Here is a 144179-nt window from a genome sequence, read left to right as displayed (position 1 = left end):
GTCAGAAACCTGAACCACTAGTGCTACTGGACCAATATGGGAACATACTATTAAATCAAGACAGACAAGTTCCTTAGGAGTATGATATACCAGATTCAATCTCCGTTAAAATGCTCCAATTTCTATGTAGTAAATCCACAAGAAATAAGATTTCTGCTGTTTTGATAGAAAATAAAGAAAACAGAATGGTTTACTCTATTTGATTGTCTAGTTTGTGGAAATCTCAGTCAATACATAAGATTAAATCGAAACTCTATGAATGAGAGGTAAGAACAGGAGCTTTGTTTTCTTCTTCACCCTTTCAATTTATTAGTGCTTTCTAGAAGCTTTGTTAACAAGAGGACCCATCAGTCCATTTTAGGCTTCTTCAAGCTATTCTTACACTTTTGAAATATTGTTATATCTCTTTTCAGTATCTCTTCTCTGCTGACTACTGAAGAAAATTTTCTGTATGGCTTGAGTTTCTCAGGCACAAGGCTGGAGTATCATAAGTGTCTCATGGCAGGCAGGAGTTTCCCAAGGGCTGGAGAAGCCATCCTGCTCTCCCCAGGGCTCCTCAAGGAAAAGCATTACAATGGCAACTTGCATCAACTCCAAACTCAGCAGAGACCACTGTGGACACCTGCAAAGTAGGACTGCAGAAAGCCTTTAAAATCTAGGGCACAAGCTGTATTTCATAATGGTAACTACCCATGTTTTAAAGGCCCAAATGGTAATAAGATCACTGACTCTGAACACCAAGTCTTTAATCATCCTCACTGTAGAATATTGACAATTCCTTCATTATGGGATTCATCTTTATTTGCAACTTCAGCAACTGATTCTTCCTGTGTATGTCAGCCATGTGGAAAATCCCAACAATAATGCTTCTTCTCTGCATAATTAGCTCCACAAAAAAGTCAAGTCACCTCTCAAGTTACTCTTTTACAAGATCTGTTACTATTTTGATTATAACCCTCTAACAAGTAACAACTATGTGGCATTTCTATTCAGCATACACTTTTTCCATTGGTGTAGTTGGAAAATTTTTTAAAAACCTAAAACTTTAATTATGTTTCTTTTTGAGTATGAGAAGCAGCAAATTCAGTATTAACCTTTTATCAAGTGTCCCACAAAATGAATCTATTTTCTTACTGTGACAAGACTTAATTTAGCTATGAGCACTCCATTTTGACCTACATTGCCATGAAAAGGTGAACCAATGAACTTTTTAGTAAGCCAGTGATAGCTTAAGTAGACTTAAATTCTTCTATAAATTTGCAATCCAAATATGAGAATATAATTCTTGCCTATTATTTCTATATTAGCAATAGATATCCCAAGCACACTGGAACAGGCTGCCCAGAGAGGTTGTGGAGTCTTCTTCTCTGGAGACATTAAAAACCTGCCTGAACACGTTCCTATGTAACCTACTCTAGGGGATCCTGCTCTGGGCAAGAGGGTTGGACTAGATGATCTTTCCAGGTCCCTTCCAACCCCTAACATTCTGTGATTCCGTGAGGATATTCTTGAGGTCATCTATAAAACACCTAAGTAGAAGTATTTATAACCTTTAAGCAAAATTCCGTGTTCCACAAAACACTCAACACCATCTGCTGTCCTCTACAAGAACAACGGGGATGATTATAATTCCATTATTGATGAAGGTGGCAGAGGTTCAAGAGACATCCTTGCTTGTCTTTTGTAGAAGAAATCAGATCTGACCATCTAGCACTTGTTAAATGATGAAAAATTGCATCTGCATGTTATTTGCTTTTGCTGTCTTCAACAGCAATGAACTGAGCAGCCTCTGAGCTGCATTGCGCACTATGCTCTGCGCTCAGAACTTCTAATCTATTTTCAAGTCTTTGAGTATTGTTCCATTACTAATATTTCCTAATAAATCACCAAATGACAGTCTGATACCATGGCAGATGAGTTCAGGATGTCTGCTTTCCGGTATTGCTGTTGACGTACATGCTGGATATTTAATGTGTTTAAAAATATGCTACAGAGATGGTAGGGCATTGAGTATAAAACAAGCACTCTTGAAACTTTCACTGCAGACCACAAAGCAGTGAGCCACCTGTGAGTGCACTTTGTTCCAAGTGTTCTTGCACATCTCCAACAGCTGGGTATACAGGTGCATACCAAATTGGTTTTGCTTCATTTGAAAAATTCATTGACATTTTGACCCATAAGCCTAGCTCTCTATTTGACAGAATAAATACCTTTACCTCTTCTTGAAGTGAATTTGGAGCAGGAGATGACTTCTTCAGAGGATTTAACTTCTTCTACATTCATGAATTACTGTTACACTTCTAGACTGTAGTATCTACTGTTTCTTTAACAAGTATTTACCTCTTCAAGCAAAATGCTTCTCTCTGTAAACTCCTTGGCATCATTAAGAATACAGGAGACAGGTCTGGTCCTTTTTAGGTGCCATGGAGCCTAAATGTAGAAGACATCCTGGGCTGTGGGATGTAGTGCCTAGGCTGGCTGAACTGGGTTACAGAGCACACAAAAGTAGTCAGCACTCACCTGTTACAAAGGGAAAAACACTACCCAAAGGTACCTACAGAATTCTGATACCTGGAAAAACAAGCCAGTCACTTGGAAATTGCTGGTTACCTTGGAAGATGTTGTTTGTTTTTCAATGTGATAAAAGCCAGGAAAACCAGAGAGATCTGAAAATACTTCTTCCAAAGCATCAGCTCCAGCACAGCTAGTTCAACAAATAACCATATTTGAGGATGCAACTTCTGTTTTCTAAGAACAGCAGGGATTTTACACATTTATCTAGTGACCATACACACACTCATCTACTGACAGAGTGTGATGAGAAGGAAATAAGGATCTGTTGCCAAAGAAGGATGATAAGGGTGGTACAGAAAAAAGCCACAGAACCCTCTTAAACATGAGGAGGGAAACTGTTCTCCTTAGAACAAAATGCAGGTGTGTTTTCTGGAGGCAAATCTCATAGGATTGGTGTGATTCTTTTTTTATGGCTATCTCGCTGAGAGTTGAATATGTTTATTGATCGTGTCTCTGGATTTTCCAAAATTCCAAAATGCAAGAGACTGTTAAACACTAGGTTCTAGCGGGAGCAAAACTGTCCCAATCCTTCCAGCAGAACTTGAGTTGTATGGCTCGTTTTTCAGCATTAGTGGGAAACAGGTTAGCTCTTCTTTACAAACAATGCTGTTTTTGAATGAAGCCCATGACGATCTCCAAATCCAAAGCAGAACAGGCAATGCCACATTCCCACCAGAAAAGCTCCTTATGACAACTTTGCTTAGGCAGAGAAGAGACTTTCACTGTCTAAGGGAAATATGTACAATTTCCAGCCTAGTTTGGATTAGCATGAGACTTCTGTGATCTTCTCTGCAGCAACACTATTTGATATGCATACACTGCCATAAAAACAAACATTCATCTCATGCCAGATTTATAATCAGCACATTTTTGCAGACAGAAATAAGAAGAAACAGAGGTGAAGGACTGGAGATTTACAGTGAGAAAAATGATATGATGTTCTTTCTGTAATAAATACAACTTCATTTGTATCATTTCCAAACAGATGAAAATTGGAAGAAAAACCCTCCTGCTTCTAATGAGCCTCAAAACGAACTGAGTTGTATGCAGCTGCAAGACACATTTAATTGGAAGACAATCTGTATAAGCATATGTATTTTAAAGCATGTAGAAGACAATCAACCTTAAGAGAAAAGAGTTCACAACCTTAACAAAGCAGAACCAGAGCTCTGTCTATAATAAAGATAATCCTTCTTGGCTAGCTCTTAAATAGCAAAGAAGGTGAATTACAAGGATGACTGATTTTTTAGTTTCTGTATTTAAATACCTAACTGAAAAATCAGGCTGCTAACCAAGTAAGTGAGCATTAACTTGAGGTCAATATACACTCCACATGTATGGAATAGTATTATATAAAGTAAGATTTTTTACAATCTTGGTTTTATTGCTTGTGCATTTGTGTCAAATTCAGCTGTTTATATTTGAATGATACAGGTGGCATTCCGGTGAAAAAATGACAGTCATAACTTCAAAGAAACCCATTCATGATTAGGCATTAAGATAAGACTTTAAATTAACTGAAATAATTTTTCCAGTAGCTACTTTGCATTTAATTTCAAATAATATCTTAATGCATTTTAAAATCAAAGTTATCAGTGGCTTTCTTCCTTACTGCAGCAGTGTGTGTGTGTGTACATGTACATATATATCCCAGTTTGAGTTGACCTTGCACATCCTTTAGCTTGAAAAGAACAGGTGCAATAAGCTGGAAAACTCCCTTTTGTTTCTTGCTTCGTACTTTATTGCTCACACAGAGGGAAAGAAAAATCTTCAAATACCTTTTCAAAGCAGGAATGTGGAGAGCATAATCTTGCTTTTTAGTTTGGTAGGAGTTAACAGTAGAGAAACCCAGGTCCACCTCAGCTTCCTCTAAGGGCTTAGGCTGCAGCATCTAAGCTAAGAGCCTGGTCACTTCCCTTCCTACTGTCAAGGGCAAGAGAAGCACATTAAGGCATCAATCAAGCCCAATTCACATGAAACTTGTAATTTGGTGCTACCTGACCCTCTACAGAACAAAATACATCCCTTAATTACATGCCTCTGATTCCTAATGTAAAGTAAGAGAAATACTGGAAAAAGCGAGGAATATATGTCATACATAACTACAACACTGTTCCTTTATACTTGGAAGGAATAGAGGTGAGCAGCAGTATCTCCTGTTACTTCTCAGCCAAGTGAATAACTCTGATTTTAATAAAGCCTTTCTCTTTATGGGCATTAACAGCATCATTACTGCACTTTCACAGAGGGACTTATGCCTAAGCAAAACTTTGGCTTTTTCTTTTTTCTAAGAGAAATTAAAAAAAAATTATTCAATAATAATTTTTTTAAAAAGGCAGCAAAGTCAGTAGCCTAAGTACTGAAAGTCCTGAATTAGCAGGTTGCTCTAGAAATACTGAAACAGTGCATTTGAGAATAATACAGTTGTTTTGTGCACTGTGCATACAAAAAACTGTGAAAACTGTTTCAACTCATTATCACACTACCGCAGCAAAAAACTCTCACACCTTTATGACTAAATTACAGTGAAGTAGTACAGATTAATTTCAAGTATGAACGCATGGATTACAGTTTGCTAGATCTACAGACCCTAGTAGTCCAAGAGAATTAGTGAACCCAAGTTGAAACTAGAAAGTGTGTACTAAAGCTGCATCCTAAACTAACAATGTGCAAATTACATGACACTACAAATTACTTTCCACTGATTATAAAAGGTGCCCAAGTTTCTGAATCAGGAGTACCAAATCATGAAAGAAGGGTAGGCTTTCAGTCTGGCGCCTTGAAAGTTACTGAAGAGTGTTCTAAAATACAGTATGACATAATAGAGATCAATGACACTGTTTTTTAAAAAAGGACTGTTAAAGTTCCTCTGCAATAAATTCCCATTTTAATGATCATAAAGTTATGAAACACACAGTGTTCTGCTGCTTGTACTGCAGCATCAAATCTCTGCTTGGGCCCCAGGTCATGTTAATGAGCAGAACATATTCTCTCACTATCAAGATCAATTTGAAAGAAATCTCAACCCTACTTTCAGCCAAATCAATTTCTTATTCTTCCGCTGTTCCTTCCTTCTATCAAAATCAAGGAAAAAACAAACAAACAACCCTCTCACAAAAATACAGTCAAGTAGAAAACAAAACCACATTGATTGTTCCAGCTTGGTATCTCAGCAGACTGATTAAATAAATAAATAAATGTTTATAAAAATTTCCACACAACTCAAGTTATAGTTTAAAAGTCCAAGTACTTCCTCAACCTGAGGGCCCAACCAATGACTGGATTTACACAGCTATACTGTGCAGAAATTCAGGTTTCAAACAGACAAGATAGCCACAGTGGGACACCAGTGCTCTTCCTCAAGGACAGAACCACCCGTTCAACTCAGATCACCTAAAGAGACAGACATTTCATCTGGTGGAATAACAACGACATGTGTCAGAAGTTACTTCATTTGTTTTGCACAACAGAATTACTCTCACCAGCCCCCAAGGCAACGCTAGAACTGCAGCCACTCGGATACATCCCCATGGGTGTCCACGCACACAGGTGCACATGCGCACACAGGATCTAAAGTGAACTGAATGAATCAAAACAGAATATGGAGATGTAACCAGTTTTGAATTACATCCTTGAGAATAAAGTGAATAAATCAGGGCTTTTCAGCAAAAGTAGTCAAGTCTACACAACCCTAAAGAACTGGTGTATCACCCATATAATGTAATGTGAACTTAGCCACTCAACAAGATTAGGTTTACATGCTGTTTACTGCTGCCTGCAACACTTAAAGGCTGTGGTTTAAAATCTCAAAGCCCCAAAGCCCAGTGTGGGCTCAAAGAGTCACAAAGAAGCTGCCAACAGTTACCCAAGAGGCTGCCTGCCTCCTGAGGATCACGATACATATACACACCCCTCAGGCAATACAAAACCAGCATCTTGGAAGGTGAAACTCACACAGGAAATACACAGAGCTTCTCATACATTCACCTAGGACTGTGAAATGCTCCCGCAGAGATTATAAGTGTGAATTTCCCTGATAAATATGAATAAATTTCTGCAATCTACATGTCAGAGACAAGAATGGAAGAGAGATTTCCTCTTGAACAACAAGAGTTTCAGTGAGTCACCTTTCAGTTTGCCTAACTGAGCCACCCACCCACCACTCAGCCAGGAGCATGTCAGAAGGAGAGATAGAACATTTATTTGCCTGTAGCTCCCAGGCAATGTGAACACAGTGCACAGTAACACAGGGGCAGCTGCAGCTTTTCTACACATCTCACACACATGGTTGTAAAGCCCTGGAAAACCATGAAGCACCATGAGAAGAACTCCACAGACCTACCAAAGCAGGGGCAGATGACAATGCTGTGACTGACATAACTGAAACCGATCTTTAAAAAAATTTATTAATGCTCTTTCAACACCTCATCTGAACTGGTAACATTCAGCTTGGCTTGTATGTAAGGCTACCATCCCTAAAATCCTTTTGGCTTGTGGAGCGTCTTTCCAGAGCAAATAAGCCTTTTCTTTTCAGAAGCTGTTTCCTTTTCTGAAATGCAACGTCTCAGTCTCCTCTTCCCAGAACTTCATGTACTAATTAAGAGGCCAACCTTAACGCTCCAAAACAGTAACTGCAACTTGGGCATTTAGGTGTTCTTCTCCAGAGCTACTTAGACAGTTCCATATGTTCCTCGATGGGGCAGTGGGTAGGTACTGTGGGTGGACTATTGCATTCAAGAAGAATCTCTGCTTCCAATTAAAAATCTTTCAGAGCAACCTTTTCCTAGGAGCAGAAACAGTTCCTTGGGAGCCCCAGCAGAGAACAAGTCCTGTGGGATTTCCAAGGGTCCAGTGCCCTTTTACAGACATATAGCAGAGGGAACAGTTGTGTTGTGCTCCACTTTTCCAGTTGCCCTTCACAAGCTGCTGCATGTACCCCATGCTGATAATACAGGGATGTGATATTTACAACAGCTTTTGCTAATAAGATAATGGACTATTGTTGTTGTTGCTTTTTTAACTGGGAGAAAAACAAAAGGCTCTACTGAGGACACTTGACAAACATAAAATTTTGGTTTCAGTATTTCAATTACATTTTTCAAGTTCAATCCATAACATGCAAGACTGACCGTTACAGAAAAGCAAGCCACTTCTGTTTTAATAGATTCCCCAGAGACAAAAAGGGAGGACAGTTAAATTCAAGAGATAAATAACCAGAGACAAATTAAGAAGTTGTTAGAGAGCCAAGCAATGGTGCTACCTTTGAGACATTTGGAGGCCAAGGAGAACCTCCATGGGTGGGACTGCCTTCAGCAAATGCTCTGATTACTCCCAGAGAGGACAGATTCAGCTCCCTTACGAGAGTAAGTGGACAAACATCTTGCCTGGAAAACTGGAAAAGTGTGTGCAGCTTTATCTGTTCTCTCCCCATTTTATAGCCTAGGACAATGAAAAATCTTGCACAGCTTGTTAAAGATTTTACTCCCACAAAATGCAGATCAAGGAATGTCTTGTTCTTAGCCATAGGGACAATTCTAATATAATGTGAAACATTTAAAACATTATTACTAGGTAGTCTTTATTGCAAAACTCATGAGGATACATTGAACTAGAAGCTATTGGAGCTTACTATAGACAAAAAAAAAATTAACTATACAACAAATTACTATAGGCAAAACCTCTGCATGTTTTGCAAATGTATTCAGAGAAAGCTAATAAAATAATCAAGACTTCTTTGGCCTGTGGCTGGAGGAAAAAGGAAAAGAAATCTGAATCATGCCAAGTCAGAAAGTAGGATTAAAGAAAGAGCAGCTCTGCCACGCAATTGCTAAAGCAAAGGATTTTGGTGAAGCATATTTCATGCATCAGGTTCTTCTGGGAAACACACTGTTCTCCATACCAGGAAAACAGCACACTTGGCTTTATAGTACTTGATTCCACTTGCACCAGATACCATGAAGTGGCGCCCAGTGCTAGAATTCTGAAAAGGTAGCTAAGGGACTTTTTTCTCATTCACATTCAGACTTTAATAGTAAAATCAATTATGTTTCATTGCTGAAATAGCAAAGACACATGAAATGTAGTGCAGAGATTTTTTTTTGTGCCTAATTAAGGATAACCTGCTTCTTCTGGTGAGATCTCTGACTGGCTGAAGAATCCTGCAAAACATAAATGCAAGTAGGAGGCAATGTAACAATGCACATGAAAACTGTACACCAGAAAACCCCAAAATCTTCACATCAGTCACTATGGTACTGCTGCAATGGAAGTTTGGTGGAGGTGGTCTTACATCTGGAATGCTGAAGTCAGTGGCTAATTCAGAACTACCACCAAAGAAACAGTGGATTAAAGTAGAATTAGTATTAGTCTCACAGACAGAGTCATGGGCAGTAACACTTTCTGGAAAAGACATGTAAAAAACCTATGCAGATAGGATTGGTCAGCAGGCCAGGACAGCAGTGCAGTGAAGCAGCTGGTTCAAAGTGATATTTAGTTTGAGACCCTGAGAGGTGAAGTGATGGCAAACAAAAGCTTTGGAATAAACATTTCAAAGCAGCCTCCTGACCATGTACCACTGACATCAATCTGTCACGGATGGATAGCAAGGGCTTGCAAAGTCATCTTTCAAGGTCAGGGAATGGCTGGATCTGTGTATTAATGGGGAGCAGTGAAAGTTTGTGATTTTTGCCAGGAAACAGAAAGAAGTGAAACACACAGGTGCTGAAGGAAGATGGACAACATAGGAATGAGTGCCTGGAAAGACTCCTCCTGCAGGGCAGCAACTTCTGTTAGGAGATTACATGGGGTTCCAACAGGCATGGGAAGCCTCACATAAACTGAAGTGCCCTCTAGAACCAACATACCTGCACATACAAGCTGCAGGGGATATCTGCTCTACACCTTGATCCCTTTGAAGCAGAGCTCTAGAGTTTCAAAGGTACCAACCTCTCCACCCCAATCTGCTGATCAATGAAATGTTGCCAACCCTTTCCTCTGAGGATCCTCTCAAAAAGGCTGGTGCCAGAAAGGTAACAGTGACCTGGCAGACAACAGGGATGAACCAGGTTTTGCTGAAAACAAAGAGACAACAGAACAGACCTGTGAGGCAGCTGGAATAAAGCAGCCCAAAGCCAAAAGACCATGGGTATTACATGACTGCTTTAAAGATGACAGGAAACACCAAGCCAAAATGTACACCATAGGAGAAGTCTTTCAACCTGGTTGACAAAAACAGAGGATCAAACAGCTAGAAGTCATAATCTGGCAAGTTCAACCATGAATTAGCATGCAATTAGGCAGTAAAAAGAGTAAACAAACACCAGAACAGTTTGCCAACAAAAATGTCAAACTGTAAAAAAGATTGAAAAAGGGAAAAAAAGAATGGAATGGGATCTGGCTGCCTAAATACAGGCATCAAACACTGTTTTTGATGCCCCAGAGTATCCCTAACCCTACATCCATCTGCCACTCAAGAAGAAATCCATTTCCCATAGGTCCTGACTCATTCCTGCAAGTCACATGCTGATGTCTGATATCCTAGGGGATTCTCATGCCCTAGAAGTCTGCCTTATATAAAGTCTAATTTCTGGGAGAAAATGTGTGTTTATGGTTCAGGATGACTGATCTTTCAAACTGACAGCCTGTAAAGCTAGAAACACCTTTACCCTCTGCTGTCTGAGGCCTTGGAGGAGGCAGACATTTCTGTGTTATCCCCAATACATTCTGAGCACTTTAGGAATTGAGCATATCATTTCAGTGAGCCAGGAAGCCTTTTCTTTTATACACTATGTAAAAATCTACTTTTTCTGCCCTTCTCTAGCATTTAAGTTCAGCAGTGGAAGAACTGCATGATATGGATCACAGCCCTGTGACATTACAAAAATCCTCACTCAGAGCTCCAAGACTGGCTCGGTTGACTCATGCTCAGAGTCACTCTGATCTGAGGGATAGGAAGGATTTCTACACTTTGTGAAAAACACACTGAGGTTTTTTTGCTTTCTCTTTGTACAAAGAGGAGTCATCTACCTGCTCAAAGGATCTGGTATCTCTTACCATATCAGTTCTTTGCCAATGTAAGGACCCTCAGGTACTGGTACCCCTCCTGTCCTTTGCTCATGACAGTTTCTAGCCTGAGGAATGAATTCTTCTCTTTTCTTCCTTTTTATTTTATTTTTACTTTAACAGAAGTTTTTGTGCCTGTTACAAAGCACACAGGCATAACATCTGACCTGTGATATCCAAGAAGTCAGACCACATACCCCAGCTACAGTTTTGTGAAACATCAAGCAGTTTCAACTCTTATTACCAAGCCATTGTGGTGAGGGATCCATAGCATTCATTTACTTATTTGAAAACAGGAATATTTTAAAGAGGGAGGGAAATATTAAAAATTCAGATTCTAGAACACAGGTTTTCAGGATGCTTAAAGTTCCCACTCTTCATCTCTTCTGTAAATTAATAACCTACATAAAGAAAAAAAACAACAACACCACAACAAAACAAAGAAATAAACAAAACCTCCCACAAAAAAAAAAACAACAACAAACAAAACCAAAAAAACCCACAAAGTTTTGGGCTGTAATTTTGTCATTATACTAATATAATGTCCTCTTATCCAAGGACTAAATGACACACAGACCTTGGCATTAGTAGAAGAATGTTGTTATGGTGAGAAATTACCTGGGAGAAGTAATCTGGAATATTTCAGAACATCTAAGGAAAAAAACAGACATTTGAAGCTGTGTCATACGAAGCATTAAATTTACTTGAAAAAGACAAAATGCCCTGCAGCAGAAAGTGCACTTTCTGTGTGATCAGCTCACCATGGATTGAACAAAACTCTGAGAAACCTATTCCCATGCTTAACTTCTTAAACTTTGATCTCTTCACAACCTTCCAGAGTTTTAATTTTGATAAGTTTTTCTTTGCTCTGCATTTATGATAGATGAGAATAGATTTTTATAGATCTTCATGAATAGTCACATTTTAGAGAAGTGTTATATTAGCAGAAATTAACACTGAGCATGGAAAAGAATGACCAATAACTATCTCTGCTTCTTTTCTGTATCTTTAGCTGAAAGCTCTTAGGCAGGTGATGGTATGATCTGATCCCAACACAACTACTTCACTTCAGAATTTTTCTCGAGGAAAAAATGTTAAATTAAGTGTGCATATTTACTTAGGAATCTGGATTAATGTACACTGCTGATTTAGTGCACCTTGAGGTATTTTTAATGTCTTTAAAAGTCTAAACCAAAATTCTGTGTACTGCATGACTTATGCAAATATTGCAGTAGAATTTAGTTTCTGAGCTACTCAGAAATGAAAGACTAAAACATTGTTATGCTACTCTTGTCAACACTTTCATTCTTCAAAAGAAGTAATACAAAAACATTTCCAGGCAACCAACCTGGTGTCCCAGGATCACCATCCCTCACCGAAGATAAGGAGCTCAGCAAATTGACAGAAATTATGCTCTCACTAACCACAGTCCATCAATTACAGACCTTTTCCACTACCCCAGCAACACATTAAACACAGGTTCCAGACCTCCATGGTCAGACACAACAGTGACTCACAAGCAATGAGTCAAGAGAAGGCATGTGGGACAACAGACAGAAGGAGACAGAAACAGATGGGCAGCTCTATTAGAATGACTTTTCCCTTATACACAAGGACTGACGTGGAAAAAAGTAAAATGATTCTTATGGGTGAGGTGTCTGAGGAACAGTAAGTTTTCCCTGTGAAGAAAGGGTAAACTCAAGTGAAAAGTGGGCTTTACAAAGAACACTTGAGTAAAGGGAAATTGTTCTTAAAGCTTTAAGTGCAAGTCTCAGGAATGAGAAGATGAAAACTAAGGCAGGGGTTGGAGTTAACATGATGATGTTCATATGGCAGGAAACAATGTCTTAGTCTTACAAAGGTCAAAGCATGAGAAGTGGGAGCCAGATTGCATTTTGATGCAAGAAAAAAGTTCAATTCCAGCACAACAACACTACCACATTTCGCTATGTACATAATTAAGAAAGAAGAAAAGTGAAATATAGGTACTCAAAGATCAAAGCAGCAGCATTTCAGGAAGAGTTTGCCTGGGTTAATGACTTTTTTAGCTACTAATGACTATTTACATTACTCTGATTTTCCTAGCTCTAGCAGGTCAATCCTGGAGCAACTGAGATTTCCCCCCCTCAGTTTCTTTAACTTACTGTCCTCTCTAATGCATTGCTGCTACCCTTTAGTCCCACTTGTGCCTTGCTTCCCTTCATGGACTTCTGTGCAATCCAGTCAGAATGCCACCAGCACAATCTCCAGGCAAGAATGCAGTGCATCAGTTTCCAAAGCCATTAAAGCTATATGAGTTCTCATACACTGCAAGTTGCCAAGCTTTCTTTCATTACAGACACCTTTCCCCAGCACCCTCTGAGGAGTGCAGAAGTCCTGTAAAGAGTTCCCCAAATGAGCCACGTTCAGAAACACTGTTCTGTGGTAGGAGTGTAGTGGTAGAGAAGGAAGAGATTTACAGCAGTCATAAAGACAACTTTAAAAGGTCATTTTACATGTGAACTATGACAATTCAGAGAGGCTTGTTATGGTGTTGCTTTCAGGGAAAAAAAAAAAATCTAGTTTGTGGATGAAAGAGTAGGTGGCAAGAACAAAAGCACAGAAGGAAAAGAAATGGGGAGAATGCAAGGCTGAGTGTGGTAGATTGTGGCCTAAATCAATGCTGAGGCATCCTGGACAAATAGAAACATGGATATCTGGAAAGAGATGGGTTTGGTTAGCAAAATGCGTGGAAAGTGTGTTGATTATTCACAGAAAACATCAAGCAATATTGCCAAAAACTCTGTTCTCCGTAACATTTGATAGTGACATGTAACCTTGAATTAGCATGCAAAAATAGATAAAACTCTTTATTTTGCAAACCACGTGGATCTATCTCTACACTCACTCTGTCCAAAGTATTGCCTGCACTGTAAAAATAGAGCAAAATATCAAGAGAGTTAATTTTTTTAAAGAGTACCTTTATTCTGTGGTCGACAAAAACTGAGATTAAACAGGAGATGAAGTTGCGTTCACAGATGTAAAAAATTGTTTTAGGTAGTGTTATGGCTGCCAGGTTTGCAGGTAAGTTGCACTGCAAAACAGATGAAAAACCCCACAGTACTCACTCATTGGTCTACCCATCATTTTAGCAGGCTAGGAAACCATCACTAAGTTAAATTAAGTGCAGCTTCAAAACACAATTGTAATAAATGATGAGGACATGATACATACAACACAATTATCTTTACTCCTCTGGAGAGCAAAGGATGACTTTCTTTTTATGGATTAGTTAGGAGGCAAAGGAAAGGATAAGAAAAATGGTTGCTCTTTGACTTGAGTGTAACATCTAATGATTATAATTCTTCCCCATCTTTCAATTTGATCCTACTTCTATAATCACAGAAATGAGTCGCAAAGTTTACAGAAATACAAGCCATTCATTTCCAATGCCTGCAGAGTAAGAACTCTCTGACTCTCCTGATAGCTAAGGTGTAGTATTATCATTTTTCCATTCTGGCCAGTATTACTAATGAAAAATAACCTTTCAAAGGCACATAAGGGTCATCTCTAGACTCCTATGTATCAGCTCTGTGGTCAGTGGCCAGAGGAGTCTCTGCTGCCCAGTTAAGTTCAAAATTAGCTAACATCCTTTTTTCTTGTTATATACCAGGAGTGATACTGTGATACAGTATGTGCAAAATTGTTTTATGGCACAAGCTTGTTCAAACACATCAAGTATTACAATAGGATAAGAATGAATTAAAAATTGGTGGAATTCCCAGGGCTCAGCTCAGTAGAAGGGGCCGTTCCTCAAGGACTATCTACTAGGCGAGGGCCATTTGGGACACCTTCATGATGTTAGATATCAAACAGTGCAACTCTGAATAAAGCAACAATTACTATGACAAAATAATACTATTTTGTATGTTAGTTGATTACATAAATACTTAAATCTCACCCTCTTCCGGAAACTGTTACAAGCCCATTAGTATCTGTAATATTTAGGGGAATAATTCAAATAACAATGGATGTTACAAAGAGAGCACAAACAAGTCCAATTGGACCTCTGAAGACAGCAATTGAAAGCTGCCAGGCTGGTTAAGGAAAGAGCAGAGAGGGATCTGATTTCATAGATGCAGGTGTTTTTTCTTCTTCATTCTCTGTAACCAAGCTACGGGCACCCTATGGAAGGTGTTTCAGTGGGATGTGTTACACACCAACTCACCCTTACATAGAGGGCACCAGCAGTTCCCTCTTGTTTACACTGCTTCTGCTGTCCCTTACCAACATGTTTCTAAGCAGCCCCCACTCTTTCATAGTTGACCAAAGACCCAAGTGGTCTTTGGTTCAGGCACTTAACCATATAGCTGACAGAAAGCCGTCTTATGCTCCTTCACATAAAATAATTTGACCCTATGTCTTCTGTATTCCTGGAAAGTTGCTGCCTACCAGCCAGACAGCAGGAGTTCCTGGGGCAGAGGATGTTTGTCTCACTGTCATCCCATTAAACCAATCCTTTATGTATTGTACAAATATAAATAAGTATTTTAAAATTACAGCAATCAGTTGGCATTGTTTTGGAAAACCATCAGAAAAGGCATGAAGTTCTTAAATTTTCCCATGTGGTTTGGTTAAACTACAAAGCTGGAAAGAGAAGAATCACTAATAAAGCTTCAAAGCTAATCTCTTGTGGTCACAAGCCCATTTCAATAAAATTATGTTTTTCTTACATCATCTATTTCAAAGACAACTACAGTTATGTCCATTTGCTGTCCAGACATTTAGTTTGTAGAGTTTATGTAGCCAATACATTGAAGGAAAAAAAAAATAAATCTTTAACAATGGTGGAAACTGTTACTGTTTGTAAAAAGAAATGCAAGTTAGTTATGTTTTTTCTTCTTTTAATAAATTAATTAAAAGGTTAATGTTCTTAATAGCACTGTATTGCTGAATTTCTATATCAGAAAAAAAAATATTGTTGAAACCATTTTTTATAATTAATTATCAACACCATTGGTTGCCATGTTTGGGCATGCCCAATAGTTTTCAAATTCAGTTTCCTACTAAAAGGAAAAGATACAAGTGTGAGAAAGAAAATGAGATAGCAAGTGAAGACTTTAGAGCCCAGCTGCACTGCAACATTGATGAGCTCTCCGTATTTGCCAAAAGAGAACTGAAATTTGTGTTGGTCAGCCCCCAAAATCCATAGCTGTCAAAGAAAGTGTAGAAAATGCCTTTATTCTGAGAGTGGAAGAGCCAGTTTGTACACTCATATGAAGCCTGGAGACTATTTTTATAGTCAAGTTCTGTCTAAGTCTACCAGTACATCAGGTTTTGATCCAACACAGCAGTTATGCTCAGGCTTCATTTCAAAATGGTGACTCATTTCAATCAGCAAGATACAGCCCAGTTCAAAAGTTTTTGGGCACAGAAGTTGGTGATAATTGTGTGCACACTTACAGGTACAAAAATTATTGAGTGCTGAGGCAGAGAGTGAATTACAGCCCAGGCTGATCTCCTGGAAACTGGGATGCAAAGAGCAGTAGCAGTCAGGCTGGATTTTGCAAGTCACAAAGATGCTTCAAAGTAAGTAAGACAGAGATTAAAGACCTGAGCTTGCTTAGCATGTCAAGAAAAAGTAAATGGGCATAGAACCTCTGGGACAAAGAGCTACTGGTTGTGTCTGACAGACCAAGGTTATTAGGCATTCCATTTTATTCCATCAAGTTTATTCACATACTAAAAATAAATCACATAGTATTTTTTTTACAGGTTGAAAGATAAAAACCTAATAGATAAGGAGTTTCTCTTTCAAGTGACAGTTTGAATAATTATTCTTTTCAAAATCTAAAATGTCATTTATGTCCTGTCTTGAAATAACTTTTATGGTATTGCATTTAGAACAACCCCTTCACTATAGTAGCTTGCAGCCCACAGTATAATCTGCATTTGCTTTATTCTGTACACAGGCCAACTTTGATGGGCTTCTCACAACCCTCTCTCTCATGCACAAATAACCACGAGATGTGGAATCAATGTGTAAAAACCTCACAGTCTATTAAAAAAAAATAATCTGTAATAAATATTTATGTTTATGCTGTGGTTTAAATACTGATCATCCTCTACGTCAACAGATTCCGTACTTGCAAATACAAGAGGAAAGCTACCCTACCTGCAAACTGGAAACACAGTATCTCAGCTGCAGCCAGCCTTTCAGAAAATGAAAAAGACTTTTAGGAGGTGGATGTAGCAAAGATTTAGACATCTCTGTGCATCTCTGCTGGAAAGAAGGGATGCACCAGCTTTAAAAAAAAAAAAAATGAAACATTGGCAATATTTGTAAAAAACCACAATTCTTCCTGGGGAAACTGTTTTTCTCTCCGTGAAAACCACAAGCTGTTCAGAGCAGCAGTGATCATATAAGCCTGTCATTGGATAAACTCTCATCTCACTCAGGATGATGAATTCCTGCCTTTCTCACCTTTCAGCTGCTTCTCAGTAAACAAGCTGAAATTCCAGCCACTGAAGGCCCAGGCAGAAGGAACCAGAGATGGCTCCTCAGCTCCCTGCTGAGCCCAGGCCCCTGGGGACACTTCCCACTGGCACGGCTGTGCCCAAGCCCAGGCAGTGCCTGCTCCTGCTTTTGTGGCAGCCTCCACTACCAATGGTCACTCACTCATCATCTTCCTGTCAATCTTCCTATGCTTTTTAAGAAAACAAATGTACTGTGGCAGTAAAAAAGCAAAGAAACCTTTCACACAAGATTCCTTCATTTTTATAGTAATAGAAGCTGAGCCACTGCTACTGTTACACTTCATTAAAACATCACTATTCCAGAGCCCACCTTGTTGAAAGTTTAAGACCAGAATGACACAAACATTACTTAATAAAGCTAAAAGAATGATAGTGAACAGCAGTGCTGGGGCACAGGGGGAGTCTGTTGACCAAGCCGTTAGAAGAAAGAGCAAAAGGAGCAGAAAATGCATTGAGGTTATAAAATATGACGAGGGAATTTAATATTACTGTATGACAGAGTCTACATTTGTTTAAACATGATGTAAACCTCTCACTCCCCTTGCAAGGAACACTCTGCTCAGAGACACCTTTCGAAAAGTTCTCAGGGCAGGTGGTAACGATGACAAACAACTAAGCCTCACCCTGCCCCTCATCCCAGCAGCAAGATGGCAGCCAGTTTGTACAGACTCCTCGAGCCCCTGCCAAGCAATAAAAGCCATTTTGGTTTAACAAAAGGTATCTTGCAATAAGACACCATCTGCAGGAAATACAAAGTCTAACAGCCTGGAATACCGCATCACTAGGCTGAGGATTAATATCCTGGAGAAAACACTGTAAAACACCCTGCAGAGGAGGTGTTGTGTCACTGTCTGTGCAGCCCCCACCTACACCTTGGCGAGGGAAGCAGCGATGGATACGGAGCTCTAACTTCAGTCAAATATTCTCTCTCCTGTGCTGGAGTCCAACTACCAGCATAATTAGCTTCCTCCAACCCTAGAGACAGAGCAAAGGAAAGTAGCTGGAGTGATTCACTGAGGAACCAAGAAAATCAAGTACTTTGACTATTTTGCTTCATCAAATCAAATCCCCCTTGAAAAATAAGTGACCATCACTCTGGGAGAACACTTGGTTGAGGTTCAGCACACAAGGTGGGTGAAACAAGAAGCTGGAGGAGCGGTTGTCTTAGAAACATTGTCTGATTCATATTTAAAGATAACATCACTCTCCAAAGCTAACTCAAAGTGGATGACAGGGATTGGAGAAGAAACGCAGGCATATTCACAGCAGAAAGCACTGCCTTCTGTCCATTGCCTGAATTATTTTGGGACTCTTTGGTAAGGTTTCCTCTGTACACTGTAAAACATTCTTTTTATAGCAACTATGAAGACAAATTAAGTCTTCAGTCTAGAGAACACAGTGTAAACTCCTCCAAGCTGCTCATCAGGTAAAACAGAATGATGCCTCAATAGCTAAAGAAACAGCTTTTATATATATATATTAGCTCACCAGCAGACAATCATAATGTTGCAGTCCAGCCACGTTCTCATTACCAACTTGTTCATGTATGCACTTTAGAAAATGTACTGAGTGGTACAGATTTTTCACTTTTTACATTTTATTTTTGAGCTGCTCTTTGTATTGTCAGTGATTTTAAGCGCTTTAAGTGACATGTGATTTACTCTGCAAAGAATCTCACTAGACATGGGTTTGATGAGATGTTCAGGAAAAGCCATGAAGTGCCAAGAGGTATCTGTTGGGATGTGAGCACACATGGCACTGGACAGGATAGCAATACCAGAGTGCTACATGCTGGATCCCACCAATCTATCCAGGTACTTCCTTCCAGCAGTCATCTCTTAGATCAGAAATTGGAATTACTAATCATGTTTAGTAAATTGCTTTGTTTCTAAAATGCTCTGCCACTAATTTAAGCAGAATTCTCCTTGTTCTACCTTAGAGAAATACAGAAAATGGGATTTTTGCATAGTTACATTGTGTGCTTCTATCACGATAATGAGAACATTGCTAAACCAAAATGTCCCAGGTTGTCTCTTTTCCAAGTTGTTTAGCACCTGAAGGGAGGAGAAAAAAACCCAAACCAAAACATAATAAATCCTACATTTCTCTGCATTTTGAATGACATAATGGAGTACTGCACTCAGCTTAAAATGCCTCATGCAATAAATTCCAGAAAGAAAAGAAAGGGTTTAAAAAGTTTTATCAAGCCATTTCCATCTGTTTTATCAAATACTTCAGGGCTGGGTTTTTTTAATTGTTGTTTGGTTTGGTTTTGGGTTTTTTTTAGATATCTGAGATCCTACAGTCACATGGACAGTTATAGCATCCATTTAAACAACATCCAGATATTTTTCCCAAGCAGAAAAACTTCCCTGCAACCTCGATAAAGTTAGGGGTGTTACACTGTCACCTCTGACCTCGACTGACCTACACCTGGGTTGCCCAGGGAGGTTGTTTATGCCCCATCCCTGCAGGTTTTTAAGGCCAGGTTGCATGAGGCTTTGTGCAACCTGGTCTAGCGGTGGGGATTCTTGCTCATGGCAGGGGGGTTGGAGCTTGGTGGTCTTTGAGGTCCCTTCCAACCTTAACAATTCCATGGTTCTATGCTTTTGTCATGAGCCAATAATAATTCCCTGATAACTGCTTTTCTCTAGATCACTACCTGTAAGCCAGGTACCTTGAGACACTCCCAGCTTTTTGAAACTTGGCAGTTTCTACCATTTCTACCTCACTGACACTTTTCATATCCACACAGTGCTTAATCTCTCTTCTCTAAATATTAGTCTCCCAAATAGCCTCTTGAGGCAACTACTGCTGAAATTTGAGGAATTATAGTGAATTGGTGGAGAAAATTGTTTTAAACAGAGACAATGTCTTCATCAGGTCTTTCAGTTTGTGAATAATAGACATTCTTTAATTCCCCTCCTAATAACTATTTTTCATGCCCCTATAGAGAGGTTCACCAGGCACAGCTGAGCACTAATGACATAGCTTTTCATCAGTCAGCCAGCCCACTGTACAAAGCAACCTTTATGCTAATTTCTCCATATTAATTTGAATTCCTTTTTTAATAGCTATCTTACTTTCTTGAGTCCTGACTCTTTGCACTACTATGCTAACAGATGGCAAAATCCTTCCCTCAACAATGGTATGTCTAACCCTTTTATAAAGGCAGCGTGATCTGCTGCCAATGCAGGGGAAGCCTCAGCTGCATCAAGCCTGAAAAGAAGTTAAGGAGGGGGAAGGCAAATTCAGCTCCCTTAAATGCTTGGAAACCTGGAGAGCAAGGGCAACTGCTGCTGCCACCGCTATGTTTCTGCAGGCACAGGTGATGTTCTGCCCTCATGTATGTGTGGGATCACAGGAGACCTGCAAAGTCATTGCTTCTGACTGACTACACAGGGGTGGCTCAGAGACCTGCTGGAGAGCAAGCTTTTCCTGCAGGACCCTACCTTGCCCCACTCAACCCCTCAAAGAAAGCTCTCCCTATGTTGTCCAGTACTGCATTCCCAGAGCACAGTCTGGATTAGCAGCTGATTCATAGAATTACTTTATAGAGACATTTGCTCATCCTTTCTGCCTAAAACTCCTTGCCATTAGCTCCCCTGAGTTCTCTTACTATGCAGGCCTTCCACAGCAAATAAATATAGGGCTGCATATGATCTTGTCCCTACAAGCTTTATCTGTGCTCAAGGTGATAAAAGTGCAACAGATAATTACCTATCTTAACATCAGCAGCAGTTGTGGGATTTTGGGCCAAAACAGCTCATACTTGAAGAAGTGAAAAGACTGGGAAAAAATTATTGCTGGGAAGGTTGCAAAGAAAGAACAATTCCCAAAGAAAAGTTCTTTCTGAATATCTTACAGACTCAACAGTACTATTTTAAGGTGCAGTAACGTGAAGCATATCTAAAGAGGTAGAAAAAAAAGTAAGGGTTGGGTTGTTTTTTTCCATCTTGCCCCATAAAAATAAATAATGCATAAAATATTACTGATTCCATATTGATTATGTTCTTTACTGAAAAGACCATATCTACTGAGAATTTTTCACAGCAATTTAGCCAGTAGTATGCTCCCAGTGTTGGGGCTGGTCACTAGGTAATCCTCCTCCTACTAAGAGGCCTACTAGACAAACCAACTCCCACTCACCCCTGCAGGGATAGTCCCAGCCATGGGAAGCAGGGAAGGATTCCCTCCCATGGCCCTTGCTCCTGCTTCACAGTGAACCAAAAGACAAGTCATGTGTAAGGAAGGCTTCAGGACTGAATCTCAGGCACTCAAATGTTTAACATTACAAGCACGTGCCTCATGGGAGGTTCTAAGGTTCTAAGAAAAGGTTCTAAGTAAGCTACAAATAATGGGATTTCAGTATCTGGCACAAAACTGCATCAGGCAGTTCAATGCCTTAGTACTAGAGCTTAGTAAAATATGGAACTTATCTATATACACACATATATATATTTTAATTCATTGCAATGAACAGCTAATTGTTTGGACCTCTGTTCTAACATTTCCCCCAGGGGGTGGCTGCCATTTGCCCAGCCTTCCTTCTGGATTCACTGCCCTGGGCCAGCACTGCCTCTTGGGAATGGTACCACATGAACCCAAGCCTCAATCTGGACTGGGCATTGCTCTCTGGAATGCACTGCGAAGTTCAGCTCCAGGGAAGAATCACAGTGCACTGGGAGAGAGGGATTTTGCAGAGAGCTTGGCTTTGGGGTGCAAACAGGGGGGTGAACAGAAGCATTGGTAACAAAGTACCAACTGAGAAATGCTGCTAAATTGATGTGAAAGGCAGTGTTTGCAGGTTTTGAAGGCTCAGAATTGAAAGGTGGGAATTGTGTTTAAAAAGACCCATGCCAAAGTACTCTTATGTTTAGCTGATAAAAGTGAGCATTATAGAAAAGACTATTTTCCTGGCATAAACTGCAGTTTTCCAGGGAGTTCTACGAAAAAAAATATTCAACTTAAAATTCTCAGCCAGCCTCCAAAAATCTTTGAAAACTGTTATTCAAGGGTACATTACTCTGCTATCACAGCCTTCCAAGCCCTTCAAGGGCAAAATAAGCCCAAATAAACTCAAATCAGCAGTCTAAAAGTCAATCCAGTGGACAAGGACTGATGTACTTTATTCAGAGCACAACTGTAGAAAATTTCAGTTTTCCCCTCCCCAATTTCTCTTCTATAAACAGAAGAAAACTGTGATTAAGCCTGAACAGGTTAAGTGGAATCCACTCCAAATCCTTCTTTTAAAGCCTACATTAATCATCGAGCTTTCCCATTGATTTTGGTAGAAGGGTAACATTACACAGTTCCAAAACAACAACTAATCATTCTGGACTCTCTGCTTGCTCTAAGGTTAGAAATGTGATTCAGAGGCAGCTCTCAAGTCACCTTGTCACTCTAAATCGCATCCACGTTACTGCACACACAGCTCATTTGAAATACCACAGCAATGGTGTCACAAGGGGTAGGAAAAACTTCTGGACTTCATTTGCAGCATCTAAAAGAATTGCCAGTTTTCTTTCTGAAAGTAAAATATTTAGCTTGCTCAAGATGTGAGTGAAAGGTCTTCAAATAAATAAGTAAAGCAGCCAAATGATTTATCAAGTTACAAACTCTGACAACCAGATTTTTGTTATAGTTATACCTACTCAATTTCCTAATAACTTCAGTGTTCTGGATGTATGCAGAAGCCTGAATTATACAGAGGATGCAACTTTCTAAGTTAGCATATGATAGAAGTGTAAACCAAACACTACATAACTGAAGATAAGTAATCATGTCTAGGAATATCTGAATGTTTTTTGTAAGCTGACTTGTTTGTCATTCATTCTCAACCTTTTCTTCTCTACTGTTCTGGAACTTTTAAAATAAATGATACATTTGAAACAGATTTTGAAGGTAGAAATTGCACTCAGCTATCCTAGGAGGAAACTACCAAAGCAATGACAAACAACTGACACATCCACAAATCTCCCTTATTTCTATTCAATCTGCTGACAGGTAAAACACTCAGCAAGGAAAAACAAAGCCACAGCAATACTCATGATAATACTCTTCAAGCAGGGACTAGATTTCACTTAACTAATTTCTTGTGCACATCTTCAAACACAAGTGATACTTTAACTTCATAGCATGCTTGCCTGAACAAAGAATTAGTCAGCAACAGAAGGTATGGAATGCTTAGTTTAAATGTTGCATAGGCTCCTATGGCAGCAAAATATTAAGAGTAAAAATAAATACTACTAGAAAAATTAAAACACTGGCCTAGTTCTGAGTGGAATCTTCAGGCTAAGTATCAGCTGCCTTTGGCACTGAAAGGTGACAGTGTCTATAAGACTTTATTACAAACTAATCCAAAAGACAAACTGGTAGTTTGTCAAAATTTCTACAAAAACACATAAAACAGCATGCAGAGATATTTTACAGGGAAATGAACAGGATATGTTTTGATATTCTTCAGCTTTATGATTTATTGGACGTCTGCTCAGTACAGGGATACAATAAAGGAAAAGGATGTTTTCACTTTAGCAGACTCATGAAACCAAAATGTATGAAATAAGTTGATCCTTGAAATTCTGGTAAATTTTTCCCTATATTCAGAAATATCTTTTCTGAAATACATTTATCCAAATACCTTTTTATTTTCTAGGGATTTTTCTGCAACTTATTAAACTAAAATCTTACAGATTACTTAGAATCAATTTAACAATTATATTCTGCATATTATTAAAAAATCTGCAAACCTTGAACACTCTTTTAAAGTGATACAGTGTTAATGTTACCTGTTGAGTATATGACAGCAAAGGCAACACAGGCTCCACAAAAATCTGAGGAAATGCTGGACAGATCAGGAAACGATCTGGATTCAATTTCACAGATGTTCTTTACTATTTTGGCCAAGTCACTGAATCAGCCTCCAGCCACAGTCTTTCTTTGGGTACCTGCAGCTGCTTGTGTGCTCAAGTGAGGCACTGAGAAAGCTATAAATCCATCAGGCCTTAGGTAGGGAGATGGAGAGCTTGTGAATTGCCACCATTAGTGGTGGCAATGTTAAGTTCTTCAATATTGTTTTAAGAAACTTAAGCTTCAGGTTCAAATGCTCAGTGAAAAATCAACAAAAACATACAGACTTGCCAAGGTTATGGTTAATTAAGTGGTAAAACAAAAGCCAGTACTGCAATCAACAGAAACAGCACAATAAGTATCCGTGAGCATTCATTTGGACTTGTATGTAAGTTCACTTTGGCAAAGGAAGAAAACACTTAGTGACCATACAATCAGCAAGGTCTGTTACATCTCTGGCAAAAGCATGTTCCAGTTAATAGAATCAAAGAGTGGTGAAGGTTGGAAAGGACTTTAAAGATCACCAGGTTCCAACCCCCCTGCCATGAGCAGGGACACCTCCCACCAGACCAGGCTGCACAAGCCTCATCCAACCTGCCCTTGAACACCTCCAGGGGTGGGGCTTCCACAACCTCCCTGGGCAACCTATTCCAACACCTTACTACCCTCACAGTGAAGGATCTCTTCCTGATGTCTAACCTAAATCTCCCCTCTTTCAGTTTAAAACCATTGCCCCTTGTCATATCACTGCCTTCTCTGGTGAAAAGCCCCTCCCCAGCTTTCCTGGAGCCCCTTCAGGCACTGGAAGGTGCTCTAAGGTCTCCCTGGAGCCTTCTCTTCTCCAGGCTGAACGCCCCAACTCTCCCAGCCTGGCTCCAGAGCAGAGCTGCTCCAGCCCTCCCATCATCTTTGTGGCCCTTCTCTGGACACTCTGTCAACAGGTTTATATCTCCCCTGTGCTGAGGGCTCCAGAGCTGTACACAGTACTCCAGGTACAGTCTCACAAGAGCAGAATAAATGGTTAGAATCACCTTAAGCTTCTACAGTTACACGCATCCAATCACCCCTACCAAAACTGCCATCCCTTCATGCACAACATCTCCACTTTGAGAGGCTGGGTTGCTGGGACTTCTCATTTAGGAAGCAAAAAGTGCCAGGCTCTTCACAAATTCAAACCAGCGAAACAATAGGTTTGTTTTTACCACATCAGAAGACTAGCATGTGAGGTTACAAACACTAAAGCTTTAAACTGCTCCCATTACTTCCAAAAACTCCACTGAAGTTCTTTCCTGTAGCAGTTTGTATTTGCATCATTTGCACAGGAACGCTCATCCGCAAAACCTTCCTACACAATTAAGAATCACAGCAAGAGCACCAAGGAACAAAACCCATTGTACTTGCTCTACAGAGCACTGCTGCACAGCTCTGTCCACAGACCAGGTGTTTTCCTAACTTGTTAGTCAGCTCAGGCCTAGGTGTGGAACAGACCATTCAGATTTTCTTGGTTTGCAATGTTTGCTTAAAAATGGAAAGCAAAACAGCTGACACAGTTCCTGTTGCAAGCTAACTTTTCAGGCTGTGAGGATCTCAGTAGCTTTCAGTGCTGGCATGACCTCAGTCCTCTCCCACATGGGCTGTCGAGCCCTGGCAACAGCCCCCACTGTGCCTGCTCTACCAATGACTACCTCATCCTTTTCAGCAGAAAATGCAGGGTATAATTGAGTTTTTTTCCTGACTGGTAGATGACTTCTTATAGCTACTGTTACCTACCTTCTCTGCTGAAATCCATTTTTAAATGCAATATCCTTAAAGGTTACAGCAGGTATTAAAACGAATCAAGTAACTGGATAATGGTAAGTAAAGTAACCATAAAACAATAAACAAATGACAACTTTCTAAGACTCACTGCTGTTATCCTGGATTGCATTCTAGCCTCTCTGTTAGGAATTTTGCATTTTAGACTGCAAAACAAGAGTGATTCAGTTATCTGAGTACATTATCTGAATGGTCTTTCCAACCTGACAAAGCCATAAAAGCCTCAAAAAAATCAGTATACCTACTTACCAATGCTGCTGCTGTCACTCTTCCAATTTGCCAGTTCAATGACTGTGTGAAGAATTCAGAGCAGCCAGAGGATTAACTGAAAGAGAACAAAAATACACTCAGTTTACTTATACGAAAGCAAACAAGTGCAAGAAGCCAAATCAAAATAACACTAATTCCATTAATTCAGGCAGATTTGCTAGAAAAGTCTAAGATAATCAGTATTTCAGGACTAATATTCTCCTTTCCTCCTTGATTACACTGAAGGCTCTTTGATATCAGTTTCCTGTTCACAGTGGTCAATAGTATTTCCTAGGGCAGACCATTCCAATATTTTCTTTTCTGCTTAGACCTGCTTTCACCATGCCAGCTGAATATCCAAACAAAAAATGTCCATTTGCTGGAAATATATCTAAATTCTTTTATTAACAGATTCAAGAATACTTGCTTCCCAAACCACAGAAAGTTCTGCTGTCTATTCCTAATTTTCTGTTAATTCCCCGTTCTCTCCAAGTGAAACTTGGTCACTGATATATGGAGATCTAAAGATCATGCTTTGTTGTGTTGCTCAAACACTGTCACTGGGAGAAAAAAAGAAAAACAAAACTAAACCAAAAACACTGGCAAGAAAGATTCCAGACACTTCTAATGTAGAAATCAGAGAAGCTTTGCTCTCATTTCTGTGTGAGGAATGGAGTGGAACGAGGAGTCTTCACTGGATTGCTGGAGTTTAGCGGGTAGGCTGCTACTGCTTATAGCTAATGATATATTTGGCAACATAAGCACATAAGGTCAGCAATTAGACTGCTAAGACAAGTGGGATGCATAATCTAGCTACATGCCAGGAGTTATTAACCAAATAATTTAAGATACAAACTATGGAACCACCCAAAATGTGGCAAAAAGGAATATGAAAGACAGGAACCCTGACACCAGCCATCACCCAGCGCGACAGGACACAAAAGCACTGTAACTGCTTTTGAAGAGCAACTGTTCGGGAAATCATGTATTAGCTGCAGAAATCACGCACATTATGTTAAATAAGCCCCCATTTTCAAAGATGGGCCATAACCTGGTCTCCCAGGAAGCTGGAAAAGTCGTAGCTGAGTTCCTAATCAGGGGTAAAGGGAAACAAAGTTGCCTTCTTTTCTCGCAGATACCCATGCTCACTCATTTAATGCAGCTCTCTCCCCAAGGAGCTTCACCCTTTTTTATGATTCAGAGTGCAAAATTCACAAGAAAATTAATCAAAATTGTGCTATTTAAAACTCTGGAGAGTAAAAAAAATGGAGCTAGTAATGATGGGACGAGCATGAGCAAGGCTCTATGTCCAGGTGAGCATTTCTCCTCCAAAGAGACTAACATTTGAATGCAAAAAGCCATTTATTTCTTTTTCCTCTCTCCGCTCTCATTATACCCCTGCAATAACTATTCTGCTCTAGGGCTCTCCCCTGTGATGAATGTACACTGCTTTTTTAGAAAATCAAAAACCCTCTCTCATGAGATTTACGTCACATGTGATTACTTTTTTTCTTTAATGCTGAAAACTCTTGGTAACAGTTCAGTACCTCTCCTATGTCTTCGCTCACTGTCTTACTACAACCAGAAATTGAGCTAGGACATCTGGTTCACCTGCTTCTTACCTAAGCAAAGTCTCAAGGAAGATCCTGATTGAGATAACACCCTCAGTTTAGCAGGCTGTAAAAAAAACAACCCTCACCACTGTGGCAAAAGTACTTACCAGTAAAATATTACTTTGTTCTATTGTAATCCTCCTATTTCTTGCTGGAGTTTCAGCATATGTGTGATGATTGGAATTCCAATAATTGAAATGTTTAGGGTCTTCCACAGGAAATTTATTTTCTGTCACCCAAGCATAAGCCATAACATTATTGGATATTGTCTTATCCTCCTCTGTATGAGGAAATGCAGCTTTTGCAAGTTTCATGTTGATTCAATAAACTTTTACAGTTTATTTTATGAGTTTCAAAGGATACGTGTGTGTTAGTTACAGAGATCCCTGTTCTGCATTTGAAAACTTCAAATACATTTTCTACTTAAAAACCTTAAGTGATAAATTTTAATCCAGTGCTTTACAGATATAAAAAGGAACCCAATACATGTAGGAACATCATTTTACTGAAGATCAAGGACCCAGTCACCTGATGCAACTTTTGCTACAGACTGAATTTCAGCTCAGACAGTGCAATGTTTTAAAAAAACATGACAGTATCAATTCCCTATTTCAAGCAGATAAAATAGTGTAGAGTTAGACATTAATAAAATTCATCTCTTTGGCTTTTCCAGTTGCTTCTCAGAAAAAAAAGAAAGCCCACTCAAAATATTCTTTTTTTTTTTTAAATCATATCTTTTATACTGTCACTGAAGCTTACAATCTGAAAATTTTCTGAAATTCACCAATGGGTGGAAATGCATTCTAGAAGCACTTTTCTTATACTTTCATAGTGTTGCTTCAAACAACACCAGTAATTGTAAGAGGCTGAGAAATGTTCCCGAAGCTGGAGGGCAGGGCCAGCACCACAGCCAATGTCTGTCAGCATGGGTACTGCTGCCTGCTGAAACAAGTTAGCTGGTCACGGTCCCGCCTGGTTTCTCCTCCTAATTCTCTTTCTTCAGATCAATAACCTGGCTACGGGCAGGCTGCCTCACAGGGAGCAGCCTTGGGAGCACGCAGCAGGGTCAGCTGCTCCAGCGCTGCGAAGGCCTCCCTGCACCGGGAGGAGGGTTTGGGGTGGGTGAGGGACCGTGTGTAACTTCTCGTGCTCTCCTTCTTCAGCTTTTCCATCAGTCTCCCCAACTCTACTCCCTCTAGCCATTCAGCCTCTGATGTTTTCAGGAATGCAGCACCACATTAGAAGGGAAAACCAAGGGAATTGCAGAGGTGAAGCATCCAGAGGCAATGGATTCCGTTACTGCATACTAAGCCCTCTACATTAAAGGCTTGTAGTCAGGAAGACAACTGCTAAATTAAATAACACCAAAGGAGTGTAACTGCCCTATCGGAGCAAGGATCTATTGCTATAACTGCAATACCAGAGTCCAGCTGGACAATTAAGTTATCAGAAAGTGGTTGTAGTCCCTCTTGCAAAACACGATCTAGGGTTTAGACTGTCATTTTTTGGAGCCACCTTCCTAAGCACAGCAAATACACTTCTCATTTACAGGTCACTCAGATGCTTGGTTGGTTTGATTTGGTTGTCTGGACAAGTTTCTAGACTACTCATGTTACCTGTAAATAACCGAAGCATGCTAAGAACTTCAGTATCACACCTTCTCTACTGCTAAGATGAAACGACAGCAGAAAATGAAAACATGAGACAAGTTCTCTGGAGAAACAAGCTAGACCTGAAGCACCGTGTAAGTTATTCGTTAAAACTATTGGTGTCTCAACTAAATACCTGCTTACATGCATGCCAGGAGACACAACTGATCCCTAGTTTCAAGTAACTGTCATTTTTCAGCTCACAAAAACAATCCTTTAACATTCATAGTACAACACAGCAATAAATGATTAAATCTAAAACAACTGACATTTAAGAAAAACAGGCCAAAGGATGTCAGAACATGTTAGTTGCCTTACCAAAGTTCATCAGTCCATCTGAAACAGATTGCTGAGGCTGAACAGCAGCACCAGTAGCTTCAGAGGGACCTCAGAGGATTTTCTCAAACCAGCCAGACAATAAAGCACACAATAAAATCTCCCTTAAGTTCTTATATTAAAAAGTTTCCAGACATGCAGTCAAAGAGTATATGACATTTCCTTTACTGTCTATATAGAGTTGATGCTCACATAAACTGCTTAAATATATTCATGAAGGTAATATAAGTGGAACATTATCCAGAGATATTTTCATAAAGTCTTCTGTTTCTGATCCCTCTGATTCTTCTCATCATTTGATACTATGTGGAGCAAGTGTTGGAAAAAACAGAAGATCTGCTTACAAACCAAGGCACCAAAACCCTAAGATTCTTCCAAATATATTGAGCTTTTTATTTGTAGTGTTGTCATCCTGGATATATAATGGGACATCCTGTCTATCTTTATGAATAAGCAAGCTAAAAAAAAATCTCAATAATCTCTTTACTTCAGGGAAATCTTGAAACAGCTAAAATAATATGCTGGGGAAATAGAAGTAACTTCCTTTCAAATAGATGTTAGGTCTCATTTAAATGAATATTTCTACCTCCTGTTGCCATGGGAGAGGGAGCAAGTGCAAGGTCCCCCTCTTGGCTTCACAATAACATACAAGAGAGACCTTTTCATATCTGTTCTTATTTACTGCTTCTCCATAGCAAACAGTATCAATCTTTTTACTCTTTCATAAAAAGTTCTTCCACGTCCTTAATCTTGCCTGTTATCTCTCCTTGGTCATTATGCTTTAATCTGGCAGAAAAACTCATTCTGAGATCCAAAAACTAGATGAAATTACTCGGGAGCACACATTTTTATACTATGAGAGCAGACACTTGTACAGCTTACAGAAGGTTGTATTGTGCTTTCTGGTTTCTACATCACAGATGGATATTTTTAGAGATAATTTAGTTCAGCATCACCAGATGAGGCACTTTAGCCAGAGCTATAAAGGACACCAGAGAAGATGACTTTAATGATGCCTGCATGTCAAAAATCTGTGGCATTATCTTCAACCCAAAGCAGTCGACAGGAAAAAAAGGATGTATCATGCTTGGTTTTCACCCCAAAATTTGCCTTGCTCTTCAGGGCAAAAAAGGGGTAAAAGTAAAAAAGCTTCCACTCACCTACAAGAACTTGCAATGTCACTCAATGTGGCATCTTTCTGGGCCAAAACTTAAGAAGCAATATGAGGCACTTCCTCATGCTTTAGAAGCTGTTTGATCTTCCTTGCTCTGCTTGTGCACATCCAGAACTGTCCTAACCAAGCTGGCGTGTAAAGGTAGAAGTTTACAGAGGTAACGACTAGCACAGATGCATCAACCTGCAAATAGCCCCATCTAGGGAAAACATCGAGGATTTTCAGTGCTAGTTCAAGGGAATAAACAGCAGAAGTGAAATAATTAGAATCAGGGCAGTATTTCCCAAAGACACAGGTAAGAATGGGCTGGTTGTAAGGACATCGACCATTGCAGCAGGGGAGGGAGAAGAAATTTAGCATTTTATATACTGAAGAGTTTTTGAGGACTATTTTGCCATAAGGCAGCTTAGCCCGTTTGGGAGATAAGGACAGCCTGCTGCTTTTGAAAAGCCTCCTGCTGATGGAACGAAGAGCTGAAATCAAGGGGCTTAAAGAGCACACTGAGTGCTCTACTGAGCAGGGACTGACGTATGCATGAGCCTCAATGCTCTACAAAGCATTTTGTTGCCATTAACAGGGGGCTGAACATTGCTGACATAAGGAACGAGAGTCCCTCAAGTACCCACTTTGAAACATCCAAGTAGGCACTGTGTTTATCAGCCAACCTATTCCAGACTGGATCAAGAGGTCTTCAGGTTTCGAGAACCAAACCCAATTCACAGAACTGGAAGAAAGTAAAGGCATCCTTAGGTCATATTCTGCCTTTTAAAAAATACCTGTTGGGTTTTTTATCCCCCCCTACTCCTTTTGCTACCATTGAGCAGAACCAATGGGTGAAAGGATGCAGATGTTAGGTCATTTGGGACCTTGGAAGGCAATCAATCACCATTCAAGCCCATTACTTCTTAACCAACCTATAAGATGGTTTATACAGCTAGATGTAAGCCAACATGGTGTGGTATTTCTGAACTTGAGGCTTAGCCTTCAGTATGCTATCATCCTGACAGCTGTTTAGACAACACAAACACTTTGGACACTGGCATAATTAATTATACTCCACACTTAATTGCATTTTTGCTGCTTTAAGCTTTTCATAATGTTAAGTGCTACGATGGTTTGCTTGTTTTCTTTACAGAAGAAGGAGAGCTCCATATGAACAGTAACTTCATTTAGACAGAGATTACCCACTCTGAATTTATAAGAAGATAAATATTAATAAGATTAGTCTATATGGGGAAATTAAAAGGACTCATGAATAACGATGCTCTGTGTAATTTAACACAGAGATCTATCATACTATTAAGTGAATCTGATTATGTCTAATTTGCAAAACTGGAGAAAGTGAAAAAATCAAACTGACTAATAAATGAAGTTGGGCAACAGTATCTGTTCTTAGCTGCTTGTTCTGGTATATCAAAGTCTGGCATCTCCAGTAATGAAGTGCACAGCTGCCTCCTTCTCCTGCTGGAAGCATTTTAACCATATTTACCCATGTTAAATAAAGAGGAACATTGTGTAAATACCACCTAAAAAAGTTAAACCATGTAGTGGGCCAGCTTGAAATACAGGTAGAATGCTCCACTCAGTTCAGTGGAGCTGTCATGGGATGTTTTTGATGTAACCCAGGGTGCTTCAGCACACGGTTACAGGACAGGTCAGTGATACTGGTACCTGGAAGTGATCTCTTTGGAGCAGACATTCCCTGAATCACACAAACTCAGGCAGTAAAACAGACTCCCTAGGAAACTGAGAAGTATCTTAAGAGAGGGGGCATTCATTTTCTTTACAAGGTATCAGCTGTTCCAGACAGCAGTTAAAATGCATGACTACGGCAGCAAGGAAAATGAGAAATTTCCATTATCTTTGTAATGAATCACATTTCCTGAACTTGGGTGGTATTTTATTTAATTTACTGACAGGCAGAATCCTCACAGTAATGCCATCTTTGTGCTCCTGAAACTGAAGGAATTATGTCAGTAATGCCATACTTCCTACTGCAGGTTCTTCATTATGAGTTTCCCTTTCATGGACTTTATTTTCTGCATGGACGAAAATGAAAATGTAAACCTCAAGGGATGGAAACAAAATGGATAAGGAAAATGTTACAGTTTCAGCTGCCCTTATTCATGCGATCCCTCAAACACTCCAAGCAGGCCCATTCACCAAGATCCATAGCAATGGCTGGTGGTTTAAGCTAGGGCAAAGCATTCATATCACAATCTTCTTTCTAAAAGGATGGATTCACCCTCCTACACTTTTAGCATTTCTTCTGATTCGAAACTCCAGTAAACAGGTCATCCCTTCAGCATGGACACAAACCAAGGAATTGAAGACTATACAAAAAGGCAAACATCTACCCCCAATTGCCACTGTCACTTGTAGGGACTCAAGCTCTCCTCAGTGCTAGGTATGCTTTACCCAGTACACAAACTGTATGCCTTGACATATCAGTAAGTACATCCATTTTATCTGTTTCTTTGATGTAACAACTATAGACACTGGGTTCTATACTTTTTGTATTTCCTATATAAATTCCAATTAAGAAGGTATTGAAGGAGCTCATTTTGACCTAAAACTTATTGGCACAATCTGTAAAAGATAGCTACATGCATATCTACATAGATTTGTTTTTCCCCAAGTCAGATTTTTGGCATTCTAAGACTGCCAACAGAGGCCCAGAAGAGATGCTACTTTCAGAGAAGTCTACTTCAAATGACACTGTTGCCTGTCCATAGAAAACTGCCTGGCTTATTACAGGTGGGTATTGAATTAGTAAGATGAGGCCAAGAAGGGAAATGGTGTCTTGCTGTGAAGGCAGTTGTTGAGTGATGAAAACAGCAGGGGGGAGGAAAGATTCAAAGATCCATTCAGAAATGAAACTTTGCACTGAGGGCTACAGACATCTTAGTGATAGAGGTACAGAAATTTTAAGTGGGCTGCTGCACAAGTAAGTCTGCTCCTGCAGACCGTAAAATATTTAACAGTACCTTTATCTCCCTGAATTATCCTGGACACTCTACTGCATTAATATTAGTATTTTTCCCTTGTGCTTTGCATGTGAGAAAATTAAATTAATGAAGCACTTCCATTTCGTAATTGCTTAGTATCCTATTTTCGTGATCTGCAAACATCTATGAAGAGAACTATCATCTCAGAACACAGCAAATAATGTTTGAATATTTTAATAAAAGCCCATTTTCAGCTGATAACTGTAAGTTTAAAGTAATGCTGGTAATTTCTCCTGTGCTACACACTCAAAGAGATGTTACAGCTATTACTGAAAGAAAAGAAATAGCTGCCCAGAGAGGCTGTGGAGTCTCCTTCTCTAGAGTCTTTCAAGACCTGTCTGGATATATTTCTGTGTGACCTTCCCTAGGTGATCCTGCTTTAGCAGGGAGGTTGGACTCAATGATCTCCAGAGGTCCCTTCCAACCTGTACCATTCTATGAAAAACATCTGTGGCATGTGTAACTGAGTTCTGCAGAGTATTGAACCTCTAAATTAAATGCAGGAGTTGTCTATAATATTGATTAATAGCATCTGGGTTTTACAGGGGGTGCTCTGAGGTTGCAGGAATCTTCCTATTATTGTTTGCTAAAAAATGCTGAAGCTAAATGGGAGAGGCAGGAAGCCAGTCACACTAGTCATGACCTAAATCACACCCAGGTAGGGATAGCATGCCTTACATAAAGTCCTTAGAAGAGTCTAATAAGTACATAAGGACTAAAGCTTTTTGGGATACATACCATGTTTTCTCATTTACTTTAGCTTTGTAGAGTGCTGGCTCAACAGGGCTTAGATCTTTTCTAGTGTCTTTGAAAGACACAGCAGTATGAACAGAACATGCAAACACAGTCCCTGCATAAACCTTAAGCAGGCAAGTAGAAGAAGGACCTTGGCAAAATGAAGACCTATTAGCTATCAGCAGAGATGGGCAAAAACTACTACTCAAAAGTGTTCAACAATCCTGAGTATTCCAACAGTTGCTGGATCTGCATATTGATGGAAAAGTCTAAGCAGAATGGAACAGGACACAGATGCAGCAAGACACAGAATTAGATTGTCCAGGAACAGGAGCGAAAGAACTACACCACTAATCTGGAATTAATGCCAGCAGTGAAGCTGAAGAAAGGTGAATCTCTCTTACTGAAATTACTGTTTACAAGCTCTGCCATTTTGCCAACTTGTAAAGACTAAGGATAACTCCAAAGATTTTTTAAAACTGAGCTTTGTGATCATGGCCTTGCTGCAGTTTGCAGTAGTAGCTTTACTGGTTTCTGGAGTGTTCAGATTTCATTCAGTGACACAAGAAACCTCACTGATCCCTGAACAGTGATGCTCTAAACCTGGCAGAAAGCCCTATACCCCTTCACAAAGCAAGAGATTGATCTACCCATAGACTGGACTACTCTGAGCCTGATCACCATGCTGTGAAGAACACATAATGAAGGACAAAGGAAGCATGCAGGAGCCAGCTGCTGCCGCAGTCATACACAACTTAGAGAAAGAATCACAGAATCACAGAGTCCTAGGGTTTGGAAGGGACCTCGAAAGATCATCTAGTCCAACCCCCCTGCCAGAGCAGGGTCACCCAGAGCACACCACATAGGAACTTGTCCAGGCAGGTTTTGAATGTTTCCAGCAAAGGAGACTAAAGAAGCTCTGGTAGAGGGTGTTTGCCAGTCTGCCCAGGGTTTGAAAAGGATCTCCTGATGTGGACTGCTCCAGTTTCCACATCTGACATAACACAGGCCTCTCTCTCCCTCTCCATTCTGGTCGAACTTTGCCTAAATACATTCATACACTGTGCCTAGTGCACAAAGCAAACCTGCTCATCACCTTTCAACCTGAAGGGATTCAGAGGACAGTGGAGGCAAGAAATAGAGAAGCACCTTGGCTAGCATCTAGTGAACAGGAGGAACAAGTAAAATGCCTGCCAGTTGGTCCTTAAGATCCTTGTTTTCATGAGCTATTTTACTATGTTTGAGATACTTGTTATAGACAGTGTATCTCTAACATTTCATACATTGACAATAATGTATGAAATTATTATAAATCACACCAGCATGCCTGGAGGAAGGTTCACCCTAATCAAAGCCAACAGCTCCCAGCATCGGGGTACAAAAGTGAAGAACCTAGAAAAATGAGGAAGGAGCTTTACATAAGTGCCTGCTCCAAGATATGAGCTGAAGGAAGCTGTTAGAGGGTCACCAATATGCTAGGAAACTGTGTTAGCTCTCGTTGCTGTGTCCCCTTGCTAAGAGCTGGAATAAGAAAAGCTGTTCCGAGGTGGGTACAGCTAGTTAGGGTAGCAGGTGGCAGGGAACAACAAGGTATTGCTAAAAAAAAGCAGGTAATCACACAAAAAACCAAACAGCTTATGTAGGGCCATGCTACTCAGCAAACTTGAGCAATGCCAAGCTGGAGTCAAGCGGTAGCACAGAGGGGGAGGAAACCAGCTGGTCCAACACTTGTTTCAGCAGATGAAAGGGCACTGAAAAGCTGCTCCATCTACTATGTTACAATCGTACCGTGCCCTTCAGTGTAAATCTGGTTTGCCAAGCTAACTGAAGCATGCAAGCATGGAAGATTAACCCATTGCCTCAGAAAGCCCCGTTAATTTTCCTCAGCTCAGATGATGTAGTGACAACGGTGACCTTACAGGTGGATCAGGCTTTGTTTGCTGCACACCAAGCAGTAGCAGAAAGGCCACCCTTGTGAGCATTTTCAGAGCACCCAGCCAGCATTGTTATTTTGCTGGTTTCCAGTTGGAAAGCTGAACGGAGTAATTTTAGTAGGGATCCTTAGGCACCAAACTTCATTCTGCTGCTGACAGCCAATGCGAAGCAGCAGAATATAAATGACAAGACTGAGGGAGAGGGCAGAAGTGATGTACTTTTAAAATACTTTTTTCCTTGAGTCTTAATCCTGGCTTTAGAAATGCAGACACTTATCTCAAGATGGTGACTTCATGTCACAAACCTAACTGCACACTGCTAAAAGAAGATTTAGTGCCTGCTATGGAGGGATACCACATCTGTCATCACTTAGAGGACCTCACCTTCATCACTTGAGAACCTCACTGAGCTTCTCAACAACTTTTTTGCTTCAGTCTTCACTGGCAACCCCTCTCCTCACAACTCTCATGTTGATGACCCACAAGATGCAGACAAGAGAGACAAAGTCCCCCCCACTGTAAGTGAAGATAAGGTTCGTGACCATCTGAGGAATCTGAAGATATACAAGTCCATGGGACCTGATGAGATACATCCCAGAGTCCTGAAGGAATTGGTGGATGTAGTTGCGAAACCACTGTCCATGATATTTGAAAAGTCATGGCAGTGAAGTCCCTGGTGATTGGAAGAAAGGACACGTTACACCCATATTTAAAAAAGGGTAGAAAGGAGGACCCTGGGAATTACCGACCTATCAGCCTCACCTCTGTGCCTGGGAAGATCATAGAACAGATCCTCCCAGAAGACATGCTAAGGCACATGGAGGACAAGGAGGTGATCCAGGACAGCCAGCATGGCTTTACCAGGGGCAAATCCTGCCTGACCAACCTAGTGGCTTTCTACAACGAAGTGACCACATCAGTCGACCAGGGAAAAGCAGTGGATGTCATCTGTCTGGACTTCTGCAAGGCCTTTGATAAGGTCCCCCCCTACATTCTTCTCACTAAATTGGAGAGATATGGGTTTGATGGGTGGACTGTTCAGTGAATAAGGAACTGGCTGGATGGTCATGTCCAGAGGGTAGTGGACAATGGTTCTAAGTCCAGATGGCAAACAGTGACAAGTGGTGTCCCTCAGGGGTCAGTGCCGGGCCCAGAGTTGTTTAATATCTTCATTAACAATATTGATGGTGGCATTGAGAGCCCCCTCAGCAAGTTTGCTGATGACACCAACCTGGGTGGTGAGGTTGATATGCCAGAGGGACAGGATGCCATCCAGAGTGACCTGGACAAGCTAGAGAAGTGGGCCCAGGTGAACCTCATGAGGTTCAACAAGGCCAAGTGCAGGGTCCTGCACCTGGGCTGAGGTAACCAATGATATGAATACAGGCTGGGGGAGGTCACACTTGAGAGCAGCCCTGTGGAAAAGGACCTGGGGGTCCTGGTGGATAAAAAGCTGCACATGAGCCACCAGTGTGCAGTTGCAGCCCAGAAGGCCAACTCCATCCTGGGCTGTATCAAAAGAAGTGTGGTCAGCAGACAGAGAGGTGATCCTGCCCTTCTACCCTGTCCTGATGAGACCTCACCTAGAATACCGTGTCCAGCTCTGGTGCCCCCAGCACAAGAAAGATGTGGACCTCTTGGAAGGTGTCCAGAGAAGGGCCACAAAAATGATCTGAGGGCTGGAGCAGCTCTCTGATGAGAACAGGCTGAAGGAGTTGGGGTTGTTCAGCCTGGAGAAGAGAAGGCTCTGGGGGGACCTCATAGTGACCTTCCAGTACCTGAAGGGGGCCTACAGGAAAGCTGGGGAGGGTCTTTTTTACAGGGGCTTGCAGTGGGAGGACAAAGGGTAATGTTTTTAAGCTGAAAGAAGAGAGATTTAGGTTAGAGATTTAGGTTCTTCAGTGTAAGGGTGGTGAGACACAGGAACAGGCTGCCCAAAGGTGTTGGGGGGCCCTGGAGGTGTTCAAGGGCAGGTTGGATGGGGCTCTGAGCAGCCTGTTCTAGTGGGAGGTGTCCCTGCCCACGCAGGGGAGTTGGAACTTGATGATCTTTAAGGTCCCTTCCAACTCAAAAAATTCTGTAATTCTGTGAATTCTGTGATACTTATCACCTCTCATCCTTTCCACTCATTTCTGCTTCACTGCTGACAGAACTGGTGAATAAATTAGCTCAATTTTTAAAATGAGGCTGTGTCATTTTTCTTGAGTGTTAGTTCCTATCAGTACTCTCCTTTTTGTGATACTACTATCAATTTCAGGCCCAATTCCAAAATGAAAGAAACACAGAGAAGCATTCTCTGTATGGAAGTCAGTGAGGAAATGGAGATGTATCATCAGAATCAAACGTGCTAAATACAGAAGATCATAATTTGCCTTTCCTCTGTATCTCCTACCAGATGGAGGATTTGGATTGTCTAAAGAAATGCTCTGGGCCCAGTGCCACCCTGACAGAAGCAAAAATCCACTGAGTTTAAAGGACTACAAGAGGACAGTTAGGCTACCAAGACCCACAGATGTAGCTTTCACCCTTATGTTTGCAAATCTCTGGGCTTCACCTGACTGTTTTCAAGGGATTCCTGAAGCCTGCAAAAGCTGGCTGAGGAACACAAGCCATGTTTAGGGGAGAAGGTGTGGAAGCCTATGTACAAATCAAACAGGTCAACAATTTCAGATTGATTCCATTACCTCATTTTTTAACAACTTATGTAAAGGTAGCAGCTATAAGCAACAACTATATTATGTTTATGTATTTTAGTAATTATTACTATATAGATTGTGTAATTTTATACATTTAGAGTTATAGATACTTATTTAGTTATGTTTTTTTTCCTTGGAGAAGGAAGCAAATCCCTAGCCCCGCTGGAAGGCAGTCTGGCAGTCATTCAGGATTATTACAGTACATAGCTACAAGCAATTCAGCAGTTTGTTATTATAAAGCCATGCAGAGTTAAATTAATCCCTAGTCTGGAAAAAAAATATTCAGTGCAATCAGGAGCCGTAGCTTGGAGTGACTTCTAAATCCTGTTCCCCAAAACACTATTCCTTCCAACCTCAGGGATTCCACATTACTTTCCTCCAGATTTACTCTGCCATTCCAGGGATCAACAGTGAGTTTTCAGATCTCATCTAGTTTAGAATTCAGGCGTAACATGGTTAACAAATTAACTGCCAGAGGCCAATACAGATGCAGAGATCTCCTTCCTCCCTTTGGTTTCTGTCAAAGAAATACAGCACAAGGATGTTTCCTACTGCAGCATTGTCAGATTGGAGGTCATCAGTAGCAGCTTTTGTATGACTGGCATCATTCTGGAAGCTGAATGTAGAGAAACAGCCACAAAACAAGACATAATTTTGAAACTTAACATAGGGCGTTAGAGCAGTTCACCAAAACAGTGATGCTTTGGTTTAGTTTTGTGAGGGTTGTTTTTTTTGTCTCAAGAGCTACACAGAAACTTTCCACCACAAATGGAAAATAACTTTTTTGAAACTAAATCCATTTTTTTACTCTACATAATAAAGTTGTTACCAAATTGGTCTGACTGGACTGAAGTCTGTCATTTGAAGAAAAGTTGCAATATAATGACCTCCACCAAGATGACTTTTTCTCAGAAGCTACATGGGCCACAAAACTAAAACTAGTTTTATTTCAAACCTCCATCCCACCGTTTTCCACATAATTTTATTTGTATTTATTTGCAGATATTTACTAAAAAGAAAATGGACTTGGGAAGTATTGTTCTTCTTTCCTGATTGAGGACTTTTGTGCCTACATTAGTCCAGACCAAAACCTAAAAATATGCCCAACTCCCTTCAAATACTGATCATGTCTCCTCTTTCACTGACCTTGAGGATGACTCAATTTTTTATGCAATCAATGCCTTTTATGCTGCCAAGTGAAATGACAGCCTAGCTACAGTGATGACACCTGCTGATGGGTGATGCAGGATTTGATTTGTCAAGACAGACACATTCCTACCACACAGCAGCTGCAATCAGAGCAGGTAATATGAGCAAATACCAGTCAGCTTTCCAATGCAGCAAGCAGTTGCAGATAGAGGACAAACTCTTCCACAAAACCAATGTAAACCCACAGCCAGAGCTGTGTTACATGCTGCAGCTGAAGTCTACAAGAGCTGTTTGCCATCCAGTCCTGAAACAGACCCAAAAGGCAAAAACCTTCCTTCCTGGTAATATCAAGCAGCACACTGATAATACGAGGCAGCACACAGATCAATCCCCAGTTCAGGCATTTCTCACTCTCACTGGGACTTCTGTAGGGGAGCCAAGGTACACCACTGTGCACTTGGCAAACTTGTTTGCAAAAGGTAACATTGAAATCTGACAAGTTCAAAAGTGAAGAAAATCCAGAAAAGCACATTTTCCTCAGGCTTGATTGTGACTGTCACTACCTTGCCAAGAAACTTGAGTGTTAGAGCAGCATAAACAACACCAGTTACAATAATTGCAAAGGTATTAGCAAGGCCACAGAGGAGTTCTGTAAGAGAGCATGTGACTGATTATTGTGACATGCCAGGATAAAGGCTTGGAAAATGTAGGATTTTTGGGAAGTGTTGCATATGCCTTAAGACTGAACTGCCAACCTTCTTAATTCTTGGCAACTATTTTCTTTTGAACCTCAGAGATGGGTGTTCTGTTACATACACAGTTTGTTAATTATCATTCTTCCATGCAGTTCCCCTTCTCAAAAGTAACATCAAAAATCAGTGTAGCTACTCATGCTGTAGTACACGTGAAAGTGCAACTGGTTACCATTCAACAGCATTTTTCTCAGATAACACTATGTGGCTGTGCTTAGTGACTTCTACAGTCAAAATTAAGGAGAAAGGCTTTTCTTGAACTATTACTAAATACTTGTCTAAGTGGCAGTACAATATTAGATGTGTGCCTCAAGAGAAATCTCATTTCCTGATTTGTCTTTAGGTATCCTGCTTAAGTAGTGGTTTGTATGTATTTTCCTTCCTTCTGTAAGACAATGACCTTTAATTATTGAGCAAACATTTGCTGCTTATAGGAGCATTTGAAACAACTGTAAGAAATGAACTGTTGGAGAATTTCAGCGAAACAGCACTGAATTCTAATTAAGACAAACTATTCAAAATTACTCTGTTTGCCTTATTACAAGTTGTGTCTTCCTGTTTGAAAGAGCTGCCTTGTGGGAGAGCGTAGGGGAGACTCAGATTCACCTCAAAGGTGTGCAGCTAGAGGACAAAGATCTACAGGCACAAGGTTTAACAAGAGAATTTACCTTTTTTTCACCAGAATGGTCAAACACTGGAGCAGGGGTCCAGAGCAGCTGAGGAACCTCCACCTGTGCAGGCTATTCAAAGCTCATCTGGACAAGGTCTTGAGCAACCTGATCTACTTGGACTGCTTTGAACAAGGCATTGGATTAGGGGCCCCCAGAAGACTCTTTCAACCTCAACTGTTCTTCAGTTCTACTATTCTAAATACAGTTGGGAATAGGAATACACAGAGAGAAGATATTGATTCCTTTATTCCCTCTTCCCAGTAACCACCTGAAAGAAATCTTGAAATGGACTGCTTCCTTCCAGAGCAGGTTTGAGTCGATGTGCAAGACTACTTTCCACCCCAAATACTTGTATAAAACAGACATGTGAGGAAAAAGGGACAGAACAAAATCTGCACATCATTAGCATTGAAGCAAGGCTGTTTATGCTAGACTGCAGCTCCCACTGAAGTGAAATCAGAAGACAGACATGGGAAGAAAATGTCTTGGGGAAAAAAATCTGGTGGGAATCTGACAAAAGTAGATTGATAGTATAAAGAGAACAGTTACATGATAGCTGTTATTAAAAGAGGAAGTTTTTCTGGACTAGTTTTCAGACACTAAAAATTATTCTTCCTCTTATTTGACTACAGACAGATATGAGTGATGAACAATGGCATCTGGGAAACTCCAACAGTTTAAACTGGATTCTCAGTGTGAATCGGAACATCAGGCCCTGCACATGTTAAATGTTTTCCTAATCAACCCTGCCTGGGGACAAGCCTTAAAATATCAGTCGCCTGTAAGTAGAGAGAAGTGCTTATCAGGAGTTTAAAAGCCCCATTTTGTGAAATATGGCTCCTCAAATGCTTTCAAAATAGGCTCCAAAATAATGTAAATTTAATACATTACTGAAGGGGATGTGAATCTAAGGATTATTTTAGCTCATGAACCTTAGCATTAATTACAAGTTAAAGCTCACATTTTTATTCCACCATTTAATATTTTCTTGCTGGTCCCAAAACAGAGAAATTGGAATGCACCAAAAATTATGCTGCTATAGACACAAAAACAAATACATACTGCAAAGAATACAATATGAAGGAAAAAGGCTAAACCTTCTCTTTAATAAAACATATTCTTTGACGATAATACTATCTTTCCAAAGATGAAGGAATAAGCACAGTACCTATTGATCTGTGGAATAATGGGGGAAAAAGTAAATGAAAGGTGAAGGTCGCTTCAGCTTCATTTAAAAATCAGTGCTCTACCTTGGCTGTTGCTGGCACAGAGGGATAAGGACTTCTAATTGTGGCTTCACAACAGAAGGGAGACTGACGGTCAAGTCAACCAGACATCAGAGATCTTTCTAAACTAAAGACTAAAACCAAGAAGGGGGCACTTCAAGCTCAGTTTTCCTGGGCCCTTCCTCCATTTTGTCTTCCAGCAAATTCTTTTTCCTCTCCCCTTCTCATTTTTCAGCATGCTAGAACCTATATGAGCATTGCACATTACTTGGAAGCATGACAAAAACATAACTTTAAATAGTACAGTTGCTTTCTACAAACATCTTCCCTTTCCTATGCCTTCATTTGAAAAAAAAAACCACAACAAAACAAAACAAAAACAAACTACAATAGTTCACGACAGCAAACGAATGAGCTGACATAACCTATCATCCTAGTCTTAAAGAAGAGTTGGTGGCAGAATAAGATAAACTTACTAAAGTAACTCTGGCACCACAACTGGATTACTCATGTTGTAAGGATGCTGCTTAGTTGCTGTGTAAGGAATCACTGTTCACACACTCCAAGTAAAGAACCTGACAAGCCACAGTCCATATGCCACATTTACCCAGCAGTGCACCTCAGCTCACCTGCATTACAGACACATCAAATAACTCTCAACATAAAAAGAAAGTAACTTTCAGCCTCAGCTGAAATAATATAGCTTAATCCATACACTCTCCCCTATGTAAAGCTGAGAACAAACAAACAAAAAATAGCCATAGAATTGATTTTCTCCTGCTGTTGCTTCTTCAGTGGTATTGTCCTTTTAGTGAGTTTTGTAACACCTCTGGAGACCTGAGCAGCACATTCCTTTTCCAGCAAGACCTCTTTAGAAATCAATAGGGCCTATTCAAGGGATTTATAGCATGATCCTGCAAAATCCATTCACAGAGGCTTGCATAACTTGTTAGAGAAACTGTGTGCAGCAATATCTTTACAAGTGCTGCTTTTAAGGTTTGTTTGTGTTTTTTTTTAAAGTCAATGAAGGAAGATAACACATTAATATCTAATGAAACAATGTAAGATTTTAAAGATAATTTTAAAAATGTCTTATTGGGGTAGGGAGGGAAAATTCCTGTCTCTATGGCTTCAGGAAAGGTATTGCCACATAGAGGCACAACATAATTTTATGTGACTGGGAGTACTGGATTCTTTATTATTCTGAGCTCAGTGCCACTGTATCACTGATGAAAGAATGCTAAGATTCTTATCAATAGATGTAAGCAGCAAATTCTCAGTGTGATGCAACAGGAAGTGATAAATCTGGTAATAAAGCATTTAATAATTTGCTCTACTGAAGAATGAAACGTAAGCCAAGCACAGCAAAGTTAAAGTTAAGCCCCAATTAGAGCAAGTACGTCAATCATCTTCAGTTGGTAGGTCTGCCTGCAGCAGCCCAGAGTTGTTCCTGCTCTGCCTCCCTCTGATTGCTGATAGTCCCTCCAGGAGCTGTTATTTAACGTTCAATGCACAATTTGAGTGATTCCAACACTTGGAGCACAGTAGTTGTGCTTTTAGGTTATCTTTCAGATACATCCAGGTGACCCTGCAACCCCCAAATGGAGAGGTCAGTGCAATTTCCTCATTGCTGTGAAGACAAGTGATGATGTGCTGATTTGGGTCACACAAACCACAGGGTAGCCAGTGTGAACTGAGTACTGGACAGGTGGCTCTGAGCACAATTCTTTTGCTTCCTCAGAACTCTTTCCCCCAGTAATCAAACACCATCAGAGAACTGAAAGATGCATTTATGAAGGTAAAGTACTAAGTAACCTGAGAGCAAAAACCTTTGACAAAACCAAATTCAGAAATACCTTACACCCATAGCATTGTGTTTTCTACTAGTAAGATTCAGAGAAGAAATTCTGTTTCCCCCAAGGCAAAGAGTTTGCTTGCAAACAAGACAATGCAGCTAAATGTGAGAGCATCCCAAGCTTGCCATAGCTTTGAGATGGAGCTGGCCAAATATTTCCATATGGAAGCTTCTGAAAGTGGATTGGAAGATCATCAAACACAGGAAAAAACATACTTGACAATAACAACAGCTCCAGTATCTAATCTTTAAACAGAGAAACTCAAAGAGACCGTGAAAGACAGAAAAGCAAAACAAAAGACTTGTACATTAGCCTCTATCTGCCCTCAAGACAGGTTCCTGTTCCAAACCAAATGAGGTATAGGATGAGGTCTGCCCAGGGCCTTTTGATGCCCAGAAATTTGTTCCTCCTGTTTACAGGACCAAACTCTGTTGGGCTCCCACCTGAGCTGCAGGCTCCAAGCATGGATCTGTGGCTCCCTTGCCTGCCATCTCTTCCCTCTGAGCAGGACGAGTGGTTCACTAAGGAAAACTAACCTTGCTCTCTCCCTTCAAGAATTTGCATGTAATTGGGAACCACGTAAGGTGAAAAACCAACATCAACTCCACCCCCCCAAACAAATAAAGAAAAAAACCCAGCTACAATCATTGTACATAATTTCAAGTATATTTAGCAAGTATTTGGTTTAGAAAACCAAACTACAATGGCAGAATATTAATGGAAAGAAGAAAAAAATCTTTCTTTGAAGAAAGAATATTTTAAGTGATAGTCAGAGCACGAAGGCAGTATGTATGTATTTCTGATAGCAGTTTCTTGTGCCAAGTGGGAATACTGATTTAACTTTCCAATCTTTATTGTTCCTCTCCTATCTCATTCCTTAAATTTTACTAATAGAAGTAATCATTAATTCACTTCAGATCATTATCTGGAAACTATTTTAATGCAGCAAAAAAACCCTCCAGGGGAGTGAAAAGCACTTTCTTCCAAGAGTTTCTCTAATTATGAGAGAATTAACAAGGATAACTCAAAAAGACCACTTGCCTGAGATGTGAAAATAACAAATTAATAGGCTACATTCAGAAATATACAATATATTGATCTTTGTTCAAGCATTAACATCCAGGGAACTAAAGCATATGAAAGTAAATCGTTATGACTTCTCCTGTGGAATTCTTAAAGAAGGAAAAATTATTAAAGTTCTTTGTTGTAGAAGTATTTTTAATTACACATAAGATTTTGGGACTATCCCCCCATGCATTAATTCCAAAGCATGAAAACTTCATAGTGAAATATTGTGGAAGGTGAAAACTAAAAAGAGAGAATTAAGCATACAAAGGCACTGAATAACTACTGCATTCTTCTTTCATACTCAGCGTATTCTAACAAAACTACTACTGGCTGTAACTCTTTGCCTGATGCAAAGACTGCAAGGACACTGACCTGTATTTCCTAATCTCCCCATATTTCTATAGTGGATGGAAGAGAAAAGTTTGTGTAGAACAGCATGGCAGGAAATAATATTATGGAGATGACTTTAAGAACAAGACTGAAGCAATTGCAATTTGTCCCTTAATACCCACACTTGCTTTCTCAAAGGAAATACTGAAAATTCAGTATGTGCCATATTTTACAATGTTGAAATGTAATGAACTGTAATAATAGGTGAATAATATATTTGAAATGGTAGGGGTCAATTGAAACTAAAATACTGGATACATTGCTTAGTAAACATTCTGTACATACCCAAGAGAGTTCACTCTATGGCTTCCTTACCTCTCAAAAAAGCTCAAGGAATGAAGTAAGAGAAGAAATCATGCAAATGTAACATCGGGGAAAGGCACACACCTAACTGAGTAAATGGAGACTATTTTTTACAAATCATATACAACCAACCATGGTTACCCTCTTTGTTGAGTCTTCTTGCTTGCCTAGTTTTGTTTTGGGTAGTTTTGCACAATTAAGTTGAAACAAGATTATGAAATCAAGATTTTAATAATCTTGTTGGGTTTTTTTGTTTGTTTGCTAAAGAAAAGAGCAAGGAAATATAACTAATATTCTAGAGTTCTGTTCTTCACAGCCAACATGATTCTGGCTACCAGTTAGAGTTAGAAAAAGACATGCACACATTAGACTTGGCTGGCAAGAAGAGCAGAGCATAGTGACGCAGCCTTTTTTGAGATAAAACGATACAAAATCGGTCTTGAAAGGAGCTCAAAAGATCATCGAGTTTACCTGCCAGCATCAGAAGGAGGGCTGGAACCTCTCTGCTGAAACCACTGGTGACGTACCTTTATATAACCTCTTCTTCAAGCCCTCAGGCTGGAAATATCACAAATGTCACAGGCAAGCTATTCCCGAGATAGAATAATCTCATTACTGCAAAGTACCTAATGTTGCTGCTCTGCTTCAACCATTTATGTATGGCTACTACAGAGTTTCCACCTCTGTCCCACACTGTTTTTACAGATGTCACATTTCCTTAGCTTGTTTATGAGGCTGCCACAGCAAAGTGTCAGAGCTTTCACAGAAGTCAAGCTAGGCTACCTTATATTTACTGTTTCTTCTGCAGCTGCAAGGTCTATTGACCTGTCACTGTCAGTTTGACATGACTTCTTTTTGACAAATCCACGTTGATTGCTACTTACCACTGGATTATTTTTTAGTGTTTGCAAGACCTGAACATTTGTTCCAGTATTTTTCTGAGAATGGAAGTCATGCTGGCTGCTCTGTCCTGCCCACATCCATTTGTTTTTTCTTATTTTTCTCCTCCTTCTCTTCTTTCTCCTCCTTTTTCTACAACAGCATTCATACTGACATTCTTCAGCCTTCTAAAACTATGTTTCTTTTTCTTAAAGGCCTAACTCTAAAATGTGACAATAAAAATAAACTAAATCAAAATAACCAAACCTAAAAAATATTTTGTAAAAACTGCAGCTAACTATTTCCTTTGAACAGATCCTCTCCAAAGTATATGTCAGCAAGTATCCCTTTTAAAGGGCCTACTATGTAAACCCCCAGGTTAATATTTAAACTACATGAAGCTGAAGATAGCACATCTCTAACACATCAGCTTTTATTAGGGAAGACCCATTTATCTATTACATTATGTCACCATCCATCATATTCCCAGCACACACTAAGTAATACTGGCCTGTACAACTCTCAGAAAGCTGATTCAACTCCTGGAGTCAAGAAGCATGGCAACTGCTAGACTGCAAGTGGGGAGTGAGCTGAGTTAGACACAAGGACAGACGAACCCTATTTGCAAGCATCCCGTATCCTCCTGCAAATGACTTGACTCTTGCCCGGGGCAAAGTTTAAAATTTTCTCAAAGCTTTGGAAGAAAAGACTTCAAAGCAACCTCCCACCCCACTGACTTGTTTTTTTTGTTTGTTTGTTTTTGATTGTTTGGGGTTTTGTTTTGGTTTGGTTGTTTTTTAATGACAGAAGACACTCCAAGACATGGAACAATGTAAAATATTGTATTAAATGAGTTTAACAACTAATAAGTTTCAGGAAAAGGGAAACTTAAAGACTCATTAAAAGCACTAATATAAGGTGAGAGATGCACAGCAAGTTATCTTCTGGCACAATCCCTGTAAACTAAAAACAAGCTTTGCAGCTGTGTAAAGACCTTGATTAAGCCATGGGGAACAAGGTGAAGTGTTGTAGTGGAAGATTAGTTCCTTTGTGCAGTTACGCTAATAACAATTTAAACTGCCTCAGTGTGCAGAGACAGACAATGCTGTCTTGACAGAACCAAGCCCAGAATTTATTAGGAGCTTAGTAAAATGCCAGTCAAAACCAAAATGACAGTCAGGGGATTCAGCTCACAGCTGTATGATGGGGAATGATGAAACTACATGCAACTTAGAAGGACATATTTTGATTATGAAATAAAAACTAATAAAAAGAATAAAACCAAACAAACAAACAAAAAACCCAAACAAAAAAAAAACCCAAGAATAAAACAACCACAAAAAAAACCCAAAGCAAGCCTCAGAAACTAATACAGCCTAGATAATATAACCTAAGAGAAATGTCATAAACTAAAAAGAAGAGACATTTACAACACAATTAATTACCAAGGCAGCAAACCATATCAAAACTAGTATTTCAGAGCCATTTTTACTGGTCTATGAAATACTGTGTGAGGATACTAGCAAGGAACTTTTGAAGAAATAAATCAAAAGGGTCAGAAAAATTATTGTCTCAGGACTTTATTTCTTCCCTATGTTTTCATAATATACAAGGAACTGAAAAAATATTTTGAGTATACTTTGAGTATATATTCAGGATTTGGATGTGTATATGAGTAGGTTTTACTTTTCCACCCAGAAGTGGGAGAAACTAATGCCAGGATCAGACCACTGATCATTTACTGAACTTCATTGAACCATCATAGATAAAAATGACTTTGGTGACCTGTAAAGTATCTCACTGACCCAAGTGTCCTCGTTCATCTTCAGCAATTATTGCCTCTTCCAATCTTTTTTCACTTCCCTGTATATTTATTACTTTACCTTTTGGAGATTGCATCTAAGAAAAAGCATTAACAGCACCTCACAGGTCTACAAAACACATTATTTTTCTAAAGAATACAAGATAATAAATGTATTATAAAAAGAAAAAAAAAACACAACAAACCCCAAACATTAAGGAATACTATGATTATTCCAGGATTGTTGTCGAGCAGAAGAAAACAGATGAGTCACCAAGATTGTTAAAAAAAATCAAAACCAAAAAAACTTAGCTGGTATTTAATTATCCACATAAAACCTTTACAAATTTTCAGTGGACTGGAGATCCTCAGAGATGCTGGAATCATCATGTAACTGTAGATGCTTGAACTTTTGATGGCTTATTATGTGATTTCCTAAGACCAATGCTAAGACTAAAGGAACATTTTCCCTCCTCAGCTGCCTAAACTCCTGTGCAACCCCGGCCACTGCTATTACGCTGCATAGCCAAAAAAAAAAAAACACAAGTGAAGCCTAAACCCTTGAAAAAAATTCACTACTTCTCTTTTACACAATGCACTCTACTAAGCCCTAAATTTCCAGTGGGCTTCCCACAATCTGCTGAAAAGAAGCAGAGGTAACACTGTCTCAAAATGAAATAAACTGTTTCTCAGTTTTGGAGGCTGATGTTTGCAGCATTAAATCTCAAAATAACTGGACTGGTGTGGATTTTTACAGATTCTGCCCCATTTGCTGCCTCTTCTTATAAGTAGACCTTTTCCTAAGAGCAAAATGCCCCTTTCCTAAACCAGAATCTCTCCATTTACCCACATTGTAGCAGCCTAACACAGGTTGGCTGCTGGTCAGACACACAAACATACACACAACAACTGTGACTCAGTTTTCCAGAGTGTACACTTGAATCCTTTTTATAAGAACTAATTTTGATTTAAAACTACTGTTGAAATACTATGATGAGCTAAAGATCCCCAACAGTTGTTGACTTGGCTCTAAAAATGAAGATAATTCTCTGTTGAAACTTGTGCTGGCACAGTGCAGCAACTGTGGAAATAGGAAGAGTTGCTAAATTTTAACACTCAGATTCAACAGCTAAGCAAAATGTAATGCATACATGATGAAGACAGTATCAGCACTAATAATTATTTATTACTTCTCCTTTTTCAGTGCTCACACTAAAGATATTCAACAGTCTTGGTATTTACCAACTTGAAAGAACAGGACTGAATAGATTAAGTTAATAATTAAGAAATCTTCAACCAACAGAAAAAAAAAAGCAACATAACGGGTTTAAGAGATTTAGCACATTTTCCTGCAGAATATAAACCCTAAATTTGTCAAAGTTACTTCTATATTAGAAATCTCATAAACATACACAGCTTCCCTAGGCTTAAGAGAAGTTAAAAGGAGAGTTTAATTTCTAAAACCAAAGTAAACCTCTTTGTTTTCAAGCCCAAGTATTTTCTCCCTTTCTTGAACATTCCAAGGGCCTTGGGTCCAAAGGCACATTGGACTGTGACCCCGAAAGAAGGTACCAAGCATAGAATCATAGAATGTCTTCAGTTGGAAGTGACTTCTGTCTCACACTAGAATGGATTGCTCAGAGCTCCATCGAGCCTGACCTTGAATGTCTCCAGGGATGGGGCCCCCACCACCTCTCTGGGCAACCTGTTCCAGTGACCCACCCCCCTCATATGAAAGAACTTTTTACGAATGTCCAACCTAAATCTGCCCTTCTCTGGCTTGAAACCATTCCCCCTTGTCCTATCATTACAAGCCCTAGGGAACAAGAACTTGACAAGAACAGCTATTATCTGCCTCGAAAGGAAAAGCATTTACTGAATACCTAACAATTCAGAGAGTTTCTGCAATTAACACAACCTTACATCTTTGAACTTGTACTTTCAACATTTCTGATCAGTTTGTTGAGAAGCTATAGCCATTACCCTTGGTTTAGTATATTTTAGAAAGAGAAAAAAGCCTCACAGTTTTTTCAATAGTATTTTCTAATTTAGTTATCAATTGTCAGTAAAGTATCTGCATTGGCAGTAATACCATGAGGAATTCCTGTTAGCCATGACCATGCAATCTCCCTCTCCTCTTTAAGTGGGAAACTTTTAGAGAAAACTTGGGATCAAATTCTGCCCTCAGTACTACCTCTAAATTAACTTGCATGTGCATGCAATGCACAATTTAAAGGACATGTAGCAAAATGCCTTCACTATAGTTCAGGAAAAATGGAGAAAGGAATACAAGGGATTTTGTTTCAGAAACAGGAGTTTTCACTGAAATTCCCATTTTAAATGAAGGTTGGGTTTATGTTTTGGTTTTTTTTTTCTTGTTCAGTGAAATAATACCTTCGCAAGAAAAAAACCAAAACCTTTAGTAAACTACATCTAGACCATTGCTGCCTTGGAAGCTATGCAGGATAGCTTGGAATACATGGAAGATATAAATTAAAAATAAGGAAGCTGCCTTTCCAAGATCAGCCAGAGTCACGAGAGCCATGCAAAGCAGCCACATGGACCACCCATTACTGTAGCTAGGAAGAAAAGGTTTTACATGCTTACAGTCTTTTTAAAAGGCTTTTAAAGTTCATTTGTCCAAGTTTAATAGTTTATTGTACCTTTAATTATATCAGTCATTCTCATACCACTTCAACTTCGTAAAATTATCTCAAATGGTGGGTGACTGAAATATTTACTCACAGAGAAAAACACCGGCTGAATGAGATTTGGGAATTTATCACTGTGCAAATGAGGTCATGAAAGCCTCAAAGAGCTCCCTGCAGGATGACTTTATAGCAGAACTGCAATTTTGGAATATACATGTGGGTGATAACTCTGAAGCCACAGAACACTGAAACACTGACATGGGATTCTAATGGAAGAAGCTGGCAAACTTGGTAGAAATTAAACAGATATAAACTGCATATAGACTGGTTTCATTACTCAAGATAGCAGGAAAATGTATTTTTGAACCACATTATGACAGAAAGGTTTGTCTAAACACATGGATATGTACAAACATTTGAGCAGCCTTCTTCAGACACCACCTTTAATCTAGTAAACCTTCAGGTTTGCTCTTCCATCTCAGAAACCTAGCTGGAGTACAGGCTCCCCTTAAAGCATGAGCTCACAATTATAAAAATGTTTTGCTTTTGCGACTCACAGGAATTCATTTCTCAGCTTACAGAAATATGAGCATAAGAAATGAATTTAGCAAGCTATATAATGCATCTGGATTTGTGCAAAGAGAGAGCACTTGCAGATAGGCCCTTCTAATCATGCTTTAGACAGAGAAAATCCTTGCACCACTTCATTTCCTTCATTGCAGGCAGTGCTGCTTCCAAGACTCAACGAGACTGGAAGGACATTTCTTCAAGTCATGAAGGGTTTTCCAGGACAAGTAGCTGGGCCTCTTCTCTGTGTCTCAATGTGTGGGGTTTTTTCCCCATCAAGATGATATGCCCCAGTCACATTATTTACACTTATAAGAAAATGTACACAAACCTTCAATCTGCAGCTTCCTTTATATTAAAGAAACCCTGTCATTTCTTTACCAGTCCAGGAGAAATTTGCTGCAACTAGAACAAAACTCAGCTGGACAAGGCCCAGAACAACCCAGTCTACAACTGAAATTAGCCTTGCTCTGACCAACAGACTGAACTTTATGACCTTCAGAGGTCCCTTAAACCTGAATGCGATGCTTTACACTCCTGTTGGGCTAGAGCCAGTGCTTTCTGTGTGTTGCTTGCAAGCTGCATTAGATGGAGCAAATTCCTCTCTTCAGAACAAATTAGCTACACCTTCCTGAATCAACACAAGGGTTATGCATCTACTCTCTTCCTATCTCTCCTATCTCTCTTTCTCATTCATGCCCATGATAAGGAAATTAGTTTGCCTCTCAAGATCCACATATCTTTTCTGTTCTGGTCCAGGAGGAGAAGAAATGTCATTCCAATAGATTACTCTAATTCTTTGATTCTCTAGTGGAAAGATGCTATTGCAATGAACACCAGTACCTGTGTTCATTAGTCAAAATGCAGAAGGTCACTGAATGAAGTAAACCAATGACTGAGGGACAGAAACTATATATTCTGCTGCTGCTGTTTCACTGCTTGTGAATGAGTCAGCAAAGATGACCAATTCTTTTTATGTGAAATCAATAAGAATCTTTTTAACAGGCAGTACACATTTTAAAAAAATAAATATAAGACACTAACTCAAAGGATAGGCGAGATCCTGAAAATGCAACTGATCCAAGTCTCAGTTACACTAAGGACTTTTTGCTCACTAAATGAGCTGAAAACTAGACTCTGAGTCATTAACTGTCTACTATTACCTAAGAGATTTGCACCCACATGTTGCTCCAGATTGGCTGCCATCATCTTTGCTTCCATCCGTGCCAATACAGCATTTGCAGCTGCTGTTAAAAGTGTGGTAAGCAATTTCAGTGGAAGTCCAGCCCTTTAACTGCCCAGTAAAAAGTAACTACATTAGCAAGCCCGCAGAATTTTCCAGAAGCATGAAGCTGAGACTGAAATAAGATGCCACATAATCAAATGGTTATCAGGGAAAATCTGAATTATATTTTAAGGGGCAAAACAAGGTAATCTTACTAATTCAGAGGCATCTTTCCTTCCCCCTTGCCTTCTCTCTTGATATTAAATGCTTCCTGGAAAAGATACTTGTCCTATGAAGCTGTAACAAAAGACCATGAAGGATTTTCCAGTGCGTAAACCAAATGTGGTAATTGTCAGTTTGTCTTAAAGAAAGGAAGATGGTTAAACCAGGAATGTTTCTGTATCACAGAATCACAACCTTAGGGATTGGAAGGGACCTGGAAAGATCACCCAGCCCAACCCCCCTGCCAGAGCAGGGTCACCCAGAGCACATCACACAGGAACGTGTCCAGGGGGGTTTGAATGTCTCCAGAGAAGGAGACTCCCCAGCCTCTCTGGGCAGCCTGTCCCAGGGCTCTGGCACTCTCACAGCAAAGAAGTTCTTCCTGATATTCACATGGAACCTCCTGTGCTTCAGTTTGCACCCACTGCCCCTTGTCCTGTCACTGGACATCACTGAACAAAGCCTGGCTCTGTCCTCCTGACAGTCACCCTTTACTCACCCACCTCATCCAGCAGTGGGCCTGTATTGCCTCTAGTGTTAGTTCTATCTGCAATGTATTTGAAGAAGCCCTTTCTATTGTCCTTGACCTCACTTGCCAGGTTTAGTTCCAAGGAGGCCTTAGCTTTCCTAATTGCCTCCCTACATCCTCTGACAACTGTCCTATATTCCTCCCAAGTGGCCAGCCCCTCCTTCCATGATCCATAGATTCTTTTTCCACTTGAGTTTGCCCAGCAGTTCCTTGTTTAACCATGCTGGTCTCCTGGCTCCCTTACCATTACCTTACCATTACCTTACCTTACCCATTGGGATGCTCTGATCCTGAGCTTGCAAGAAGTGGTTCTTGAATGTTGACCAACTATCTTGAGCCCCTTTACCATCTAGTACCTGTCCCATGGGACTTCCCTTAACAATTAACTGAAGAGGCCAAAGCTGGCCCCATGTGTCCTGGTTTGAGCCAGGATGAAGCCAGTTTTTCTTTTGCTGATTTTTTTTTATTTCAGTGAGCTTTCTTCAACTAGCAACTGCGTGTTCTGCTAGGTTGATAAGACACTGGAATGTTTTTGTAATTGCTGGGCTGTCAAGGTCGTGCCTTTGCTCTGCCGGCTCAGACACTACGGGGGGATCTGTGGTCCCCCCCCCCTCCCCGTGGGAGGCTGGGTTAGACGAACAGCAAAACTGGCCAGAGATATTCCATTCCATATATCTACGTAGGCTCGGGGGAAGGTCGGAGATGACAGAAGTAAACTTCCTTCCTTCCTGCTTTGCTCTCTCGCCGCTTCGCCTTGCCTGTCTATCTGCCTTCCTTTTTCTCTCTTTTCCTCTTTCTTTTGTTCGTGGCCGGCGTCTGGGACAACACCATCTGCCCATCATCATCGGACCATCGACCTCAAGCCCTCCTGACCCTCGTAACTCTCTGCCTTCTCCAGGAGCAGCTTCAGGATTCCTCGGAATTGTCTCATCTGGGGGAAGTGCTGTGGGAGTTGCTGGGGGTGGGGGGAGGTGAGAGGTTTCTGCCACACTTTTGTATAATCACTATATATATATATACACTCTAACATCACGTATTAATTTTCTAAATAAAGTTGCACGGTTCAGTTTTCAATCTAGACAAGTCTTTTTTTTTTTTCCTCTCTGTCCTTCCCTACCTGGGTAGGAGGGGGAGGGGATCGAGAGCATTGTTGTCCAACTGGGTCAAACGTTGACACCATGGAAGTCCAGGGTTGTGGTCCTGCTGGGTGTTCTGTTCCTCCCACACAGGATCCTGAACTCCACCATCTCATGATCACTGCAGCCAAGGCTGCCATTGACTGTCACTGCTTCAACCAGACCCTACTTGTTGGTGGGCACAAGATCCAGCAGCTCCTCTCCTAGTTGGTTTGTCCACCATTTGTACTAAGAAGTTATCATCAATGCACTGGAGGAACCTCCTAGACTGTGAATGGCTGTGTAGGCCTTCCAGCAAATATCTGGGTAGTTAAGATCCCCCATGAGGGCCAAGGCCTGTAATTGTGAGGCTCTTTCAGCTGCCTGTAGAAAGCCTCATCAACCCCCTTGTCCTGATCAGGAGGTCTGTAATAGACCCCTACAGCTGTATCACCCATGCCAGCCTGCCCCTTCATTCGTACCCACAGACTTTCCACTTGCTCCTCCTCTGCCCCTGGACAGAGCTCAGTACATTCTAGTTGCTCTCTCACATAAAGAGCAACTCCACTACCTCGCTTTGCTGACCTGACCTTTCCTAAAAAGGACATGGTCATCCATGACCACATGCCAGTCATGTGAGCTGTCCCACCATGTCTCTGTGATTGCCACCAGATCATAACCCTTAGAGCACACAGACTTCTAACATGCCTAACAGGCATATTACACAAGAAAAGACATGATACTAAAGACAAAACCAAAAATTGAAATATAGAGAAAAAGCCTGCTTTTTTACACTACACATACTTAGCCCAAGCAGCTCCCTGACCTAAAGGATGGGTAAGGTCAAGAGTTAGTAAGGCTTCAAAAGATGTTTAGCCATTTGTATAGGCACTAAGCACTTCCATGGTTACTTTTGACAACATTAAACATTTATAAGGTCTATGAATCCATACGCTTCAGGTATGACACAGTCACTTGCTGCCAAAGGTTAAGAAGGAATGTGATCACATTGAGCAGCAGGGATACTGGACCAGATGGTCTAACTTTTTTATGCTAACTACAGTGCTGGAACAGACTACACCTCTGCTCTCATTGAAGCCTCTTTCTTTTCATGGTGTTGTGCCTTGGTGGGATGTAAGAGGACTCGTAAGCACCATTGACATCACAAGCTATCCTAATGGCAATGAAACAGGGAAACACACGTGCAATGTACCCAAATGGTTGTGTGGGCTAGGAGGGTGAAAATAAAAAGCTGGGATTGAACAATTCTTTCCAAACTTGTTTTAAAAAAGGACAAGATAAAAAAGTAACATGGAAGCCTTCACAGCAAGGACACCAAAGTAACAGGCTGTATTGTCTTTATGAGAGCATTAAAACCAAGAGAAAGTGTAAATGGTTTCCAGAATAATAAACCAATAAAAGATAGGCTGTGTAGCATGGGAAATCCTTGGAATACACTAAGGACACCTAGAAGCTGAAGAAGAAATTGAAAATGAAACTAAAGTTGTAACACAAGGAGACAGGCACTGAACACTCAAGTGGAACAATAATCCAATTCTTTTCCACTCAGCAGAAAAAGCAGTAAACACATTTTCCACAATTAGCAGCAAATTTTACCAAACTAGCATTCATACAGCACAAAAATATAACTTCCATGCTAAGTTGTGCAAGAAAGAGAATAAAGGTCATTCTTCTAACGCCTAAGACCACTACAGCTTCTGCTTGACAGTAGGGAAGATTCAGCTGCACACATCTTCTTATTGAAAGACAAGAAATGGAAAAAGAAAAGTCACGGCAAAACAAGGTTAGTTTCTTTAGTCCGAACAGTGACATTAGATCTCACTGAGGAGGCAAACCACTTCACAATTAAATCTACAAAATCAGCTGGAATTAGACTGCAATGTATGTTCATGGAGAGAAAGTTTCATTAATCATTCATCATGACAGAGCTCACACAGATGCCACCCTTGGATCTGACCACTGTTTTGGTGTAAATGGCAACACTTCTTGACATTCCAGATGCTATGGCCTCAATCTGAGCCTCTGTGCTCTTGCCACCCACAAGAAGGGCTGGGAAGCCCTCTGGTGCATGCTAAGGCAGGCTGAGGCAGGACTGCAGAAGAAATTAAATGAGAAAACTTTACATCCCTTTGAAGTGGCTTCCAAGTTACAGCTTAACCAGTATACATGAAAAAGCATAACAAAAGATAACCAGCATGGACAAACAAATAAGAACAAATACCAGCAATACCATCTCCTTTGGAGAGCAAAAGAATACAAGTAAGGAGTCAGTCCACTGATTTACACATCTCAGTACTGATATATATAAAAAGGTACTTAGAAAAAAAAAAAAACAAACAAAAAAACAACGAAGTAATGCATTACTAAGGCAGCACAGAAATTTGCTAGGTTATACAAGAATTCACCTCTAAAAATTTCCTCACTGCATTATTATATTGTATATGTGGCTTGGATGAAAATCCTGCTGAGTTTGTCAGCGTTGTCTTTGGACAGGGTCATCTACTCTTGAGGCCTTGTGCAATCTGGTGTATTGTGAGCTGTCCTTGCTCGTAACAGGAGGTTGGAACCTGATGATCTTTAAGGTCCCTTCCAACCTTCACCATTATGTGATTCTATGATTCTTCTCTGTGTTCAGACCCCTGCACTGAAACAGAGGATAGATATAGCAAATCCACTGTGGCTACTCACAAAGAAGCTGACAAAGTATCTGATAAATACTGTTAGCATTCTGGTACAAATTCACCTTATGTTCGTCACAGCTGCTGTCTGAGGCTCTTCAACAGACACTGCTGGCTGAATTAAAATGGCCAGTGACTGTCAGCAACAGGGGGAAAGGACAGATTCAGGCAACAAGCTAATGCTGCTGTGGTCAGAAAAGGGAGAAAACACGTAGCTCGGGAATTATATTCCATTACTTCCCCTTACAACTTCCAAAAGTTGGGGGTGTCTTTCAGCAATCACTACAACTAATTCTTGTTGTCCTTTCATAGTAATGGTTACCTTAAATTTCAAATACTGGATCCCAGAAAACCATTTAAAGCTCAAACAAGCCCAGGGAATCACAGTGTTGACTTCAGGGGGGCAGGTGCTTTCAAGGTGTAGCAAGGGTACAGTTCAGCTTGAGTTTTAACAGTTTGAACAGGAAGACTGTGCAGATTTGAACCTAAAATTTGAGCCAGACTGTAAATGCAATATAAAGATACCCTTTTACAAGGTCAAATTGCAGAACTCTATGTGGATATTATTCATACTTGAACATAAGGCAAAGATAGAAATCTACTTTCTAGAAGAAATAAATGTCTAAAGACTTTTAAAGGTAAATTTCTGGAAATAAAATTGAATTTTATAATTTATTCTAAGACCTACAACAATCTCTTACCTGTAAGCTTGCTTAGAAATACAGTTTAGAATATTGTCATATGTTAAACCCACATCAAAGCAGTTTCTTAAAAAAAAATAATTAACAAACCTATATATCATAGGCCTGATACTTTCTTTCTGCAAATAACTGCATGGATTAAATCTTGAATTGAAATAATAACCCAAAGTTACACAGATGTTAAAGAACAAGAGAAATCTTCAATTTCACATTCCTTGTCTCCAAATGCATCTAGTATCAAAAGATATAGGAAATAATGCGGGTTTGAAATAACCAGCTTCCTCCTAAAGATGCTTCTTCATAAACTCCAATAATTTGAGGTTGCCTAATCCTACTTCCCACTACTTAGCCAGGTTAAAACCTCATAATTTTATCTATTTATATTCCTTTAGTTCTTTTCCTCAGCACAAAGGGATTTCATCTGATAACAGGTAGGATCAAAATCAAAAGGGAAGGTTACAGTCTAATACAATATACACAAGAGGCTGAATTGACTATAAGCAATAAAAGGCAGATTCTACCCATGAACATGGCAAAACAGAAAACTTGTCGTGGGCTTCATCAGCCTTCTGCATCAACTTTATAGTCAGTCACCACAACAAAACATGCCAGCCTTGTCAGATGACTCATACTCTACAGTCTGGGATTTTGTATTAATCAATAAGTACTGCAGAATGTGGGAGCAGATCATCATCATTTCAAGTCAATTATAACCTGTACCTTTAAATAGTATCAACATGAAAGTAAACCAGACTGATATAAATAGTGCAGTCACTGCACTCTTCCATCTTCTGCTTAATTCAGAATTCATCCTCACACACAGTCTTGTTGAGTTGGCTACAATAAAACAAACTCTCCCAAACAGCAATTTTGGAAAGCTACACAAATTTCCTTTACTACAGTCACCAAAAAATACCACCCCTGTTCTGAAATAACTCTTTTTAATAACTCTCTGATCAGTTATAGGTTAATTACAAAGTAACTTAACATGAAATTCTTTGAATTTCTTGGCATAAAAGACGCTTTCCCTTTTGCTAACCAAAGATTTATGAACTACTGCAAGAAAAAATCATTATTATAGTAATTAGGAATCCTCTATGGATTAAAATCTCTGGAAGTCTTTGTAATCCTTCTGAGAGCTAATCATGTTTTCATTGTGTTGCATTAGTATTCTGACTCTTGGGGATGAGAGCAAACCTTTAATCTCCTTGTGCCCTAGGGATCCATCATTGTATACTGGTACTTAGAATGGTCTCAACCTGTCTAAGCATTTTAAGACTTATTAGCCAGCAAGATAATCTGATCCTCAACCTTGACTTTACTTCATTGCTATTTGCAGTCAGCACTAGAAGGATAAATATGCAATCTCTATAAAACTATAGCGAGGCATATTGCTCTTGCATGTCCCCAAACACAATTTTATTGAATTTCTGTTTATGGTTCCCAGGATCACTATGTGGGTCCCCTCACAATACCCATTTCCCACTCTCTCCTCCACCTAGGGTAAAGACTGTGGAACTACTCATCTGCCAGGTCATTTTTGCACTGCCTGACTAGAGGCAGAGCCTGCTAACACAAGCCTGAGTTTGGTCCAAAAACTGTAAGCATCTTTTAAAATTCATTACATGATATATGTTTTATGAGAATATTTCACATTTCGAGATGGTGACAGCTTCATTTACAGTAACCAGTGAATGCCTGCCTGTGGACAGTGCAGTCAGGAATCCAGTGGCTCCCTGGTTTTCTGCATGTTGTACACTGCAGGGGGGTGTTTGCATATGCCTCCACCCTCTTCAGACTACTGGACATTTCAACTGGAGACATGCTCACATCATAAAACCCCTAGGAAAGGGTATAAAGTGGAAAGCATTAGCCTGTGTGTCACAACGTACACTGCATTAGATGAAGAATGAAAGCAGGGGAAATGTGACTTCTAGTGGGAAATGCTGATCAGTGTCACACCTAATAATCATCCTTGTTATTGGAAAACTACCAAAACAAGCAGCTTTCCCAGCATTTCTGAGTCAGGTCATTTCCAAGTGTCACTATGTATGACATTACAGGGAAAAAAAATCACTGTTCTGTCTCTCTTTTCTCACTCTCTTTTCTTTCCTACAGTCTTTTAAGCATCTGAAACAAAATTACATATAACTACTTTGTATGAAGGAGAAATTCTTGTTCTCAACTGCTGAGTGCTGGCACTAGTAACAATATGACCTACAAAGTCGGTGCAGCCCATCCTAGTGTGAGTGTTCAGTGGCATCATGCCCCATCCTGGTTGAACACCACAGAAAGCATATCCATGAAATAACTTTAGACAAACACATCTGATACACATAGGTGACTTTTACCGACTCTCAGCTGAAGCTATACATATGTATCTGAGGACAGAATTTAACAGCAACAGCAGATCAAAGAAGATAGTTTGAGAAGCTTCCTGGGAAGTGATAAAAACGGGAGAGTAGAATGAAATGTACCCAGCTGGATATCTTCCTTTATGCAGAAGGATGTAAATACAGAGCAATCCCCAAAAGCAACAGCTGCCCTAATAGAGAACAAAGCTCAAGGACTGTTAAGAAAGCTCATTGAGCACTGAACAGAATTGGTGGGAAATACCAAAGTAAATTAAACAGCCTTCAGGGGTATAAAGGAAAACAAGAAACTACTCACAGATATAAAGCAACTGAACTAGGAAGATGAAAAAAAATAAAAATATTCAGTCTCTACAAACAAGCCACAGGCCATTGCAACAGAAGCCCTTTTTACCTGAAGAATCAGTCCCACAAATACCTTCAATCAAATGTCTGCAACTGAGAGAAAGAAACTGCAATACCTCATCCCAGCACCCACCACAAGTTCTGCACTCGCCTTGCCTGCACAAGCCAGGTTGATAGCCCAGCATAACTGCTTCTTAAAAGATATAACAGAATATACATTGTTTTAAAAGGAAGGCTTTTTGGCAACTGGATTATTTGATTCTGTCGTGGGTTTTTTCAAATTGAGTAATTTCAAGGCCTAAACAAATAAGGCTTAAGCATACACTGCAGGTTAAAGGCTGCATTTGAGTAAAAAAGTCCAGTTTAATACCACAGGGAAGTGACAGGACACAATCAGAACTTCCTGCTCACCTTTTTAAATAAGAAGCAATCTCTCGCCCTCCTTCTTAGGTTTCCCAGGGACAAAACTCATTTATCAATGAGTGACATATAGACAGAGGAGAATGGTTTCATAAAATACAGATGTATCAAAACAAATTGTTGAGATGCCTATTACATAAAGTGAGAAAACACTGGTTAATAACTAATGTAAGAATTAGTATAAATAGTTGATAGTGGGCTCAAGTCACGCCCATAAGTTTTACTCTCATTCCAGTCAGCCAGATGCTGTGCCACACCTTTCAAAAAAATACTAGCATCCATTTAGATTTTGCCTTGTCACTAATCAATTCTATTTAACTTAAAATAGTATTTAGAGAATGCCATCATTTTACTGTGACTGAGTGGTCACCCATCTGAACAGCATAAAGGCTGTAAACGTTCTCCAGTCATCATTATTAACTGTGCAGCAATGTGTAAAACAGACCCATCAACAGAGCTTAAGGAAAATGCAATTTCTGCGACAGGTACTGCAATGAATCCTTTGAAATTACGAAGTATGACAAATACAGCATGTAAAAAACATGTTCAACATCTGCTTCAGCATTCTACTGTGACGATGAGTAACTTCTGTTGTAAAGAAGAACTAATAATTTATACAATAGTTACATCACATTGGGAACCTGTGCAAATTTTCATAAAATGGCAAGGGTCCAAAACCATAGTAACTACTCAGTGCTTGAAGTTACTAAATTGACTTCCATTTTCAACTGCATTTTGTCTTAGAAGCTTAGGGATGTAACAGATGTGGTCTTGGAAGATTTATTCCTAAAGAAAATTGCAGTTAGGCTGTTGCCTCCCTCTATGGTTTTGATGCCAAATTTCACTGCAAGAGTTTTCCAGCTCCCTAGTAACTGTGCTACAATAACCTGCCCAACAGACACACTGCTCCCTCTTCTCCATCTTTTGCCTTTGCTCCTAGTCTACACTCACTTTTCTCTCTGACATCTCATGCTTTTGTCTCAGCTTTTCATGTAGAAGACTGAGCAACAAGGCAGTGGCAAAGGTAAGGCCAAGGATACCTAAGAGTAAGCCAGTAAATAAATCAGTATTTTGCAAATGTTCAGATAGAACACTGTGAACTGTTTTCCATGATGACTTTTCATGAACCATGTGTTATCATCATAAAGTTTTTAATAAAAATAACCAGGAATTGTTTTTTTTCTGTGTACAGTCTCAAGGATTGTCCTTTGGGAATTATTGTCTTTAGTGGTTTGAATGCTACAGCAGAGGTGTTCAATATGAGTGTCAACACTTAGACAATCAAGTAAACAGCCTGATTTTTCAAAAGGCTATGTGCTGACAGAACCTTTTGAAAAACATGGCAATTTCAGATCAGATCAATGAAAAAAATGCCAGTTTACTCCCATAGAAACAGACTAGGTCTTTATTTACATATATGGCTGAATGTTTTACCTTACATTAAAAAAAAAACCAAACAAACATGGAAAAAAAAAACCACCACAAAAACAAGTACTTGAAGCTCTATTAAAATTTATTTTCCAGAAAACTTATTTTTTCAACAGGCACTTTAAAGACAAAGCAGTCACTTCCAGGTATGCCACCTACCTAATTAGCAGCACGCAACTGTGGACATTTGATTTTAAAATCCTCAAAAGGGAAGTTTCACTCATCTTCATAGGTTAAGTGTATATGTTCCTCAGTTTGCTTGCATCAATGCAACCTCCATATCAAGTCACGCCCTTGACGTTCCTCTTCCCCAAGCAGTGATCACATAACAGCACAGACACTCCAGCTCCTTCCTGTATTTACTTCCACAAGTTCTACTGCAACAGCCTAATACCAAGCAAGGACCACAGCTGCCTCCCAACCATATAAAAGCTACAATATTATAGAAGTACATATGACCTGTAACCACCATGGTATGTGTATGATATCTGCTCAGCTGTACATCACCTTAGCAATAAATTATGAAGGGAGCATTTGAACTTGGGAAACTTGGGAAATTGCCTGCACAAAACCACTTCCATTTAATTTCACCTTCCTCTGCCTCTCTAAATGCATTATCAATTGTTCAATACTGTCCAAATCTGTTGAGGGATTTGTTAAAAGAGTGAGGCTTGCAGTATGGTACGGTCCAAGAAAATAACTAACGTTCAATTAAACAGAACATAAAATACACATGACACTTCCTAGAAGTCTCTCAATTCATAATGTACTAAGGTATGACTGAGAGAATTAAAAAAATATCTTAAAACTGTTTAAGACAAAGCAGTTACAATTCTTCACGTATCTGGACAGGACTCCTTAGTTTTATAAAGCTGGAGACCATATACATCTGAAAAGAAGATTCCTCTGACAATTACTACAATTATCTGTGTTACAGCCCATGTGAATCAGACAGCTTCAGAAGCCACAGTATATTTGTGAGAGACAGCAGCCTGGCTGCAGAGACAGTCATCTTTTCCCCAAAGCCTGAACCTCTAGTCTAAAAGTACTACAGCTCCTAAAGGATGCAGCCCTCCATCAACATCTGCTCAGTGAGCCAGATAATTCTGCTGCACCTGCCAGTTTGACAATAGACTCAACAATGTTCACCTGCTTGGCCCAGTCCTTCACCTGCTCCCTGATCTCAATGGGATAAGGCTCTCACGGGCTGTGTGTTTTCCTAGGCTCTTCCCAAGGACAAAAGAGGAAGGTGGATTGGGGCAGTGGGGAGAGGCAGAAATATTCATTGTGCTTCAGCTTCTTACTTAGCATAGACCTCTTGTGAGGGAGGAGGACAGGTACACCACTGGGAATTACCTTCCTTAGGTAATTCTTCTTCTGAAAGATTCTGCCTGAGGTTTTTCTAAAGAGTTACTGTTTCACAGAAGTCAGAGGGTGAGCAAGAAAGGGAAAAGGCACTGACACAAAGAACAAAGGCACTGACTTGAAATGCAGGTGGGAGGTGGGATAGATGGAGAGTCAGGCTCCTTTAGAGAGAGTAGGGCTCTGCTTGAGGAATAGCAAACAACAGGTCTGTACCTATCCCTGATAGGATGTGCCACAAAAGACTGAGAATCAAAAACCAGAGGGAAATTTCAAGTACCCCAGGTTTATTATTCTGGTTTGCTGAATAATTACTAGCAGGCCAGCCAGGCCATTATCCTCTTAAGCAGCAAAGCCAGTCAAATTAATATTGGCAACAACGTATTCCTCAGATGAAGCACTTAGCTCACAATATGTTTGCTATTTAATATATATATATATGCCTCATTAATTTTTTAATGAATACATTTGGCCCAACTGTTGAGAAACACTGAATATATTTACCCAGTGATTGCAATTAAAATTCAGTCCATGTGGCTGGTTAGATGATGTGCTATCCAATTCTGCTCCTTGTTGATTGACTTAAAAACTTAGATGAAACTTAGAAAATCGTAGTACCCTCTTTGGTTCCCTATCCTTCTAACCTATCCACTAAATGTTCAAAATTTATCACTTGGAGATTTTCCTTCAGCTCAGATGCTAACACAAAATAAGCAGGTATTTGTTGGCTGTTACCATAGCAATAGTAGGCAAGGAATTTTCTGACAGCACAGGGCTTGTCATAATGTTGCCTCTTTAGCTGGCTAACATGTCTGATTAAACATTCATGTTCGCACAGACATTCAATTCATATAGATAACTGGCTTCATAAACACTTGACCCAAATCCTGGTTCATTACATGGGTGAGGTAAGAGTGAGGTGGCGAACAAAGACCCTGTGCCATACAGTTTTGCTGCAACAAGGCACGATTCTCATTTGGAAACCAAATGAACAGCAGGAATGAGACTGAGCTCCTATAGCTGCACATATTACTTAAGTGAAATAAATATTACATTCACTATGATATATGCACATGCAGGCACACAAAAGGGTCTTGAAATCACCATGCATCACAAGGCCAAATCCCTTTTGGAAAAGGTTGTGAGAGTTTCCTTGCATTTAGATGGGCTCTCAGTCCTCTCACTCATCTCATGCTCCAAAGAGACAAAGATCATTCTCTGCTGGGCGCTGCAACACAGAGAGGCAGAAGCAATTGAACTTTTACACTTTGATCATCTCAGATAAAAGGATCCTCCTTCTCCATACCCTCACACAAATCCTTCCACTGCTCTGCTGTCCCTCCAGGAATTACACAGGTATCTCTTGTCCCACCACTAGGCACTGCTGAAGTGTTTTGATGGGGAGAGGAACAGCTTTGGCTGGGGGAGTGGAATGATGACTATGGGGTGCTGCCCATTCTCTGCCTCCCAGGATGGAACGAGGATGCCATATACATACGTCTGAGGAACACATGGTTCCATATGAAAGCTGGGCCACAAGGAGAATATATGTCACTGTGGAAAAGGACCAAGGGCAGCAGCAGAGAGATGGCACAAAAGTTCTGTAAATACTGGTTCCCCACAAGTTAGAGGATTTTTTTGCTGCTGGGCTTTTGGTTGCTCTTTGTTTAACTTTTAGAATCTCAAGTTACTGATGTATTACCTTCTGCTAGGAAGGACTGCACAGGATCCATTGAGGCAACCTAAAGGCTGAACTGAGACCTTGGTTAAGTCACTGACCTTGTGCTATTGGCATGCAAAAAATGTTCTCAGCCGGCTCCCACAGTAACAATAAAACACACTTGTTACCACCTTATTTCCCCGCCCTAAAGCAGAAGTTGTTTAAGTCACACACAAGAACAGCAGGATCTGTTTAAGGACATTTCATCCTATGCTGATGGACAGTATCAAGGAATAACTCACAGAAGTGGGAGAGACATAGAAGATTTAATCTCATTTTTATCTTTAGTCTAATCTTCATCTTGCTTTAAAAATTCCTTCTGCCCACCCCTGCTAGAGGCCATGCAAGCTAACATTGGCTGGTGACACTGTGATGACACACAGGGCTGCTAAATTACAAAAGTGGCACCTCTTCTCATGAGCACTGTACTGGTGCTGGGGAGTGTGTATTGTATTATATTAGTCTAACTACATCTCACAGCAATGTATGCATACAAGTAACATTAGCCATCAAAGGACTTGTCACTGCAAAATATACTGAAAAACCCTTGTGACAGCCCTCCCCTAGATGACAGTAGAGTAGAACTCTAAAATATCTTTTTTTCTTTCAAACTGAACTCTTTTGTTCTGGCTGGAGGTTGGCTTTGAAATGTTTTATCATGCAAATATCTGGTGTTTCCTGTTACAAACCCAAACATCTCTCCCCTCCAGTTTGTCTTTATAAATAAATTAACAGAAGGATGTTGCTTATACATGAAATGTAATAACTCTGCCACACGCTTTGAAAAATTATATAATTGAACTTATTTGGTATCAGTTTGCTCAAGAACACTGAATATTTTAAAATCCCTCATCAATTAAAACTCTCGTATTTCAAAATAAAAATATGAACCCAGAAATTGAGCACCTCAGAGCCATGGCTCAAACTATGGTCAAGTTTAGCCACCAGGAGCTACACAAAGTCACAAGATGAATAAGAACAACATATTTAGCAGCTTTTAACCATCTGGGGATAGCATAACACGTAGAGACATTTCAGAAGTCAAACTTCAGCCACCTTGCTAAGTCTAAAAGAACACTAATTAACTCGGACACATGCATACATTCAAGTTCTACATGTTAAAAATTGCAAATTTTTCTGCTATGTTTGTTTCTGTCTCAACATTACTTTAATGATATGAAAGTGCTGCAGGCTGACTCTTACCCCACTCATTCTATGTATATGTTCTGCTTACAATTATCACTGCCACTTAAACCTATCAGCTTTCACAAGTGTCATGTCTGGCTGGTCCTTCAGAAGGTTTTCATCCCTGTGGGATTACTGTGCTGGCAGCTGACCCTTCCTTCCCCTGGAATGTCTTTGTCCCCAGAGGTCAGAGACTCCATTTGGAGAATTTGTAATGAAAAGACATTTGAAGAATCAACATTTCTTGCTGCTCCAGACATGCAACTCTCCAGACCTCTTGCTGACAGCTAACATTAAAATCCTGAGCTGCCTCTCTTGCGTCAGGCCATTGAGAGGCAAGGCAGGCTCAACTACCAGTGCAAGGAGAAAGAAGCAGTTTTGAAAGCATTAAAAATCCCAGAAAACTCTCAAGAGATTCAGACTGTCAATCAAAAAAAGAAGAAAAGTTTTCTGACAGGTCTCAGGCCCGCTAACACAAACATGTGGAAAATGCTAACTCTCTGCTACCCCATCACCTGTCAACAAACATGGGGGACAAAGCCAGGAGGTGGAGATAAGGCTGAATTTCAAGAGACATAGTAATTTGGCAAGTGAAATATGATTCAAATTATGATGAGTACCTATGTCTGCTTCTGCCCTTTTCCTTTCTTGCATTTAGTTGCCTATCATGGCAGGGATGCTTATGCTTGCTTTTCTCTTGAACTGCCTTGCAAATACATGGTCAGAATCACAGCACTGAAATATTTCTCTAGTTTCTTCTTTGCAATACATATAACCTCTGCAGTCCTTGCTCACAGGACTAACTAGGCATTTCTACCTAGGCACGTATTGAAACTTCAGTTCTTACAAACAAGTTAGGTTTTTTTTCAAGCACTTGCATTACAAGAGTTGAGGGCAAGATACAAAACAAAGAGAGATACAACACCGACCCGACCAACAGGCACACAACTATCCCAAGACAATAAAGATTGCAAACACCAACCCTGACAGGTGCCAGTATGCGTATCCTGCTACAGTGCAATAAACTGAGAAACTCAGAACAGTCCTTCCCCTCAGGACTGCAGTGGCTTGGCATTCTGTTCTCAAAGAAATCAATGGGGGAAGAGACATCAAGCAGCATGGGAACATCACCCATGTGCAATTTAACAGTACTTCAAAGCCAATCTAAATGATAACTGTTGATAAAAGGGGTGTCCCCACTACTGCCTCCTTTCCAGCATTCTAGGATGAAATCTGGGCTGCCTGCTCAGTGGCATCTGTAGCGGTTCCTCAAGTTGTACCCAAAGGAAACAACACATTTGAGACTGTCTTGCACTGAGATATACATGATTTCCCAACTTGAGCTCTTCTCCAGTGCTTTTATCTTCCCTGTTGTTTCACAGGGAACAGCTGATTCCTACCAGTTCAAACCACTTACAAGAGGGAGACCTTAGTAAACCTACATATATCCAGCAAATTCATACTATCTTCCTATGCAACAAGAAGAAAATGAGTCAAAGTCAAAACCTGATTGCTCAGTTCCACCAGATGCGTGGCATTCCTCATACAAAATTTTGTAAAAACATCAAGATCTGCTTTATCTCAGCATGACAAGAAAGGCTATGATGTAATTTCCTCTCTAGCATACTCAGCTCACAGTGAACCCATGCAGTGATATTCCTGCAATCTGAAGAGAAGGCAAAAAACCCTCAGCTTTGGACATACCTGCACCTTCTAGGTTTCTCATAAAGCTTTGATTGCAAACCTACCTCTAGGTACTCATTTTGAATGTCCTTCCTCTAGATGTCAAAAAAAACATAGGTTATCTGACTAATCTACTTTCAGTGGGCCCCCAAGCCAGGAAGAAACTCAAAGATTTGGCCTTTGGTGGCTGCTGCCAATACCCTTGCTTGGGCAGTCTTCTGCCTTCTCCTGTTATTCTCTGATCTGGATGAGAAGCATCATCATCATCTCCCAGATGCTGCTGAAAACCCAAAGGATAAATGCCAGTTTTCCATTCCTGAACTATTTCACAATTTCCATCTACATATGGAATGTTTTTCTCTACCAGCAGTCAAGATGGGAATTTCCAACAGCACAGCTTTTGTGATAGGAATTAACCAGCAGAGATGGAGAACTTCAGCAAGCAGAGGGGCAGCTTCATGACATGAGTAGGACATAAGGCTTTAGGAACAGAACACAAACCAACTCAGAAATGGATGTGTGCTTGCACAGGTGTGCACGCATGTGTGCATGTGCTCAGAAAGATGAGGAGAGTTGTTAACAGCTTCTCCTAAAGCCACCAACAAGAACACCTGAGGCTGTATCAACACATATACCTTGAAATATACTTCTGACATAAGATACAAAAGGTCTGGACCTTCACAGTACTGGGCTGACACCATCTGAAATGCTGTAGCTGTTCTGTTTACTTGGATAAATTTTTAATCGATATCTCCTCTATCAGTCATTGTAGGAGGCATTTGTGAATGGATTAACCAATAAACCAACTCATACTAGTAATTTATTTCAGTATTTACAAGCAAGATAATGTGTTTAAGGTGCCATCTGAATTAATAGTACAGGATTACACAGAGAGATTAAAACTGAAAACAGAAAAAATGAGAGTGGAGGAAATAGTTTTGAGAATTTATGAGCCAAGTAATTCTTAACCAGACTACCTTCAGCTATTATTACTTTTTTGAGCAAACAGAAACTTTGCTGATGCTGTACCAGAGTGACTGACAGTAAGAATACTTTGTGACACAGCAGAATGCTGGGTACTGCTGTCTCCCGTAGCGCCATTGATAAATATTACCAATGACAGAGGCTGCAGAAGCAGCAGCAGTTGTTGCTTTCATCCTTCTCAGACAAGGGACCCCAGCACCACAAATCAATCTGCCTTCCAGCTTTCTAGCTCATGTCTTCTCCTGCTCTCTTAAAGAATTGGCTTTGCCTTCTCAGCCTGGGAACTCAACCCCAGACCTTCAGAGCTTTCTCTCTTCTGACTCCCTGCTCCTTCACCTCTGCTTCAAGACCTGAATGCATGACTGCTAATGCTCACAAAGGAAGCCACTGGTAGATAGCAGTTTACAGACATCACCCTCACAATAAGGTGTCTAAAATGTGAACAGAGCTATTTTTGAAAATTGGGTCTTAATTATGTTTGCACAGTAATTGGCACCAAAATCTATGAAAATGCAACATAAGCATTCATACACCTCCAAGCACAATTCATCTTCACTGCTGAAGAGGACTTCTGGACACATCTAAAACATAAATTCATCATTATTATTACTAATGCATTTAAATTGCCTTTTATACCCGCAAAGTGGCTCAGTAAGAATAAATTAAGCATTAGCATATTTCTTACAATTAGATTCTCATCACAGTGCTAATCATGTTCATTCCAGTGAATAGGGCTATTTGAATCTCTTAGCTGAGTTCTTGTATTGAAAGGGAGACAGGACAAAAGAAATTTTCTGTTAGAACTGGGGAAGCCATGCAAAACATATAATTAAATACTTCACAACTGTTGACTATAAACAGGAAAAGAAATAAAATGATGGGTATATACTTGGAAGTGTTGTCAAAATATGACAGTATTTTAATTAAAGACAAAGAATCATCTGTGTGAAGAGAGAGCTGAAGGAAACTTGACATACTAGGACTAAAAGGAATAGAGGTAAATATATATTTTTATATATATTTACAGTGAATATATATTTGCATTGAATCTTTGACTATAACTTTTTAGAAAGCTCTAAAATAATTAAGTAATCCCATTAATGTATAGCTGCAAGAACTACTCTAATATTCTCAAGTAATTTTCTGTTCCATAAAGATGTTCTATTGGGTCATTTCATAAGGTGTCATTTCATGATAATTCAATTTTCTGACTTTGTGAAAATAAGTTCTCATTATGTGTCTCAGATCACAGAGCATGCCACATAGGAACGATCTGCACACAATAAACAGGAGTCCCTGTGCACAGGTGCAAACAAACAGCACCTGCACATTAAATACACTGACACACCACCCTTGTTTTTTTCTTCATTGTAAGTGGTGTGTGTGCAAACAGCAGTGCTGAATTTGTGCCACTAAAATCATTTCAGCGCCTGCGGATTGCCACGTCATGCCTGACTGAGCAAACGCAGATTCAGGTGGCAGAGATGAAGCCAAACAACAAAAAATACTGAAAGCGTAACTTACGTTGTTTATAAACCAATAGTCCAAAGTTTGGTCCAGTGGGGAAAAATCCATTCTATGAATCACTACAGAGGCAAAAAAATCTGACAGTGAAGTTTGACATATGTAAATTAATGTAGCATCATTGTCTTTGAAATTTCTAACAGCTTAGGAATAGTCTGGTACTTTTTAAAAAGAAAATGCATGTTTCTGTCTATATGATCCACTAAGAGCACACAGTGTATACTAGAAACAAATGCACTGCAGGTTTGAAATGCTGGTTCCAGGTAGGAGCATGGATTATTTGATGCTTAGCACTGTGCACGAATTTGACAGCAAAGCTGGCTGGTCACTCACGCATTTCTGTTGAAACTCCCCCTCCCCAGCGTAGTACCTACTGACTGCTTACACCAGTCCTAACAGAATCTCAGAAGCCAAAAGAAGAGACTTAGTTCCCAGCTACATTAGCAAAAAGGCATAAAATAGGTGCTGCATCTCGAATCAAGCTGATTCATTTGTCCAACTTTATTTAGGGACAAAGTCAACATTTTTCAATCAATCTACCACCAAAAGTTACATCTGCTTCCCATGGGACAGTCTGTTCCAAGACAAGCAATGCCACTTAAGCTACCTTAATAGAAGAAAGGATTTTCAAATAGAGTCCTGCAGAGTGATATACTGTCCTGCTTCTTTTCTATGTTTTGCCAACAGCTTAGATGCTGGAACATAGAACATACTCATAAAACCTATGGATGGCTCCAAGCTGGGACGGACTGTAAACACTTTGGAGTGCAAGAATAGAATACGAAATCATAGATCAGGAAAGTGCTCTCAAACCAAAGATAAGAAATTAAATTAAAAAGAAAAAACAGAACAAAATGAAGCACAAAGAAAACAACCCTCTTGAGAATAATCAGCTTGGGAGGGAGAAGCCAGTGCCCACATATACTAAGGGTTAGCTGTGGATCTCAGAACGTGATGCAGTAGTTATACCACTAACAAAATGAATGCAGGGGAAAAATACAATGTCGATAAAGACAGTGGTCAGGCTGTGATGCACTGACAGAAAAGCTGGGTACCTATTCACTTGCTCTACTGGGGCCTCAGGAAGCAATTTTACAGCACCACATTGCCATAAATTTATAAACCAACTGGATAAAGACCAAAGAGACCCAAGTTAACAAGGTGTTTTGAAAGCACAATTAGCGACAAAAACATTAGGATTTTAGAAGAGCTAAAGATGCTAAAGACTAAAGATTACTATATCCCTCTTAAAATACTTAGAAGGTCGCAGGAATACTGGTAACCAGTAGTATTCTGTGAAGAATATGCTAAGGACAGAGAAAAATACTCAATATGAAGGAAAAACCTTGCTAAAACCAAGTTATTATGCTCTTAATCCAAAAAGGTGGTAAGACTTCCTTTGCTGTAAGATTTTTAAAGGAGATTACATAAACACCCATCAAACAAAAAAATCTAGGACAGAGCTTCTTATCCATCAGTTTCCAGGCTCCTGGGGACTGCACAACCTTTTAAGTGGTCTATGGGTGGTAATCAAGACAGTCAAGCCTTTGAGCAATAAATTCACCACAATGGAACACAGTTCAGGAACAAGAAAATGGCTGGCTGTTGGAAACAGAACAACACTAGGAAATCCATGGGGTAGCTCATTTTCTGGGGTTGTCCTTCTTTTTAAGGAAAAAAAAAATTAAAAGGAAAAAAAAAAATTTAAAAAAAAAAAACCTCATCTGAATTTAGAGAAGGAAACCCAGAGATTTGGGGGCCAGTGAATGCTCCTGATTCTGACATCACTCAGGAGAATTTTCCTTTTTACAGCCATTATACAACTGCATGATCAGGAACAAAGATTCATGGGCTGGGAAAGAAGCAGGGACTTTTGTATGTTGGGTTTTTTTTGTGGGTGTGTAAAAGGAGATTAAGGTACACGTTTCTTCTCTGAATAACATACGGCTTCAATGTTTAGAACATGCTTTTTCTCAAGCCATTTCTGCTTTCCAATTTTATCCCACCCCTCCAGTATTTTTAGCAAACACCAAGTCTCAGGAATGAAAATCCTTTGTCTTTTGTTCCAGCATAAACACAGGAACTTTAATATGCTACTTTCTACAGCAAAATGCCTGAGAAAGAGACAGATGGTTCATTCTGATAGAATTGTGAGCAAAAGCTCAGTTCTTCCATCTGAGGAGTTTCCAGCATCTGAAAGTTAAAATACTTAAGCTACAAGACTCTTTTAAAAATTAATGCAAACCAGGATTTTTTTATAACATTAAACTTCAGTTGCCGTGTCTGTGGCATTTATGGACATATACTCCAAGTCTAAAAAGGAAGAAGGAGGGTCAAGCTGAGGAAAGATCTTGTCTGACTGAAAAATAAGTAAAAAGATACAGATGTATCAAGTGGGAGGGATGACAGCCAGGTCATCAGACCACTCAGCATTTAATACTGTTTTTAATCTATTCCCACAAAAGATTTCTTTTCAACACTGTAACACTTTTTATGTCTTACAGCAAAACAATTATTTTTCCAGTGTGTTAGCTGAGTTTCTTACCCACTGCCTCTCCTGTGTATTGTACCTTCTCATTCTCTCTCCTCTATGTTCAAGCACAGTGCCAACATTTCTAGTTTCAAGTTTTTCCTCTAAATCTGTAGTTTTTTGGAAACCCTGGAGATTCAGAAGGGACAGCTCCAACTGCCTTCAGACTCTTCTCCCAGAAGACACTGCCCTCCTACCCAGCATCAGCAGAAGGGAGCCCATACCCACAGGACAAATGCTCTAGCTCGTAACTGGTGACTTTGTGCCCTGCCTGCAACTGCAACACACAACTGACTGAGCCATGAGAGGCCAAGCTTCAGCTCCAGCAATGGGAGCACTATCAATGCTATGCAGGCTGGGGAACAGCCAGAAGAATCACCAGAGAGCAGCTACTGGTGATTTACTGATGCCCTACACAGCAACAGACATGAGAGCATTCACTGGGGAAGGACTAGGGAGCAGGCCTTGAAGTGCTGCAGTCTATGCATATTCTTCTGCATAGACATCCCTGATATATAGTGGCAGATGCAGGATGTATTGGTTGCTCTTTAGGCTTCTTGCATCTGAAAACACAATTTCAACACAGCAGTAAGAAACCAGTTTTCAGCACTGGTACCTCTCATCGTTTCTTGTCTTTGCCATTTTCATATTCTGCCTGGAAGATGACAACTACTTCCATAATTTTTATTCACTATGTTTTAGATACCTTAACTGCAGATGGCAACTTCAACAGGTTTTTGGTTGGTTTTGTGTGTGATACAGCTCCATCTACAGTGAAATGCAGCCTAAACCCAACCAAGAAAATCACAGGTTAAGATTATACACTTAAACAGAAGGCTGCTCTCACAGAACAGCATGTGCTTATCAATTGTCAGTTGAGCACTGCCACACAGGTACACATCTGTACCTGTGTAACTTTTGACTATTTATTAAGTATGTTCAAGTACACAAAGCTGCTTTTTTATGAGAGGGATTTGCCTTTTGCTAACAAAACCAGCGTTTCAGACCTGCGATAAAAAAACCTCGCAACAAACTCACAACCCCAGCAATACTATATCATATGTTGAAATTTGTTCAGCACACCACTCCTGGAAAGAGATGTATTTTGTTGGTAGTTTAGCCAAGCTAAAAAATCTACTTTCAAAAGAGTAATTCATACAGGTAACAGATTGGTAATGAAGGAAAAAAAAAAAAAATCACAGAAGGAAAATGATGGCTATTATATTCTAGAAGAATTATAAACAAAAGTTTATCCTTCTTCAAAATGTCATTGATTTTCTTCTCATTTTAATGAGATAATAATCAGCATATGAGACATATGGACTTAAGATAACTGGAGAATGGGGACCAACAATTAAAATATCAGAGATTTTGTTAAAAGATACTATTATCTTCAATGACTTTCTCATTAGTTATTAATGTTGAGTATCTAGAGAATAGCTTTCAACCAGAATACCAGCTAACACTGAGGACAGTGATAGCAAGTGACAATACTGTAAAAAAGATCAGTTGTGAAAACACACAATTCGATTTCATGCTGCCTGAAAAGACTATAAGGGGTTAAATCTGTTACAAAATGGTTATATAATAATCCTATAGCAAAAGAATCGATGTAAACAACTAGTCAGCAGGCACAGGAATAAAACCAGACCTGTAATGTGACTCAATACTTTAACAAACCAAACCACAGTGATTAAGAGGACTAAAGCTAATTTTGTTTGCCATTTGTGGCTCTGGCATAGAGGGAAGAATTGAAAGACAGGAATTTTCTTTCCACTCGCATCCTCCTTTGTCAGAGGATTTGTAGAGAATTTGATTATGCCCCCAGAAAGCAGCTTTCAGAGACTGACTGCTGTGTAGCACACTTCCTGGTTACAGTTTATGCTGGACAATCATCTCCCATGTTTATTGCCCTCCCCCCCAGGGCAGTTCAGCACTTCTCTCACCTTCCCCTCTGAACACATCTGCAGCCCTTTGAAGGAAAACCAGGAAGCTCTCCCATCTAGCCCCCTTCACTCCGATTTCTGACTCAAAGGGTGTTAGCAGACCCAACTCTGTTTGCCTGGCTTTTATATCTTGCAAAAGGGTGGGGGAACAGACACAGAACAGAAATTCTCCAAATGCAGTAGTTTGAAAACTGCAGCCAAATAACCACTTTCTTGTGAGCTTATGATGCCCTTTTAGAAGAGTTCCTGTGTTCTTTGAATACAGCTTTGTTTTTTACCATATCCTTAAAGCCACTCCATGAAGCAACATAAACTTCCTGCATTTCTCCTTTAGGTTTTATAATTGTTCTAGAACTGCAATTTGGTAAGTATAGTTGCACACATGAGACATGGCAAGAACAATGGTAGATCCTATCTTGCAAGTTAATAGAGTTGGTGATATAATCATGTCATTAAACAAGTCTGGCTTCAGCATTACTATTCTCACATACAAAGGGAATTACATGGTCTCTAAGTCATGACCTGTAAAAATCTTTAATGAATGCATTCACACTATATCCAATTTACAGTACAGACCTGCCTGATCTCAGAGTATCCTTTGATTACTTTTTGGGTTTCTTTTAAATAAATTCTTGAGAAATTTAGGAACAAAAATCCTTTCTGATTCTTAATAGTTTGAACAACAGATGCTTCTCTGATGTTGAGAATCACCGAAGACTTGGAAGACAAAACATTGAAGGCTCTGTCACTTAAGGCCTTTAGACATGGTGGATCCTGCTCCATCACAGACTTCTGGTGTCTCTGTGTCTCTATTCCAGCTCTAATGTTTACACCAGCACTTCCATACTTTAGAAGAAAATAGTAAGGATTACTGAAGATTCTAAAGATCATATACACCAGTCTACTTGATTAGATTAGTCTACACGAGATGAATGTGGGTGGTCTGCTTAGGCAAGCTGATTTTAGGTCCCAGAATGCCAAGGTTGCAGGCGCTCTCAAGGCTGCAGGACTACAATAACTTTTCCTAGAAGAGTAATCAGGATGAAGTGCCACAGGAAACAACAAATCAACCAGCTTCTAGACACCTACTATCAAAGAACAGAGAATACAACATTGTCTCAACTTGCATGTCAACACAGATGAATTATATGTATGCCCTCAAATTGAGTCCTGTTGCCTACCACAGATGTATCTCTGAAGACTTTTTGTGGGTTAGAGGTAATATTACTGTATTTTGTTCACACCAATGCAATATTTGTGAGAAAAATATTTGATGTGCTATGTATTTGCAACACTGTCCAAGTATATTTCTGCCTTTCTTGGCTTCTTATTTTAGAAAAAAAAAGAAAACACAAAAAAACCCAAACCAAACCAAAGAAAACATAGTTCTCTAGACTACAGGAAAACAGACCTGCAGGAAAAAGAACTGGAGGCAAAAAAATAAAGCTTCTGAAGTTTTTACAAGAACTTCAGTGTGGACCAGATAACTTCCTTTGTCTTACAAATTCAAATTACTTTACAAAAGGTTAATTGTGATTCTTTCCATATTCTCTGGGGTTTCGCTGTTGATGTCAATTCCAAGCTGCCAAGTACTCCTCCACAAGCAACTACAAATTGCAATAATGTCTGCTCAGTCTTAGATCAGCCATTATCTGTATTTTCATCTTTTTAATTGTACTTTCCAATGATATCAGCTTCCACTTCAGTTAGAATGCTGAGTTCCTTAGATCTAAGCAACATTACAATTTCATAGCTGTCCCCCCATTCCTCAGTTAGCTGTAAACTAACAAAAAGATAAAGAAAACTAATACAGAAACTAATTATAAAATTTTCTTTTTTAAAAAGCTGTTATGTTTAAATCCAGAATAAAGTGCAGTTTACACACTTTTCAAGCGTTCTTCCACATTCACACAAGAATTCTAAGAAGATTTTTGTTTATGTTACTCTTTCACTTCAAGATTTCCTTAGGTTGCTCTACTCCTGATGCTTATACCACAAACTGCCAAGGAATTACCTCTAGTTCCTTCAGAAGGAGGCTGTTGCAGAAGAATAAACTACAAATCTTTGGACAGCCTAGAATGAAAAAAACCCCAATTTCACCTGGGTCATGTTAGTCTGTCACTTAAAGGGCACCACAGACCCAGAGCTGTAGCTGGAAGGTTAAAGATTATCTTTAACCTTCCAGCAATATGAACATAAATAAGCAATCATTATGAGATTAATGCATATTTTTTTCCTCTGCACTTACTACTTTAATTTAAAATTATTTAACACAGAAAGCACTTTGCAATTAATTTTCTTTTTTCCCTGTGCTTTTTAAAATCCTCTGACTGTTCTTATTGCAAACATCTCTTGTTAAGCCATGCCTTTGAGAAATATTACTGCTCCTACATGTGTGTTATTGGATACTTTTATTGACCTTGTGACTGAGAAAATCACTTCCTGTATCAAACAAAAGCAGACTTTTAATTTAAGATATCTTTTCACAACATCAGAATACCTTGAATTCCATAAAGGAACTAATAAAGAAGCCTATATAATTTATTTTAATAAGGAGCTTGACAGAGGCTGAAATACTAATTTCTATTAAATAAAAAATATAAAGCTAGCTATACTCTAGAATGAACACCTTGGGAAGAAACACAGCAGTGTGCCTCTTAACTTACTCTTAATCTCCATTCTACCATTCAAAGCTCCCGGCAAGTGTCATCTTTATTACATCTTCAGGCCTTTCCACAACACTTAATCCTGCATTAGCAGCCCTGTGACAAACTCTTCCACACACAGCCATTCTGAGTTATCCTCTAAGTCCACTGGAAGTGCTCCTTTGAATAGCTCAAGGTTGAAGTCATTATTTAACTTCCTTTGGCCAAAATTTCTATAGCTTTCTGATCCAGCCTTTCAGCTCAGGCTCAATAATAGCATAAACCCAGCTTTAAGGCTCCCTGTACTCCATCAGAAGCGCCATGGCTGTGTAGAAGTACTGATCTGGAATAAGCTCACTGTGCTGATAGGGTACAGACTCACCTGCCAGTTCAGATCTGTTTAAAAAATGATCAATGCTTAAGTTAGCACCAATGGGCTGTATGAAGGATTATGCACCCTCTGCCCACCTGCAGCCAGCATGAAGGAATAAAGCCAGCACAAACTCCTGTTCAAGTGCTCTGGCTAATCCAAGAGAATGGCTATCGTAAGCACAACCTGGCTTCTGATCAGATTGGTTTTGCTGGGGTCTCTGTCAGTGCACAGATCCAGATGAATGACCAAGGAAATCAGAGAGAGAAACTTCTCAGGGGAAATGCACCCAGGATTAGCAAAATTGTTCTTCTGGACCTCAGCACCCAGGATGTATGTGGGAACAACCTTAATTTGCACTTCAGTTCTTTGGCACCTCACAGATGAAGGATAATGACAGTGACAGAAAATAGAAGGAAGATTTATTACACGGCAGCCTGTAAGGCAGAAGCATCATGAGCCCAAGAACTTCCAACATAATTTTTCCCAACAGAATAGTTCACGTGGGACAGAGTGACCTCTTGGATGAAAGATATTTGTCACTGCAGCTGCTGCCCACACAGACTTCCTGCTTCTGGGGCCTCTAGAGGATTCAACTCAACCGAAGCTAGAGTAAGATCAAGGTTCAGTTCAGGGTAAGTTAAATCTTAACAGCCAGAAGAAGTTAATGTGATTTTTTTAAAGTTCCTAGCATTCAGTTTTCAGGTCATATATCTTCCTGTTTCACTAAAATTTATTAGTGAGCTTTAAAAAAAAACAACAAAAACAACCGTCTAGCTGCTAGGCCTACTTTTGGCATATTAAGACCACTGTAGTATTTTCTTTTCAGTTTTAAATTATTTGACTCATAGAAATAAAAGAGTTATAGACAGGCCCTAAACAGAATGCTGGCAGCAGTCACATTCCAGAGGGAACAGGCACAGGGTCTATCCTTGGGAATAAAGCAGCATTAAATGCAAGTACTCACTCTCAGCACTAAGCCCACAAAACAGCCACAGCCAAAACATGCATGAATTTTAAGAGATTAATTATACATTCTTTATGTTCCCTGTTTTCTGCCTGTCATTTTACCAGTTTCTGTACAATGATTTACAAATTGTATGACTTTCACACCTAAAGCAAATCACACTCAGGTAAGTACATGAACTTATATACATAATAACATGTTCCCCATACAAAATAGTAGTTTCATTTTTACTTGCACCTGCATAACTACTGCAGAGGAATCTCTCTCACAGCAGAAATGGGGGAAAAGGTGGCTTCCTGAATTTCCTCAGCATTTTGTGGCATCCCTGTCCACTACTTCATACGTGTGGAATGTGTTTACAGCCTAAAAAATTAAACACATTTTAACCTGGCATTGATTGTTTAATATATGCTTCATACCACCAACTTCAACAAATAATATAATCTAAATCCAGTTGACTTAAAATTGCTTTTAAACTCCTTCTGCAGTGCTACAGCTGGGACAGGCTTTCACTGCTATACTTACAGAAACCTCTATCTGGTGTTTAAGACTAGCTACATTCTACAATCAATCAACACCTAAAGGGTCCATACTGGCTGCCAAGATTTCATGTTTAAAACACCATGGATGACATATAGCAAACCACTGTAGACATTTACAAAGAACTTCTAGATAACTGAAAAAGAGCTTTTGGCCTTCTGTTCAAATATGTTTGTCAGATTCAATGCTCCAGAAACTATTACCAACAGTGTGCTGACCTCAAAAGCAAAGCTGGGTTTGTGAAGTGAGATCACATCTCTTTTGAGACCCAATGACACAAAAAACACAGCAGCATTTGGTCAACCAAGTGCCTTGTCAGGTGTGGAATAGAAAGAGCAAACTACAAGTTGAGTCATTTTCTTGACAGGCATTCTAAATTAATTTTCTCTCTCCAGCAGGGAAGGAAAAGGAGAGTTGCTATAGCCAAGAGGACTAATAACAAAAGGCAACACCAATGGGGTGTTTTGGTAGTTTGAGGTTGACTGGCTTGGAGAGAAGCACAACAGTGAAGCAGGACCATGTCAGGTTCAGAGATTATGCAACTATGGGGAGAGAAACTCAAAGCTAGGGAAATGTTACTGAAGTCAGAAAGGAGAAAAGGAATATTAAATCTATATTGCAACATGTTATTTTGTATGTAACTAACAGCAATTCCTCATTAGTATTTCAAGCTTTCTTTAGCAATCAGTAAAGTGTTAATTTTCATCCTCTTCAGCACAGATAAAGAAGGCTAATTTTCAGTGACAGGTTAACAATAAATAATTTGTAACTCCTTCAAGAGTGGTTTTTTTGACTGCCTGTGTAGTCAATCTGACAACTTGAGAAGCAGGAACAAAGTACTGGCAAGGTTGGGCAGCTGTGGTTGCAGCAAGGAATCAGAGAAAGTGTAAAAGAAGCCTGTAATGATCTAAAAACAAAGTTACTTGAAACAGCCTCAGATCAGCCTATCAAATACATTTGTACTGCACAGAAATCTGAGACAAAGCGTGGCTTGCCAGGCTGACAGTGCAAGGCCATGTGTTTTTAGCATGCAAGCTGTAATCTAGGAACCTGATGTGAGGGTAACACCCACTGCAAATATGCCTTTTATATTTAACAGGTGAAAAAAACAGCTCAGAGGTGAAGAGTGTTGAATACCTATTTCAGCAGAGGCTGTCTCTAAAGATCTGTCATCGTGTATATAAACTACTGATACATCACCACTAAAAATCGGGGCATGTTTTGTACTTGCTTTGAAACATATTTTTCCTATGCTGCATGAAAATGGGCTCAGCAGTGTAACCATTTCAAATATTGATCTTTCCTTCCACTGAATTCAAAACTACAGTCACACTTTATTGAAATGCTAAGGATTTAGTCTCTACTACCTCTTAAGGCTCTTCTTGCAATTGCATTGAGAGCTAGTGTCTTCTGCCAGGAGATTCATGTTCTGTATCAGAACTGATTTTATCTCTTCATAATAACTTCTGGTTTATATGTGCAGGATATCCAGTGACTGACTGGAAGGCACATTCATTTCTAGTGTCCCAGGGAGTGCATTTTTGAAGATAGTTTCAAATACTCAACATCGTCTTACTGGAAAAGTAGAGAAAGACTAACCTTGCCACATAACCTTAATATTTCATTTAAAAATCTTGGGATTTTGTTAGAAAACCTCAGTGCCCTCTTAATTGAGAAGCACGATGATTGCATTACTTTATACGATTAGAAACATCATGCTAAGTTTTTCATATCTCTTCATTCAAAAATAGGTGTCTCTGTGATGGTAAATAAATAAGGATTTCAAGGTGTGTTTTTTCCTTTCACACAACTGTACACCTGATTTTTTTCTATTTAAATACCAATTCATTCTCATTTTGTATTTCCTGAAGCAGAAGTCTTTTGTCTTTCCACATAGTCACTGGACATTATTTTCCATTCTCCCTCATCTTCTAATACTTTTTCAATCAATTCAAAACTCACTTGCATTGGTGCTTTGGTGAATTATAAACCACATAGGTGGAATGTGAATTTTTAAGGGTCTGCAATATAGCAACATGTAAGACAGTAAAACTGGTCACTCATTATGAAGCTAAGCACAGGCTTGTATTAATTACAACTAATCTTAATCAATGGCAATAACTTTCCACTATTTAACAGAATTTAGAAGCATTTAAATGAGGGCAAAAAAAAAGTCTGATTTTCAAGCCAGTCAGCCTCAAACTATCCAAAACACCACATTGGTATGTTACTTTTTAATATTAGTTATCTTGGCCACAGCAACTTTATCCTATTCCTCACTTCTCAGTACAAAATTCCAGTAAGCAGGTAACAATGGCAATACAAAAAAGTCCTTTCTGGATGATGCAAGAACTGGTAAATTTTTTGTCTAGCATAGTACCAAGATGTTGACATTATATTTATAGGACAATATCTGTAACTTGATCCAAGAGGAAAAATTCTGAAGCAAGGATCTATGTATCTCTGCATTTGTGTATATTACAATATACATTTGCATATTAGAGCTAATCCAATGGTAGCATTTGGCTGTTGAGCAATTGGCTCAACAGACCAATGCAATGCCTGACACGATTTAAATAATAAATCATTTAAAGGAGTGATCCTGAAAGAAAGCGCTCAAGTAAGGAGAAGGGATGATAACTACAGAGTGAAGCTCACCTTTTTGCTTTTGGCCCATTTCAAGTTAAGTCATTCAAAAAGTGAGAGATGATTAAGTAATTTTCTAAAAGCATCTTGACTCTGCTTGAGAACTTTCCAAGACAGCTCTGCTGCAGTCAAACATGCAACCTGGAGTCCACGAGTCTGACTTTGCATTTAAGTGGTGTAAGAATATTCATCCAGGCTATAACTCCTCAGAAATAGGTTAAATTTTGATAACACAGTCTATCGTCTTTCAAACCTGTCTGACATGATGCATGGGAATTCAATGCACTCCCACTGCTGGGCCGTTCACACACACTTCTAGGTATGTACTACAAGTGGCTTAAAGTTGTACTAAATATTAGTCTAGACCTATTACCTTTTGTATTTCCTTTTCCAGATGATCTTCCTTTTAAAACACATTTCTACATGCTAACACTAGTCCTAAAAAGGATAAAAAAATATAAATAGCCTTTTGAGATACACTGTGAACTTTGTGAGGAGGTTTCTGAACTGAACATTACAATGTTGTCCCTGAAGCAGTTTCATCCCAACTTAATATGCGACCACACCCTACCCTAAGACGAGTTAACCCCTTGTTTAGAATGGTGGTTTGCTGCATTAGCTGTAAAGGACTTCTCCAGACATTCATCACGAAATTAGCAGTTACCAAATGACCAAACACAAATTCATACATACTACATTTTGACATCAATACATTCACAATTAAGACTATGAGAGATGCCACGTTCACATTGTGGTTCTCTGTGATGCGTATAAGGAGCCAGCACTGTTTCACACCTGTGATCCACACACAACACATAGCAAATGGGAACTCTGTGAGCCTTGTACTCACTCTATTCAACTGAACCTCCAGGCTTTGGCTCTGCAAATCGTTTAGTCTCCAATTTGGGAAGCCAAGTGGCCTCAGATGACTCCTTATTCACCTAGGTATGGTTAATTAGAACTAATAACTTCGCTGAAGTGATTAAACAGAGACATTCAAATGAATATTTACATTTACTGTTAGAACTTCCAGGTTTGTTCTTTTGAAAATCACATTTACGTTATATAACATAAATAAAGAGAGAACTGGATAATATCTCACTGGAGATGTATCACAAAGCTTTATGTATGCTTACTCATCTTTTCTGGGAGTTCAGAGTATCCCTTTTTCTGAAGACATCAAGAGTGAAAAAAACCCAACTGTCTGCACAGCAGAAAACATAATAATAAATATAACATACATAAGTATACAGAAATAACACTCAAATACACCTACCAAAATACTTCTGCTTGAAAAAAAAGCTCTGTGCCCTATCTGCCTTGAACTGATACTAACAGCATATACTGGACATGCATTAAAACCTTCCAAGGAAGGCTGAAATGAAAAGGGTTCTTAAGGGAAAGAGGGGCTGTGATATGCCAGAGTAGCACAGAATTTCTGTAATCACAAAATACTCACTTTGAAGTGAAAGGGAAAAGCTTTTACTTGGATCTGTCCCAGTATGACTCCAGAAGACTTACAGTTACAGACAGATTCTGAATTTCTATTTTTTCATATATGTGTATTTTTTCCTAGCACTCGTATTTTCTTGGTTGGCTTTAATTAACTTCTTTCTACGCACATAAACTTGGAGAGGATTTTCTCTAAGCCCTTACATCTCTAGCTTATATTAAGATATTTTAAGCTTTAAACCTCTAGTACATTTAATGGATTTAAACCATTTAGGAAGGATGAAAAAAGTTCTAGAAAAATGCATGCAAGCTGAACATTTCTTCATTAATTTTCTACTTGACACAACTTAAGTTATTTTAAGATATCCAAAGAACCTCTTAATGGGCCCAATCACAACTAAAATGTACTGTATTTCCCATGCAGTAACACGTGGCAAGCAGGGAAAGAAAAAGAGGGAGCATGAGGGATGGAGAAAACCGTAACCAGAAGGTCTGCTTTAGAGGGAAGCTTTTGAGTCCAAAAAATTAGGAGGCTGAGCTATCAAAACATGCTGGGAAAAGATTAATATTATAATGAAAGCAAATGTATAATGAAATTTAATACCTATGGGTGAATGCTTGAAAAGAAGCACAATCATTTAAGAAGAGATGCATCTGAGTGGTTCATGGTGGACCTAACTTTAAAAACTCTGTATTATTCATATACAAAAATATTTGTTTCATCTACAGTGACACAGCCCTTTTCTTCTCCTTGCTATTACATATGGCATGTGTACATGTTACTAGCGCAACCTTAAGCATTAACCTGAAAACATCAGTCTTTCCAGAACACAACAGAATTAATTTCTGCAGATAACCTTCCCTTTTAATTTGGTAGTTCAGGGGGACTGAAAAGATGGTTCCTACAGTCTCTCTTTTCTGCTAATCTCCTCATTTTTACTGACACAGAGATCTTAAACTAGATGTAGAAACCCAAATGGTGTTGCTATCAGCTGAACATATGACAGACAAGTTTGTTGTGCTCCAAGTGGGACAGGAAGAAGGTATGTATCTTGAGGATCAACTCCATACAGATTTTGGAGTTGCACTCATCCTTCAAGCAATAGTTCAAGTTCTTTTCATCCTTTCAAGGAAGCATTGCTTGACTCTTCGTCTCTTACTTTGGTATTAACATAGCTGAGGGAGCATAAGTAATACTGAAAAGGAATTTGATCTTCTACCATTCCTGCTCCCTGAGGTAACCACAGACACAATCCTTTACTTTCATCTGTTCATCTACCATTTGTAACGCAGAACTGGAATTAATTGGTGGAGGATACACACAATTAGTAATCACTGTTTTTAAATTCTGTGAGTCTGGATCTGTTGTTAAAAGACATGCTAGGATCCCAATTTTAAGAAAAGTCAAAATCACATGTTGTCTTCCTGGTACTCTCAGATACCAGCTGGAATCTAAACAGATAGAAAGTGCTGATCCCCCATTTTCTGCTGATGCTGTTAAAGCTCCTGTCTCCCAGTGGTACCACATGAAGTCTGTAAGCAGCAAAAAGTCATTGCTCAGAAGCTGCTGCAGGCTTCATGACATTCATTTCTAATTACTCAGAGAGGAGGCAGCTACTTCAGATTCAGCTCTTGAAATGAGCAGGTGCATCTCAGAGCAAGGTGAACACTCACAACTGAGAAGCCTGTAGCTTGCACAAGGACTGCTGCTTGAAAGGACAAGCTTTACCTTGTAGTCAAGTTTGTGGCTAGCTCTTTATTGTGGAACACAGAGGGAAGCATAATGAACCCCCATTCAAGTGGCCTGCCAGCCTTAATTTTGTTTCTCACAGCGACTTTATACTACTTCAGCATTCCTCTCCTTCCTTTTGAAAAGAGGTAGAGACAATGTCATTCTGGCCCTGTTTCAAGTAGATTTTTGAATGGGTCCTGAAAGCTTGCTGGTGTGAAAGCAATATAATTTAGCCTCTGGATATAGAGAGTTAGGGCTTTCAATCAGAAAGGTTTGAAAGCTGTAATGTTGTTACAGTATTCTCATTTTAAGATCTCATTTAGCAGACCTATATAATTTTGCTCTGAGGGACCTCTGGGCTGACTCAGCAACCAAAGAAAAACTTGGTCGCTCACATTCTATGCTGCCACCTAAAGTTCCTAAATCTAGAAATATAAGTACACTATAAACACATTTAATTTCCACAGTTACTGTGCTGAGTATTCACACAGGGGTACCAGTAAAAGGATACAACAAGGAGAACCAAAGAGAAACTGCAGGAAGATGTGGCATCTCCTGCATTGACAATAGTTCTAGTTCTGATCCATGCACAGCTCCATCAAAACACTCCTTTCACGTGATCAGGGAATTGTCAGTTGGAAGGGACCTCGAGACACCATCTAGTTCAACTCCCCTGCTAAAGCAGGATGGTCAAACATTACTCAGGACTGCATTCACATGGGTTTTGAATCTCTCCAGAGAAGGAGACTCCACAACCTCTCTGGGCAGCCTGTCCCAGGGCTCTGTCACCCTCACAGGAAAGAAGTTCTTCCTCATATTTAAATGGAACATCCTATGTTCTAGCTCCTGCCTATTGCCCCTTGTCCTGTCACTGGGAACTACTGAACAGAGTCTGGCTCCCCACCCTTTAGATGTTTATAGGCATTAACAAGGTCTCCCCTCAGCCTTCTCTTCTTCAGGCTGAACAGTCCCAGGTCTCTCAGCCTTTCCTCATCAGGGAGATGTTCCAATCCCCCAATCATCTTTGTTGCTCTCCACTAGTTTCTCTCTAGTAGCTCCCTGTCTCTCTTGAACTAGGGAGCCCAGAACTGGACACAGTATTCCCAATGTGGCCTCACCAGGGCAGAGTAAAGAGGGAGAATGACCTCTCTCAACCTACTGGCCACACGCTTCCTTCTGCCCCCCAGGATTCCATTGGCGCTCTTGGTGGCAGCACATGGCTGGCTCATGGATAACTTGCTCTCTACCAGGTCTCCCAGATGCCTCTCATCAGAACAGCAGCCGAGCAGCTACCACCAGTTTCACATGTTGTCTTCACAGAGAAACAAGAGTTGTGAGATTGCAACCTAGCTAAGAACACCACCACTGTAGCCTTCAACACAATGAACCAAGTACAGACTCCTCCTGGATGTTTAGCTGCTGGCTTAAGCCAGTGCATCTTCATTGTTGTGGTTATCTATAATGCTAATGTTTTGTATATACAAAAGATACCTATAAAATATAGCTGTCTTTTACAGTGCTGCTGAGTAGACACACCAAAATTTTGAGTGCTGAACATGCCCTTCACATTCTGTGGTACTCGCACTGCAGTGCTCTGTCTCAAGGCATCGTCAACATGTCTGTTTCCCAACATATGAGAGTGGGCACATTTCCCAGCAAAGCTAACCTTTTTCCAGAAATATCCTGAAGCAGAAAGGACTCCTCTCACTCAGTGAGATGTACATGCTGTCATGCTACCAGACATGCAAGTCCTGCCTGTGGGACTTCATTAAGTGGAGAGATTTGTTGATCTCAAAAGGCCTCTGCTGCCACCACCACAGTACCCAGTGGCAGAGGCTCACTACCCTGCCCTCTAAACATTTATTTCTTCTGCCTTCAAATGTCCTTGGTACTCAAGGCATTCACTCATTGCTGCAAGACACTCCTCATAATAGCAACCAGCTTGCAATAGGAAAAGTAACCAGGAAGCATAACAGGTTTTTCATGTTCTCTGGAGGCAAACAGAAGGGAAAATAATCTTAAACTACTCTCTCTAGACAGCAATTCAAATGGAAAAAACATAGCTAAAAAAAAAAAATACGCAGTTTTCTGCAGGTGCCACTGGAAATATGATGTTATTAGAGAAGCTGACAACCTATCTAGACCAATGCTTGCTGACACCATTGGAGAAGAAAGGTACCTACCAGAAATAGCACAGGTCCACAGAAGAGTAGCAAAAATGCCAAAGATATTTAGAGCCTTTCCACATGACTGCATCTGCTTCATTTTGAAATTTTTAACTTGAACAGTGACTCAGCAAAATTGATCAGCTGTTCTTAGCTTTCAAACAAAAGCACTAGTGTGACCAATTAAATTAATATCTAACACCACATGCAGCTCATAGAAAAAAATCTTTATAGAGAACATGCTACAGTTGTGAAATTCTATGCCACAAATTATAAAAGAGATATAAAATACAGCAGAATTTTAAAACACTAAGCTGTTTCCTTATTATGTTATTCTAATTTAAAAAAACCCAAAACACTATGAAGTACATTGATTAATAAATCAACAAGGCATCTAACCTAAGAAAAAAATTCATCCAAAGTCACAGCATTGCATAATTTAATTTTTTCAATTTTTTTATTTTAATGTATTTGAAACACCTGACAATAACAGAGAAGATACTAGACTACAGTGACTGATATTAGTTACTGTGCCTTCTAAACTTTTTTAGTTTTCACTGCTTCATGCCACGACAGGTACACAGAGCAACTGACTGTTCATATTTGGACCAAAATATTTTTTTATATACTGTGAAACACTGGCTGCTTTCCTTTTCACAAGCTTAATTAGCCACTATGCTGGCACATTAAATTTTTGGATTAACATCTGAAGTATATTAACTACTTACCAGAAGTTATGTTCAGAAAGTAGAATCTCACTAAAACACAAATGTGTAAATTATGAAGTGAAACTAACACAAGTTTTAGTGTGGCAAAAGCTTGCTTTCATTTTAGCATACTTTTGATACGTACACAGGAAGGTAAAAAGCCTCAAGCCAGGCTGCACTTATCTATCCACAGACCTCCAGCATGCACTGGGCTAGAAAGTCCACTCTGTAGGAGACCTAAGGTTAAAATTCACAGCTGTCCAAGCATTAGTTTTGTAACTGTCCAGACAACTTTCAATTGCAATGCTCTTCTCCTCAGAGACCAAACTATCCCAAGACCTTACAAGACTTAGCAGAAAATAATTAATGTTCTTGCTTTCCATAGACCTCAACTTCATTGACTTCCACCCCTTACAGGAAGGACTAACAGCTCCTGTCATATTCCCTGTGCAAACTACCATCTGTCAAGTGTTAGCTACTGGCTAACTGGGGCTTTCCAAAACGTTATTATCCAGTGCTGCTAATTATCACTCATGGACCTAAGCATTATGAAGTTTTTTTAGACTGATTTTATTTAGTCATTACTTCTCTTGAACAGATTTTAAGCTGTGGGCAATGCTGTTCTCTGTTGCTCTGTTCTTTTGCTGAGTTCCCACTGGTCCAGTTCTATTGTTAGCGAAGCAAAGCAAGAACACAAGGATCACTGGCTAGACCATTTTATATAGAAAAAAACCCCCATAATTTGCATTTCCTAGCAAGAAATGCATCCAGTTACCTCTAGGTTGTCTGCATTGCTGCCTGCTACCAAATAGTTTTATTTTGCTCAGGTTGCCTTTTTGGAAATAATTTATAGAAAGCTGTTCACTGGAATGTTGTTGCCAGACATCAGCATTTATTTCCTGCAGCATTTCCTAATAGTTTAACTGGTTTTTGTTTTGTTCTTTCCTCTCCTTCTTTCACCACTCTGGCTTTGATGAGATCCTGTAGAGTTTCCATTACAGATCTAGGAGTGGTGGATAGGAGGATCACTAGACTCTTAACAGGTAGCTATATAGTGACTGAGAGAGCAAAGCAGCAAACTGTTACTTTTGTGTAAGCAGTCACTCTCCTTGAACAAGCTGGCACTGCAGAAACTTTCACATACATCTGGATGTGGTAAACACAAATGTAGTTACTCTGCTTTTTTGCTAGATCCTACCTCTTTTTCTCTCTGTTCCTTCTCTTTCCTCCCTACTGAAGTTCTTCAGAAAGTGATACCTTAACCTGCAGGATAACTTGAGCCGACAATGTCATGTATACTGAAAAATAATTATAATAATGCACAAGAAAGAACGACCAAGTTGTCAAAGTTCAATACCAAATCAAAGAGAATTAACCAGCAGACATTTTATCTACATATGATGATTTTCTATTTTTTGAGATAAAACCCAGATCTTACAGTAGTCCAAGAGAAACAGCATGAAGCTTTTACTCTTGCCTGCAGTTACAATCAGTATCATGGCCTATTACTTGAACCTGCTTCTACATGAATATTTAGCACTTCTAATCTCCTCTTACATCTTCAAGCACTTTCTACATACTATCTAAAATATTAGTTGTGATGGGCTCAATCTTCTTAGCTTTTGTATTGGATGGCATATACACATTGTTGACTAGGGCACCATTCATCAAATTGGTAGAACTTAAGGCAGCATTTAAAAAAATCAAAAGAACCTAAGTAAAAAAGGCAATACATGAAAAAACTGAAATGAATATTTAGATTACATTAGAAATAAAGTTATATTCAAACCAAAGTATTTTACATAATTTCTCTAATTTGAAAAAATCAGGAGAAAGTAATATTACATACCAGTACTTGTAAATGCAGGAACTACAAAGACCATGCTGATATTGACTATGCATACAGAAACTGAATGCTACGCATTCCGAAAAAAAGGTATATTCAGAAATGTTCAAGGAAACTGTGTCACCGTTTGGCTCAGGTCTGACAACAATGCTTTCGATCCCCTCCCCCTCCCACCCAGGTAGGGAAGGAGAGAGAGAAAAAGAGAGAGACTTGGCTGGATTGAAAACTGAACTACACAGCTTTAATTAAACACTAATGATATAAGAAAATATATACAATTATATACAGATACGTTCAGGTATGTGCAATAGCCTTCTGCCTCCCCCCACACCCAGCAACTCCCACAGCATCTCCTGAGCTGGGAACAGTCCCAAAAAATCCTGGAGCTGCTGGAGAGAGAGAGAGTGATGAGGATCAGGAGAGCTCGAGCCTGAGGGTTGACAGTGATGGATGGATGGATGGAGTCCTCTCCAGACACCAGAAATGGTCAAAAACAAAGTTGGATAGTAAGGGATCTGAAAAATTAGCCTGTAGGCTTTGGAGGCTTTTTTTGGCAAACACTAATGTTTTACTGTAGAATGAAAGCACATCAAATTTCACACATTCCTCTAATAGGTTTTTTGTGTCTTTACTCCTGTTTGTGATATGTTGTTCAAAAGACCAAAAATTTTGGTTTGAGATGCTCCTGTAAATGTTCTCTACTGAAGTACTCCTAAGATACCTATAAAGATGCCACAGATAACATCTTCTTGCAGGAAATGACAATTAATACCTCATGTTCCATCCTATGTAAAAGTCCAAAAATTTCAACTTAAAAGCAAAACAATTTTTCAAGAAAACTTAGAAATCTATTTTGAAATGATGTTCTTATAAGCAAACAGAAAGAGATCTTCAGATTACAACTGAAACCTGTGGGAAAATGTCAGTTCAACACTCCACATGAGTCAAAAACGCAAAATTAATTTTTAGAAAGCTTGGGAAAAAAAGATGGGCAAAATAGAAATCACTACATAGGGTTCTAGTCTCCTTGCCTCAAGGGAGTACAGCAGAATTGGAAAACATGGAAAAGGGTGACTACGATGATCGGAAATAAGAGAGTTTCTGACCATGGGAAGATTAGATTAGCATCCTTCTGAGAGGAAAACAAGAAACTGAGGTGGGACATGATACAGATGGGCTATAAAATAATGTATGACATATCAAATAATTGTCACTGATGACTGTCTCTTCTTTCATGAGTTTTTAAGGACATTAGAGTAAACCAGTAAATATCATTCCTGACCATGTTGTCTGAAAAATTCCAGCAGGGTGAGTTAGTGAACTGAAGATCAAAATCAAAATTTCAATTTTAAATTAATGGGATCTATACAGCTTAACTCCCTGTATACTTTTATGAAAAGTGCCCCATATTATGTAGTAATCTTCAAGTAACACTCATTCCTTACCTCTATTAAATGTCAAAGGCACCCATGTCCAACACTTATTTTACCCAAGAAGAAAGAAGAGAAGCAGAAGACGCAGATAAATTTAATTCCTGGGAATTTACCTTTATTTTCCAGATTATAATCTGAACTTCAGAATTCGTAAATCTGAACAGCCTCCAACATGGTCAAGTGTCCTGAAGTTTAACTCTCAAACATAATTTTCAGATATAAACATCTAGAAAATTGTACCTACAACTTGACAGAAGGAGTAGAAAAAGCAAACCTTACTATAATACTGTTAACTGCATTGAACATCCTACCCAAACCACTCAGTTCTGGGTCAGTGACTTTCTTGGTAACAATTATTCTATAGGAACACAGTAATATCATCTCTGTGACCAGTGAAGTTCTCCACCCCTACAGACATGTTGTCTGCTAAAACACAAAGATGTCAGCTGAAGTAATACTGGATACTCAGGTACCCAAAGACACATTTTTAACCATCTGGTACAGCCAGCTCTTAACATGACATTTCCTAACAGAATCAGGTAATTCCCAAAAGGCTTTTTCATCGGCCACATTAATTTCGCTTAGCAGAGAGTTAAGTACCTCATGGATCAGATGAAAATTTCAATTAAATATTTTTTCATCAGATTAATCATCTGCTGATACTAAAGATACCTGCAAGATTTGGGCTATTGGGGGTATAAAGCTCGATCCAGGAGAAGAGAAAGCTTGAATAATTTTTTCCAGAAATGCCATGGTATCTGCCACAGAAGCACCCCTATTCCCAAATCAGCAAACTCAACCAGAATTGCTTTAGATGTGTGCCTGACAGATCAAACTCTCTATTTTCTGACCTGGATACACAGAGGGAGGGAAACGGCAAGCAAGACAGATTACATCTCTTCAAACGGCAAGCTGAGGCCTTAGAACATTGAAAAAGTCCTCTGCTGTGCAGAAGGTGCAGGAAAATTAATGGTCTCAACTGGAGTTCTGTGATCCCTTCCCATCTACTTTAGGGCCTATTTAGAAACAGTTTCACTGCAGCTTAAGCTTTAAAGGTTAAATTCTCACATAACCTTAGTTTAAGGCTTGGAGTGTTCTGGGTCAGCTTTGAGCTGGTTAAAGGAGCATAATTTCTTTACCACCTAAAGTGGTCTATTATCAGATTAAATGCAAAATACGAACAGCAGCACTTCATGCATACACACAAAGTATATGCTTACACTTTGTGAAAATTCAGAGAGGCAGAAATCAAATGAATGTGTAAGGGCATATTAGGAAAGAACATAAAAGAATTTGTTTGTGATCCCCATTTTGCGTACTTAGCATCCTACAACAATTACCATACGTTTTTAACCTCAAATTTGTAATATGAGGAAGGGTAATGGATAACTGAGGGTACTGCTTCCAAAAAGAATGACAGTTTTAATTGAAGTGGTATATGAATAAACTAAAACTCTTAAGGAGAATAAATTAATAATGGAGAATAATTTAATGTAGCTGGACAACTTGCTCCAGCACATCTACACCAATCTGCTGCTAATGAGCAACTTCACTGCTCACTAGAGCATCTGATTAAAGCTAATTTGACAAAGGGACCACTCAGTGGATAAGTAATTGGCTGGATAGCCACACCCAGAGAGTTGTGGTCAATGGTTCAGTGTCCAGGTGGAGGCAGGTGACAAGCGGTGTTCCTCAGGGGTCAGTACTGGGACCAGTGCTGTTCAATATCTTGGCTGGATTGAGTGTATCATCAGCAAGTTTGCTGATGATACCAAGCCGTGTGGAGGAGTCCCCTAGAGGGAAGGGATGCCATCCAGAGGGACCTGGACAGGCTTGAAATGTGGGCCAGTGCCAACCTCATGAAGTTCAACAAGGCCAAGAGCAGGGTGCTGGACCTGGGTCAGCATAACCCCAGAAACAAATCCAAGCTGGTGGGAGAATGGCTGGAGAGCAGTCCCAAGGAAAAGGTCTTGGGGGTGGGAGGAGATGAGAAGCTGAACAGGTACCATCAGTGTGAGCTGGAGCCCAGAGACCCAATTGTGTCCTGGGCTGCATCAAAAGAAGTGTGGCTAACAGGGCCAGGGAGGGGATTCTGCCCCTCTACTCTGCTCTAATGAGACCCCACCTGGAGTGCTGTGTCCAGCTCTGGAGCCCTCAGCACAGGAAAGACATGAAGCTGTTAGAGAGGGTCCAGAGAAGGGCCACAGAGATGACAAAAGGTCTGGAGCACCTCTGCTATGAAGACAGACAGAGAGTTGGGGCTGTTCAGCCTGGAGAAGACAAGGCTCTGGGAAGACCTGGTAGCAGTGCCTTCCAGTGCCTGAAGGGGCTACAGGAAAGCTGGGGAGGGGCTTTTTACCAGGATGTGCAGCAATAGGATGAGGGGTAATGGTTTTAAGCCAGAGGAGGGGAGATTTAGACTAGACATTAGGAAGAAATTCTTCCTGTGAGGGTGGTGAGACACTGGCCCAGGTTGCCCAGGGAAGCTGTAGCTGCCCCATCCCTGGAAGTGTTGAAGGGCAGGTTGGATGGGGCTTGGAGCAACCCGGTCTGGTGGGAGGTGTCCCTCCCTGCCTGTGCAGCAAGGTTGAAACTAGATAGTCTTTAAGGTCCCTTCCAACCATAACCATTTTATGATTCTATAATGATTCTAACTTAAGTGAAAACACTAATACTCTGTTAAGGAGGGGGGGGACCCCAAAGCCCCCAATAAATCAAACACGATATTACTCACAAGGTTTCCAGAACTAAATGCCAATGAAATTCTAACGCACACATTTCCAAAACAGTAACTTAGACTACACAAAGGACACAGCCCATGCCTTTAATACCAGTAAAGCTTTGCAAATGTGTTTTATATCCACAAGCCAAGACTTGGGAAACCCACTTTTGAGTGTTCTGGCCATCTTAACTTCCAGAAAAGGCAAAAAAATAAGATTAAGCCCACTCCTTGAAATGTCTTGAACAGGCTGTGCAATAGGCAGATAACTACTGGACTGTGTTTTAGGGTAACTCCCAAAATCTGTTATACCGTAGACAATTTCAAATTGTACTCTGTTGGCATAGTAACAAAGAAATACTAACTGCTGATACTAGCCAGGAGTTCCAGAAGGAAGATGGTAACTAAGGGTGGAAAGATATGAAAGAAGCTGTGCTAGGGCCTATGGGACTCCTAAGTCTGCTATTCTCTCCCTTAATTAATCCATCCTCACCAGACAACGTGACTTCAAGGGCTGGACCAGGCTCTGTTTGTCCCTCATGAGAACATGTGGTCTGACTCCTCGTGGATTAAGTAATTGAGGAGTAAGCAGCTACTTCTCTCAGCAAACTCAGCACAGAGTCAACTTCAACTAATCTCCTCCTTCCAATCTCCCTGCTCTAGCTCCATCAGGAGTCTCTCTGCAATCTTTTTAAGATTTCCTGACACTCTTACAACAGGGAGAAGAGATCTTAGACTTTAAGGACAAAATTCTTACCTCCCTACCATGCCTCAAATTATGGGGTCAGGGAAAGTCTGTTTTCTTTCCTTAGTTTTCTGAGCTTCCTGCCTTTGCTAATATATATGTAAACAAGAAAGACTGTTGTATAAACAGATCCACTTTTATCCTTCTTCAGACTAGTTCCAGGCTTTGTGAGGTGCCAGGCAGGTGCACAAAGCACAGATATTAAAAATCTGCAGTGGTAATGGGTGAATAACAGTAACACAGGAAGCAAATTGGTACAGCTGTGCTTTGTATTTAGCAAAGTGACATCCCATCAACACAAGCATAGAGGGGACACAGGATGGCCATTGTGCAAGGCGAAACCCAACAAGTTAAACTTACAGAGACATGGAGAAACATTCACCTACCCTTTGTTCCACAATAACTCATGCTAAAAGGAAACTTAATTCACTTCACAAGAGGACTGCAGACCACTCTTTAACTGACCAACTAATTCTCTGCAGGAGTTGTGTTGTGTGAAGGCACAGCATTATAATTCAGACAAAGAAGGAAGCCTGAAGAAAGTCTCCTGCATTTATATTCTCTAATAGCCACAAAAGGGTGCTGGATTTGGAGATGTAGCTGACCAGCTGATCCATTATGGTTTTGCACTCCACAGTCTCTATGGTAGAACACCAACTACAGAAATATGTTACTGAGCCAAAAAAAGCAGCCTCCCATTTCTCTAATGTGTTTGTAGGTACATTCAAGGAGAGGACATAACTTTCTTTGTGCTCATCTTCAGAAAAAGGCTTACACTTTTTGGGCATAAGAAAGATATGTAAGATTCTTTCTGTGAATAAATTATGTATGTAAACATTCAACTACTTCTATGCATGGTAGCAAAACTGAAGTTTGTTTGGCAAATTTTTAGACTGTCTCTAAAATATTCTTTATTTATAATTGAAGAGCTCCTTAAAACTACAGCCACACAGTAAAGACGGAGTGAATACAAATAAGGATTTATATTCTTGAGAGTTATCACCAAAGCTGCAGTTAAACTGTTCTGCTTTGCTGCAATCTTCGACATTCATTTCTATCTTGAAATATTACCATTGATTAAGTAAAAGGAAACAGTAATAATCTTAATTCTCCTCTCAGTTAGTATTATTCTAGAAAGAACTACCACAAAGAGTTAAATACTATTTTCTGGTTCTAAGTCTCACACAGAAATTCCTGTCACAGCAAAGACCACAAGTTGGGAGGCTATAAAATGGTAACTAGAGTACTCATCAAATATTGTGCTTACTTAATGCATCATTTAGATTAAGATAACTAGTGGATTGTTTTCTGCTTCTAGGTTGCAACAGGCACATATCTGACCACGGACTTTAACTACAGGCTATTGAGTAACCACAGCAACAAAACAAAACACCCTATCTAAAGCTGGTATTAAATTAAACCACTCAGTGTAAAGCTGCTATGACATTATAATTCCTGTTGTAGAGATCTGTTCACCAGAAATTTCAACTGCAGTGAACAGGACCCTCTAGGCTGATGCATACAAAGCAGTTGCTGTGTTACCTGTTAAGCTTGTTGCATTAGGCTTATGGGGAAGAGCTGAAACTCATATTTTGCCCACTTTAAGCTGGAATTGGAGGATAACGTTATTTTTTTCTTTTTCCCCAAACAGCTGAAAGCACATTGAGAACAAGATAATGAAACAATCCAGTGATCTAAGAGCTATTCACACAACTGGCTGCTGTGCAAAAGTGCTTTAAAGAAGAGAGAAGGTAGTATGTGACATGGCAAATCAGACTGGAAGTACAGTGTCTCAAAACAAAACACATGGAAAAAAAAACAATTAAAAGAGTCTACTGTAATGTTTTTTGCTTTGTTTCAGTGAAGCAGATTGTATTATTTCTTCTGAGTAAGCCACAGGGAACCTAGGGGAACGGAACTTTGCTTCCAGAAAACAGCAACACTAGAACAAAGTAAATAATTCCAGGGTTATTTTTGCTGACTGTTTCAGAACACCCCACTGGAAAACACTCTGGGGAACTGCAGGACCAGAAGTTTGCAGTGCACAGCTCTCCTTTCTTAATCAGGTGAGGCAGATAACAGAAAAGAAGCCAGTATTATTACCTGGCTCTGCAATGACCTTCACATGAAAAACACTGGAACACAATACACCTCAAAGCATCCTGAAGAAGGGTCTGCTACCTGTTTCTAAATTCTGTTGCTGGAAAGACAGATTCTAAAGGAAAACTAAAAAAAAAAGAATTAATATCCCTGATTGGAATACCAGAAACTTATGGGACTCAAAAGAGGCAGATGAGAACTGCTGTTCTTTCAAGAACCAAACAAAAAATTATAAATGTAAAGACTACACTCAAAATGAACACACTCTAGTATGAGGAAGGAGAACAAAGCCCCAGTATCCTCACTTCCTTGCTTAGCCTGTCTCAATTGCATATAAAAAATCCGAGTTAAATCTACACTTTCGCAATGTATTAACTGTAACCATGTGCCAGAGAAGATACATCCCAGAAAGAATTAATTGATCCAGAAATTAAAGCACAATATCCAATTGAAAAATTTTTTAAACACAAGTGACCCCGAATCCAATACTTTGGTTCCTGATGCTTTCTGAAAACTCGACAGCAAAATCATTAAACTCATACAACGAACACTTCATTGTCCACATGAACAATGCTTGAATGACATTCAAAAAGAAGTACTCTCTTTATATCATCTGCAACTCTTGAGAATGTGTTCTACTACAAAGAACTCTCTTAGTTCTAGTACTCTTGCTTCAAATAATACTTGCTGATCAATACTAACCAGACAGTGTTGTCTGACTCACTGAGTGTTCAACAGTCACAAGGCAATTATTGAAACTACACTTAGAATTATCTATTAAATAACTGAAGATGATAAACTCTTATAAGTGGGAGGAATCAACAACATAATGAAAATGTGTATCAAAACCAGCAGTGTTTCCCATACAGTATGCCACATTTATCCAAGTGTACTTTACATCATTATGGGGACTGTGGAATCTCTCTGATTTTACAGGAACTAACTAGCTCTTTATTGAACACTCCTATAAAGAAACCCTAGCCACACAAAATAAGCCCAAATACATATCTTTAAAATTACCTTGCTTATTATAAAATTACCTCCTTATAATACTCAGATAAGTGCTCATGTGGTCTTGCCACAGAAGGCGGAAAAAAGCAATAATTTGCCTATAACACTACATAAAACTGGGCCACATCTGCATTCATATAGTAAGTCATTTTTTCCCCACTATATCAAAGCTGAAAAGGGGAAAAGACATCCCTTGTTTTAGAAAGGGAAAACAATGCTATGGAAACCTGGGATTTCATGGCAACCTGTGACATCAAAATGACAGCATTTTTTTTAACATGCACTTTTCTTTGGGGCACTTCCTTTGAATATTCAAAAACTGCCTACTCTTAAGCATCAAGTTAAATAATAAATAAAAATCTGAGTACATGAAGTAATATATACCGAAACTGTATAAGTATGCCAGGTGATAACCATTTGTATTTCCTAGGAAGGAAAAATATTAGTCTATGCTATATCTGAGTTCACCAAAAGAGAAAATTATGTCACCAATATGAACTGTTTCAGCTAGACTTTAATTGAAAAAAGTGTACCCTATTAATTTTGAACAAAAAAATTGATTGCTTTGGAATTTAGTTTTGTTTACAGTGTCCACACATTTCATTTAAATATTTCTCATGTTGTATGAGAAGATGAGGTCCTTGACCTTTCTCTTTTTTTCTTTGATTTGGAAAAAAAAAAAAATTAAACAGCAATAAATATTTCATATTGCTGATACAAAATAAAATATTTCAAATGTTCTTACTCAAAGCTTGTACCTCACCTCAACAAAGCAGTCCTCAATGAAAGTAGATATTCTTTATAGCTAGCTCAGAAAGAGAGGACTTGCACTACTGAAATACACTGTTCTTTCTCATGATAATAAACTACTAAGCAGATACAGATATATACACACAAGTTTGTATATATAGTACATATATACACACACGTGTGTATGGTGTGTATACACATACATTATATGTATATAGTAGTTCACAAACAATCAAGAGAAACTTCACTTTCAGCACTCATTTTTAGATCTAAAATTAGATTTTTAACCTCCTGAGAAATTTTACATCACACACATCATCTTGAGTCTTTTTGGAGTGCAACACAACTAACAACTAGTGAGTAGCTTGTACAACAGAACTTAATTTTATTCTTTACATGCCTTGATACTTGCTAGGATCATAAGACTGCCAGAGTCTTATGAAAGGAGAGAGTTTGCCATATAAAATAATCTAATCTCAGGCAGATCTTCTCATACTAAGCTTAGACATAAACAAACCAATGCTCAGCAATTTTTACACTGGGAAATTCATTCACTATGCAGTCTATGCAGTTCTTTTCTGGTTTGATAGTATCTGATAAATAATTCGTTGGCTTTGGTAGGAATAAATCTGTAGCAGAAGTCCTACTGACTCTTAATTATGTCTTTCTTAACTTACCATTTTTCATACAAAAGATTAAGTAGTAATCAAATGGAGGAAACATGCAACAGAATGAGAGGTGCCTATAGTGCTCCAAATGATTATCACTGTATCTTCTTTGAAATGAGAATGAAAACTGTTTCATCACCAGCTGTGGGTGATTCACATCTCCAAATAATCTAATTCAAAATGTTAAACTTTCTAGGAAAAGGATTTTTTAAAAAATATTTTTAGAAAGAAATATTTTAATGCATTTAATTTGAATGAAACAGCACAGCAGAGAACTCCCCTGATAACTACTGCAATCTAGTGGCAAGCACATAGTTAGGTGCATATCATTAAAACTAAAAGCTATATCCTAAAGTCAAACAGAATAATCAGCTTGAGAAGCAGGACATGATTTTATTAAAGAGCAACAATCATAATATCAAAATGGCTGTTTGAACTCATCTAAACATCAAATTCAGCACTGAAAGGAAAATTAGTGAGTCATTTCTCACAAGAAAAACTGTCCCAAATTAGTCTCATTTCATCTGCAGAAATAAAACCTCATGAGTTTGTGAGAAATGCCTTCTTTTGTTAGACTAGATTCCTATCTCTAAAGTATAAACAAATCTTACCGACCCATATATATTTCTCCAAGAGTACAAGTGGCTTGTTTCCTGTAGAGACATGACCACAGTACTTTACCTCTTAAAGTATCTGTTTTACTGCCCTGTCTTGATTTCCTCTTTATATGGAAAGCTCTTTGAGCAGCAGTATACTTCCTTGCTGGTTGTCACTCTGTAAAGCCACAGGTCACCACAGCCCAGTCTCACCTCTGACACTAACCAGTAGCAAACACCCAAGGCAGAACACAAGACAAGTGCACATGCAGAATTACTGTCCTCTGCTGCCAGTAATCTGTAGCTTGGGGATTTTTGAAGCTGAAGACATAGGAAGTACAGACCACTGTGCTTAATGCTCAACTTCACATGCTCTGTATAAACATCTCTTTCATTTATCCTCCATGAACATGTCTGACTTTTTATGCTTATATTTTAGGCCTCCAAAACTATTCTACTCATGCAAAAAAGCTCCAATGTAGCAAGTCTGCATCCTCTAACTTATTGTCAGCAGCTCGAGTTTCTTAAATTTTGATCCCTGATATGAAATCGGAATAGTGAAATATCAGGCTAAAATCATTGATACATATACAGAATCAGCAGCTATTGAGTAGATCTGCACTACGAAGAACATTCAAATTTTTCAGTATTTGATAGAAAGTAGAGTTTTTTCAGGTACGTGAAGCCTATGGTGCACAGTAGCAAGCACAAGTCTTCCACATGTTCTGTCCTTGAAAATCCCTCAGCAGCACAGAAACCTCTCTGTGATTCCATCCATGATCACAGTTGAAACAATGTACTTGACCTTGAACTGTTCTTGCTAAAACAACAGAGTCCAACAATAGTTGTTTTCTGTGCCTGTGATCACATCATGGAGCCTGAGCAGTTAATGGACATATATCATACTTCTACTAAGAACTCACTGATATTCATTTGCTCTCTAACTTCACATATGCATTTACAAAGAAGCCTTACAAAGGCCATGGTTAAAAAGGAGCAGTTTATATATTCTTCATAGTATGTCTAAGCTGGCAGCAAGTAAATGAATTAATGAGCTTGCAGTTTCATTCAAAACAAGTACAGATGACTTTGTTTAGCATCTGGCTTAAAAGAAAATTTCCACTATGTTTTATTACGCAGGCACAGGTTTAATGAAAATGAAGTAAAAATGATGACTTATACACTAGTGAAGCTCTGAGTGATTAAGATAAGCAGTAAATGAAGGAAACATGGAGTCATAGAACAGCTAAGCCATTAAATAACTCCTAGCAGTAATACAACTCAGACATGATTTTAAAACAGACAAACTCCTGAGGCAGCTGAAAATAAATCAAAGAGGCTACAAGTTCAAAAGCTAACTCTGTATATATGATTCAAAGCCTGCTTGCTGTCAAGTATCAACGGAAGGCAGTATTTTTGCAATAAGCTGGCCAAAGGGTTAATGTAATGAATGGTGACAAGCTCACACAGCCAATATAATGAGGAATACGGACGCAACTTTGGCCTTAGATGTGTGCCTGCAACTCTCATTAATGTCAGACAAAACTAGATCCATGTGTCTGCTGTCAGAATTTTGCTCATGGATGTTTACTATCAGAAACTCTTTAGAATCCATTTCCTTCATTACTATTCAGTCTTCCATCTCAGCAGACACAACCAGATACAGCAACTTCCTTAAGTACTCCAGGAAGCTACTGTCTTAATTAGTTTATACAATTATATCAGGCTGTTTTTTTTAGTATGCAAAGGAGGCTGGTACCCTGAAATACAACGTAAATGGTACTCTACTCAACTGGTCTCTTGAGGGTACTTGAGAGCTATACATACATATTCAACAAACATTTGGACATTAATCCATTACATGACCAACACCTAGTGTCTGTATCAAGTGACCAATGCACATGTCACATCACATGACAGGTGAGCACCTACCATATTATACGTATCTACCTGCTTATTTGAAGAAGGCCCCAAGGCTTGTGTAACACAGCTGTCTGGAGTCCTCATGTTGGCCACACCAGTTAACAAACTAGACCTAAGGGGCTTTCCATCACTAGCCAATACTACACGTAGCCAATAATCTGCTTTACTTTTCCAAGTGAATAATGAGAATGACTTCTTTGTCCCAACTGCTGATGATGACACAGAAATACAGCTGTTGAGAGATGTTTGTCTTCTCCATAGTCTTCCCAGTGATACTTTAGGAGGTTCCATAACTACACACAGATAATTCCTTTTTAGCATGACTGTAGCAGGGCAGTGGAAGGGAAATGATCTTTCCACCTTCAGACATGCAGTACCTCAGCCCTGATAGGCACAGCATGTCACCAGGTTACCTCAGCTATGGCTACTCTACTGTTTAAATGATTTTTCCAAAACTGCACATGTTGACAGCAGAATTCAGAGAGGCAATGTCTAACATATTACTGGAATATGGAATAAACCTGCCAAAGTCCAAGTCAACAGGGCATTATGCTGCTTACTGAAGTCAATGCAGGAGTGACATTATTATTAAAGAACAATAAAGAGATATTTAAAAACTAGTTGTTTGTTCCAGCAGGTAACGTATTATCCTGCTTCTTTCTACACAGTTTCTAGTATTTGAATGATGTCATTGGCTTAGTTAGATATTACACTGTACTAAGTGTAGTCAATGATAAAGATCTGACTTAAAAAACAAAACAAAAACAAAAAACACACTGAAAAATATCTGCTAAAAGTATCTAAACTCCCCCCCAAATACGCATTACTTTTATCTTCTCTTAATTAGGTTGTCTTTGATTCATTCAGTGGCATGGTGCTTGTTAGTGAGGTAGACATTTTATTATATATGAAAGTCTACATGGCTGCTTGATCAACTGTGATGTGTGAGTGCACTACTACACAGAGGGTTTCCTCATGATTTGAGCCTATTCCTTTTCACTGCTAAAATAATTTGGCAGAAGGGCTTCTAATTCTCCAGAGGCTGAAATACTGATGTAAGAAAAATAATTCTAATCTAATCCTCAGAAATACACAACAGCTTTTGCATAGCTGTTGTCTCAATGTGCAGAGAAGAAAGAGAAAGTTTCATAATTAACTCTACTTTCCAAGAACTTCTAAGACAAATACTTGCAGCAGGAAACTTTGGGATGAAACTAAGTAATAAATATAAAATGAAGCCAGAACTGCAGAAGAGAAAATTAAACACTTGCAAATACAGTAGAGGCGGATCATGTGCATAAAGAAGTGAACATTGATTATGAATTATTTAAAGATTGTCTTTGGAAAAACAACACTACAAAAGGTCATACAAGCCAAGAAACATTCTCTTCAAACAAGTTCAAATTTTTATAGATCAACACTTCCGTATGGTCTCTGAAAGATAACATTGTAATAACTGTCTCACTTCCTGTCTAAAACCAGTCAATTTCACCAGTTATTTGTGCATCAAAACAACAGAAAGCTGAAACTGTTACTACTCTTTGATAAAAAGGTGCATCTTACTCTTAGTCCACTGGTTTGGATTTGGGTTTTAATAAACACAGCACTGACAACAAGTCACAGTTTGTGATTTTAATCACTCAGTGATACTGACTGAAGAGAATAAGACTTAAAGCTTACAAAGACATGCCATGACACCACATCTGCTTTTGGCCAACAAAGAGATTCTTTCACATGGCACTGCAGTGCTACCATCCTGCTGTATTGTTATATTTCTCAATGAAAATACCCAAATGCTATTCATTAGGCCTATCTAACAGGGTCCAAACTTGTAAACACTGCTCATATTCTTAGGAACCAAGTTTAGTCAGCAGTTACAAATGCTACAGATGCCAAGGAAAATGAAGACTATATTTATTTATTGCTTTTATATTTAAAGCATGTTCAGCATACTAAAACACACAACCTACCACTCCCAAACAAATTAAAAAATCCACCATCTTCTGGGAGAACAAAATTTGTTTATAGTTGTGGATAATCTTTGTTGTACTGAGAAAAAAACCCAGCAGTTTAAATAGGCAGTATTAAACGGAACAGAGATATTAGGCATGGCTAACACACTCAAGCTCTGCAGAGAAACATGAATGTAATAAAATGTAAATTTTATGGAAGTTACACCTGTCTTTTCTGTTTTGCTTCCTCTATGAGTCCCAAAAAATAGAGATATTCATACTAAAATAACAATTAGGGGTAAACATTGTAAAAAACCAACCAAACCAAAGCAAAACAACAAGCAAACAACAAAGAAAGCAACAAGAAAAACCACAAAAAAAACCCCACACAACAAAGCAGGTTAACAGTGCTTGTAAAAACAGCCATAATTTGTTTATTGCTCTTCTTATTTCAGTGATTCAATAATATAATTGTTAACAAGCTTTTTGTTTCAAAAATTATAAGCAAAATCCCCCACAAAGGTATTTCTTGACTGGTACAACATAACTGCAAATATATTCAGACGATAAACAATATTTCCAAAGCATCTATTCCTGGTTTGTATTGCTCAATCAACCTCTTGTCAGAGGAATGTATCAGTCAGAGGTATGGTTGCTTTCTTAATGGGTTATGGATATGAATGGAGGTATAGTAATTGGGAAAAAATACTTTTTCTTTAATCTGTTAAAGGTAATTTGAAAGTTCTGAGGTTTTTTCTTTGTTAAAAATGGCAACACTGAACTGAAATGATGCAGTAGTTCAACAGAATATAATCTAAGAGTAATGTGACATCAGAATTAAACTGCTACAGCAACTGTCTTGTTTACCTCTTCTGTTCCTTCTCTTTTGTTGTTTTGTTGTTTTTTTATTTTATTTTAATAACTGGACTTTTTAATCTGATTTCCTATGGATCATGTCCTGGCTATGAATGCAAATTTATCTAGTATTTGTTTTAAATAACATTGCTTTTTTTTTTACTTTCACAGTAAAAATGTCAACATTCATAGGTTTTACAAAATTAGCTCATTTTAGAACTGGAAGTCTCCTTTCTGTAACCTTGCTGCAAAGACTGCAATATCACAATACAACTTGCTCTTTGCTAACCTTAGATCAAGCAAAGAATGAACATTATGAGCCCTCTGGCACACTGGCACGCTACCTAGCAGAAATGCAAAAAATGTTATTGAAATCACTGAACTGCTTATGAAATAATTAGAAGCTAAATGTTGTTTGCAGAAATCACTTAGGAAATACTTTATGTAATGGATACAGTCAACAACACAGAATTGTTCGTGGAAAACTTCTGACCAGAAAAGAAAGAAAAAACAAGTCAAAGAAATTACTAGCAAAGAGCTATTTACCAGTTCAAATCGCTACAAGAGGAAAAGAGCAGCAATTACATCGGTTGCTGCTTCATGAGATAAAGTACACATGATTTGGAATGATTTAGTTAATAAATTACATCTATTACAATGTGTTATAATTAAAAAAAAGTTAATCCTCAATTCTGCAAACATTTAAAAATTCAATCCTAATAAAAGAACGTAATTAGATTACACTGATAAATGCAAATATCTTCAAAATAACAATAAGCAAATACATGTGAATAGATGGTTCCCAACGAGACTTGAGAAGTGGAAGGCAGGTAGCAACATGAAAGACTTCAGATCTCCCATAAGCTATGCACTACAAAAGGGTTATGTTACAGGTTTGGTAACCTTACAAAATATTTTTAACTGGCAATCACTTGAAAAGAGATCACCATAAAGAATACTATGGATTTGGGTTAAAAATGTTTTTTTCAGCAGAAATTCTGTTGCATAATTAAAAACATTTGATCTCCTGGGAAACCCCTCCCCCTCCAGAAAAATAAAAGGCAAACAAATAAATAAAAACAACAACAAACCAAATGCCAAAAAAACCTAAATCAAACTAGAAAAATACAGCTACCTATGGGAACATGCTCTTCCTTACCACAAAAGAGGCTGCCTGCCTGTAGCAAAGGCTGATTATTAGAAGCTGATACTTGCCATATTTATTTAAAGGGCATCCCTTTTTCTTTGCCACCATGTTTCCCTTTTGGTGAGCAAGGCAATAGACAACTCAAATTACCAATGTCAATTTTAAAAGTAGATTTACATCCATATAGGTTCAGGAAAATTGAAAGAAAAATTGAAAGATATTGATGATGAAAAATATCCAGAAACTCAAACAATATATGAAAGAGTAAGTTTTAACATGACACAGGCTGAATGAGCACTTGCCTGGAAATTACAGCTAATGGGACATTTAACATTTAGGTTTTTGTTGTTTGGGTTTTTTGTGTTTTTGTTGTTGTTGTTGTTGTCTTTTTAATAAAACAACAAATAAGACCAGGAAAGAAAGCTGCAAATACTGCAAGTGATCAGAAGTTCTCTTGGAGCACCTGCGCTTATCCAGAGCACTGTCAGAGAACTTCGGCTCTGCTTATGAAGGTTTTGAGGTTTTCTGTCTTTAGGCATCTGAGGACCCAGAATTAAGATTAGAGCCTGTCTACACTCTCTACTTTGTCTACACTTGTCTGCTCTCTTACAGAGAGTACGACAAGATTTGGCTAATTAGTCAGAAAAGTCTGTTTTTTAATCCCTTGAGGTTACGGCAAATACATACTAGGGCCAACACCAGGAACAAGCCGCTCCGTTCAGAAATCCCTCTCCTTCAATTTTCTTTCCTGTTTTGTTTTTTAGTAGATTTAGGCAAGTGTTAGTTTGGATTTCAGGTCCAGAGCTCACTTTGGTTTAGCACGCATGATGGATCTAAAAATACTTGATTTTTTGCCAAAACTGTACCCATGCTGGCATTTCCATATTTACACTGCAGAGGAAAGTCATCTCCTAAGATCCCAGCGAGCAGCCTGTGGTTTTGCCTGAATCCCAGTAGATCTGAGACACAGCAGGATGTTTGTTCTCTCTCACTGGACAAAGACCAAGAAGAAGAACAAAGTGAGGAGGAAGACAGTTCCACCATCTCATTACAAGGAATTCACCACAATGCTCTCACTGTCAAAACAGCGTCAAAGAGAAAAAGCCTGTGTCTCTAGCTCACATTTTGCCTTCAGGTCTATGAGGATCCAGCTGTGTTTAGAGAAGGAGGGCTTTCTCATGCCTTGTCAAACCCTTGCCACCCCTTTCTTCAACTTGAGCTGGTTAACATGCCCCCTGAATGCAGGAAGAAGACCTGCGATCCTGTGCAGGCTCTTTGATTGGGTAGCTGCCTGACTGCCCACACATGTCTATGCATATCAGCTTCAATTTAGCAAATTTCACCCTATTTTAGAACTGAGCATCTTCTGCTTGGTGTTTTCCCACCTCTCTGTTTTTGCTGCTTATATTTTGCCTTTCTAAACACCTTTCAATGCCTCAACCCTGAGTAAACTGCAGAAACTAATTAAAAAGAAAAGGTGAGCTCTCTCAATTGTTCCACAAGCTGACTTAAGTTATCCTGTGTCTCGTTCTTTTCTTCCCCCCTTTGGCTAGAAAACAATAAGTCTGTTCAAGTTTTGATCCATTAGTTGGAAAATTAAGCAATTAAAGCAGACAATATCTGTGGACAATGATTTATCAAACAGAGTTTCAGAAACCAAACTGCAAATTGAAGACAATTTTGAGAGCTGGAGGCTTGATACATCTTCAGGATAAAAGAGGAAAATAAAAAGAAAGAGAATGAGTCTTCACATAACCTAAACCTCCTGGCAATTAGAAGTGAGAAGTTATTTATGGGTGTGATGAAGAACAAACAAGAAACCATTATAGCAGACTAGAAAAGGGATATTTCAGAATATTAATTTTAATTGCTGTAATACAATGTACTAATTTAAGAAATACACCATTACACCAGCAGACTAGTGATTTCAGTTTGTATATGGCACAGAATTTAAGCTATGTGATACAAATCAGTATTTTAAAGTGTTTTTGAGGAAAAAAAACAATATTACTGATGAATAATAACTCTTAAAATCAAAAGTAATTGTGAAGGTGATTTTGTGTAATCTTGATTAAAGAGCTAGTGTGCAGACTGTTGACTAGTTTCATTAAGAACAAGTTTTATTTTGTTCCTGCAAACTTAAGAGAGCAGTAGAGGGAATTATCACTCCTCACTGATCTTATCAGGGATTATATCAGTATTTGATTATATCAGTAAGACTCTCATCCAAAATAATGCAAATCTTGTGCACTTATTTGCTTTTAAGAAACAATGAAGCAGCTAAAAACAACCAACAGTAAACACTTACAGTAGTAAATAACATGCTCATTTGATGGTAAATATAAAAAGGTTTATCAGATGACAGCTGATGGTTATAATCATGCTCTATCAGATACAGTTTTCTAAGCACATTCCCCATTGACAGAACATGCACAGGCTCACTGAAGGCATCTGAGAGGGATTTTCTCCTCAGTACACAGCAAACAATAAAGACACTCTGAATGTGTTGCAAGTCCCACAACACATCTGATATCAGTCCCTGCTCAAAGGGATTACATATTGTGGCAGCTCTTGTAGGAATATTCATCGTATCTGTGGCACCTTACAGCCATGGTGACAGCTGATTTGCAACACTGAAAATTCTGCTGAGGAACACCAGCATTATTTCCCAGCTTGGGTAAATTCTGTTGCAGTACAGCTTACTGTAGCACACCTGGCACCTGAGCTCTGCTAAAGAAGTGCATCTGCAGGAGAATGGAAACAATAAACCTCGATGCCTTCTCTTGGGTGACCCAAATCACTTCTCTGTTAGGCACTCACACCCCAGGCAAAGCAGTGCATTGTGCTATGCTATTATAGATCCATTTTGTTCATTATGCCTAGTGCCAGCTCCTGGCACAACAAGGCATCCACCAGGATGAGCCAGTAAACATTATGACACAGGGGGAATAAGTGCAACTTTCACTTACAAGGCTGTGTTAACTTGCCAGTGATAAAGTAAACACACAAAAAAAACCCCAAATCCCACTCTTTGTGGAGTTGCCTTAGGCTTCTATCTACAAATACATTGAGACATATCTACAAATTCATTGAGACATCACCACTGAATCCACGGAAAGGCAAGCATGCAGAGTCAGGAAAACCGAAGCTGCAACAATTCCTGCAGAACCAATCTCTCTCACACAATGATGCTTTGCATTTAATTTCTCTTCTTGCTCACCTAACACACATGGCTTAAAAATAAAAAAACTGGCAGCACTGTTCATTGCATTCTTTCTAAGGAGTGCTGTTGGTCATTTCTTATTACATTGCGAACACAGCAACTTGCATACATCACCTCACTGCAAACATTGATTGATGTGTGCAAATCACAGAGAGCTGTAAGAAAAATGTGAAGATTGCTACAAACAAAACACAAGTGGAAATGCCTGCACAAAAGCACTTCAAGAAACAAGAGAAGCAAGGTTAAAAATAAAATCTGTATTGATAATGAGGACTTGTCTCAGCAGTACAGCTGAGGCATGTGTTTATGCTAAAACCAGGAAGTCTGCTCTCTGCCCAGAGCACAGCACTGATGACGCAAAAGTGGAAGACCAAGCATCCTCACAGCAGAAGGATGGCAGCAAGCCTAGCAGAGCACATCACCTACACCGTGCCTTTTCCAATAAGCAAAAAAGACACATATAAGACACAATTAGAAACCCAAGATTTATGGAGATTGAGGAAAGCAAAGTCCTGAAGCAAAGCAACACCCCCTAGTAAGTCACAAGCAATATAAAGGGCCACTGCTGCCAGTCTAGAAAACCCCAGAGACACAAGGAGTCAGCCACCAGCATCACTTCTTCTCTGTGTCACATACCAACAGACTCAGACAAACCACCTGGGCACACATGTTCAAATGCTTGCAAGCATTAGGAAATCATATGGACATGAGAATGAATGAGAAGAGTGAAAATAAATGTGTTTTAAAACTCTGTAAAATAAAATCACTTTCCCTTACGTTCACACATCTAGTTTTGGCATGATAACTTTCTAAAAGAATCACTAGGTTTTATTTCACATGTGTAAAGAGCAAGTAATTTTCTTGTTACCTTTCAGGCTTACAAGAAATCAGTAAACATTTATTTTTACTGTAAAAAACTGATCTGAGTCTACTGTGTAGTATACATTTGCCTTAATAGGGCTGATTTTAGCCCCCTCTAGTTATTTTAACTTGGACTTTTATTTGTTGCAGAGTTTATAATAAAAATCTGCAAATGAATTACAAACTGTGGTTAATGAGTTGTGCACAAGCCTTCACTTTCCTTTATCACTCTTACCATCTGCTTTGGCTGTTTTATCATCAGCCTGTAAGCTAATAATCTGCTTTATTTCCCATCTCACTTGGAAAAAAAATGAAGAAGAAACCCAGAAGAAGTGTCAAAGTACCTATCTTCTCTGAGTTTTCCCTAAGTGGTGCCTAATGGTCCAATCTGTGTCGCGCTCCCATTTTCTTCACCTGAAAATCCTGATTTCCAATCCTATTTAAAATCCTATTGGCTACAGATGTGATGTCAAATACCACAACAGATTTACAGAAAAATAAAAATAAAATTGCAGGATTTGTGTCTTATCTATCCAATTACACAAAAAGTGCTTGCCCACAGCCTTCTTTCTATTTTCCACAAGTCTAAGACATGCTTTGATAGAGTTCTTCTTTCTCTGCCAGTTAGGGCCAGTAAGCTTCAGAGTATCTATATTACATTTTGGTATGCACTACCACACAAGAACCATTTACATAGGATGCTAATCTAATTAAATTAAAATTTCTTGCATTTTGTCTAAAAATATCATTAACAACTTCAAGCATTCTCTTCTGAACTAGGCCAGTATTGCATTTTCACTTGCAGTTGATATTGTACCAGGTGAACTTGTTTTACTTCACTATTTTCTCTTTGCACACACGTGGACATTGGACTCAAGTGAATAGGGTACTCTGTCCATGACACACCCCTATTACAGAGCTAGTCCACATGGAAAGAAAGTGATTCCAAACAGATCTTCTGTGCCTGTTACACAGGTAATCATAGAATCACCCTGGTTGGAAGGGACCTTAACAATCATCAAGTCCAGCCATAACCCAAATCCCTCTACCATAACCTGATTTACCCTTTCAGTGCTTAAAGTGTGTAATTGCTTTAAAGTGGACTTCAGGAAGCTGAGCTAACACTTTTAATCATAATACCAGAGGAAAAAAAAAAAAAATAAAAATATAAGGACATTTGAAAATTACTAAAAATGCCCCTGAGCACCATTATTTCATAAGGGGTGCAAGCTGCATAATTTTGTCTGTTTACAGCTTAAAACAGTAAAGACCAATAGGACAAGAATAAGAAACAAAAACAAGCACTATAAAAATTAATGAGAAAACCTTAAATTCAGGGATATATGGAATGCATTCATTACAAAGCAGGTTAAGGAACAGTGTAATCATGGTCCCTCTTTTCTAATTAAGCCACTTTTTCAGAACTGAGAGTTAGATATTATTTGTTCTACTTTATATTGGATAGCACTAATAACTAGGCTTTATTTAATGAATGTGAATTTGTGAAAAACTATCACAACATGAGCAACAAGCCCTTAACAGCTAAGCTGAAAAAACTTATTTTGGATCATCTGCAGACTTCTTAGCAGAGCTACTATTCTAGTGCATAAGCTCTATAGAGACTTTAATCCATTTTGCGCCTGGAAAGGGGCACGCAAGTGAAATTATTACATTTTCAAATGCAATCTCAAGGGAACATAGCCTGGTGCTGAAAACATACTGAACTGAGAAAAGGAGGAAAAAAAAAAAAAAAAAAAGAACAAAGCATGGTTAAACATTCTGAGGTCCCCAAGTCTGCCTTGGGCACGCTACACACAAAAGGTACCTGACAGGTTCTGTGTTATGAGCCCATGTATTTATTAGCCTTAACCAGCTTTGTTTTCTTACTTTCTTGTGCTCTCACACATTACAGTACTTTTATAAGTAAACATGAACGAGGCTGGCTGTTACCCATGTTTTCTGATTTACCATTTGTTTAATCAGCCCAAAACAAGCCTATCAGAACAATTTGCATTTATTTTTTCATTTAGTTTCACTACATTCCTGTGATAAAAACAAGCTTATCTTCCCAGATATAGAAACTTTGGAAAACAGAAAGAGTTTGCATCTACTTAATTCTAGCCACTTTGAGGTCCACAGAAAGATTGTGGGAAACATTCATCTCTCCTAACTGCAATGATTTAAAAGTTGTGTTTTCTAAGGTGGTTGCAGAGGCCTCCACAATCAAACACACTTGAGTCTTAGAGTGTGATTCATTGCTCTCTGCATGCACCAGTCTCTCCCTGTTGATTATAAAGCACACCCAGTATGGTACTTAAGGTCAGGTATCCAGCTTCAAAGACTGCTGCAGTTAAGTGAAATCCACAGCTGTTGACTTAAGTAGAATGGATTCTGACAAAGTAAAGCCACACAGGAGCCTATGGCAATGAAGTGCCATGATTCCTGAATCTCCAGTCCTGTACTTTAATCAATAAAGACTGTGGCTCTTTGCCATAGACAAGCTTTCATTTAATGGATTCCTAAAGCAGCATGCCAGCCAAGGGAAGAACAAATATCAAATATGTCAATTAATAATTAAAAAAAAAAAGGGTCAATTAATATGGTTGACTTTATTTCTTCTTTCAGAGTCAATAACATCTACTACATTTCCTCCTAATAAATCTACATTTATATTGTGCCAATCGAACCATTCACAGTTCATAAACAAGGCACTAGAGCATCAGACATCCTCCTGGCAAATGCTATGACATCTGAACATGTCACACACCCAAAGGTACACAGCAAACTCTTACTGTAATTGCTTAGTTTCTTATTGCTATAAGACTAATATATTCTTAACATGCCATATAAGTTGCAACTTAGTAGTAAAGCAGCACCATTCCTATGACCGACTAACCCTGACCAGTCTCAATAATCAGCTGTGGGCTGGAAGACAACAAGGCCCTTTTCCAACCTATTCTTCCACACTGATGAGAACACAGGCTGGCTTTATTCATTTGTTACAGTTCTTTGGTTAAAAGAAAGGTAGGAAGACAGGAAGAAGCAATGCCTTGCAGTTTACATACTCCATCCCCACAAAAACACTGAAGGAATAACAGTGAAGTGAATTTCTGTAAGAAAGCAGCAGCCAGTAGACCAGCTCGGCAACTCTTCACAATGGCATATAGAAAGTTTTCATCCAGGACAACCACCCAAGCAAATCACATAAGACAAAGTCATAAATATCAGAGATAGTAAATTCTGCCAAATATTCAGTGGCTGATCAATACAGGTTATAGGGAAGCCCCTATACCTGCAGCTTTTTTGGATGGAAGGGGACTCACTTCTTGTCTTACTCACAACGAGAAGGGTTCAGTTAAGATTATGCTTGCTTTTTTAAATAGACATGAAGCTTTTTTCAACTAAAAAATCCCACAAAACCCACTGTAATCTTTTAAAAAGAAGTACTTTCCCATGGAATCTCACCACCCATTTTTTTAAGTATCAGCACTTCAAGCTCCAATTAAGTATACAGCACACCCTCGTAGATACTGTTACAGTATCTAGAATTGATATATTTGTCTGTTCTTACCTCTCTTTTGTCCGGTTTTTAAGGTCTGTTGTACACTAAAACATCTCTGAAGTAAATCTGTCACTTCTGTGACCTCGTTTGACACAGGTTTTCCCTTTCTCACTCCAGGCTGCATGGCTTTTCCCACTAGGCCAGTTAGCTTCCTTCCATCCAGTTCAATTTAAAGCACAGCTTCTTAAATTTAGAAAACTTTAAAAGAAACCTTGGAAGCAGTTCAGAAGCAATCTTTCTGCCACAAATTTTTTGTGAGTAATTTAGAGTTTCGAAATTCCTCCCTTCTCTGGATATATGTAGTGCACCTGTATCAACTTTTTAGTTCAGGTAGGATTGTGGTTTGGGGAGAATCCCCAAGTGCCCCACTTACCACATTCAGTGCACATGAGGGAGAGGTCTCAGAATGCATGAACTGAACTTATTTTGGAGGTCCTTAAATCAAATGTGCCTCACCTGCTGAAGACACCAATTCAGTCCAAGGGCCCACAGCATACCACCCCAAAATGCTGTGCATGTTGGGTCCTCAGCACCAGCGGCTTTACTCTGCCAAAGATCTACTTCTGCAGTACCCATTTACATGCCAGAATGGACACAGTCAGGCAGCCCTGTCTTTGTTTCGTGGCCTTCAAGTAATTCTTCCAGAATCTTGCCACTTTTAAAAGGAAGGAAGCCATTTAAATGTTGCTCTGATTTTCCTGGTTTATCCTAACAGAGAGAGGTGAGATGTCATCTACTCCCCAGTGGAAAATTATGGGTTATGAAATATAAGCCTTTATTATTCTCCTTACGCGAAAAATATTCCTTCAGAGTGTTTGGGAAAGAGAAACGAGGCTGCCTTTCTCTTACTAAAATAATTAACAAGAATGGAGCTCCAGTCCTGTGAGCCAGCCTTGCTGCAGCCAGGGAAAAAATAATTAAAAAAAAATGTACTGACAACTCAATTTCATAGTACAGACCATGGATATTAGTGTCCAGACAACAAGGTTCAAAGGAGTGACTGATTCTCAAAGAAAAAAGCACCAAGCTGAGTAAGATCTTGGCAAGGTCTAAGATGACAGAACTATGAAAATTCATAATGATAAAATATACTGCTTTTAATATTCATCCCCTTAATGTGAAAAAATCCTCAAAGCCAACAAAAATTTTAAATGGAATATAAGTCATAGCAACCATGTGAAGCTAATCTTTAACCTCTCTGGTCTTGATTCATATAATTATAATTGTGTTAAATGCAATGCCCTTTGATTCAAAAATATCACCGTTACTGTAACGGAAAAAGTAATTAGTTTTTTAATTAATGAGAGACTTAAAAATGCATGAAGGGAAGTATTAACTTCAGTTTTTCGTGAGCTATTAATTGTATAAAAATAACACACAAATAAGTCATATTACACTATAGATCTACTCTTTGGGGCTCTGTCAACAACTATGCTTTAAGGTACCAAACACAGATATTTGCAAATTATCCAATAGGACAAATTAAATCCTCATCTCTTATTCACTAAGAAGAAACAAAAAATGTGGTAAAAAAAACCAGCTCAGTACAGGACATGAGAAAAGTAGTATTATCTGTCACCATTAGTGTAGAATGCCTCGTTGCACCTGGTGATGCTGGTTCAACCAACATAAGCCTCAACACAGCCAGGAGGGGCAAAGGATTACACAACAGACACTGATTCACACCTAGACATTAAACTCACCTGATTTTAGAAGCCTACAATGTAGTTATTTATATCAGAACTAATCATTATCACTTCTAAAATCCAATATATTTTACCTATTTAGACATAATGGGATGACACATTAAGCCCCAGAAGTATCCATTTATGTCCAGGAACTATAAATGAACTTCAGATTACCAATTAATGCACAAGTATTTAGAAATAGATACTAAGAATTAATAAAATGGTTCTTTAGAGTGATTCAACTTTTTTTAAACTAAATTGTTAACATTCCCCCTCCCCCCAAACCATATTTAGATCTGATACTAGTGTAAGTCTCTGTAATGAGTTGAGAAAAATTCTGCATATTTTTTATACATTTTTGCAAGGAAATAAGTACTACAGTGAGATAACAAACACAGCTATTTAGTGTATCTTCTGCTTCTCGACAATCCAAGTGAGGATTGTTTCTCAAACAGAAAGTACCTTTGTGCTAAAGTGCCCCTTCTGAGTGGGGACTTTCTATCACTGAAGCTCAACACAGTCCATGCTATTTCTGTAAAATCATCTCTCCTAAATGCAGATCCTGAAAGTACTCCAGATTATTACAAAAAACAAAAAAGACCTTCAAAATCATCTTAAGGCATTACAATATTTTCAGGAAGTAATTGTGTTTAAAACAGAGATTAAAATAATGTCATAGTCTGTTTGAGGAAAAAACTACTCTGAACAGAATGCAATAATTGAGTGCAAAGTATGGCAGCTCAGTTTTCCAGGATCTCCTGTGCAGGACTAAATACTCCCCAGTGTAACGTCACTCAGTTCTATGTCACAATCTTACTTTAAAATATGGGGTTTTGTTCAAAATGAGTTGAGCAATTCCACTGGGGTACACAGTGGTATATGTACTAGAGAGCTAGCATAGATTTACTGACTGAGCCAAGCTACAGGAAAACACTTCTGCCACCACAGAATGACCTATCCCTCTGAAAGAACTGTCAAGTGTTTTGATCATTTTAAGAGAAGGGACATAAGAAAGCCTTCTGTAAAGAATAATCTACTCTAACACTTACCCATCACAGAATTCTAAAATTCAAGAAGATACCTGAAAGCTCAAAATCATAAAGCAAAACCGTAGTGTAATTCCATAGCTACAGGACAACTGTTCTTTAATGAATGTTAACAACGCTACTCTAATTCTAGGAGCTACATCTGAAGCTAAACATATACCATCAGTAAAATACTTGTAGATGTTCTTCAACTGAATCAGTTTCCCTGGAGAAGTGCAGAAAATAAACAAACAAAAAAGACTACAGGCTAATGAGGTATTTAAAATGATAATCAATTGGCTTCAGTTCTGAGTCCCATCTACCATTAGGGAAAGACAATGCCACCCCTTGGTGCTTTGGACAGCAAAAGCTACACCCTGCATCTCCAAGGTTTTCCTGCTTGCAGCCGAGGCAGTTAGTGCTGCTGACAGCCTTCAGCAACCTAAGGCAACCAAAGTGGACTGAAAATGGAGCTCTGAAGCAGACAAAAAATAAGGGCAGGATTCCTCCTGCTCATTCTCCTGACTAGCTCCATGAGAATCAAGTGAAGCGAGCTGGGGTTTCTATTATTATTACATCAAGACAACCCAACTGCAGCAAAGCAGAACACTTGGAGAACACTCTCACAGACGTGCAGCAATAGACAAGCTCACTGTTTACTGATGACAACCTGTAATGTATCCAGTCATATACTTCATACTATTGCAATTGATCTATAAATAATGGAACTGATGCATAATACACTTGACAACATTTTATCTTGTGTTCAACTAGATCTAGTTAAGTGAAATATTAATATTACCTGTCTGAAATACTGAAAATTAACTGTGTATTTCAACTTAACTGCAACTGCAGTCTTCATAAGGTTTTTTCATATATCCCACAAAGTTCATAAAACATTTAAATTGTGAAGAAATCAAGTGCAATCTCACTTTTTTAAGAGTTAACTGAGATAGTACCTTATAGTGTTTTAGTCCCTAAGCCACCTCCCCACTGCTACACTTGATGAGAATACTTAGCTTCAATATTACTTTACAGCATGTTCAGTACAATGTCTTCAATTTGCAAAGTACAAAATGTGATTATTCCATACTGTGACATTGCCTATTAAAAATGAAAGAAATACAATTTTATTTGAATTGTATTACTAATTTACATCTACATATTGCTTGTTAACTGCTGCTGGCTTCTCAGTTGGGTAGGCAAGATAGGAAATATTTTGATTTATGTAATAATTTGAGTACGACCAGGGGTTCTTTCTATATTTAAAGAGCATTTCTACTCCAAAGAGTGGCTTTTCAGACAAAAGCCTTGCAGATTTTCTATTTTTTTTCTAAACACTGAGGAACTGTTTTGGGTTACAAGTGAAAGTTTTTTTTCTAATTTTGAATCTTCTAACCTCCACCAAAATCCAGCTGGGTTGTGCACTTCTCGTATTACTAAAACTACAGTGCAGACAAAAATTACATTATTTAGGGGGAAAAAAAAGTGTCTCTGATTACAGTTGCTAAGCTCTTTTGAAGTCTGGATCTTCAATGACTTGCAAATGAAATGTTACTTATCCAACACAGAAAGCTTTGACCTAATTATCAATATCAATGGGAAATATTTATCCCAATCTTCAAAGAATCAGAAAATAAAGGAATAAGCAAAAAGAACAGCCTATCCTTTCTTGTTTGTTTGTGGGTTGTTTTTTTTCCCCAGCTATTTCTTAAGAAGCTAAAAATTTGGCAAAAATTCTTTTCCTCATTGTGAGCTCACATAGCATTAATCTGCAGTTTCTGTTGGCAAAACACAAGGATACTTTCCTGAAATCAAGCAAATAGCTCATTATTATGTCTGGTCAAACAAATCTACCAGGACTACTGTGTTCAAAGTAAACGCATGTTTTGGTGAGTTCTGGGCAAGACAGCCATCCCCAAAAGAACATTTTTAATAGAAAATAATTGCTATAAAAACAAATCACAGTTTAACAGGCAGATAATGTAAAATCAAAGCAACGCTACAAAGAACAAATTGTATCATGTATCTGTCCTAGATTCAGGATATGAACTAACATTTGTAGCTTTAAAGAACTGTGCAGGTAAAAGCTTATTGCTATTACTTTTACTCTGAAGCTCTCTTCTCAATTTAGTACTAAATAGCTTTTAAGTATTTATTTTCTTCAGAGCTCAGGACAGCTTACAAAGAAAAACTTCAATGAAATGTCAAAAAAAACCCATTGTTAAATACCCAACACAGAGATCGATCAGCTTTCGTATCACTTTAATAAACAGAAAGGCTGTTTCACAGTGTTCGGTTGTACAAAAAAACTTAAACCCATAACTGCAGGTGCTGTTATCAGAAAAAAAAAAAAAAAAAAAAAAAGGAGTTGCAAGCTGAATGATTGCAGGAAGTCCTAATCTACCTCTCTAAAATGGAGATCAGTACCTCAGGCTCTGACCAGAACAGACACAGAATCTAGAATTCTGTGTTTGGAAAATATCAGAAAATGCAAAAAAATCACTAAACTGAGGTTAGCTAAACTGACATTCAGGCAAACTCTTTGAGACTTAGCCATGTTCAGAAAACAAAACACATCTAATTTGATTGTAGTATATCTTTACATGTTGAAGCCAGCTGATACTATGAATTTCAGCTCTAAGTGGAATAAGTATTTGATGTCACCCTTTAACCCTTTTGCTAGTCATCTTACATCAATATATTTCCAGTCTTGAGATTACAGTTTAATAGCAGTTAATGACCTTATCTCTTTGCGACTGATTTATTAGAACCATCAGCCTGCTCTGCATCACGTCTTTGACTTGTGTGTCAAGCAGCTGTGCTGCTGAGTAATGACCACTCCAAAAGAAACCACATCTTGTTGCTCCTCATAGTGATTAAATTTTCTTATCTCAGTTTCATCTACAACAAACCTAAGCTCTTGACTGACCTATTTGTAGTCTTAGGTAACAAAATAACCAAACAAAAACCCTGTTTCACTTGTTTCTGCCATTTCCAATTCATTTGCTATGACAAATCTTTTGCATATATCACTGTTCCCTTTTTTGTTTTCCTTAGCAGTAACTATTAAAATGTAGATATCTTGGCAGAAAACCAGTGGGACTTTGAAGATGGAAAAGCCATGTAGTGCTCCAGTAGCAGCCAGTGGAAAATGCCATGGTTTTTTAATCACAAATGTTGCAGAAACACTCCTCGCCTTCAGTACATCATATACCCAGAGCTATATATGACTTCTCACTGAGGAATCCACCTTGCTCAGTAATACTTGAAGGATGTCTCATTATTACAACAGATATGGCCAGTAACTCTATAGTTGCTCTTGTTTACTATATAATTCTACATAAACAAAAAGCAACCACCAAAATGAAAACTGAACACCACAAAAGCTTTCAGATATGCCATAAATCCACCTTGTAAACATCAAGTTATTTCCAACAGTGCAGACAGAGGGTTGCTTTTCACAGGAAGCAACCCTCGTTATACTAGCATCATATTTATAGCTTAAACATGAAATCAACTCACTAAAACCACCACTCTTGGAACAGTAATAATTTTCTTCATTTATATTGCCTTGACACACAGTTCATGCCTGGTATGGATTGGGATTTCTCAAGCTTTCAAACTGCTTCAGTAAGGTTGATATGCTCAAGCAGCTTCTCATCTGGCAAGTAGCATTGCCTGTCAAGAGTCCCAGTGCAACAAAAACTCAAAGAAACTTTGAAACTTGTCTGTTACAGTGTAATTCTAGTATGCCACTTAACACTTGAAGTTGTGTTTCTTATTTCAGAGGGTGATACAAAGAAAGAGGACGATACTAGAAGAAAAGCTTCACAGTATCAATTCTGAAAACCGTGAGTATTCTGTAGAAGGATTTTTTTCTTAAGTGGTTCATCTTCTAAGAGAATGAGGCCCCCATGCTGGCCTGATGTTGTGAGGACTAGTATTATACATTTATTTATGTTTAAGTAAGCAAGAGGAATGTGAATGTATCAAGGAAAAGAAAAATACTTTTTTTACAAGCTTGCTCAAATTCTCTTACATTATGCTTAAACCAATACCAAAGAATTCTGCCAGCTATGTGATTATTTTTTTCTAGGGTCAACTCAGACAATCAGAAATTGTGACTAAGCAATAACCACCACAAAAACATGGGAGCTTGCAAAAACTGCAATAAGTTGAGAAGCCATTAAAGATTGGTATTAGTGCCTTTTCACAGGATATCCTAGAGACTTAAATATAAACTTGTGCAGCTTAGAAATGGGAAGTTATTCCTGAAAATGAAATGTTTACATTTCATGTGTTTATTTTCTCAGTACTGCTTTCTTTGCTATTATAGTTATTTCCTTTCCTCTCATACCACAAAACACAGCTTCTCTGTCGCTGAACTACACGTGTTTTCTGCTCAGCTTTGGCAGTAAACTCTAAAGCATATTAACTTCATTCACTACCACTTTATAGGACTTAGATCAACAATAGATCTCTCAGTTTCTGTAATAAGAAAGTCAATATTGACTTTCACATTTATTGACTTGTGAAAAGTGTTTTTTCCTGCCACTGTTTACCTTCTACAGCTTATGCTTTAATGGTGTAATTCTCCATTTACAGCATCACTCCTAATTTTGTATGCTGGAATTAAAAAAAAATCCTTAAGTGGAGTGTTTGGAAGACCAGAATACCTCAGTGACAGAAAACACTATTATCAGAAGTACAGGAAATAGGTTTAACAATGAATTGTACATTTTAAATTAATGACCTCCATTTTTTCATCTTATTTCAGGATCTGACATTAATCAATTTAAATAGAAGAAATAGCTCATAGCAAAGAATAATATTCAAATATGAAATTAAAAAAACCCAAACAAACAAAAACAACACAAACAACAAACCCCACAAGAAAAAAAGAATATTAGCTGCTTTAGTGGACATTCAGATGTCCTGAGCAAACTGAGTGTACAGAAACTCAATGAAAAAAGATAATATTGTTAACTTAGTAACGTCACTTTGCCTTTTAAATTATAACTATGTAAAAAAAAATATATATAAAAAAAGCAAAACCAACATTAACACCAATAAACCTATTTCCAGTAATTTTTCAGCCAAGTAAATTATCTTACCCTCAGATTTTTGTAAAAATGTGTCCTTCCAAGATTAAATAGAACATACATAAATTACTGCAGGATCAGGACTGATAAATATAAATTGATTTCTAATTTACAATGTCACATAGCTGCTTTACTCACCATACTGTGTTGTGATGACTTTATTTTTCATTGCTCCTTTTTAAGCACGTGGAACCCCCATTCTGGTATTGAAGGTCTTAAGATGCTGAAAGAATTGCACTTCAAAATATCAGGCGATAGAGGGAAGAGTAATATGGAGCTTTTTGCCTAAGGAAACAAAGGGGGAAAATACATTGAAGGAAAAAAAAAAGTGGTATACAGCTAAACAACAGAAACAAAAAGTCATAAGCAAATAAATTAATCATAATTCATCAATTGTTATAAAAATACTTGGTGAGGGAACAAGAATAGGTTCAAGCTGAAGCAAGATGCTGTACACTGCTTATACATTCTATGCAAAGTGGGTCTGATCACTTTAGTGTAGATTGAACTCTAGCAAAACAGTTTTTAAAAAGGTAAGGTATTGACATGGAATCTCATAGATTGCAACATTGAGTTTTATTTAAGAATCTACGATAAAACCTTTAATGGTATAAACCAATGGTAGTGCAGATTAAGTTGGCTCTTCAAAGAGAAATGTTGAAGGCTCATTGAACAGACCTAAGCAGAAGATATCCAAATGCAAAACCTGAAAACACAGAGATTCTCCTCAGCAGACAAATAAGGGTGTAAACACATGCTAGTATCTACAGCCATCCCCAGAGAGCTTTGCAGTGAAACTGCTACCCATTACAGACACACCTGCTGAAGAAAGGGAGGCATTTAATATTGTTACAGCGAATTTTCCATGACAGAACCTTCACAGGCTGGCAACTGGTTGAACTCAAAGCAGAAACACCTGGGCTGCTCTTGACTTTAAATTCTGTGCTGCTCTTGAATGAAATTCAGATTAACTGCACCTGACAGCTATTCTCAGCATCTCTCTAGAGCAGAGTGCAGGCTTGGTTATCAGCTTTCTGTCAGGAGTCACTTTCATTCTTACCTACATTTTCACCACTGCCCTCAGCCATCACTCCTTCCTGATGTGATAATAACATTATCACAGCTAGATTTTACATCTCAGAATGTAAAGTAATTTTATTACTCAAAAGTTGTAACTCTTTGGTACAATAATTTTTCCTTTGGTTTGGTAGTTGAAGGGAAAAATAATCTTAAAATAAATTATTAAAAATCACTAATAATTTTCTCAAGACCGCTCTGAGTTTAAATGTTTAGAGCTGGAATGGGAATGTCTGTAACTTCTGGAATACATACAGCTCACTTAATTTGTTCAAGAAACAAAAGAACAGTCCATCTATTTGACATTATGTGATCTACAAGGCGATAGAAGGTTAACTCACAAAGGTGCCAAACTCAATATTAAACCACCTAAATAAACTCACACTTGTTTATTTCACAGAGCACATGCAGATTGCTGTTTCAATGTGCAATGACAGAATCTGCATATACAATTGCTGGGATTGGATTATTTGAATGACAGTTAAAGGCCTGTTTTTTTATAGAAGACTCAAATAAACTCACTGTTTCTGTGTTACAGCTTTGCACGGTGCCATTCCTGACTGCTGTTCATTGAAATAGGAACATTAGGAAGAAATTTTTCACTGTGAGACAGTGGCACAGGTTGCCCAGGGAGGATGTGGCTGCCCCATCCCTGGAAGTGTTCAAGGCCAGGTTGGATGGTTGAATAAACCGGTCTAGTGGGAGCTGTCCCTGCCCATGGCAGGGGGATTGAAACAAGATGATCTTCGGGGTCCCTTCCAACACAAACCATTCTATCATTCTATGAAATCACAGATATGCTAAAGAGCAAGCTGGATTTCATGAAAGAACATATCAACAAAGACTTATTACACTTTTTTAAAAAGTGAGAAAACTGTGGCTGCATAATCATAAGGAGTGTTCAACCGGTTATATCAAATTATTCCCCTCAAGGATACAATGACATTGGGTGTGTAGTTCCTACAGCGGCCACATCTATGGTCACCTATATCTGGCTTTTTCTCATCGTCTGCTACAGACTGTGTAAGACCGTCACCACTGGGGGCTCTACTAAATGCTGCAACACTGAATGGGGGTGAGCAACATAATTCCCCCAAGGGTCTCACACCTTTACACATCAAACCAATTCAAAGTTAACTTCGATGCACCCTGAAGTTAATGCATCTTTCTGCATTCCTTGTCACTCTGAGTCCTTACACAGGCCTTTGCCATTCCAAGCTCACAAGTATGTGAACACAGGTGTGTAAACAATGGGTCACGTAATGACACTTTTTGCTATATCCTCTGAGTGTTGGTACCAGCAATGCTTTTTGTGTAATTTGTACTTTAGAAAATGGAAGTACTGAAATAATTTTAGATAAATCATCCTGTTTTGGGTGTTGTGGTTTTTTGTTTTGGTTTGGTTTTTTAATTATTTTAAATTACTTTCTCAAGTAAATCCCTCTTGACCTGGGGAGTCCAGAACTGGACAAAATACTCCAGGTGGGGTCTCACCAGGGCAGAGTAGAGTGTGAGAACCTTCCTTGACTTGCTGGACACAGTCTTCTTAATGTACCCTGGGATACCATTGGCCTTCTTGGCTACAAGGGCACATTGCTGTCCCATGGATAACTTGTTGTCCACCAGGATTCAAAGGTACTTCTCCACAGAGCTGCTTTCTGGCAGGTCAGCTCCTAATCTGTAACGGTGCATGTTGTTATTCCTCCCCAAGTGCAGGACTCCACACTTATTCTTATTGAACCTAATTAAGTTCCTCTTTTGCCCAGCTCTCCAGTTTGTCCAAATTTTGTTGAATGGCTGCCCAGCCTTCCAGTGAAACAGTCGATCCTCCCAGTTTGGTATCATCAGCAAACTTGCTGAGGATACTCCCTGTCCCCTTATCTAGGTCTGGATGAAGACACTGAACACGACTGGCCTCAGCACTGATCCACTAGTTACAGCACTGATCCACTAGTTACATATCTCCAGCTGGACTCTGCATCATTGATCTCTACTCTCTGGGCTCTATAGTTTAGCCAGTTTTTAATCCATCTCCCTTGTCCACTCTTTTACTCCCCACTTCCTGAGCTTGTTCACAAGGATGTTATGGAAAACAGCGTCAAAAGCCTTGCTAAGGTCAAGGTAGGCTAGATCCACTGCTCTCCCTGCATCTACCCATTCAGTCACACAATTGTAGAAGGCTATCAGAATAAACCTCTTCCATGTGCTTAGAGATGACCTGCAGAATATCTATCATAATAAAGCTCCAGGAGTGGCTCATCTGTCTGGGATCCCAGGAGAAGGGAGGAAGCTAAGAAAGATATGCAGGAAAATGGTGGAAATAAAAAGGCACAGTATGCTGGTTAAGAAAGTCCACAAGATTTAGAGGAATGAAAGGGCTGGGTCCTAGTTACAAGAACCTGAAAGGAATGTCACAGTATCTGAAAGATCAGGAGCAGTTGCCATTGGTGATTACAGAAAAAATGAAAGAATTCAGAAACCCTCAAATTTAGAAGCTCTTCAGGGATGTTTGGGAAAGGAATACAGCTTTACAATGAACTGCTGCATTTCTGAACACTTTTTAAAACAAACAAGGAATCCTCCTGAAACTACAAAAAAGTAAAACAATGACTTGCACATCACGTTGAGTCATTTCTGCAAATTTTAATACCATCCCTTTAAATCGTCCCTAGGTTCCACTGCTACATTACATGGCTAATGCTGTCTGGAAATTATGGAAATTGAGCCTATTGTCCATGTCTTACATGTACTACTGCTAATTAACTTCTTTGTGACTTATCATTTGATTTAAAATATAGAAGGGGGAGAAATTGCCTTTTCCCTCCTCCCTTTCTGGGGGAAGGGAGATTTTGAAATAAGCTTTTATGTGGTTATTTTATAGAAAATCTAATTTCAGATCTGTAAACTGTTTTTACTAGAGATGTTCATCATTAAAGACTTCACGTTTTAAAGACCATGCTCTAAGACCATATTGCTCATAATAACAGCTATCAAATGTGATTGTCTCTTGCCACTTTCCTACAAGCATTTATTGCACCGCTCTTTATGCCTCAACATGGGATTATCAGAACTCAAATGGGATTACCTCCTAAAAAAGTTGATCCTTAGTTTAAGGTTAATACCGGGATTGAATTTAGAAGTTGACGAGTATCAGAATGGAACCTTAGTGAATTAGATGAACCTCAGTGGAATTTTCATAAGAGAAACTAATGTTGACCGTGAGGATATTGTTCCAGCAGTATCACGTTAAAGGCGTTGCTGTGGCAAATACAAGCATTACTCTGATATACTCAAAACTGCCATAAACTGCCATGCTTCCAAGGATGAGCAGCATTCTGCAGGCATCTTGACACTGCCTGTATCACTCACACACTGAAGGGCATCCCACCTGCAGCTGTTATCACCATCCTAGCTCTGACAAACACGGAAAATCTTAGAATGAACACATACTGCTTCAAAGAAGTGGAACAACTATTTATACTGACTGTGTTTACATGATGCATTCCACATTCACAGGGTCTTGCTAACTGAAAACTGCCTTCCAAGCAGATACTAGCATTATTCAGAATGAAGGAGAAAAAAAAAAAACACAAAACAAAAAAACACCAAACAAATAGACAAAAAAACACAGTCTACCCTCTATTCCACCTCAGTTTGGATCAAAAGAACAGGAAAAAACAATATTTACAACAAAATTTTAGTAATTTTATCCTAGAAAAGACTTTATCTTTTTTTTTAAATCTCATTTCACAAGTTGGTTTGGTAATATGGAAAGCTCCTTTTGCAGCCAGCTTGCAATGTGCCTGAAGAGAATTGACTCAGTTCCAGTGAGGAAACCTTTGAAAAACCTGTCCCTTTTGGCACTGCAGTACAAGATACTGCTGTCTGGTCTTCTTAACATAAAAGACTGCAGAAAGGATGAGAAAAGGTAAAGATGACCAATATGGACAAATAAAGGTACAGAACAATTGCTTGTCTAAGAGCAAATACATAAAATGCGACCCAGCAGCATGAAGGAAGACAATGAGGAATATGAAGGAGGTCAGTAAAATTATAGTAATGGTCAAAAGGTGAACAGGAAATCATTATTCACTATTTCTCCAGACAGAAGAGCTATCAGACACCCAGTGTAATTACTGGAAACAAAAATAAAATAAACTACTTTTTCATACCATGCAATTAAAATCATGAAAGTCTTTGTCACAGCATGTCGGAAAGGCCAGAAACACAAATGGGTTCACCATTAATTAGACACTCGAGAGATCCATCCACAGCTATTAATAGTGACAGCTGAAGTACTAAGGCCCTGAAGTGTCAGAACCTGGGCAGAGCCTACCACTCTTCCCTGACCTCTCTCAGCCTCTCTCTCCAAACACCTGCCATGGGCTACTCAAAGAGACATACCAGGTGAAGTGACATTTGGGGTGTCCTCTAACAAGTCATTATTCCATAAATTAAAAAAAAAGGGTTTAATAAAATATTCAGAAGAACAGTAGTGATGCTTCAAGGAGTAATTTGTACTTTTTTTAAAGGTCACAATATATTAAATGGGCATATTTCTCATTTTCTGAAATGTGTGAACAAGTTCCCAACAGTTATGCTACCTACACAGTGTCTATCATGCATTTTTGTAATACTGGATTTAGACAAGAGATTTATTCAAGTTAATGTATTATTTCCATATTGAATTTAACTTAATAGATGCCAAAACACACACAATATTAGATTTAGTGAAGTTACTTGCCTATTTCAAAGACTTCCTTATAGCATGCATCCTCCTAGAATGCTTGTGAGGTGAAAACAATAATTGCCACCTCCTGTTAAATACAACCTTCATAACTTACCAGAACTCAGTGATGGGGAAGGAACCAAAAACCAGTGACCGAAACAAGGGTAACTAATGCACAATGCACCCCACGAATGAGTAAATATTACATAGTGGAGAAATAGGCAGTCACAGTGGAGTTTCAAGTAATCTGTTTTCATGTTTCAGTCTCGTGCATAATGCATACAAGCTATGCTAGTCAGCAAGCAGAACTGAGGTTGTGTATACACTTCCATTCAACTGAACAGACAAGACACAATCCTGAATATTTCGGTATTCTTGCTCTTTTCCAAAATAACAGAATTTCTACTGAGATGATCATCAGCCCCCCTTCAGAGTGTTCAGCAATTTCAATAATCCAGCTTGAAATCACCAAAGATGAGAGAGTTGTGCCTTTCAGCACAAGAAGCATTCCTTGCTCAAGCACACACCTAAGTGCATAACAGTGAAGGTAATAGCATCATGGACATAAAGACAACTGTATGCACTTCATTCCATTCAGGGTAGGACTTAAAATGTGAACATTTCTGCCCATATTAGAGTTTACATACCTAAAGTCACACACTTGGGTAATTACCATGCTAAACAGGAGATTAAATAATGATTTAAAATCTAAACCAAGCATGTGTTCTATTCTGTTGTTCAAGTTCAAAATACATTTCTTGGGAAACACTGAACACAGTCACTGTTGAGAACACTATGTCAAGTCTGATTCTAGTGCATATTGGTGATGAAGCCAGTGTAATTTAAAAATAAAACCAAATTATATCATAGAATCATAGAATGGCTAGAGTAGGGTTGGAAGGGACCTTAGAGATCACCCAGTTCCAACTCCCCTGCATGGGCAGGTACAAATTCTACTAGATCAGGTTGCTCCAAGCCCCATTCAGTTTGGCCTTGAACACTTCGAGGAGAGGGAATCCACAGCCTCCCTAGGCAACCTGTTCCAGTGTCTCACTACCTTCACACTAAAGAATTTCTTCCTAATGTCTAATGTAAGTCTACCCTCTTCCAGCTTAAAACCATTACCCCTTCTCCTAAGTCCTTGTCCCAGGTTCCTCCTGGTGTCTCACCCAGGCAGAGGAGCAGAATAGCCTTCCTCACCCTACTTAATACACTTGGGCTGCAACTGCACATTGCCAGCTCATGGTGAGCTTTTTATCTGCGACCACCCCCAGGTCGTTCTCTCAAGGCTGTTCTCAATCCATTCTTTGCCCAACCCAGGTGCAGGACCTTGCACTTGGCCTTGTTGAATTTCATGAGGTTGGGATGGGCCCACCGCGCAAGCCTGTCAAGGACCCTCTGGATGGCATCCCTTCCCTCCAGCATGTCAACCACACCACACAACTTGGGGTTGCCAGCAAACTCATTGAGGGTGCACTCAATTTCACTGTCTATTTTACTGACAAAGATGTTAAACAGTACCAGCCCCTGAGGAACTTGCCACTTGTCACTGTTTTCCATCTGGACATCAAGCTGTTAATCACTACTCTCTGTGACCATCCAGTCAATTCCTTACCCAACAAGTAGTCCATCCATAAAATCCGTATCTTTCCAACTTTGAGACCAGGATGTCATGAGGGACAGTGTCAAATGGTTTGCACAAGTCCAGGTAGATGACATCAGTTGCTCTTCCTTTGTCCACCAAAGCTGTGACCCCATGATAAAAGGCCACCAAATTTGTCAGGCATGATTTGCCTTTGGTGAAGTCATGTTGGTTGCTGCCAACCACCTCCAAGTTTTCCATGTACTTTAGCAGAGCCTTCAGGAGGATCTGCTCCATGATCTTGCCAAGCACAGAGGTGAGACTGACTGGCCTGTAGTTCCCTGGGTCTTCATTCCTTCCCATTTTGAAAAGGGCCTTCCCTCTCTCCATATGCCCACTAGCATGGCTGTTACATCCACTTCCACATTCAGCACCTAAAAGCAGAAGATAATTTCCACATTACCACGGACCTTGACCCAGGATCTGAATGGCAGAGAATCCACAACAGTTTGCTTTCCGAAGAAATGCCATTTGATTAAACAAACAATTGCCAGTTTAGCTGCATTGTTTGGGAGGGGTTTGTTTAAGGCTATGTGGAGATCAATGAAACCTGTTGCATACAAAACAAGTTTGACCTAATAACTCAAGTATCTGAGTTTTGCTATCACTGTGAAATCAGGCAATGTAATTCAGGCCATTTATCCAGAACTCTGTGACACAGGCTTGGAAAGACAAAATGAAAATCTGTGTTTTCTGAATACTTTCAGCCCTCTCAAATGCCTTATCCCACTTTCCCAAAAATTAGCATTTGTCAAGTCACAGAGTTGTTCTACTAAGTTAATTTTTAGAAAGCTGTTTAAGCAAATTGAAGTAATTGCTTAGAAAATAAATAATTGATGTTTTAAAGCATTTTAAATTTATACAAACCCTCATATTTTTACTCCCAGGATTCATTTCAGGGTTTGCCTCAACTCAGTGAAAAAGCAGGGGGCCTAAGTCATAAATAGCCATTTGTAAAAATTAGAAAAACATATAATTTTATTAGGCATTAAATTAACTATGTAGAAAGAATGAGAAAACATTAGGTTGTTTCTGATTATTTTTTTTAATAGAGAGTACTGCATTTAAATGAGGACTATAATTCTTAGACATTAATTCAAACAAACCTAATCGTGCATGGTTCACTTTGAACGTGATAAAAATGTAAAACACACCTCAACGGATTTCATATTGACTGCATTACTTTACTCTACTTTAAACAAAAGCAAGAAAATATTATTTTATGGGTTGCTTTGCTTCATAAATAACAATATCCTAGTCAAAGATCATGAGAAATTTTGCCAACACAATTTTTCACTTTTTAAATATTATTTTAGATCTTTGTTAATAAAAATAAGAATGGGGCTACAGATATTTAAATTGCTCATCGCAGATAAATGTCAGTTCTGTAACTACTTGCAGTTAGATTAAATGTTGATGAGTTACAGGGAAACAATACAAAACGTGTCCACTACTATTTAAGACATCAGCATGAAACACCAACCTACTAATGTTGAAACATTAAATAACTCTGCAAGGCAGCAATTTAACAGTTTGGTAATTCCATCATTTATATTACCTTCTACTTGAGAAAAGCAGAGAATGGAGAGGGTAGCAGCAGTTTATTGCACCAGCAGTATTTGCACCTCAGGAAGGGCCAACACAGTTAGATCCTATTTGTATCTACCTAAGACTTCAAAATATTTTTTTATCATGGGACTGGAAATATCCAAATTTTGTGCTAGCTCAGTTTAATGAAAGTGTGAAAGTCACACAACTCTATGACAGAATCTTTTAATTTTCCTTTATTCTCCGAGTCAAAAAAAATACACCTCAAAACAAGCACAAGATCTTTGGGGGGGAACAGAGGGGGAGCATTTTCTTTTAACAAAAGATTTGGACTATAACTCCCTGAAATAACACTGTTCATTGTGAATCACTCTAATTTGTTTTGGTATTTTTTTCAAGATAAAAAGGGACTAATACTTTACTTTGTTTTTTGGGGGCACAGCTTTACTTGATTAAAGAATAAAAATGCCCTGTGAAGCTTTTTAACTCTTGCATTTCAAAATCTAACAGAGCTTTCTCCACTGGAACTAATTATTAAAACCACCTACTACCTCCTGCTCTCCATCCTCTCCAATGCACAGACCAGCCTCCTAAAAGCTTAGAATACTATTTGCAGAGTATCAATTTTGATACTGTTTAAATCAGATGGCATTCTGGTACCATTCAATAGACAGTTATGTAGAGAGCTTTCCAGGTAGTATGCTTCACATTCTCTTCCAGATGAACCACAGCCATCATCATCCAGTGCACGCATAAATATTTAGAACCAAAATACCAACTGAACTAGCTAGTAAAGCTGGATTAAATTTCTGTTCCTCTGGAACGTTATGCACTGAGAAACAAGTATTACTGTGAGTGGCAATCACATTATTCCAAGGTATACCAATACTCTGCTAGGATGGTTAGATCAAAGGTTCCTGCTGACCCTGCCTCTGGTAGAGGCCAACATTGGATTCTCAGTGACATATGAAGTGTGGGTGATACTTTCCCTGAATACCTTCCAGCTCCTGCCAAGCTGTGTTTTGGGCAGTTTGGGGATTCTTTTCCCTCAGGACTGAGGTTTCTTAAATGAAGGTTCCTGGTTTCTTAGAAAACCCTATAATATTCCATGTTTAAAGATATCTTCACACAGCAGGACTCAAACGTATACTACACAAGGGCTAGTTAATTTAACAAGCCAAGTAATTTTTGGCCACTTTCTTGACTGAGTAAGCTTATTCACCTGAAACTATCCGCAATCTCTTCTACTACAGTAAACTTCTCTTGTTACTTTGCAATTCCTGTTTCAGAGTTTTTCACTTTTTGTTTCACTCACCATCTTACTCAGTAAGAGTAGCTCTTCCCTGGACAAATTTGAATATCCATAATTTTCTTTGTTACTGCTTTGGTTCCCAAATCAGAGCCCAATGTGCTCAGATACTAGCATTTGCTAGATTTCCATCATAACATAACTGATGTGATTTGGAGGCATATACAGATGCTGAACAAAGCCCAGCAAAACATACAAAAGTCCAACAGACGTTAATACTCCAGCTCAGTTTACTGAACACAAGCTTATGTTCTGATACTGAACACAAGCTAATGTTTATTTTTCTATTTGCCAGATTTCTTGATGCAAAAATATCTACCCTCAGCAATGTCTTTTGAAATTTCTACCCTGGTAGACAGCAAGAAGTGCTTTACATGTTACTTTTTCCATCTTTTTTTTTTTCCCCCCCCCTCCAAATGTAAAAGTCCCATTCTTTTCTCTGCCCATATTAAGAGGTGATAAATCCATGTTGCTGGTTCTCCTACTTCTTTCATGAAACAGCCAAAATTAACACACCCAACTGTTACTCTAAATCTTAGCTTCAGAAGATTTCCTTGAAGGAACTCAAGAATTTCAAACGTTGCCTTCTGTTCTGCTGAAAATTTCCCTACCTCCCCTGAAGTTAAACTAACAAGGCCCAAGTACCATATGCTTCTCTTCTACCCGTACTACCCCCTTTCCTGTGATAGCACTGCCATTGCTGAAGAGCCTTGTAGGTGGCAGCAGTGTCCAACTTAAAATAACAATAATAATAACAATGATAACAAAAATATGCCAAAGCATCCAACTGATAGTCTCTTCATTTGAGACTTTAATTGATGCTAGCTTAATTTTCTTTGCCTTAACTTTTGAAGTTCTAATAGAAAAAATGTTGTAAGGTATTTTAATACAGTCCTTTGCACACTGAAAACCTTTTTTTAGTTTAAGTGGGATGTATATTTGTTCACTGAAGAGCTTTTTGTGTCGTCATCTGTGAACTGGTATCCTCACTGACAAACAAGCCTGAGGAAGACAGATAGTAGTCTGGATTCTTTGTAAAAATCTACCTTTCAATAGCTTCTGCCTGAGCTGGTAATTTTGTTCTTGAAAAATTCTCAATACTCTGGTGAAGAATAATTCTTTTTCTTCCAACAGCCAAAACTCATATCCCAGGTCTCAATCCTTTACAGGCTCCTTCTGGGTCTTCAGTTAGCCCACTCAGGTTAGTGTCTGCAGCAAGTCTTACTCTGATAGAAAGTATCCCTGATTTTGGATTTGCAAACCTAAACCTATATGGGAAACTGTTCTTTTTCTTCCCCACGTAAGTCTAAATGACTTGCAACAACCTAATAAGATTTCTTGTTTTTTCTTGTTATTACAGAGAATCTAGTGAGGATTCAGAAGGCCCACAAGAAGAGATACTACAGAAAACACATGGCCTGTGCCCCACTGCATTCACAAGATTACAACATCAGCACAGACCCAGCAAGGATTTCAGGTTTTCAAATCTCACTGAAAACAGATATTAAGCACAATTCTGCCTCAGAGGGTCTGTGTTGCAGCTTCTGAATGTAATTAAATTCTTTCTTTCCCCTAATGAAATGTATAGTCAGCACTTAACCTACATGATTACGAATTTAAAGAGGAGACACTGAGCAATGTTCAGGCAAGTCTAGTCATAATCAGAGCAGTCAGTAATGCATTTGACTAATAAGCAAGTAAGTTCACCTGCCCAAAGCTGCAAGAGTCATCATGCCATGTTATATTGCTACTTCTTCAGTACCTGGGGGCTAATGTTACCGTAAGACACACAAAACCTGCACAATACCAATGCCTGCAGACCCCAAACTTCCACATTGCACTCTAGAAGCAATGTGTGTTCAGTTCAAGTGCAGCAATACACACACAGGCCAACTTCACCCCATACAACTTCACAAATATTTCCATATTTATAAAAAGCACAAACAAGTAAGCCACCCCATTAATGGTACACCAGTGGCTGTGCAAGCAATTGTCTTTTTCACTGTAGCATCAAGATGCCCGAGCAGGAGATAAACTTCCCATCACACTAGGAAGCAGCTGCTTAATCAATGTTCTTCATGGCCCAACAGGTAGTTTCTAACAAAACTCAACAAGAAACAACTCGTGAGCTTAAATTCTGCTGCTCTCAGGAGCTGGGAACAAGAGTAGCACACTACAGCCTATCTGCAAGAGACTTGAGGACAGCAAAAGGAACATGAGTTTTTTTTCTTCATTTGAGGTCTCTGTAGAGGCTTTTGTTAGAGTCAAGGCAGAGAAATAAGAAGTTTTGCAGTTTGGTTCCTGTAAAGTATTCTAACTTACAGTTATACAAATCAACAAGTAGAAGTATCTATTTATCCCCAGTAAGAATAACATGAAATGAAATCCACTAATTCAGGCTCCGCTGAAGAAATGTAAAGTGAAGTAAATTCCACACAAGCCAATTTATGAATTTATTTTTGTGGTTGGATCTACATCATTTAGGCATTTCTCCACTAACCAACTAATAAAAGTTTAAACATCTATGCACATTTTAATAAGGTTCATCCTAGGCCTAATTTTCTCTGCCTCTCACTAACATTAATGAGAGCTGCATGTGTGTGTATGCACAGAACTCACTCCTGGCATTTTGACAGCTTGGTTTTTAAAACATAAATAGAAAAGCACATTGAAATGCTTAATCTGTGTGTTTTGGAAGAAATATTTAATGGAGGCTAATTAATGTATAAAATTTACATTTATAAAACTAGTACCCAGGCACTACAATAATCAAAATATTTGCATAAATGACAATAGACAGAAAAATAAGATTATAAATGGTTTCCTGGCAAGCTTTCCTGAATATCTTGGGGTTTGTTCTGTTTTTCTTTTGCTTACCTTTTTCTTTTTTTTTTTTTTAAGCCAGAGTTCTAGATACACTTCAGTTTGTTAAGCAAATAAAAAACTATCTGCAGCTGAGTGAACTACAACTCTATGCATCTTTTCAGGAGGAGCAAAAAGAGACTGTAGTTTGAAGTTATTAGCATATTCCTTTGTAGGAAACAGTCTGTAAACAGTGCATAATATTATCCCAGTGAAATAGTTTATTTCCTTTAGCACATCTCTATATGGTAGTGTATTTACCTAGAGCCTGGTTCTGCTGTTACAAGTGTGCAAAATTTTAAATTCTGAAAACGCAGTAAAGGCCACTCACATACAACAGGCTGTGTTCTGTGCTATTTAAAATTGGTTGCCTTAATGTTACATAAAGAGGAAGAGAAAAGCATCCGCAGAGCTGAAGAGAAAAAATAATAAACTTTCTGGTTTGCTAGACTTGATGATACGTTGTTAGACACCGCTTTCCAGCTATGTGTCTGTTTTGACTGAATGCTTGTTTTATTCTTTTTTAGTAACTCCATTTTGTTCACTCCATTTTCGGGACTCTCATCACTTTATAGAGGATATTTTGCCATCTTTACAGGTTTCTAACAAATTTAAATACTGAAAGAGAAGACAGAGGTCTAGGTAGGAAAAAAAAATTACTAAATTCCAAACTGAATTATAAAATTGAATCTGAATAAGGCATCGTAGGGTCTGCTGCTGAAAATTGTCTTAATTTCCTTATCAAACTGCTTTACAAGTTAACATCAGCTTTTCTCCTTTTTGAAGACTTTTCAGCTCGTCAAATTTCTTATTTCATTTGAGCTGTAGTCTTGTTTTTTCCACACTAGCAATACACATCCTCAAGTCCATAATTTCACAGACACTTACACAATCTCACAGTGACTGCATCATCTTGCAGAAGACAAGCAAGATGAGTACCTGAATACAAAGGATCCCTCAGACACCATGGTCTTAACAAAAGTGACTCAGTTTTCTAAATAAGAGCACAACTGCAACAGTTAGTACTTTTGCAGCAAGGGCCATGAGAAAGGCTTGGTTGTCTAAATGCTGATGTCAAAGGATTGTGATGAACATCAGCCACTGCAGTGCTAACAAAAGACCAGAGAAACGCAGGAGGAACTCAAAAGAATTCCAAGTTTCACTAAGAAATAGAACAAAAGTAACAGTAACTGCAATATAACAGTGAATGTAAACAGTTGCAAAAAACTGCACATTTTATAGACTTGTATTACACGTATCTCTGTATTGAGTGTCAATACAAATGACAGCAGACGTGCTGCACTGAGCATCATAATCCCAAGAAAACACAATCCTTTCTTTTTTTTTTTTGCCATTCCAGTTGTCCTTACTCTTCCCTCAACAGCACAGAACCTAATGCTCTCCACTATTCAAATATTAATTACTATTCAAATTCAGCCCTGCTGCCTGCAGGAACTCATGGCAAGGCAATAGCCAGAGAACCAAACTCCACATATATACAGCTTTGTACCAAGGAGAGGGGGAATAAATAAATAAAAATTCCATATACATATCAGAGTAGAGCAGTTTTCCCCAGATTGGGAAAAACACTTTGAACATACAGTACATTAAATTGCCTCAGAGGGTACACTTAACACCTTTTTCTGTTATGTGGCTACTTTTCTTTTTAGTCTGCAAATAACCTAACTTTCCTTCAGTGGATTTTGCCCTCTCCTCCATTTTGAAGTAAAATGAGAGAATAAACAAAACAAACAAAAAAATAAACCAAGCCACTGTGGACACCTACAACCTGTGTTATTTCCTTCACAGTAGTTCATTCTCCTGGCAGCCTCTGAACATTTCTATTGCTGTTAGCATCTGCACGTTCACTTTTAAATAAAACTCAGAATAATAAAAGCACTTATATTCCATTATTATTCTCTGGTTTCATCACCATCATTCTTACTGCCACTTTGGGGCAGAAAAGATAGAGATTCTGTTCTCAAGTGCACTAGTCTCATTGCTAATGAAATTCAATTCAGTCTTCATTAAAATTGTATGGGTATATAGGAGGTCAAAACGTGGTGGGCTCCAATGCTTCCTGAATGAAAACGAATCTTTCAGTTATTGTCCAAGATAAATTACACGTAAGTATAATTCAAGTTAATTGAAGAACCCTGCATGGTTTGAGCTCATTAAAACTCTCAAAAATGCCAACATCAAAGATACTGTTCAGTGCTTTAAGGGAAAAAAGTGTCTTTTACCTTGCAACACCTATTAATATAAACTAAATATAAACTGAATTAATAATGCTCAGAGCAACTTCTATGGTTACATGGAGGTAGCAGGTGAATTAATCCCCTTCTTATAACACTGTGCTTTCAAACTTGGGGCTTAATCAATAACCTGCATGAGAAATGAAATCCTGGTCATACACAAGTCATCAGGAGCTGTATCATTAAGTTCCAGGATACCACGTGTAGGTCACAAAAACCAGTTTGAGCACAAGTCACAACACTCTTCCATGAACACATACAAGCTTGTAACTTCCCATTCAACTACCACATTGCATTAACAACTCAAACAAAATAACAAACTGGAGATTTTAAACTGCAAACCTACCAAACCTCCCAGAAATTTGCTTAGTTACCTACTCTGCATCCTAAAATTGGATTAACTTTCACATGAATTTGCAACGGCTTGATCTCTTTAGACCACATCTCTGAGAAACACAACTTTCCTCTCCCTGAAGTCACTTACCTACCCACTGCTTACAGGTTATGACCTCCAAGAAAACAAAGCAGCCCTTGAAAATTAGCTGCCAGAAAACAGGCAGCTTTGGCACGACTTTTGTTTTGCCATTAACTGTCCTAGTATTTACGTGTTGACTCACATACTGCCCTGAGGACTGCATCACATGGGTACCAACAGCGAGACGAGCCCTCCTGGTGAGGAACAAGCTCCGTGAAGCCACACTTCCTTTCGTAAGGAGCGTGGAAAAAAAAACACAAAACAACCAAGAACACAAACCACCAGACCACCCAAACCCCACAAAAACCAAACCCCACCACACAAAAACCAGCAATTTGACCTCATCACGTTCTTTCGAAGGCCAGGCTAAAACTTGGCAGCGTTTTGCCTCCCGAGCTGTTTCCCAGAGGCGCAGGGAGGAACAACGCCCTGAGGGGGCGCGCGCAGGCCCCTGGGTGGCCGCCCTCGAGGGGGGACGCGCGCCCAGAGGCTGCCACGCGCCCAGCGGCCGCCAGGCGGAGCCCTCCGGAGCCCAGCGGCTGGCACGCGCCCCGCGGCCGCCAGGCGGAGCCCTCCGGGGCCGCAGGGGGGAGCCAGGCAAGCTGAGCTCACCTTGCCCGCGAGCAACGCCTGGATGTTTCCTGATGGAGGGGTGTTTCAGGAGAGCTTACAGGCAAAAAAAAAGGATCTGTCCTCGCCACCTCCTGCGTGACTTCACGCGCAAGCCCCAATCATAAAAAACACTTCCTAAAACCTGAATATAAAGCCAAGGAAAAAAAAAAACAAACATCAAAACAAACACACACACACAAAAAAAACAATAAAAAAACCAAACCAAAACAACTGTGTTCCCTTTAAAAACACCAAAGAACCCTCCCTGAAGAGCTCATTCTAGAATAATCTCTTTTCTAATAAATGCCATTCATAAAACATTGCTTTTGCTGAAGAGCCAATACTTCAAGGCTCTTCCCACCTGCAGTTACCTCCAGCAGTATAATTAATACTTAATCACAGCTGTGGTTTTCATAGACAATGATGCCTAGTGTGCTTTTTCTGAGGTAAAAATTAATTATCTCTTCTACTCATGAAGATCTCTTCCAAATTATTAGGAAATTGAGTAACTATCTCTTCTACTCATGAAGATCTCTTCCAAATTATTAGGAAATTGCGTAACTGCTCTGAACCCAAAGGTGAGTACTTGCAAATCTGAGCTTTCATTTATATTTATTCCTCTTCATCCACAAGGAATTAAAACAAGGAAACAAGCCTGGAAAGTCTGTTCTCCACAACACAGGAAACAAATATGTAATTAAAAGAAAATCAAATATTCCATACAACACCGGCTGTCATTTTCAGCTCTCTTAGTACAAAAAAATGCAGCAATTAACTGCCTTTTACAAACTTCTCCAAATTAGTAACAAAATTGGGTGACTGCTCTAACTTGCTAAAAAATAATACACACTCTGCTTACATTGCAGTTTAACTACTGCAGAACACCAAAATGTAAAGGCACTTTTCCAGTCATTCTAGGAAGCAAAGTATTCCAGAAAGCAAGTAATTTGAAAAAGTCCTCCTGCAGCATCATAGGGCACAATGTGATGTCAACAGAAACCTAACCCTACCTGGTGGGCAGAGGGAAAGCCTTGGTCAGGCCAAGGACTTGCCTTCCTCTGCAGGCTCACTCATCAGGCTGCCAAAAAGCAGAACTCTGATTCCTGAGGAAAGCTTTCTGCCCGAGGGATGCCAACCTTCTTCCACTCGCCACGCTCATCTCTACAAATAACTTCGCTTACCAGCAGAAACATGGTTGTCTTGCCAATGAGCTGTGGCTTGACTATTCCCATTTATTAGTGTCGATGATGCTGAAGCAGTACACCAGCTCTCTTTATGAGAGGGCACGGATTACAAAATTCACAACTGCTGAAGGGTGAGAGATGCCAAAGAAAACTACTGACCATCACAGTGAAGAAAATCGACCCCTTAATGACCAAGTTCATCTCGGATCAGGCAGTGGAGAGAAAAAGTGGAAAGGAAATGAGACATGCTCATCAGGAATGCCTGTTGTATCAGATCAGGGAGAGGGATATCTGGTATACTAATGAAATGCAAGTATTCAGAAGAAACTATGTGAAAAAACCCTGTTGGAAATACTTTTTAGTGTAATTCAGCCTCACAACAGTAAATTTAAGCAGGTGTTTGTTATTTATATAAAGTGCTGTAATTTTTAAATCCAAGGAGACAGGCACTCTTCATAATTCTTCGGACACACCTATCAACATTTCTTTTCAACTTTACATGTATCTCAATGCTCCTTATGTCTTACCACAGAGATCTCTACATAAAGCCACACGGACTATTCAGTCATGTGCATTTCATGATTGTTTTGGTGTTAGGCCAAGAACTGTTCTATGGCCAGTTCAAACACACCTTGTAAGTTAGAGGCCAGCCATTAAAATATTACAAGGATGCAAGAGGAAAACCTTCAATCATGTGGCAAGGGATTGCCTACTGGCATCAAATCCTACAGACCAAATCATAATGGCAGCCAAGAGCAAGTGCAGGAAATTCAATGAGCTCTGTGATACCCAGAATTGTTGTTCTTAAAAAAGATTTAAATAAAATAAGAACACACACACACACAAAAAAACACAACACACAACAACACACAAGCCACACACACACAAAAAAAATAAATTTAAAAGGAATCCTCTTAGGTCATGAAATCAGAATAATTCATCCATGCAACAAGAAATTAGATGTGTTAGCCTGAACATACATGGGACTTCCCTGACCTGCTGCCCCTAAGTACAATTCCAAGTTAGTTAACAAATGCCAAGACCAATTTGAGCCTTTTAAAATACCTTTCCCCCCATATCTGAAACTCAGGAAAATTAAGTAGGTGAACAGCATTGCTCCCCACCAATAATTTCATTGAATTTCTTCTTGGTCTCACATAGTATTTAAAAGATTTTTTTAAAAAGTCAGCAAGTTCATGTCATTTTAGCTAGTTTAATTACTGTAGGTTTCTAGTTGTTACATACATACATCATTCAGCTAATAAATCAATTTTGATTCAGTACAATTTCATACACTTATACTTTCAAAAGCATTTTGGTAATTCTGTTAATAAGAATATGTATATTAATTCCAGTATTTACTCTTAATAACTGGTACTTTAATTTATTCTGGTTTTGCCCTTGGAACAGTCAAGGTATTTCTCTTGTAACGTAACTTTTTCTATCAGGAAGAGTAACTACATTTATGAGAGTAACTACCAGGCTTAATTTTCTTCCTGAGTTTGTGTGTCAGGTTTTCAAGATTTAAAATATTTTTCAAAGCTAGTGATAAACAGTAGAAAAGCCTAAAGTATCTACTTAATTTGTGTTCATCTCTTTGTATTTGTATTATCATCAATCGGTGTATGTGCAGGTCTTCCAAGTATTCTCACATTTTGTTTTTCCCAGTATTTTAAAGCTCACTCTGTTTTTCCTTATTTTCTTGCCAACAGAGGGGTGAAAGATATATACCTCAAATTACTACACAGAATCTCAACCATTTGGAAAGAATATTAATTGCATCTCTCTCCTGAGCTGCTACATTGATATCCTGCATCCACAGTCCTGTTTTCCCTGAGCAGTGTGACAGTATAAAACTGCAGGATAAAGACTAGCATTAATATTAAAAAAAATAAAATAAAATAAAAATCAATATGGGATGTAAAACATATAACATTGATCCTGGAAAAAAAAAATGGACTGAAATATAAAAAAGCTCCTATTTTACTGTAGAGAGATACTGAGAATAAAAAGCAGGAAAAATGTTTGCAATTGGTACCAAAGTAGATGTTACTTCCTCTTTTCTGCTATCTCCCATTTTCTCATCTATCAGAGACACTGCGCCAGTGAAGAGAAAGGGAAAGGTCATATTTAACACTGAAGTATCATTATGCCATTAAACTTTTAGGCACTACATTTGCTGCAAAGTACTGTGTGTGTTTGTTTCAATAAAACTGCACACTTAGGAGATGATCAGTTTTCATATAACTTGGTGTCTTTCAGATTTTCAGCACCACATGAATACAACCTATCCTGTCCCAGGAAGACTTGCATCATTTCTTCTCCCTGCATTAGCCCTCCTACACCACTGCTTTCCAAGGTGCACACAGACTCCAGGATCACCTGCTTTTTTGTAGGTGCATTCAAACCTTCATGCACTGTTGCTTTCTGTTTCATCTTGGTTGCTGCCTCACTCATGGCCCTGACCCTACACAAGGGGGTGTCTATTCAGAGCTGGACGTGCTTGTGCCACATCCGTCAGGGTAAATCAGACAGTTGTTTTGCTCTGAGGACAGACAGCCTTTTCAGCTTTACCATCTTCATAGCGAGACATGGAATAGCAACATGATTCTCCTCTCAGCCTCTTTGTACTTCCACAAAGGTGTTATCATCCCCATGTCCCCTTGCAGCAACCAGATGTATTCCTCACCCTCACATCCCCCCTCAAAGGCATATATGGAGTTCATCTGTGTTCCTCCTGCTGACATTTTCAGCCTCTCCTGCTCCTTTTCATTTTATTTTATTTGTATTTTATTGAAGCAGACCTTTTGCTCTGTAATCCCCACCAGTCTTGCCCTTTGAATTTCAACCTGGTCCTTCCTATCTTCCATAATCCCTCGCTTTCATAAGCACTGACTTCTGTGTGAGCCCAATGCAGACTCTATCATAAAAAGAACTATGTAAGTGTCACAGTTTGACTCATGATAATAATATAATATAGAGGCTTATTCTGAGAAAGCTTTTGACTTTCCTCCCACCTGTGATCCTGTGTCACATGCAAGGTTTAGAGAAACCCAGGAAGAGGCAGGCAGGCTCTTAAGTTGCTACATAAAACAACTCTTCTGTCTCAATTAAAACAACTCAGGCCAATTCATATTCCCTGGATAGACTGAAGTCACCTCCTCCAAGCTCTGTACATATAAACATGCCCTACAGAAGTGAGATGGTGCTCATAAAGCTCACTGGATCAATCTGTGGATCCAAGTGTGAAACAATAGCATTGCTGAAGTACCATTTTTCCCAACCATTCCCACTGCTGTACACCACACAGCACTGTATTCCACTCAAGGAGACCTTAGAATACTACAGAACAGTCATTCATTTCTAGAAAAACCTTCTGAACAGATGGGAACTTGGGAGGTTAAGCAGGTATACATTTGTAGAGTTAACTCCTAACCCTATTCATGTTAATGAAAATTTCCTGCTTCTTAAGTGAGAAACCAATTCATATAAAATATCTGTGACCTTGGATCTCATTCATGACTGTGGTGTATCATGATAT

Source organism: Apus apus, chromosome 4 (genome assembly GCF_020740795.1).
Source record: "Apus apus isolate bApuApu2 chromosome 4, bApuApu2.pri.cur, whole genome shotgun sequence".
NCBI classification, from domain to species: domain Eukaryota; kingdom Metazoa; phylum Chordata; class Aves; order Apodiformes; family Apodidae; genus Apus; species Apus apus.
This window is presented reverse-complemented; position numbering follows the sequence as displayed.